Below are 144,179 nucleotides of genomic sequence, written 5' to 3' on the forward strand. Positions count from 1 at the left end.
TCATTTGTTGCTTCGTAAGTGAATGTGTAATTCTCATTTTTGTGACGACACATGCATGTCACCAGTTTTGATTGTGCGACATCAAGCAGATTATTTTGGACATGTTTAGGTGTAGCTGATGTGGCATGTCTTTGGTCGGCGGGGGTGCCAGGAAGGGGGGTCCTGGGGGTGGTGGCGGCGGATGTTGTTGCCCTTTCGGCCCTCCGGGCTGCATGTTCAGTTGCCTGGGTGCATCTGTTGTTCTTCAGGTGTGGCTCTGGGCTGGGCTCCCTTTTGTGGTGCAGGCTGTGGTCCGACTTTGCACCAGGTCAGAGCAGGTGTTATTTTCCTGCTGCTAACGTGCCTTATCGCCTGTTTTGTGTTCTTATCGCAGTTCTGGCTGGTCGTTGTAAATGTTATGGAGTAGTGTTTTCGCGGCTTTTGGCACGGGAACGCCTACTCTGCATCTCATTAGCGATAGTTGCGGGGGTCATCTGTGGCGATGTTTTTTGCGGCTTCTATCGTGGGTAAACTGGTGCTGCGGGCTGTTAACACCAGCTTGTGATTGGGGCGATAAGTTTATCGCAACTTTGTCTGCGATAAAGTGCCGTTAACTCTGCGATAGATCCTTGTGAATATCCCCCAAAGTTGTTTATTACCAAACACCTTTGGAGGTGTCTGCGAGTTCTCCTTTACCATTTTAGGTTCCTATTTTTGCGCAGACTGCCTCTGGTTACTTTGTCGATGTTGATGATTTTTCTTCTGATTACATGGTGAACGTGCATTTTTTCTTTAGCTGAAACAGACTTATCTGATTCCTCCATAGTCCTATGTTTCTATTTCCATTTCACTGTATTTCCTATTCATTTGAATTGGATTTGTTAAAGTCTTTTTCTTGCTGCTGAATGGATGTTACCTTGTAGAATACTCTGCTGTAGAACTGGTAGCTGAAGTGCTGATAAAGTGCAAAGAGATCTTGTTTCTTGTGAACATTTCTGCTTTTCCTTTCTCTGATGGAAGTGTTTGGGATAAGGTCCCATTTAATACATTTGATAATACAGACACTTTATAGATTCCTTACGTGTTTAAAGTCTCTATGGATGAGATTATAACTCCTTGTTCTATTTCTGATAAATGGGATGTAGAAACTGTGAAGAACATTCTTTCTGAACTAGAATCTCATTCAGTATTTAAAACTGAAGATTTGTATTTAAATTCTACTAATTACTGTGAGATGTTTTGTGATCATCATTATGCCCACCACTATTTACACAAAGCTAGTACTCCATGTACTGTATTCAATATCACACAATGGGAATGTTAATATTGCTAAATAGGATTTCAATGTACGCCATGATATATGTACATGTAACAACAGACTTGCATCGCTGTTGTCTAATCCACACAATATGACCTTCCCATCAACCTTAGGTCAGATGTACACGGTCAGGCAGGCCCTGTGACATAGGCCTGAAGCAACTGATTGATATCTCACAGTTGGGGTGGCACATAACCCTTAGAGAAAGCTGCAAACAGGAAAACCTAGCTCTATCCCATAGATAGGCAGCAACACCACAATGGTCTTAGCAGATTGGCCCCAGTAAAACACGTTTGGCCAGAGGGGTACGCATTCTCAAAACACCAGCCGAAATCAATGAGCTTTGAGATGTCTTCAGACTCCAACTCTGCCATCTGTTTTCCCAGACACTGCACTTAATTAAACCAACTGTTCCTGTTTAACCAAACACCTCTTGTCTTTCATTTTTTCAAGGTAAATTAATATTCGAGCAACATTGCCTGACCCCACCAGTAGGTAGTTCAAAAACCTATTTGAAAACATCTGCATATTTTTCTGTTCACAACCCATTGGAGCCAAGTTCTTAATATTATAAGCTTACCCCTTCCCCAGCAAAGACAAACATACGGACCCAACCAAAATTAATCTATTCAGATTTATTTATTTCCCAGTTGGCCATACAAGGCTATGAATTTTGGAAGGATAATGTTGATTTAAAATCAGTTTGAGGAACACAACACTGGCAAGTACAGGACATTGATGTTTTATTTAGGGCTTGTCTGATCCCAAGACAAATTATTTTTCTGATCAAAACAGTGCAGCAAACGATCTGACTAGGTTTGGCTAAACTTAAAGAAATTAACACACCTAGCATTCCCGTTATTGTACATTTTGACAATTGGCAACATATTGCAAATTTTACAGAAGAACATCTGAATAATATGATGCAGAATGGTACATACACCTCTTCAATTTCAGGTTCAGATGAGTGTTTAGTGTGGCTAGTCAATACTAATGGTTGTAATGCACGTTCTTTTAAACTCCTCAATGGGTTTCAAAGCTAGCAGACCAGATATGCAGTCAAAACATTTAGGGGCAGTTACCACCTACAGTGTAGGAAAGGTATGCCAGCAATGGCTACAGCATTCTACTTTATCTGCAGTTAAAGAACATGTATCTCTCCTTTCTGATTACATGGATTTACAAGATTTCTTTTTGGGTCCTAGATCACCATGTTGGAAAAAATTAATTTATGCCACTTACAATGAATTGTGGAAAATGTCCAAGTAAGAAGCTGCTGCACATTTAAGACAGATTGACAGGGCAAATTTGGAAAAAGCATTGGTTGTTGTAGATAATGGCATGACTACATTGACAACTCACATTTATTCTTTGAATAATATTGTATCATCTGCATTCGATAATAAAGAGAATGATATGTCCCTCTTACAGCATGGTCAAAGTCAGTTAACATTGATTCTGTAATTGAGTTAGACATTGCAGGTTTTAAAATCAAACCATGTGCAATGGAAACATCTGAATGCAGTAGAATTGCTTTTGCCGTACAATTTAACATGCAAACAAAGACGAATGGCAAAAAAACAACGCGACCCATACAATGCTGAACATCGAACATTTAGAGAAATTGCCCTTTACATTAGCTGAGACACCTTCTCCTGTCTGGTTAATCCATGGCTTTATCTTGCTACCAATCTCCAGATTTCAGTTTATATCTTGTCTGAAACACTTTGAAGCAGGCAGTTATGAAAGTATAGGAGAGTGTTCTGTTAATGAAATAAGGGTTGTTCCCGTTCGATTTCCTAAAGTTAGGAGTCCTAACTTTACTACTCCTAAACTGAGAAAAATCCTAACTTTAAGACTTTCGGTATTCACAGAAGGCATTTAGGAGTCCTAAAGTTAGGACTCCTAACTTCTGTGAATACCGAAATGAGTAAGTGCCTTCTGTGAATACCAAAATGAGTAAGTGCCTTCTGTGAATACCAAAATGGTAGTAAGTTTAGGATTTTGTCTTAAGTTAGTTCTGTGAATCGGGCCCATTGTGTATTGCCGCCCGAACTCCCCTACCCGGGCCTGATATGTGAAGAGGTAGTCTAGGCTTGAAAAAGAGTCATGCAGGACCGAATAATAAGTGTACTGTTTCAGTTGGTGGTTATGAGTTCTCCACAGGTCTATCAAACCCATCGCTGACATAAACGGTGTACCTCCCCATCCGACCGCACCATGCTCAATCTTTCGACCTCAGGGTCTATTACTGCATTCATGTCCCCCCCAGTAGGAGAACTCCAGTGGGCCCTTCCAGATGCAGGGCACTAACTTTTGGGAGGACTGAGACATGCAGTCTCAGCGGCACATAGAGGGAGCAGAGATTCAGAGATCAGCCCTCACATGTACCAGCAAGGGCCACATGCAGTTCTGTGCAATCCACCATGTACGAGTCAGCGTAAAGGGTAACGATTTTTTGACCAGTATTCCAACTCCCCTCAAATCTGTGGAGTAACCAGCATGGCTAGCAACTTATATCGGAAATGATCTTGGGTCTTGTAGTGGTTTCCCCGGAGGTGCATTTCCTGCAACAACACAAAATCCAGGGAGTGTCATCCTACATATTGCTGCACTAGAGTGCATTTGATTTTGATGCTAGCCCGTTCACGTTCCATGCGCATTGGTGTACGTTCTTATGCCTTGTCCCTGACATTGATGCAGTCATTTAGTGTGTCCCTGCCCCGATGTGTGTGTTCCCACACCATACTCAAACCTCACAGCTGTCAACAATTTGCATTAATGAGCAAAAGGTTTCAATAAGTTAACTAAGTAAAACCATCCTCTTAAATCCCCCCTCCCTGCGCCCCTGCGTAGTTTGTTACAAATCTCCCACTTCCCCAATCTGCAGAGTGCCTGTCGCCCAAACTTGTGCATGCAACTATGGAGAAGTGCTACAGCCACCAACGTGAACTGACCGGAGAGTGGTATAGTATGTTTCACATTCCCCTGAAAGTAGGCTGGTTATCGATCATTACACCTGAAGGGCCCCTTGCGCCCTTCCTGTCTTGTCAGCTCAAGGCCTTCACCCATTTCCCTCTCCAGTGAGCCTAAAATCAGTGGACCCACCCATATCAGTTCCCCCACCCCCAACAGAAACATTTGACAGTGATTTGTGGAGGCACAGTAAATGTCCATCACTTGTCATGGGCAGTGTTCCGGTGGGACAGACTCACTGTGCCTGGAGGGCTCTGCAATAAAGGACAATTGTCCCTAGGAGGGGTCTTGTGCATACACCCTTTTCTGAGCCCAGCAACTCTCCAGCCCTCCAGCCAATCCCCGGCCTCCATCGGGTTCTAAGGCTTCTTGCCATCTGCTATGACTCAGAGCTTGGCAGGATACAACATCTTGTATTTGACATTTTGGTTCCTGAAAGCCCTCTTAACCAAGTCAAAGTTACACCTCGAGCATTGAACTCAGAGGGTGAAGTCCAGGAAGAAATGGGTGATCGATTTCTCATAGTATAGATCTCCACGGCTCTGAGTTTCCTGAAGAATCGCACCTCGATCCCTGTAGTTGAACATCCTAGCTTTGATAATGTACGGGGGGGATCCAGGGGTGGCGGCAGACCCAGCGCCTGATGCTCCCTTTCTATGGAGAAATAGTCTGAAAGTCTGTTGGGACGGAGGGTGTTCAGGATGAGGTCTACTAGAAAAAGATCTTTGGACTGTTCCTCTGCTCTTTCGGAACCCCCACCACACAGATGTTATTGTGCATGGCTCTGCCCTCCAAGTGGGACGTGATGTTAATGTGTTGGTTCGTGAGTTTGGCGACCTGTTCCTCCAGCCACTTTGTTTTGAACTGCAGACCCCCAATTTGTGTTTCCGCTGTGGCAACCTTTTCTGCTATGTTCCAGAAGTCCACCCCCAACGTATTGAGGAACCTGACCATTAAGGGCCAAGCGGCGCAGAGTACGCCTGAAATCCTCTAGTTCTCCTGCCTTGCAATACAGAGACACTGGGCACTCCGTCTGGCGTAAAAAATCGAGTTTTATTAGTTGCAGCTAGGACAGTTGTCCGTGAAGGACAGTCGTGAAGCCAGAGAATGCATGAGATGTGTATCGAAGGGCAATAGATAAGATAAGCGAGAGGAAAGAATGGTGTGAGCTAACAGATAGTTCGGGCGGGGGTTATCCAGTTCAGACATGAATTAGTGTATTCGGCCAGACCCTGACACTAGTTAATAAACACGGGACGACAGGCTACCTGACACGCAAGGGCAGAACCGACAAAAACATCTCGTTTACCAGCTGCCTGAGTGAGGGCAACCTAAGATGGCGGAAAATACAAGATGGAGTCTGGGTGCGATCGAGAAACGACAAATTTCAGAACCTCAGACCCTCCTTTTGCCATTACTCAGGCAATAACACAATGACTGGGCTCATGTTAGTCTGAGTCGGAGTCGATATCAATTGCCATAAGGTAGTTTAACTGTTGCTGGACCATCATCTTACTATTCTCTGTTTGTTGGGTTACAGTCTTTGATACACATAAGGTAGCGAACAGACCACAGATAGCAGGACCACAGTGTATGCACAAGCAACAAGAGAATATGATGGCCAGAATTGCTCCAAGGAATGTTAGTATCTTCCATCCCCAGGTAGATAACAATCCCCATAACCATCCCATGAGGGACCAATCTCCTTCGTCCTGATGTATCGATGCGGAGATGGTATGTAATTTTGAGACGGCCTGATATACAGTCGGGCGTCATCAGGAATGTATGTACAGCAGCTTGATCCAATTAATTTACAGACTCCTCCTCGGTCTGCTAGGATCACATCTAGCGCAATTCTGTTTTGTAACGTCATGAGACGGTCCGCTTGGAGTTCTGCAGTGATGTTACTTAAGGCACCTGCAGTAACATCGATGGTTGTCTCAACCACGCAAACTAATCGCCTAATGTTTCCGCTGTTAATCATTGGTCCCCAGAAGGGAATGAATCCTTTGAAGAAATCTCCTCCCTCCTGGCCAGCTGTGTCTTTGGCATCAAATACGCCTCTACCATACCTGTGTCTGTGATGGTCTGAGGGTGCAGTATACGTTGGGGGAAGCAAGAATGCTATGTAATATGTTCCCGAAAAGTCAGAGGGGAGCCATGTATATGCTTTGTCATAGCAGACAAAATAGGTTCCTTGTGATGGGATCAATGGAGAGTTATCTTGAGACGTGAATACATATATCTGGGAACAGTTTTGTTGAGTGTCATTCTCCTTGCTATTGATTCGGAGGCAAAAGTTGCCTTGGTGGGGTACAGTCCATGCTGGGGAAGACTTCTCTTGTTTGGTCTTGTTATTAAGACTGGAAATGTAATGAGTTACATTCCAACCTTCGTAGGCTTTCTTTTCATCCAAAGGAATCTTACTCTTCCCTAGAATTTTAGCCATGGCCACTATACCCTTTATGAAAGTACCGTGGCTAAAATCCATTCCTTTCTCAAATGTACCTATCGCATATCGAAGTCTGTTGTGGTAGGCAGCCGAAAACATGGCCAGGTAAGCCCATGCTGAACCTTTATATGAGAAAGGCAATACTAAATAGGGCATCCCTTTATGGGCAGTGTGAGGCATGAGTCCACATACCCAACAGTCAGATATGTTGACAACTAACTGGTGTTGGTGTAACAGCTGGATAAACGAATTATTTTGATACTCCATCCCTCTTATTTGTTCATGTGAGGAAAGGGCACTTATCTTGTGTTGAATTTTAGTGGGACGAGAAGGTACAGAAGTAGATAAAGGAACAGTTTTTAGTTGTAACACATGGACAATCCAACCTATACATGCTAGCAAAACACATAGAATCAGCAACACACACAAGGTTACGCCAAAACGACTACGCAATGAGTTACGATATTTGGTTTGCATATTCTGTCTCCTATCTACCTGACGTGATGTACCATCCATCCTGGCTAGAAAAATTTGTCGCTCGCGGCAATCTTCCTCAATCACTTGGCTATTTGATAATCCTAAACCTAGTGGATCTTGACCATAAACCAGGTTCAGTCCAAGACTCCTACCGAGACCCTGCGACGGGGACAGATGGCACAAATACTATCTAAAAAAGGAAAAATAGTTCATTGGTGGCAAAAGTAACAAATGTTCAAGTCTTTGCTTCAGGTCTGGTCCTCAGGTTGTATCGTTTCTTTGTTGGAGTCGTTTGGCCCTGAAAGATTATTTCCGGATTAGCAGTGTTCACTTGTAGATGTAATAGGATGGTTCTTCGAAGAGTGTCATCACTTTCTTCCTCAGTCTGGGTGTCTTCCAGCCTTGCGTTACTAAATGGTACGAGCCGGGGAATCTTGTCTCCTTCAGATTCACCTATGCCCCCGCGGACCCACTCGTCAAAAGGCAAGGGCAAGGGTACCTTTTTGCAATGTACGGCGTGGACCCAGTTTTCTTGCCTTCTATCCTTACTGCTGTCCGCGTAGCCAGTAGAACCTGGCGAGGAGGCGACCAGCGAGGATCAAGATTTTTCTTTCGTTGAAAGTTCATGGTGCAGACCCAATCTCCCGGTTTGATAGAGTGACCTGGGTCTGTTGAGGCCTCTGGCAGAGCACTTTGAGCCTGTTGGCGAAGAACACTTAATTTAGCAGTCAAGTCATGAAGGTAATCAATAAGCATAGGGTACGGTATGTCTGAGTACTTCCTAGGGCGAGGAATTCCCCAAATATTGGCAGGGTGTCCGAATATCACTTCATATGGACTAAGTCCCATACAAGAGTGTACAGTAGTTCTGGTGGATAGTAAGGCCAATGGTAAAGCGTCAGGCCAGGCAAGACCTGTGCTGGCCTGAATCTTTGCCAATTTCAGTTTGAGAGTGCCATTGTAGCACTCTACCAAACCCGCTGACTGTGGATGGTTTGCCGCGTGGAATTTTTGCCTAATACCAAGACCCGTACATACTTTCTGCATGATTTTGCCTACAAATTCACTTCCATTGTCACTCCAGACAATTCGCGGCAAACCGAATCTAGGAAAAAACTCTTTCAGTACTACTTTAGCAGTTGATACAGCTGTGTTATCTTTTAAGGGGTAAGCCTCTATCCATCTATAGAATGCACATACTACCACCAGAACATACTTGAGATTGTTGCATCGATCCATGTGTATATAATCCTTCCCTGGGTTATGCATTCAGCATATGATGCAATGTTTTACCACATTGTCTGCACATTTCGGAATTCCTTCATTTTGCCAAACTGGAGCCAGGAGTTTGCATATGCCTTTAGCACTAATGTGAGCTGGTCCATGAGCCATAGTCACTACAGGTAATACATATGCATCTGGCAACATCCATCGCTGATGCTCTGACAATTCTGTCCAACATCCATTCGAATCCAACATTCCCGTACTTTCTTTCCACTTACTCAATTCTTTCTCTGTAGCCTCTTCCTGAATCGTTCTTACGCTCTCAATTGTGTCCTCACACATTCCTCTTTCTGGGATCTGATTTGCAGGGCCTGCAACATACATGTGACTTGTGATGTCCCTAGCTGTGTTTTTCGCTAACTCGTCTGCGAAAGCATTCCCGTGACCAATGTCGTCTGTGACTCTTTTATGTGCACTACACTTGATGATGGCAATTTGGGTAGGTAATGTGAGAGAGTCAAGAAGATCGGTGACCAACTGGCCATGCTGAATCTTCGTTCCATGGGAAGTAAAGAATCCTCTTTCCTTCCATAAACGACCAAAACTATGTGCCACGCCAAAAGCATATAGGCTGTCCGTGTAAACATTCACTCTTTTCCCTTTCGACAGCACACATGCTCTAGTCAAGCCTGTCAATTCTGCAGCCTGGGTTGAATTGTATCGGATACATGCTGTCTCCACTACTGTATGTAATGTGGTGACTCCATGAGCTGAGGTAGTCACGCCATTGGGTAATTTGAAACAGGAACCGTCAACCCACAAGGTTCCATCCGGATCCTCGAGCGCAGTATCCTTTAAATCTATTCTTCCTTTTGTTTCTTCTTCTGTGCGAAGAAAGCAGTCATGAGGATCCTGAGGATCTCTTTCATCTGGGAGTGGTAACAAAGTAGCTGGATTCAAGGTGTTACCTCGCTTTATACGTATGTGGCTTGCTAAGAGAGTCAACTCGTAACCAGACAACCGAGCACTCGTGAGATGCTGTGTTTTAGTTCTATTCAATAAAGTGTCCACAGCATGTGGTACCATGACAGTGAGAGTGTGGTCCAATACTACTCCAGCTGATTGACGAATAGAGATTGCTGTCGCCGCCGTAGCTCTGAGACAGCTAGGTAACGCTTTAGCTACCGGGTCTAACGTAGCAGAAAAGTAGGCACATGGCCTCTGTTTGTCTCCAAATGGTTGTGTCAAAACTGATAATGCACAACCTTCTCTCTCATGGATATAGAGCGTGAAACATTTACTGTAATCAGGGGTACCTAACACAGGAGCAGAACACAGGGCTGATCGTAAGTCAGAAAAACTCTTCTGACATTCATCAGTCCATGGGAGTGGATGGGGCGTGTCTTTCTGTGTAAGTGCTAATAAAGGTTTGGCCAATAAAGAGAAATTAGGTATCCATTGCCTGCAGTAGGAAGCAATGCCCAAGAAAGCACGTACTTCTCTCTGCGTCAATGGTACCGACATGTGCGTAATTGCTTCAATGCGTTCGGGGGTTAGTCGTCTTCCCTCCTTTGATAAGAGATGACCTAAGTATGTAACTTTTTGGCACACGTACTGTAATTTAGAAGGTGATACCTTATGATTGAGATCAGACAAATGCCGCAACAATGCCACAGTCACATCTTTACACACATCCTTTGAATCAGTCGCGATCAACAAATCATCCACATACTGAATAAGAGTGGCTCCTGGAGGCAAAGGGAATGTATCAAGCTGTGATTTAAGAGCTTGACTATAAATGGATGGACTTTCACAATAGCCTTGTGGTGCTCTCTTGAATCGGAAGCTTCGGCCTCCTAAACAAAATCCAAAAATATCTCTGCTCTCTTTAGCAATAGGACTGCTGAAGAAAGCGTTTTTTAAGTCAATCACGGTGAACCAGGCTGCTGAAGCTGGTATCATCGTCAGTAAGGCTGTAATGTCTGGGACAACAGGGAACTGTGGTGAAACAATTTTGTTCACCTCTCGAAGATCAATCACAAATCTATAGACTGGTGGTTGAGAAGGATCAGTTCGCTTAAGAATTGGAAGAATAGGGCTGTTACACACATTTCCTCTCGTTTCTTCCACCACACCCTTCTGGACCAAATCTTGAACAATAGCCAATAATGCTTTTTCACCTTCATTGGAAATCTTATACTGAGCTATACGTGGCAGTTTAACATTAGGTTTGAGAGTGACAACATGTGGTGGAATCGCAAAACGACCCACATCATTCGGACCCGTAGCCCAAAGACTTTCAGGAAGAGATAGTAATTCAGGTGGAAACTTATCTCTAGACAGATGCATTGCGATGTCAGTTTCTTACCTAGTGTAAGGTACACACCAGAAGGGGAGCAGTGTAACGTGGCATGTAACTTTTTTAACAGATCCAAACCCAATAGATTCTCACCACAACCAGTTATAAGGATAAGTGATGCTTCTAGGTCATATGGACCAATCGAAACAGGTAAAGGGCAAGAGACTGGGTTACGAACTGGGGCGCCGGAAAATCCTACAGATGTGTTTATTAAGCCAGACAAAGGTGCCCCAGGGAGTTTAGAATGAATAATAGAACTTCTCATTGCACCAGTATCTAAAAGAAATGGCTCTGAAATACCCATTGCATTGACAGTGACATAAGGACCATTCTGATCTACTGGAATTGATACTACTCCCTTACTTTGGCCATGGCTGGCCTATTCATTTTGGAAACTTTCGTCGCCGTCTTCAACATAATAGTCACTATAATATTGTGTAGACTGGACTCTCTGTTGGTCAAAAGAATTCACTGCGTTAGGGGAGGGAAAGGAACGCTTCTCTTGGAGGGACGTACCTCTACCTCTACCCCTGGAGACTGACTGGAAATTACGACGGCCTCGTGGGAAAAACACTCCATTATTACGTTGGAGCAAAACTGGACAATTACTCTTAAAATGTCCCTCTTCCTTACAGTAAGCGCATTGGGTTGGACCTAGCATGGATCGGGGTACATAATGTTCGGGCTTCTGAAACACTTTCTGAAACTGTGGGGGCTGAGAAGACTGGTGCTGAGCAGGACGTGGAGGATAAGCCTGCTGTAAAAGAACCTTTGTTTTTAAATCTTTATTTTTCTTCTCCTGCTTATCTTTCTCTTCCTTGTCCCTGTTTTCATAATATTGTGCTGTAGCCAATATTTTAGCAGTAGAAGAAACAGCCCATGCACTCTCGGAACTTTTTAATTTATTCGATAAATCGGGAAGCAAGTTAAATACGAACTTGTCCACAAATAAGCATTGTCCCCCTTCAGTGCTCATATCCTGGCCACGTCTTTCTTTTGCTTACAGGCGGTTAACTTATCCCAATTTACTCGTACTACAGGCATAAGAGTCTTCATTAAATCAATGATTCTACCAGGAAGTGCTGTAATCAGATCGTCAGGCTTTGCGCCGCCAACTTGTGCTGTGTCAGCAGCTCTAATAGCTGCCCAAACACCACCTAGTTCGGCAGCATGATCTTCCCTACGAATTTTCGCCCATATTGCTTGTGGAACAACATTCCCAAATAACATATCAATGTCAGCTAAGTTCATAACGCAAGCCTCAACTGTCTGGGATAGCTTCTTATAATAGCCAGCAGGATTTTTACGTGGGTCTGGAAGTGTTTGTTTAAGGGCTAAAACTTCGGCTCTTTTCCAAGGTTCATGTACCCATATACGCTGGAAATGAGCAGCCACCGGCTGAGCACCACCTACCGCCTCTCTCCATACTGGGGGGACTTCACGCATTGGATAGTGTTTAGTTTTGTCAATGAGATCAGTTTCGGGGAGTTTTAGAGAGAGAAATGAAGTCCTAAATTCAATCAGTATAATCACCGCTTTCTCAACGTCTGCTCCTACTATAAAACCTTTATCAAAATCGGCTTGGAGCTTCATCAGTTCCATATGAGCCGTGTCTAATTCCATATCGTCCCAACCCTTAATGAGAGTGTCGCACATTACGTCAAAAACATATCTTTGAATGGGCTCTGTCCATTGACAGAAGGTGCTCAAAATATCCCGTGCACTATATATTGGACCTTTCTCAATCCATTTACGGGCGAGGGAACCTAATACTGCTTTTTCTTCCGTAATAGGAAGCTGACAACGAGATTGTCGTCTAGAAAAAGACGGAGACAGATTCAGAGCTCCAATTAAGGGAGAAAAGAAACTTGTGACAGTATTTGTGAGTCTCCTCGGTGTACCTGGAGAGTTTCTCACCAGAGCACGGGATAGAGAGGAATTTAAAGGAGATGGAATAACAGGAGGAGGAGAAAACAAAGGCTGGGGAAGAAGTGAAGTATTATTTAGCTGAGCAGGTCGCTAAGCAGCTGCTGGCTGGGCCATAGGAGGTGCATTAGGAGTTTGCACATAGGGTGGAGGAGAATTCAACAAACAAGACATTAAAGGGTCTTCCTCTATATCTTTACTCTTCTCTGAAGGGGAAGTAGGCAACATCGGATAGCATCTATCTACTGCCATGCGATGTTGTCTTTCTGATACCTCCCTAGCAGAGTCTACTTCGTTATTTCTGAACTGCTGGGCAGCCAATAAAATCGACATATTTTTATCCTTTTGATCTCTTCTTGCTTGTTTCATTTCTTTCTGTTTGGCTTCCTTTCGCCAAAGGCGGAACGAGTCAAACATTGCCGGCCGGGCTTTTCTTCTAAACAAAGTGGTTTCTAAATTGTCTAATATATTGGGCTCAAAACTGCCATTTTGTGGCCACTGTAAAACACCGTCTCTTCTGGTATATCGGACCCATGTTTTGTTAAAAGTAATAGGGCCAATACCATGTTTCGAATAGAGCTCATAAGTGGGAGTTCCAACCGGAGGAATCGGACAAGAGTCCTCGAGCTGGGAGTCCCTAGTACAACCTAGGCAACAAAATCGACGAAACTTATTTAGACCAGGCATCGTTATTTCTCTGGACTATTCTACAAACTTCAAAAAAAAGAAGGGGGGTGTGTCAATTCTTAACAAAAACAGCACAAACATACTCACCCCTTGGCTTCAATTATTGCAACAATTGAAATACAAAAAGGAAACTCAAAGACCCAAAAAACAAAATTTGTGGGAGCGACCCACCAATCAAATACTTAACTAAGTATCTTCTTACGCCAACCGGAGGTCCGTCTATCGTCTCGCTCTACCAAATCATCACAAAAACCGGGGCCAAGGCAGGACGGCAGTCAGGGCAGCAGTCGCAGCAGCCGTCTGAAAGGAGAAACCACGCCGCAAAATCCTTCGGTCCACTTCCGACATACAGGGGTCAATCACGTGGGGCGCCTCCTCTGGATTTTCCTTGCGGGGCCCCTCACGATCCTCTGGCTGCACCGTTTCCACTGAAGCCGTCTGTTCGTGGTCGCCATTTGAGGAACCTGACCATTAAGGGCCAAGCGGCGCAGAGTACGCCTAAAATCCTCTAGTTCTCCTGCCTTGTAATACAAAGACACTGGGCACTCCGTCTGGCGTAAAAGATCGAGTTTTATTAGCTGTAGCTAGGACAGTTGTCCGTGAAGTCACCCAGGGATGGGATCACAAGAGACTGCTACTTGACCTCCGTGGCGCACAAGCTTTTATACAGTGAAATACAATGGATACAATGGATAACCAAAAACATATAGAATTTGAGACATCGACAAATGTCACCAACAATGGTTTAAGCTAAAAACTGACTCGGGTTCCAGGTGATGTTTGTTGCTGGCCCCTTTAAGCAAATTGCAAAGAGAATCCACATGATACAGTTTACAAGGAGAGAAAACATGGTTGTATGTTCTAGACGGACAGTCGTGAAGCCAGAGAATGCATGAGATGTGTAGCGAAGGGCAATAGATAAGATAAGCGAGAGGAAAGAATGGTGTGAGCTAACAGATAGTTCGGGCGGGGGTTATCCAGTTCAGACATGAATTAGTGTATTCGGCCAGACCCTGACACTAGTTAATAAACACGGGACGACAGGCTACCTGACACGCAAGGGCAGAACCGACAAAAACATCTTGTTTACCAGCTGCCTGAGTGAGGGCAACCTAAGATGGCGGAAAACACAAGATGGAGTCTGGGTGCGATCGAGAAACGACAAATTTCAGAACCTCAGGATTGATGTCTACTGTAACTGCCATCCATGCGAAATTAGGCTGTGGAGTACCAGAAAGCCAGGGAGACCGCCACCCCCTGGATCCCAGGGGATGGGAAAATAAGGGGGCGATCTAAACGGGCCATGCCTAAAGTCTGCTGAGGCTGCTCCTATTCAGCAGAAGGGTCCCATCCTTCAGTCTCCGCCAGCAGTAGAGCCTCAGTCTCCATGGAGGTAGGACCTCGAGCTGATGTGACCCCTTATCCTGAGTGTCATGCAAGGGTGACAAGACCTTGGTCATCACTCCCGGATTCGCCCCAGAGCACCCCTGTGGCCACGAAAAGGTGAAGGCACCACCTCCGGCTAAGCTCCAATCTCTGCCAGCTTTTCTAGAGTGACTGCAAGGCAGGGGTGACACCCGCTCCTCTAGCTTCAGTGCTCCGAGCCCTTCAACTGCTCCCCCGGAGTCTACCGTCAGTCTACAACTGGGACACAGCCTTCGGCCACGGGGTCACCCACCTCATGCCGCCTCACAGTCTGTCTTGCGCTGTCTGCTCTGCGCTATCCTAGGATCAGGTGCATCCGCCACCGGTCTCTGTCTGGTGGTATCCTAGCCAGTCACTGCTTGATGTCCTGAGGACCGCCGTCCTTGGCCCCTCGAAAGGCAGTCACTGGATCGCTGACCAGGTGAGGGTCAGACACCGGGCGTCGCCATCTTGGGTGACACTTGTGGGTCAGCCCCACTCCAGCAAGCCCTCAGCTCTGCCTCTGTGTTGGCTCTAGAAAGTCCCTCTGGCTCACTTGGTTGGTCCCACAACGGATTGGGTCGGGATAAAACCCATTCAGATTTTGCCGGATGACAGAGAATTAGTCACTGACGGCTATGAGAGCCCATTCAGTGTGTAGCCATCTTGGTTAGTGGCTAGCCATGCCTCCAACTCATATCTTTCTTATACTTACCTTGGGCATGCATGAGTGACAACGAAAGGGTTGATCTGTTTCCCCATTTTCCTTGGGAAGTAAAAGAGTGGTCATGTCTGAGGTTGCTGATACCATCTGGTACCCTGATAAGCTTAAGGGCTCAGGTTGGACACTGCGAACTAGCTAGGAATTAGGTTAACATTTCCTGACAATATGTGTGAACTGAGTTTCCATATTCTGACGTTTATGTTGTCCATATACACAGTCCTATTCAATTTGTAGGAACTGTGTAACATAGCGTTCCACCAACATTCTAGGTCATACATTTATTTAATGAGTCTCCTGGGTAGTTCTTGTGTGTGCCCCAGGTCTCCTTTTCACCTTCCACGGAGATGCCTGTGGTGTTAAGGATTCATTTTCCTTAGTCTGTAGGTTGTTCAAGCTTGAACCTTAAAAGGGTTACCCCACTATAGTTTTCCTTTCTTTAAATTCCATTAATTAAATATGGTGTTAGCTGCTCTTATTCCTGTTAATTATAGACATGCTGTTACAGCACTGTTGCACCAACAAGGACTCCCTGTTGGGGCCGGGATGTCACCTTTGTGGTTGAGGTCCACGAAGCATACAAAACAGAGCTATTCTACCCTTGGGTTCATTTTCCTGCAGTCGATGCCATTACACAAACATTTCATCATGCCTTGTCCTGCTGAAGGAGTTTGACATACAAAATATATGGCCAGTGCAACCCGCTAGACTTACCGGATCCCGTTCCATCATGGTCAGCCTGAAGTCATGCTTAGGTCGTAGTCAACAACTCCCATAAACTTGCATTAGGGCTTTGTGGGTGTTTTTGGTGCGTTTTGACCTTAAACCTTTCTAAGTTCTTATCTCAGCATTCCTTGATCAATGTTGACCATTTTTCTGTAATCAGCTTTCTCTAAAGAAAGGCCTGCTGCATTTTGTTATAGCCCTAGGAGTTAAGTTCAGGTTTAGTCATTAGAACTGTGTTTTGACTTAACAAGATCATATATCATTAAACTGGCGAGATTCAGATTTTCTTTTTACCTAAGTTCTCATTGGAGGCCAACTGCAGCCAGTAAGAAAATCAGACCATCTAAAATTCACTAGGAATCCATGTAGAAACTACCCACGTAGGCAAGGTCCAATCATCAGAAATAATTCTTTAAATATATGACTTGAGTGAAGAGCTAGAAAACAGACTTGGCTCTTTGAAAGATATTATTGTGATTGATGGAGCATGTCACCACTTTTAAAGTATCATTCACGTTTATAATGACTGCAAACCGATTTATTAAATAAAATATAATCATGGAAGGTATTTTGTGTGAGTCATAGACTTTTCTGACATCTTCTATTCTGAAAAATACAATGTATTTGTGTGCATTATATACTTTTATATTGCACTTTTTATAAATTATGAAATCATCATATTTTTAACTAAGGTGCCTACCAATGCAATTTATGTAATTTCTCTGCTCTGTAAAAATAGGTAACACTATTACCTAATTTAAAAGTGTTCAGGCCATTAATTCAAAATTTAAAAAATGATATAATCCTACTAATGTTTTACCTAGGCAAAATTGTAATCTCTGCTTGACTTTGGATGTTGGAAGAGCAGATTTAACCACATCAGAGTTGACCTTTAAATCCTCATCTTTACCCAGCTGTGATATCGCACTAACACTATAAGTGGGTGCCATATACAGTCACTGTCATTGTTTTATTACTGCGGGTCATTAGATTGACCATCAGTAGCTGCTTATTTCATCTGTGTTTCCTCATCATTAAGATCTCGGTTCGTTGTTAATTCTGTGCCCTAATTTATTCAAATTAACAAACGAAGCTATTGAGGAAATGCCGTATGATTGGTTATCATTCTTCTGTAAGAAAACAATAATCAGGATTTACTGATTATAGCCTGAAACTTTTCTCTCAATCTGGCTCTTTTATAGAGCTGAGGCACTGAACACACTTCAAGCAAGATGTAACGAGATTGATGCAGGCAAATGCAATTCTTTTTATTCATATGAAGCCCTTCTATTAGCGATAAAAATTGCAATTTTATTTTCAATTTCACATTCATCTTTTTAAAGTTACATTATTTTCTTGCAATCTCCTCCAACCTTTCAAGGGCCCTCAACCCTTCAGGGGCTCCACTTCAGCCCAGGGCCAATTAATATCTGTGAGATCTATGCTAGATGTTTGAGACTCGGGGACCGGTCCAGCACTTCGCGGTAGGACCCGGACCATTTGTTCATAATCTCACATCGGTTATTTTCGTATTTCTGGCATATTTTCACGTCAGAACGCAGGATTAAAAAGAACATTTCGTCACTTCTTGCAATAAGTGTTCACAAGTGAGCTGTGAGGTCACACTGCCCTGCTTCCCCCCCCCCACACACACCTTCAGTTCTCAGTCTGTGCATGCATTATATAAAATCAGGCCGGATGGCATACAGTTTCTGAGAGAAATACAATGAAACATGACAACTCGAGGGCAGAATATGTGAACATGATGGCATTTAGATCAGCAAATATGCACAATCTGACATTAAAAATAGGAAGTGTAAACACAAATGAATTACAACTAGGCGACGTAAATATGATGACACTATAAGCAGTGAATTAAATATATTGTCACACCAGATATGTACAATGTAGGCAAGTGTTAGCCAAACGAGCATGGCATTCAGGACTGGTAAACACTGATGTTGTAATCAAAGAATTTAAACATACAAGTTGTGCGATATTTTATGAGAAGATTCCTCATGGCCAAATTAGAGCGGACGGAATCTCCTTGTGGAATGGTGAATAACTGAGCGGACCCGAAATCAGTGGGCTGAATTCTGCATGATAGTCCTGATTCAGGAGGGGGTTAATACAGACAGATACCACCTGCTCTGAGTAGGTTGTATGTGTCTGCAAGGACTTCAGTGCAGAGTGGAAGAGGTAGGGAGGGGGCAAAGATAGTGGACGAGAATGCTGCCTGGCAAGGGGAAGAATGACATCCCGTACTATGGCAAAGCATCGAGATGAAGGGCTAGAGAACGACTCAACAACAACAAACTTTATTCATTTTTTTAAGATAAAACCATCAAAGTCTTACAAACATCAATAAAACTAAGCCTGGGCAAAGCACTACGCTACGCTCGCGTAGTTTGCGCTACTTCGCACTATGCGAATTGCACGTAGCACACTGCAAACATGCGTAGCGTAGCGTTGCGTAGTGCAGCGGTCTTTTTTTGCTTGCTCGCGGTCCTCAACATCAAGTTGGCGACCGCGAGCAAGCAAAATGACATCCCGGTGAGACTTTTTCCTTGTTTGCGATCAGCAACATCAAGATGCCGATCACGAGCGTGGAAAATAAACATCCCGGCGAGATTCTCAACGCGAGGAGGTCAGGTTTCTCATTGCGAGTGGTCGTGTATGCTCGCGACTGTTCGCGATGAGAAACTACCAGTTCGCGTTGAGAAAGCTGCCGCTCGAGTAAAAATCTACTCGAGCGGCAGAAAACTACAGCTCGCACTGTGCAAGATGCTGTTTTCAATGATTGCACAGTGCCGGATGCTTCATTGGAAACGGCATCTTGCACAGAGCGAACAGGGTACTACGCAGTTCGCGAAGTGCTACGCGTATCTCGCGTAGTGCAAAGTGCACTTTGCGTAGCTTCGCGTAGTGCTACTTCGCGAACTACGCCAGGGTTAAATAAAACTCCACATATATACAAAATGTTCCAACAAGGTGACCTTAATAAAATGATTACAGTGAGGTAATAAAAGAAAAGAGAAACACCTACTAACAAAATTAGTCACAGCTTGACCATAGCCTAATTTTTGCCCTTTAAAAGATAAAAGTTTAAAAGTATACAAAGCAGTTTCATTTGATAAAAGTTGTAAAAAGATAAAAGCGGGTCCCACCCTTCTAAGACCAGCCTTTTTGAGAATAGGAATAATATAAGACTTTCTGGGAGCCTCATGCAAAACATTAAAAAGTGCATCATGTCCTGAGGAGGCAGATTGTCGCAGCCACAGGGCATGAGGCACTGGCCTCTGTGGGCACCTTGTGGTTGGGCCAACAGGTAATAAAAAAGGTCAAGCCTAAATTTGTTAATTAAAAATCGACCATAATTACTTTTAGTCCCCAAAAGGTATGGTTCAATAGTTTCTACAGTTTTTAATCCAATGTACATGTACACACTTTGCTTCCTCAGCTCTGTTGCTTCTCTGTCACAACAACGCCTAATAAAAAACATTATTTTGCCCAGGTAAGATCCTTCTTACATATGCCCTCTGGGTTATCGAATAAATCCATCCTTCCCAGCCTATCAAGGCCATTTCGTACATACTTTAGCCAGCTGATTCAATTAACATTGTCAAGGGACAGAAAATCCTTTAAAATATCCTTGCCAAGAACATAATCTTTCTTGGCCCAAATCTTTAACCACAGTGCTAGGGGATGGAACGGCAATTCATCAGACAAAAAAGCCATCCCCAACCCTTGATGCACCGCATACGACGAAGCACTTTGTGGCAAGGAAAGCACCCATCTCAGGAAGGTGCTTTCTATGACTTGCAAGGCCTCCATCCCGGCATAACCCATATCTCACTCCCATAGCTGACCTTGGCAATGCACTTGACTCTATAAATCTTAATAGGAGCTCCTATCGGGTTCCCCCCCACTATAGAAGCAAAATTAAAAACAGCTGTGGTCGCTCTCACCAGGTCACCCTTCTACCGGGTATTCAGGGGGGACCAACTCAGAGAGTTATCAAATACTAACCCTAGATAGGAAAAAAAAATTGTGTTTGGAATTGTCAAGGTCCCTATCTTTAAAGTAAAAAGCTGGGGTGTAGCGGACCCACCTGCATGACAAAGGATTTGCTATGATTGACCAACAGGTCCAAGTCTACAATATAGTGGATGAAGGAGTTTAATAAAAGCTGTAACCCCCTAGCAGTCCTCGCCATGAGGAAAGCATCATCAGCATTTAGGAGAACCGGCAAGCTTCGCTTGCCCACTTGTGGGAAATCCGCTCGTGCCTCCAAAAGGACCTTCTCCAGGGAGTTGATATACATATTAAAGAGAAATGGGGCCAAGATACACCCTTGGCGCTCCCCTCTCCTAATGTCAAACTTACGGGTTATCTTATGATCTTTTGGATAGCCGACAACTGCTTTAGTATCTCTGCGAAGGTCCCTTAAAAACAGAATGATATCCCTGTCAATACCCATTGAGGACATCAATTGCCATAGCTTCGATCTATTTACTGTTCGAAAGCTAAGGATTAATCCATAAAAGCTAGGTGGATCGAACCGGTATGCTCCACGGTGTACTTGTTCAATGCCATATTTAAATTTAAACATTGTTCTACAGTGGAGCGCCCAGCATGAAAACCGTATTGTTCCTCGGTTAGGATGTTTTTCTCCACTGTCCAGGTTACCAGTCGGTCTAAAACCATGCGACCCAGCACCTTCACCACAGAGTCCAAGAGAGAAATAGGCCTATAACAAAGGGTGCTATCCCGATTACCCTTTTTAAAAACAGGAACAATAGTTGATAAAGCCCAAAAATCCAGACAGTCAACCTGGACTGAGGCGTTGATGACTGCTGTCAATACAGGCACCCACGTTTCCACTTTTGCAATATAAAGATCTGGGGGAATGCTGTTGGGTCCTGGGGCCTTACTTTTAGACAGCCCCATAATACCAGCTCTGACCTCCTGGGCTGAAAAGATAATCCCAGATGTGTATTCCGCCCTTTACTGCCCTACTACCTGCATAGTATCATTTGGAAATATTCCCTCAAAATGTTTTACCCAATCTTCCTCTAAGATATGGGCGTTTATTAAATTACCAGTTTGTCCAGTTAAAAATGGGTTATTAATGATGCTCCAAAATTTAGAGGAATTACTCAAGGTACAAGCCTCCACTAATTACTACCAGGTCACCTCCTTTAGGGCAGGCTTACGCTTTGCTAAGGCTTTCTTGTAAATACTCCTGAGGTGCTTAACAGCCACCTGGTCACGAGGCATCACTCCTAGGGCCTGCTTCAATTTCCTGGAGACTCCAGAGCATTTTGAATCAAACAATCTCGGGCCAGAAATGGTGGAATACCCACCTGTGGCCTGTAGTAACTTCTCTATAGCACTAGGCATCAAAGATGTTCGTTGGAGAGTTATCGCTATCGAGACAAATGGCAAACTCCATATGACTCTGAGATAGGAGGGATTCGAGAAACTGCCCCAGGACGATTTGACCCCACTTTAATCTCCTCCCACCATCTACAGCTTTAAGGGGCACCACCAAAGCCTGTTTGATAGGTTTGTTAACGCTGGGCCATTCTGTTAAGAAACAAACAGCATTATGATCACTAAAAATACTCATCATAACTGAAAATGCCTTAATCAGGGGAAAGAAGGGTGCAGAGACAAAAATAAAGTCAATAAAGGACTCGCACCCTCTCCCAATGAATGTAGGGACAATATCAGTTTTATGCGGGGCAGTTTGTTCATTGCTGAAATTAGGTCAAATTAATTTAATAAGGTATTTAGAACATTGCCCTGAGTTAAATGTTCCATATGCATACCTTTATTCCTCGTGCATCCCATGGCTTGCACCCCCCCTTGATTGATATCCCCGCACATATGGATGTTAAAATCCAATTTGTGGTGGTACCTCTGCTCTCGTAAAATTGTATTCCATAATACAGCCCCCAACAGGGTGATATTACATTCTACATCATGGGCATCTCCCGTATTATAGAAGTTTAAGAGTAATAGCTTGCTTTTATCACTCCGGAGCAGCATCGCTTGTAGAGTGTAGGAGTTATGGATCCTATGGATAGCGCTACCCTTGATTTCTATTGAAACAAAGGTAACATGACCCCCCTTTGCTCATCCTGACCTTGATGGTGTGACTGGCACAAAAAAGGTTTTATAACCTTCCAAATCAAAACTATTCTCTACAGCCCAGGTTTCCTCAAGGCAGATCACATCAAATTGTTTAACAGAGAGTAGCCAGTCAGGGTCCTAGCTCTTACTCACAATCCTGCAATGTTCCATGAAATAAAGCTACAGCCTTTACGCTCATTGGGTCCCAAATCTAAAGACCTTGCCCAGGGCCAGACTGGCAACTGGGCGTTTTGGTGTGCTGCCAACCTGGGGGATGATTTCGTTGATGGGGACCTGCGTGGCCTTAAAACCATTGCTTCGCTTTGTTTATCCCCATCAACTAAATCAGCCCCCACCGCAGTGAAATCAGCCCCCAGCTTGGCAGCACACCAAAACTCCCGGTAGCCAGTCCAGCCCTGACCGTGCCTCCCCCTGGAGTGGTAAAGTATCTATGGCCAAAGGGCCAGCACACTGTCAATCACATCCATCTAGTGAACTCAGTGGCATAAACCTATTTGCCAGGGTTACTCCTGTAGTTGCCTCAAAATGAGTACAGAAATGCATTCCGCTACTTAGAAAATGACACCGTTCGGTGCAGAAAAATTGCTTGCGGCACCGCGTTGCTCCATTTTCTTGTAAGTATGCCCCATAGTCTTCAATGGCAGGCCTGAGATATGTTTAAAGGGTTACGGAAGTGGGTGGCAAGCAGTGCTGCTGACTCACTAGTAGTATTTAATTTACAGGCCATGTATACATGTAGCACCACTTTACTAGGGACATACAAGGAAATTAAATGTGCCTGTTGGGTGCAAGGCAATTCAAACTTGTTCAAAGGAGAGACCACAAGCACTTTAGCACAGTGGTTAAGCGCGCAGAGTCCTAAATGCCAACAAAAACGGGTGCCGGAAACAAGAGGGTAAAGGCAAAACTTTGGGGATGTCCCTGTAGAAAGGGCCAAGTTCGACAACTACTAACTGCATATCTTTTGGAAGACTTTGCATGCTGACAGTCTTTCCATGCACATCAGAAGAGCAGGGTGGCGAACACTGCTGTCATCTTTTAACTTTGACATAAACCCCGTTCTTCCAACGGAGTCTGACTCTGGAACTCCATCAGGCTCACTGGTGCAGGACTCAGTGAAAAGGAGGGATGAAAACAAGGGAAGAAGCTGATATCAAACTTCGTCAGCGACTGGCACTGGGTGACATCAATTCTTGAATCGAGGCAGGCAGTCAATGTGTCTCTTCGAGTAAATGATGCAGCCTGCGGTAGACAAATGGAATTTAGTGTCATGCAAAAGATATCAAGGAGGGAAATATATACTTAAGAGTTCAAGTTTGTGTAACAGGATGTACTTAAAGACAAACTGTGACAAACTGCATGAACAACCAGGAATCTGCGGGCAGCTAGTAGCTTGGAATATTCAACATAGCACAAAACAACCAGCCAGAGAAAAAAGGTAACAAGGAACAGTGAGAGCTGGAAATAGTGAGAAACGTGTAGGACCAAAGAGGAAAGCAAAGCAACAAAGGTGAGGGAATGCAAGCACGGTGAACAAGCTATAGGGAAAGGCGGGTACCACAACAGTCCAAACACAAGGTTGCAGTCACCAGGCTCATAGATCTCAGCCTGTTTATTCTGCTACTGCCCGGACTGACCCGGACCTATTGAGTGACCTAGATTTCTTAACGAACAGGCTGACCCGGAACTGATAAAGTCTTGTCTCTTTCTTATGGTGCATGGACTGTTCTCCACAGCCTCCACTCTTGCCAATCCAGTAACCTTCTCACTGCTTTCTTGATCTTAAATGTTGGCACACGTCTTGTTTTAAGCTTTTGCTATTGATATTTAGATATGTGTTCACCTCCTGCTCTCTTCAGGTGTGTGTGTTATTGGAGCCTGTTCATTGCCTTGGCACACTGCCTTCGTAGGGATTTCAGCCACGCTCCCAGAAAGTGTGCTTTCAATGAAAAGCTCTCTGTCAGCCAGCTGATAGCCCCAGCTACACACCATGAATGCCATCACCAATGCCAGGATCATGGCCAAGTTAGAAGCAATGGTGCAGACATACGGCCGTCTGCTACCCCTGCATCACACACTGGTCAGAGGGCATCCTGCCTCTTTCAGCACAAAGAAAATAGGACATCCCTTCAATGTTGACTCATAAAAGTCAAGAGTCAATGGCGTTCTCCAGCCTTCGCTGCTTAAGTTCCCATCTGCAGCAACTCTATCCTGTCTCGTGATTCAGACCCCTTTGGTGCTCCCTTCCCAGCACCGAGGTGAGCGACACACTCCAGAATACTGACATTCTAAACAGCAAATAGCTGCACCGTGGTCTGGTTTGTAATGTGAAATCCACTCCAACAGTCCACAGTCCCTCCCTAGTTTTCATTTATTTTTCATATTTACAAATGCTCTGGTAAGCTGCTGAAGCTGTCTATAGGCCAGCCCTAAAATGCTTCCATAAGGATGCTCATGTGCTTATGCAACACCTTTTACAAGTACAAAGATGAGGCTGTGCGCACTGTGTGCTCGGCACTGTCACAGGAGACCTCAGAGTTGGAGCGATCGATCAGTAACTGTCCTTGCACCAACTTGAAAACCCCAGGAGAGGCCGGGGCTAAACCTGCGGGTTGCTAGATGAGTCAAGTCTATGCTGACTTCCAAGATGTCTTATGCTTCTTCTGTTTTACGGGACCTCCCATTACAAAGCGTTTTTCAAAATAAACATAATGTATTTCCTCTTCTTACGTAAAATCAATCCATCTATACCCTGAATGTTAATTAACGGCATCTGATTACTTTTTAAAAAACACAATTGAGTTTGTGTTTTTGGCTCTTCCTCTTTTAAAAACACTCTGATATATTATTTAATGCACACTCTAATGTACACATGAGTAATTCATTTTCATATTTATGCCTGGAAAAGGAGTTCACCATTTGATGCGTGGGATAGTTGCTAGGGTGTGTTGCGCATGCATTTCTTGGCCAAGCCACAGAATAGTTTCTTTACTATATATGCTGTGCATTTCATCTTCATAAGAAGAGGCTAGTTGCAAAAACATCTTATTATGCTTCTGAAACAAAAGGCAACTTTTTTTCTAAACCTTATTGCTTCTTCGGTATACTACTTCCTATGTATAAAGAGATTGAAAGAGATTGTTATACGTAGTAAATTATGCAAAGGTTGGCTGTGTTTATAGAAGTTTAAGGCCTCCGGAAAGTATTGATGTCATCTCAGTGAGTGTTCTGAAATGGAACATCATTCCAGTCATTTTTAGGTCTAGCCTAGCGTTGCAGCGCTTGCGCTGCTCGCTTTGCGAGGCATGCAGTATTCAGTATAGCGTGGAAGTTTCGTTGAAGCTCTGCCCACTCTCCGCCCATCTTTTTCATTGGCTTAGGTCCTAAATGCTGCCTTCCAATTGGTTTTAGGCTTGTTAGTTCCTCCTCATGAAGGCCATGTCCTTATTTGTATCCTTCCATGGTTACTGGCCCCTTTACTCTGAACACTATTTTCCTCCCTGTCTCCCACCTCCCCCTCCCGCAGTCCGTGACTTCTCAGCCCCCCTCATCCCCCCACTCCCATTCGTGCCTTCTCCTCTGCCCGCTCTCCCGTTTCCAATGCAATAGGTCTCTCATAAATGCGAGTCCTATTGCATTGCAAATGCTTATTTGAGAGGATATTAGTTGAAGCAGGTGTTTGGAACCTGTGGTGGGTTTTTGAGGAAAATAAATCTAAATCTTTTTTTCTACCATTGTGTTCCTGCTTTATTGTCAGCAACGATTTTGGCAACAAGTTGTGTCAGGAACCCATCTACTACAGTTTACAGATTTGAGCTATACAGCTCATTCTGGAGTGATTTTGGAGATGCCTTCTAGGTATTTCACCTACGTTTGAAGATATTCGGTGGAGGTAATTGTACTTTTGGCAGCCAATGGGGATCATGCATGTGTGGTAAACGCGCCCAATGCGCTGTAGAAAATTATGGTTTATGTCAGTGGCCATCATGAGAGAAGTTTAAGACACGCACACCTTGTCTTCAGTAGTTCAGAGTTGTGTGCTTTAGCAAATGCTTTTTGTTAACGTCTGCGGCCATCTTGAATGGACTTTACTTCTCACATGCATTGTATTCATTGTTCCAGTTGATGTGTGTGTGTGAGCAACAGGTCCTACGCACTACTTTAACTTTGACACCCATATTGGAAGAGGTTTTGGCAATTATTGTGATTTTTCAGGCAATGCACCGCTAAAATGTGTATACACGGAGAGCCTGGTCATATGTCGATTTTATTAGAGTGCTGTTTACCTGGATTGGCAAAATGTATGGTCATTTGCAACCCTTTCATCATTTTAGCTTTACACCTTCTTTGTAACAATTCTTTCTTCAACTTTAACTGCATTGTCGTCCATTTTGAAACGTGATGTTGGCAAGAGTGAATATTGTTGTCATGTTGTAACTGTCTCTAAGGACAGGAGAACAGTTGTATTTTGGAGGATGTTTATTCTGATTGTGTCAATTTATTACTCATTGTACTCAACTCTTGAAGTTTATCCACTATTTATTACTATAGCTTTTGCAAGTAATGTCGTGTATCCTCCACCATTTTTGCAGGATCCAGGAAAACCTCCAATGCTGTGGAAAAAATGGCTTAGAATTTTTTAGATTTATATGGGTGGCAATGAATTCAACTAAATGTGATGCCATGAGACATACTACATTGCTATTTCATAATTTGGGGATGCAGTGCAGCAGGTATTTGACAACTTACCTGAAGTGGATCCCCCTATTTCAGACTTATGCAAAAAGAACAAAAGGACTTTGGCAGGTGGGATCAGTTATCAGAAGCTGTTGGTCGTATTGCTAAACAATATTCAAATGAACCTTCAGTAATGCTTGAGATACATACCTTCTTTAGGAGTAAACAACATGGGGATGGAAGTGTGGAGGATTAGCTGGCATCCTTGAGAGTATTAGCTACTAAACATGAATTTAAATGTAATGTATATATTTATTTATATGATCAATTTGTGTTCAATTGTACATGAAAATAAAGTCAGGAAAGGGCATTGGGGTACAAAAATCCAACTTTCTATGAAGTTATGGATATGGCTAGAAGTATTTTCTGGTTATCTGTGAAAACCTTAAGTCTAATGTTTCAGTTAATCAAAATAGTACAACTGTTCAAGTGAGTGATGATTTAAACAAAATGTTGTTTTGACGATTGAGGTGGATTTGTTTAATGCTGAACTGAGAACTTTTAAAGGACTATTATGTGTCATCAACATGAGTCTGTGTCATCTATCACCATATTATTTGATGTTACATTTGCAGATTTTGAATAAAGAAAAGTTTACAACAACAGATGTCAATATAAAAGCTTTTGAGGAATTTGGTATCACTGAGTTCGGTTATTTTCAGGATGTGTTAAAGTTTAAAGGAGGAGATATTATTACTAAAATGTATGTGGCAGTAAAGGGACGTGATATTATGGGTTGGCAAGATCAAGGAAGAGTGGTTATTTTATTGAACCCTGGTACAGATAATCTGGTTGTTTTGGGTGAACTTCCGGGTTTTAAATTTGGGTGTAGAGAGTGAGAATGAAGCAGTTGAGAAAGGAATTGTCAAATATGAAAAAGTATATAACGACAAAGTTGGCTTAGTTAAAGGTTTTGAACACAGGATAAAAATTAAAAATAATGCCAAGCCAGTTATCCAAAAGTAAGAATAGTTCCAGTGTCAAACAGGAGTAGAAAAGGTTGTTGAATGATTTGTGTTCACAAACCAGTAAAATCCTCATAGTGAGTATTTGCTGCTATTATTGCACGAAAAAAATGGGTGAGAGTTGCTTGTGTGCAGATCTTTGTTCTTTAAATCGAAATATAGTGGTTGATTGTCACCTTCTGCCTCAAATTCAAGATATGTTGGCAAATCTGAGAGGGAGTAAATATTTTTCAACCATAGATTTGCATTCAAAGCATTATCAAATTCCTCTCTCTGTGGAATCACAAACTCCAATAACTTTTGTCACATCTTTTGGGGCATATATGTATTTGCGGATGTTGTCTGGTTTGGTATCCGCAAAAAGTGTATTTCAAAGGATGATGGATGTATGCTTTTTGGTGTGAAACAACATAACTAGAGTTTAGAATTGGTGTTGAAGACACTTTTAGAACATTATATGACCTTGAATAAAGAATGTGTTGATTATTTTGGTCACAAAATAACAAAGGCAGCTATTAACCCCTTGTGTGCGCACGACGGCTCCCAGCCGTCGTGCATTACGGTGGGCGTGTGCGCACGACGGCCGGGAGCCGTCGTAATCGCGCACACGTTTATTTCTCCCGCACAGCGGGAGAAATAAACCCGCACACAAGGGGTTAAACCTAAGATGTTGCTAGTAAAAAGTTATTCAGAAAGTTATCCTGCTCCTGAAGATAAGGATTCACATAGGTCTTTTTATGCTTAAGTGAATAGTATGCAAGATTCATTCAAAGATATACATTTGTTGTGCAACATTTGCGTAATTGTTTGAAAAGGGGTTCTAAGATCGAATGGACAGATGATGTAAATGAGCATTTGAGAAAGCTAAAGAGCTTATTGTTCATGTATGAGCTGTTTAACCTTTTAATCATGAATTTAAGAGTTTCAAAACTGTCAAAACTAGTGCTGTTGGATTAGGTGCCTGATTAGTCAAATGTATAATGGATGTAAGCAAACAGTGACTGTCACTTTCCGAAAATTGAGTGACACTGGGCATAGGTATAGCCCTCTTGAGAGAGAAGCGCTGGTATGCTCATGGGCAGTTGAAAAATGTAAAATCTACAATTGGAACACAATATTTAATTTATATATGAATCATAAACCTCTGATTTATAGGTTAGGAAACAGTCATTCCAACAAAGCTTCTGCAAGAGTGAGAAGGTTATTGTCTCGATTGCAGAAGTTCAATTATGATATCAAATATTTGCCTGGGGGAAAGAATGTCTGGACAGATTGTCTTTCAGAGTAGCCTGTTAAAGACGATTGTGGCAAAAAGGACATCTGTGAGGAGGGTGAGTGTGTTATTACAGTTGTAGATGGCACATTTGAGTCTAAAATTTCAGAGGAAGAATGAATCAAAGGCTATAAGGAGGATCATGTGCTAACCAAAGTAAAAGAATACGTTGTCAAAGGTTGGCCACGTGAGATCATGTTGGATAATGAGTTAAAAGTTTTTGCTCTTGTAGCTTAAGTGCTTACAGTTGTTAACGATGTGGTGCTCAGACTGGATATGTTAGTTCCACCATTATGTTAGAGGAATAAAATCATTCACATTGCTCAAGATAGACATATCGTAGGTCAGCAATGGTACGTAAAATTAAGCAATTATACTTTTGGCCGGCACTAGATAGTCAAGTCAGAGTGTTTGTTGATGGTTGTATGTTTACAGTCTGATAAATATTGGAAATTGCCAACAAACCCATTGAATTTCATACATTGGCTAAACAAGCCCTGGGAGAAATTAGGGTTTGATTTTGCTGGTCCTTACAAAATCTTGTCCCATGAATGAGAATATCTTGTTGATTATTTTTTATAATGGGTTTATAATTCTTTTGTTAAAACAGCTGACTCTAGTAGTCTGTTACCTTCTTGGAGCAGTTATTTCATGTTGAAGTACTTCCTAAAACCATTATTACAGATAATGGTTCACATTTTGTATTGGTGGAAATGGTGCAATTTTTTGAAAAACACACTGTAAAACATGCCAGGGTACCATTTTATAATTTGGGGTCCAGTGGTCTAGTGGAGAAAGGTAATATACTTTTAAAAGATGGTGTACAAACTGCTACTGCAAATAACCTAAATGAGACAAAGTTCTTCAGGGAAAGTTTGGAGTCAAAACACTACACCTCATCATACTCTGGAGTTTCTCCTTTTCTGTTGTTGAGGGGTAGAACACCTGTTGCCAGTCTGATTCCTGCATGGGTTATAGATAAAGTTGGTTGTTCTAATTTAAGTTGGATGCGTCAAAAATTAAATAGAGAGTCTCTGCAAAACAAAGAACAAGTAAGGATTATTTTGATCAAAAGAATAGGGTGAAGTGTATGGCTATTAGAAAAAGGAGATTGGGTGATCATAAAGAAACATTTTAAAGCTGTGAAAGGTAAATCTAAGTTCTATGGTCCTGTATGATTTGGGAGAATTGTCTAAATCAGCAGCTTTGTTGGAAAATAAAGGATGGTAGAATAAGACTGAAGAGCAATATTCTAACATGAAAAATGGTTTGCGTGATAAAGGAAGTGATGATTGTGTGAAAGGTTTGATTTGGGCATCTTGACAAGTATAAGTCATGAACATGAGATGGTGAATGGTGGTGATTGTAATGTGGCTCAAGATATGGTACGTGGTGAGTTGGATGGATGTATGATGCTACATCGTAAACCATTAAAACGCATGCTGTAACCATGCTGTTTCTACATCGCAAATACTATTATTTCGCGCGTTTTTACATCGCATACCGTTGCAACGTAAATGTAGCTTCTCCTGTAAAAGATGTCATTACAACGTATACGAAAACCTCGCCTCCCATTACAACTAGTTTCTTTATTATTTGTTTCGCCAATAACTCCCTGGGACGGGATGCAGGGCCATCATGGTTTTTTGGGTGGGGGTGTGTATAAATATGTGCAATGCAATATTAGTACTCAAATAGGGAACTAAGTACCCGGGTATTAAAATCGGTACCCAGGTATTGTTTTCGTCATTTAAAGCATTGTTTACCATAAGAAACACATTGAAAAAGCAGTGCATTTCCTGAGGCGTTTTTGCAATTTCTGGTTGTTCTTTTCTCCCTTTTTTATGTAACCGTAAAATAAATCTTACTTTTCGCTGTTGTTGTCAAGTGTTTCCCAATTTCTAAAAGTGTTTGTTTTGTATTTTTTGACAGTTACTTTGGAACGAAAATGAGAGTTATTGAGGACACAGGCCACAACAATGACCGTATAGATTCCGTCCAAACTCCAGCCAAAACTCTAGGTGAAAAACATGTCCTTTGTATATAGTTATAGTAAGCAAATTATTAGTCAAACATGTGTAATTTAATTGGTATGTGCTAGACAATGCCGAAAGTGTAAAGTGTCGCATAGAATGTGGAGGTCCTTAATAATGTATTCCCCCAGCCCAAGGTGTAGCCCTGCAATGTACTATTCCCAGTGGGCTTGTGTCCTCGAGTTTGCTCGATGTCCTAAAGAGTTTTCCTGTCCCCAATGTCAAGTGACCCAAATAATAAAATACTCCTTTTTCTCCTACCACAAAGGCCATCAAGAGCGACAACATTCAGCCAAGTATTCCAATTTCTTCAAAATAACCATCAAGTAATCCAACTTTACCAAAAGCTATAGAGGTAAATAAATAGGATTTGAAAAAGGCTAATACTACATCAAAACTGCTCTTAACCCAATGTGTTGCATAGTACCATCGATAGTATGTTAATGACCAATATTATGCATAGTTTGTCATTGACCAATGACCATGAATTTGCAAGGCAAGCAAAACCTTTTTGGTGTAATCCCCAAGGCTCTGACTACAGTAGTACAAAAGGTAAAACCGACTGAAAAATATAGTCTGTGAATGAAGGTAATCCTGTTTTTGTCCAGATTAAAATTGTAAACAGAATGAACCATGGAGCAGATCTCAAAACCTTCAAGGGTGCAATTAGAAGTGCAATGTACGACATTTTTTGCAGTAATGTACATAAAATCATCTATACTTTTTACAACTTACACCAGCAATCCATCTACATGTTTGTGTATTGAAACTAATATTGCTTTTGTATCTCCTTTTCTCCTAGATAATGTCTGTTCAAAAGAAGTCCAAATACATCACCTCCAGCAGAGGGAACCGGCTACTAAAACATAATGGTTATGTTTATTGTAAGAAGAGACATTCGGAGCCCAGGTGTCATTGGAGGTCCGTGCTATACTACTCCACCCATTGCACAGGCAGAGCGGTTACTCTAGGTGACTCTGTTTTAAGAATCACAGACCATAACCACTCTGCCTCTGCAACGGCGTTTGAAGTTAGAGAATCTATAAATGAAATTAAAGTGATTGCAGGCAACTCCAATGAACCCTGTGGTGCAATTTTAAGGGAGGTAGCCCAACACATTCCTGAACATGTTGCAAGCAGTATGCCCACTATTCATAACTTGCGATTAATATTCAATGAAAAAACAGGCAAGTAACACTAAACGAGTTACACCCCAAACCTTTTCAGATATAACTATTCCTCAGCAGCTCTCTCTCACTGTTTCTAATGAACCTCTCCTATTGCATGACAACAAACACCCTCAAAAGCGAATTTTAATCTTTAGCACCCTCCGTAATCTTATTCGGTTGGAGAACAGTGATGTTTGGATGATGGATGGTACGTCCCCACTTCCACCCAAATATACACAGTTCACGGCTACATTAACAACACAGTAGTTCCCTTAGTGTACCGTTTGCTACGAGACAAACAATCCTCAACGTATACTGAACTTATGTCAGTATTAAAATCCAAAACTCCAAGCAAAAGTCAGAGAAAAGTAATAATGGACTTTGAATTACCAATGATGAATACAATAACAAAATTGTACACGGATACCCAAATTGAAGGATATATTTTCCACTTTTCTCAGGCATATTGACGCAAAATTAAAAAAACTTCCTTAATTGAGGATTATGTGTCTGACAGGAAACTACAGTTTGAACTAAAAAAACTAACTACCCTTTGCTTTGTTCCTCCTGACAGTGTAGACGAGTATTACACATCTATTACTGAATCTGAATACTTTACGTCAAATGAAGAGAAATTGGCACCTATTCTAAATTATTTCGAAGACACATGGATTGGTCATCTAAACAGGTCAGGTCGCAGGAGGAAGCCATGTTTTCTTGTGGACTGGTGGAACTGCTACTCGACCTGCTTAGAGGGCGGAGCAAAGACAAACAATGCCATAGAGGGATGGCAGAACTCCTTGAACAACTCAATTGGCAAACCTCACCCTAATTTGAACCATTTCTTGGAAATTTTGCAGAAGGAGCAAAGTTTCCAAGAAATGCGAATGTCACATTTGTTAACAGGTAGTCTTCACCCACGTATTTCTCATAGGACAAAAGAAATGTCGACAAGACTATTGGCTGCATTACAACTCTTTAAGTTGTTAGTGGCTTCAGACTAACTTTGTACCCTTGCACACATACTGAATTCCTATGCCTGACTATGTTAGTACTTGCCTGTTTAGCCTCCATAATGTAACCCTTAATTTTTCCAGCCTTGCAGACACATTTTGACATTGATTGAAAAATGTATTCTCCTTACCTTAAGAAGTTTTCTTTCTTCAACACTTGGACTTTCCTTCTCTCCATGTGTTCACCAAGAGTCCTTTTTTCACTGTATGCAACACAAAAAACAAACCATTCACCTTTCCGTGCTTAGTGGAATCCAGAAATGTTAATTTTCCAGTATGTATTCAAAGGGGGCCTCCAAATCCAAGGCTGCAATCCTGAATAGTCATGTAAATCGACGATTTGTATTCCAATAACGCCTCAAATTCCAAAGTTTCAACCCAAATTTTTGTATTCCAAGGAAGTGCTTATATTTGGCTGGCAATCCTCGATTTCTATTCCAATAACACCTCCAATTCCAAAGATTCAACCCAAAAGAAAAAGAAGACCTTCACTTTGGCTTTCACCCCGAAATCAACGAAAAAGGCAAACCCCCTTCCCAAAATGCCACCAAATCCAATGATGGTATCGAAAGCATTCAGATCCCCAATTCGGACTTTCAGAAGCTTCTGGACGCGACATTGTACATCCCAGCTGCATCTATGGCAAAAGGACTTAAAATTAGTAAAGCAGTTCTTAATTTGAACTAAGTTTTTATAAATTACACGAGATATAAGAACTGCAATACCACGTGATCCGACATGGGCCTAGTATTGCAAAACTGACATGGAGTGAAAATGTTATAAAAAGACATCCTAGGTATCCAAAAGACATTAGCACACTCTATGTACCTCCCTCGTCTGCCCTTATAATCAACATTAATACAACACTATGGGGCCGATTCCGATCTCGGTCGGAAGGGCACCGAATCGGGTTCGGCCGGAAAAACTACGAGCCGTACGCGTGTTTTCTGGCCGACTCGTACAGCTGTACGAGCGAGCAAGTATGATGCAAGCTACATAAAAATTCACCGACCGAGTCGTTTCCGGGTCCGAACCGCTCCGTACATCCCGGTTGGAAGCTAACCGTGGCGTGCAATGGATGTGATTTACAACCGAGCCAGTACGATGCGTGCGTCGGACAGCCTGTGCGAGCCGGAGTGTCTGGCTTGCAAAAGCTCCCGGAGTCGGACTTTGGGGGATCGCATCGGACCCCCTGACACCCGCAGCCCTACGACTCGGACACAGGGGGAGACATATGGGTCTCCCCAACACAGGCATGTACGGTGCAGGTGGCACCGACGTGTACCCACTGTAGGGGGCACACTTGTTCAGAACGTACCCATTCAGTCAATGGGAGCCCATGTACGCGTCGTACGACCGGCTCCCATTGACTTCTATGGGAGTCCGACCGAACCGAGTCCAACAGCATACGTGCGCATCGTACTCGCTCGGTCGGACTGTAGGGGTCCGGCTCGGTCGGAAAACACTCCGGATCCGACTCGGTCGGAGTGCTTTCCGACCCGGATCGGAATCGGCCCCTATGTATACTAATAATGTCTTAAGGTATCTCTCCCTTCCATCTGCTGTCTCTCGCGACGACCACAGGAACGACACGTCAACGTCATCGCATACAATGAAAAAGGAAAAAGAACATACATTCCCATTGAATGTAATGTACAAAGTGTAAAATATAATGTTAATCAACGCATTTTGTCGAAATGAATCTAATAAAATAATCTACATTGTAAATAAATCTTGTAAATAATTCCGGCGAATGCATTCCACAATGCATTCCCTTAAGCATTAAAAAAAAAAATTTATTTAATAAAGCATTTGAATATGTAATAAACAATTTCTAAGAATGTGTACAATAAACCGTAGTATATTAATAAAGTTGAAATGCCTTACCTTGACGGAGCTCTCCCTTCCATCTGCTCTCCCTCGTGACTAGGCCCGTTATGACGTCAGGAACGTATGCGCATACTGTAAAAAAGAAAAAAGACAATTGTTACCCTTAAATGCAATGTACAAAGTGTGCACACATTAATGTAAAAATGTGTATACGAAAACATTAAAGATGTAATTTTTAAATGGAATAAATTGTAACTGAATATATAAAAACAAATATAACTTTTAAATAAAAAAATAAAATAAAACAGTTTTTGGGAACCAATTGTGTCTTTATTTGTTACCGTACATTTTTTGGTATGCTTGATATCATAAATCTCAATATTTGGTCAATAAATACGTACGTGTTTTGTAACTTTCAGTCCGTACCTACCACGCTACTCTCTATAACAGTAAACTTAGCACTATGTATTACACGATCTATTTTAATAGTGTATTTTAATAATTTAAAAGTGTCTTATTTTAACGGAGCAGTCCCTTCAATCTTCTCTGTCTCGCGACGATCCCATGAATGATGAAATGTACGCATGAACGTCAACGTCATCGCTTACTGTAAAAAAGAAAAAAGGACAATTAGTGCCATTGACTCCAATCAATGTTATACCATTGGAAAATACATATTGTGCAAATATAGAAATATTGCCTATGTGTTTTTTGCAATAACGAAAAAAAAAATCTATTTTGTATTATGGGTCTTTTTTATCTTAGTACACATTCGAGGTTATTAACTGCAATACAAGTATTTTGTAAAATTGCATTTATTTTTTTTGTTTTGTTATTTATTGATAAGATTGGCTGTTGCATTATTACTCAGGTATTAATATTTACGTAGTTGTTATGTGTATGTATTACGGGTATCGATACTCTAGTATTAATGTATTAATACTAAGGTTACCTTAACGGAGCAGTCCCTTCTATCTTCTGTGTCTAGCGACGATCCCATGAATGACGATATTTACGCAAGAACGTCAACATCATCGCTTACTGTAAAAATGAAAAAAGGACAATTATTGCCATTGACTACAATGTTAACCCGTGGGAAAATACATATTATAGAAGTACAGAAATATTGTCTATATGTCTTTTTGCAATAAATATAATTTTTTTTCTATTGTGTATTATGTGTCTTTTTTATTGCAGTACACATTAGAAGGTTATTAACTGCAATACAATTATTTTTATAGAAATATTGTCCACGTGTTTTTTTGCAATAAAGATTAAAAAAATGATATCGTGTATTATGTGTCTTTTTTTTGCTGTACTCATTTGAGGTTATTAACTGCAATACAATTGCGTAATTTTTTACGTTTTTTTCTCGATGTTATTTATAGATAATATTGACTGTTGCATTAGTACCCAGGTATTAATATGTATGTTGTTGGTATGTGTATGTATTACGGGTAACGATACTCAGGTATTAATTTCTTAATACTACGGTCTTAACGTTATGTTATTATTTAGTAACATTGGGTATTAATATTTATTAGATTAAACAGTATATATAATATATCATTTTGAATTGTTCCACTAAATTTCAATGTATCATTACTAGTTTATTGATATTTGGTATTAATATTTATTAGATTCAACAATATAGTATCAATGTAATTGCACATGTACTGTAAATACATCGAAAATGCCATGTACTTACCATGAGTTGCGTTGTAATAACTTGCGATGTAGAAGTGAAGGCGTTGTAATAGCATGCGTAGCAAAGGTATGCAATGTAAAGGTTCCTGCGATGTAATAGTTGCGTTGCGATGGCACCGCGTAGTAATCCCCGTGTTGTAATGGATGTTCACCAAGTTGGATTGCCTCAAAGTGATCTGTGTCAACAGCATGGCTCCACCACTCTTACCTGCACGGGCCGCAGCTGATTGACAATGACATTCAGGAAGCGCTATGCGGAAAATGTAAACAATACTAAGGGGCCGATTCCAATCCTGGAAAAAGGCTGTACGAATCGTTGTACGGAGCGTTTTCTCTGTATGACTCGTACCCGGTAAACTTCCGGACAACCTAGGAAGAATGATTCGTACAGAAAGCCTATTTCCGTACGATTCGTACAAAAGACCGTACGGGTAAAAAAAACCTACGAATCGGATCCGGAACAGCCTGTACGCGGCGTCCATACGTATTTAAGCAGCGTTTTTCGGCCCAGCAAGTATGATTCGTCCCTACGGCACTCCGTACGGCTCTTTTCTTACGGGAGCCAAAAACAGCCGTAAAAGCAGAGTCCCCAGGGGTACGAGTCGTACAGGCATACACCCCCGTGCGTTGTGTATGTATGGTGTTTACCCCCAGTGCGTATGTACGGTATGTACCCTCAGTGCGTATGTACGGTGCGTACCCCCAACATGGCGTATGTACGGTGCGTACCCCCAATATGGCGCATGTACGGTGCATACATACGCGATGTTGGGCTACGCACCGTACATACGCCATGTTGTTGTAAGGTGCGTACATATGCATGGGGGCCTGTACGACTCGTACCCCTGTACGACTCGCACCCCGGGAACAACTTTTCCCGGGATACGAGTGTACAAAATTCGCTTCTTAGCGGGTAAAGGCATTCCCCGTGTACTCGACGTTTTCCGTACGAATCGTAAATCGGAAAGCCGGTCCGGATCGTCCTAGTACGGTCGGACTGCATTTATACGATTCGTACGGAAAAGTGTCCGGGTCCGTCTCATACAACTTTTCCCGATCCGATTCGTACGGATCGGGCCGATCAGTATGTATTTTTCCCGTACAAATCGTACTTCACCGGTCGGACGGGACTTGTACGATTCGTACGGAAAAATAAAATACCGGATCGGAATCGACCCCTTAATAAATACAGCAATTATAAATACAAAAAGTAGAAATATTATAATGAAGAAAGATAATAGTGAAGAGCGAAATAAAGAATATAAAGTAAAAAAACAAAAAACTGAATGTATCATTAATTAACAAGCACTGTCAAAGAAAATTGTCTACCTCTTTTTTATATGAAAGTGTATTGATTGGTGATCATGCATGTGGTGAGTGAATAGGTGCATGGGTAAATAGGTGTTTTCTTAAATGGGTGGTTATCCAAACATAGTGAATGGTTGAGTGTGTGACTGGAGGTAGGAAGGAGTAACAAATGAAGAAGCCCCTCAATGGAGGAATGGGTAAGATTATGAGTGCCCCCACACAAATACACACACACATACAAACACACACTCACACTCTTACACTCTCTTTTTCATAAAAAACACACTAAAACCCCCCATGGCACAGTATTGATTAAGAAGTAGTGGAGAGGGGATGGAAGGAGAGTCTTCATCAGTCTGTTCTTGCTTTAGTGCTATCTTAGTGCAGCTCCAGAACTGGAATGTCCAACCTTCGGGTAGTCACCGAGCTACTAAGGGATATTCCCTTATCCAAGATGATTTTCTCATCCTCATGTTCACCTGACAACTATTTTAGATAAGGGGATTCCCCTTGCAAGCCAATGATGGTCATTGCCAGATGAGTAGCGTGGGATATCAAGTGCATCTGTCTGAAACCAAAAATGTAAGCATCCTGCCCTTTAAGAAGATTACTCAAAAACATTAACTGCTCTGAGAACAACAAAAAAAATTCAAGCTGCTCAAAAACCTTTGCCTGGTAGAGATGCATGGACTGTTTGACATCTGCCAGAAAATACTACCTTACCTGGTCACACTTACTCTTCACAGACAAAGGCTTCTCCCAAACCTCTTGCTGAGCAGAAGAAAAAAATCTTCCATTCCAATTTGCTTTTCTGGTGAATTGGAAAACGTAACCCCTTTTTTTGCTAAAAATGTTCCCTCTACAATGATATCAGAAAGAACATGATTAGCCACACCTTTTAAAAAGAACAATTTGACTCCAATAAAGACTGCACATTTTTTCTCCTGAGTGACATCTTTGAGGAGGTGGCCAAACAAACAAGAAATACCTGGAAAGAAGCTGGAACCTCAGGAAAAAGCACAACGTGCCTATAAGCGACAACTGAACATCTGATGACCCCAGTTCCACAACAATTCCTCCCAGAAGTAAAAACTACGCACCTTGCTGGAACTCATAGACTGCCTTGGAACATTGGCTGTTTAGTTGGCACCATCACTTACAATCTATTTTTGTGAAGTATGCTCAGACCCCGCAGGAGTTCATAGTCTCAGACTGACCAGAGGCTAAGTTGTGGGCACTGATGTTGATGGACTATCTACATGCTACATATTTTCTGTACCAAATAAAATTACAGATTGTATCTTTTAATGTTTTTCATATTATTCTCCTTTTTTTGGCTGGATAGAGATCAAACGCTGAAAGCCCCATTCAAACTAATCTACTCAAATGGCCACAGCAGCATCACATTGACAAGGTGGACATCATTGATGGAAGGAATACCTCCAGAAGCCAATTAAATTAGGTGAATGGTGGTTGATTTATCACAGGACAGCAGAGGCTTTGTATGTGTCGGTATCAAGCTATACAGTCCAGTCGTCTTAGTAAGTGTCTCCCAAGACAGAATGGTTCTAGAATGTGAGTACTGGCAGTTAGCACATACCTGATGAATACTTTATGTGATGCAGATATTGCTCACTGCTCTTCTACAATAAATGATAACGATGTACCAGAGCATCCTGTTGTTTGTTGAGGGAACATTTCAGATCTGGCGACGAGTTATCCCACGCTGCTCCAGGCCTCAGTAACATTACAGGACGTGTCCTGATTGGGTTTGTGTAGTATTGGTGGTAAGTAAAATTGATTGTGTTTCACATATAGAACCTTAAGTTTAGAACGATGTGTTACATTCCATGTTCCACTTATGAATGTTACATCATAGAATGTTACCCTCATTCTTGTCTTGTTCCTGGAGCTGTTTGTTGTTCCTGTGGGGTTGACCATAAAGAGATTACTTCTGGATTACTGCTATCTTCATCCTTTGATAAAGTTGCTACAGCATTTTGCATACGACGTGGGATTGTTATCAACCCCTTGCCCCACGTGTTTGAAGGAGTCCTTTCTACCACTTTACTTTCAAGGAACTTTGATCAGCACCGCGGAGGAAACATCTTCTGGATTTCTCTCTATTTAACCGGAAACGCCTTCAAGGGGAATTTTTTTTTCTACGAGACGTGAGAAATGCAGCGCCCTATTAAAAGTCTGATGTTAGTCATTGGACCAACCTCAAAAGATGGTTATTTACTGTCTGTTGAGACCCCCTCCTTGCGGTACCACTCAAAGCTTTGAGTGCACACTTTACTTTTGAAATAGCCACTCTTCGCGTGCCTCTAACACTGCTGGACTTACCTTCAGAAGGCTCACGCTGCCGTGGCATTCTGCTTATTCCTGACGTTGTTCTCTTCATCATTTCGTTAGTGCTGTGCATTCTGGGGCGTGTTAAGCATATCTACGGGAAAGCTTATAGGAGGTCACGCCCCATGACCCTTGCGTGCATCCATTTTGTTTATTTTCTGTCTTCGTTTCCACCAAGGCAGTTTACCGCATTTAGTAAAAACAGCAATTACTTTTATTTATTCATTTATGGTGTGTTATTTCACTATTTAAAAAAAAAAAAGAAATGGTAATATTATAACTCCTGCTTACTATTGTATTTTGTTTTCTCAACCATGGAAAGTAGTTCTTCCACAGTCAGCAATTCAAGCAACACCAATGTGGGAATTAATTTGAATACCCCTAAAGAATTTCTCATCAATCTTAGTGAACCTGTGGTAAATGGGCAGAATGGAAGAATTATTTTTTATATTACATTGCCACACTTGAGACAGCATTCTGTCTCATGAGATAAAAAAGAGAATTTAATGCATTGCTTAGGTCCTGAAGGTCTCAGAGTGTATAATCAGATGCAAAAGTCAGAAAGATCTGGTGATATTGATGTTTTCAAGTGCGTTTTTTTTTCATTTAAATAATCCTTCTTCTGGTATGCTGTGCGTAGCAATAATGAGACGTACATTTTATAAAAGGAAAAGTTACAAAGTGAATTCATTGAGAGTATGTTACAGTTTAAATAAAATCTTGCTTCTTCATGCAAATTTGGGGTACTGCATGATGGGATGACACGTGATCAAATCATTATCTGCACCAAGAATAAAAGCATCCAAGATGGACTTTGGATTGAAGGCGATTCAAGTTTAAAAGTCATAATTGCATTAGTGAAGAAAGCTGAGTTGTCAGAAAGAAGCACCAAAGTATTTTCTTCGGAGAGTGACAGTCCCTCTGTTAACAAAATTTCTATAGGGAGAAAGGGTAGAAACAGCCACACCAGAAGTACTTCAGATCGTGTTTTCCATAAAAATATGCTAACAAAGATAGCGCGAATAATCAAGGGAAGTCTACTGTATTTGCGTGCTATTGCTGTGGTAGTATTGCACACAGTGCCAGATCAGAAAAATGTCTGGCTAAGACAGTGAACTGCTTAGAGTGTGGTATTATCAGACATTTCGCGAGGGTGTGTAAGAAAAATAGGAGGAAAACTTGCCTAACTGAAACTGATTCAGATTCTTCTGAAGATGACTCAGAGGATTCTGAAGAGTTACATCCAGCAAAGGAGTTAAAAAGAAAAGTGTGGTAAAGATAGAATGGAATGGGAATGATAGAAGTCAACCGTTGTGTATTATTAACTTGGGAGGTATTCCTTTACGGGTTGCTGCAGAGTCGGGATCACCATTTACCATTATTTCCTGCTCAGTCTGGGATTTTTTTTAAAATTCAAGTAATCTACACCTTGAGCCCACTGATGTGAATCCTGAAAGTTTTACTGGTGAAAAAATAGACATGTTGGGCCCGATTCACAGAACAAACTTAAGACTAAATCCTAAACTTACTACCATTCTGGTATTCACAGAATGCACCAACTACTTCTGGAATTCACAGAGTGAACTTACTACTTTTGCTATTCACAGAATGAACTTAGTACTTTTGCTATTCACAGAATGCATTTACGACCACTAAACTTACGTCCGCACTCGGGCCGGAATTTCCGCCCCCGGAGCGGAATTACCGCACCCGGAGCGGAAAGTCCGTTCACGGGCCGGAAACTCCGCTCTCAGGCCGGAAATTCCGCTCTCGGGCCGGAAAGTCAGATTTGGGACCAGACTACATTAACTTTGGCCATTGATCATTTGAGCCAAGGGTAAACACCTGTCCAAGTCCCTACCATCCCCCACCATGCATCAGCTGACACACTCCAGCCAATCCCAGCCAACAGCTCCAGTTAGCCATCATGTTGCTAGTGCCTACCATCCCCCACCATGATCCAGCTGAAGCCAATTAACACTCATTGACCAGCAGCAAAAAACATTTAAAAGCAGCACACAGTGAAGGAACAGGTTTGGCCACACAGAGTTTGTCTTTGCAAGCTGACACCGGCTGAGAAAAATGGACCTCCTGAAAAGAAAGAGGAATTTCACAGCAGAGGAGATCACCATGCTTGTGGAGTTCATTGTCAGGCACCACAAACGCCTCTATGGACTCCCACCCTACTGCACCAGTGGGACACAGAAGGCAGCCCTGTGGCAGCAATTATCCACTGCTATCACAGCATTGGGGGAGGAGAGGCGCACAGTCCAGGACCTAAAAAAAAATGGCAGGATGAGCGGCTGAGGGTATAGGAGAAATACTCCCGGATTGAATTACATCGGATCCTCCCAGCCGCATACTCTGGACCACGCATCCGCCTCACCCCACTGGAGGAGGATATCCTGACAACGATACACCCCCACTTGGTCCATGGGCTGCCTGTCAGTGACGTCCGCTACGTGGTACCAGGTAAGTGGGATGAAAAGAAAAAGTGCATGAAAAGATCGTCTGTGTTGCACTGTCAGTGTGAATAAGGAAGTAGTCCAAAGTGTATAAAAAAATCCGTCAGTCAGAGACTCCTGTGTCACCCTCTGTATGTAGCACTACAAGTCCCACAATCCTTAGCGATGGAAATGGCAAATCCCTCCCCCACTTCAGAAAACATGGGCACTGTCCTGTTGCAGTAATACAACAGCCCGCTAAGTAGCAATTGACAAATATCAGCAGAGATGCGCCAGTAACAATGCGACACGCAATCCAACTCTTGTGCAACTGCGGATGCGTCACATTTACAATGCGGTGCACTGTGGCGCTTGGACAGATGTGTGTCGCAACTGATGGCATTAGGGGGTGCTCTGCTGGAGTAGTGTCGCAAGTGTGACGCAACTCCAACAATGTCCATGGACCGCCTACACCTAACATTCTGGGCCACTCATTACTTGTGCCTCAAGCTGGTGTAAGTTTGCATGGCACCACCCTATGAAAAGTGACTACGTGAAATGCCGCCGATTACAATGCATCACTTGTACGAGGCATACCCAAAGAAACGCACACCCTGCCTACATCTCAGCTGATGCATGTTTAATGTTGCACAGGACCGCACAACGTGAGGCATCCCCATAGATGCATAACATTGTGAATAAGTCTAAATGTGTCACCTGTATTACCCCACCGCTGTGTCACAGAAGTGACGCAACTGCGGTGTAAATGTATTACAAGGGGAGTGTAAACCTGCCACAAAAAATCTACTAAGTAAATCACCCTGTGCCAGCTTAAAGCACAAAGCAGAAGGTGAGAGAATCATCAGATCTAAAAAGTCATACACCTATTCTGTTGTACATTTCCCACCCTGCCACGCCATTATGTCCCCAATGCACCACTGCTCCTCCCTGCCCAGTCTGCGGCAGTACTGCATAACACTGTTAGCATGCAGAAGAAATGGGGAAATCACAGAAATGTTCCACAAGCACATATTCCATATGTTTAGTTTTCTCTCTTCTCACCCATTGACACATTCAGCCAGAGCACAGACAACTGCAGCAGCAGAGGTCCCTGCATCAACTGGGAGGAATCGCCACCGTACAGTGATAGGCATACCACCCTCACCGACTGGTAAGTCAAAGTGGCCAGGAGATGGTCAAAATGCATAAATTGTCAGGAGTGACCGAGGGACATATAGTGCCCACATATGAAAGTCAACCAGAGATGAACAAATAGCTGCATTACTATTGGAGTTGTCAATGGACATCCACCTTTAGCTAATTATAATTGTGAACAGCTGAAGACAATATATTACATGCCTTGGCTCATCAAACCTTCGTAATTGCGGAACATGACGTGTTTTTCAGCAACAGCCCCAGACCTGGCAATCCAATCCTGTTATCGAGTGCCGCAACTACTCAAAAGGGTGTCCCCTCTATGTTGTAATGGTGTCTGTAGACGTAATCAATCAATCTAATTGACAGAAATATGGCAATGATGAACAAGTGAGATCCCAGGGTCATTAGCATTGACAATGCATACACTGTCCAACTTTGAATGTTTCCAATATAGATCAAATTCCCAGTCCACACAGCTGGTCATGTACCACTTACATTGTCTGGCTTTTGTGTTGCCCATCAACAAAACACGATAGTGGACCTCACATCAGGATCCGTAGACATGTCATTGTGATATTGGTTGCATCCAGGTAGTGGGCCCATTCGAAGTTATGTGGGAGCAATCATGATATTACGTATAACACACTTCAGCAACGCTGGTGTCCACAACTGCTTGTGCTCATCCTTTGTGCCAGAAATCTAGTGCATCACATGTGGCTGCAGGAATGTAAAGTAGCAAAACACATTTATCATTGTAGGTACAACGAGGTCCTCCCAGAATCAAAGACACACACTGACTTCTGCTACAAGGTTGGCTGTGACATCTGTTCAGGGCCCACACACTGTTCCGGTGCTGGGCCAAGGGAGGGGAACCCAATAATATATCAGGCTGACTGCTCATTAAATGTGCCTTTCACGTCCGCCGTATGTTGTATGTGTTGTACAACACTGTTGTCCTGCATCACAATATGCTCACATATGGCATTTGAACCCATGCAAGATCAGACCCTGGTGGCTAATGAAAGGATGACACAAAATGTAAGCCAAGTGAGTGCAGAATGGACATTCAATAGTACCATGAGTCATGTGAAGTGACCAAAACACAACCGGCTTGCAATTCAATTATCGGAAACACCATGATGAAAATAGAATGGCTGAGGCCAACACTGATGCCAGTAGTGTGCCTTTGAGATGAATGTAGGGGCTGCTAAGGTGAATCTTCATGCAGTTACACCTGCAAAATGACTAGGCTGAAGAGTAACACAGCCTATCCGCAATGTGTGAGTATAAACCAAATGTTACATTCTGCTTGCCTCCTCTCCTACCGTATTCACATGTATAGGTGAGTGTTTGACATATGAGGTTTGGATGTCTGCTGTACAAGACACCAATCGTCGTCAGCTAAGTAGTACCATGATCTTGGAAATAGAGTACGCAAAGAGAGGACACTCATAGGATGGACCTAAGACATCTGTGTTCTCTCATACAAATATGTGTGACTTCATGCATGGGGAAGCACAAATGAGCAACATCATGTCCCTGACTATTGCATATCTCACACATGAAACCCTTTATGACTTGACAACAAACAACATGAGACTCTGGAAATATGTAAGTCTGAATGGCAAAGGTGAAAGCAGTGTAATGGGGAGGATTCCGGGTCATTTATCCCTTCCTATCAGTAACCTTCTCATACATGTGTGTCTGTTGATGTGTCATCTTATTGATGTCAGTGCTGTGTGGAGGAAACGGCTGGCAACTGCTGCATGTGAGCAGGTGCCCAAATGTAAAGTTCAGGAGCTAAACATGCTGCACATTGTTCTGGATTACCCACAAATGGACATTGAGAATGACATGTTGGCTCAGAGCTACCATCTGTGGTTGAAAAATATAGACCTGTATGTCTCATCACAGCTGCTGACAGGATGACACCACAGCAGCGGACACTGTCCCGGGGACTGCATGACATCCTGGCTGCAGCAGTTCAACCCTCGCGCACCCATCCTTCAGGTAATTCTAGCATGAGGTGTGTCTGTTGATGTGTCATCATATTGATGCCACTGCTGTGTGGAGGAAACGGCTGGGAACTGCTGCATGTGAGCAGGTGCCCAAATGTAAAGTACTGGAGCTAAACATGCTGCACATTGTTCTGGATTACCCACAAATGGTCATTGAGAATGACATGTTGGCTCAGAGCTACCATCTGTGGTTGCAAAATATAGACCTGTATGTCTCATCACAGCTGCTGACAGGATGACACCACAGCAGCGGACACCGTCCCGGGGACTGCATGACATCCTGGCTGCAGCAGTTCAACCCTCGCGCACCCGTCCTTCAGGTAATTCTAGCATGAGGTGTGTCTGTTGATGTGTCATCTTATTGATGTCACTGCTGTGTGGAGGAAACGGCTGGCAACTGCTGCATGTGAGCAGGTGCCCAAATGTAAAGTTCAGGAGCTAAACATGCTGCACATTGTTCTGGATTACCCACAAATGGTCATTGAGAATGACATGTTGGCTCAGAGCTACCATCTGTGGTTGAAAAATATAGACCTGTATGTCTCATCACAGCTGCTGACAGGATGACACCACAGCAGCGGACACCATCCCGGGGACTGCATGACATCCTGGCTGCAGCAGTTCAACCCTCGCGCACCCGTCCTTCAGGTAATTCTAGCATGAGGTGTGTCTGTTGATGTGTCATCTTATTGATGTCACTGCTGTGTGGAGGAAACGGCTGGCAACTGCTGCATGTGAGCAGGTGCCCAAATGTAAACTTCAGGAGCTAAACATGCTGCACATTGTTCTGGATAACCCACAAATGGTCATTGAGAATGACATGTTGGCTCAGAGCTACCATCTGTGGTTGAAAAATATAGACCTGTATGTATTATCACAGCTGCTGACAGGATGAGACCACAGCAGCGTTCACCATCCCGGGGACTGCATGACAGCCTGGCTGCAGCATTGAAACCATCGCGCACTTGTCCTTCAGGTAATTCTGGCATGAGGTGTGTCACTGGCTTCGACTCCAAAGCCATGACAGAGATCCTGATTCCCCTCTGCATGTAATCAGCAGTTGTTGTGTACAAAGTGAAATACAAATCAGGAGTGTCATGTGCCTGTCTGTCAATTGGTGATGCAGATAATTGAGAATGTTGTCACTTCCCTCTACAGCTGCTGGTTCAGGGACAGCTATGCCTACAAAAGCCGTGAGGAGACAGGTCCAGCAGGTGACACTAGGGGAGAACACCAAGGGACAGAGAGTTGTGCCTGGAGCTGGTGAGTTTGCCTGTATCTGTGTAACACCTCAGTGCTTTGGTGTGAGCTGTCATTTGTGGTGGTACCCTACACAGGTCACATGATCCTCATCTGTTGATGCAAAGTACAGTTAATACAAACCCTTGTGTTGCACCACATGTTATACCAGGTCATTCCCTAATACGGTTGCAACCTCTGTTCCAGGGGATGCTGAGGACGAGGATGACAGGCCTATGACCAGTGCGGGCCGACGGGGAAACAGAGGGGAGAATCCCCTGATCCTCCAAGCTGTGATGTCGGCTGCAAGCACTGCACAAGAGGAGGAGGATGAATTTCCTGAGGACGTCTACTTGGTGGATGATGAGGACTACATGTCTGATGACGATGAAGATGCCAATGCGCGCTATTGTGCCAAATTGGCTAAATCGGTCAGGGCATCACATCCTCTGCCAAGCAACGTTCGTCAGCCTCCTCCCAAGCATAGCATGGCCTGTCCCCAGACTAGAGCAAACCAGCCACAGCACCCACGCATCACAACACAGACATCACTCCCTCACTGTCCTCAAGTCCAGGACCAACATGGTGGTTCCCCTACCCGCTCTTCCCTAGACAGTGTATCCCTGCCATCCTCTCCACCATCTGGGGGTAGTACCAGCCCTGTTGTGCTGCCGGAATCCCCTGGGCACCATTCACCTGCCCACAGGCTCCCCCACCTGCCACCCCCCCCTGCTGTAGGACCTGCTCGTCCCATCCATGACAGACAGCTGCACAGAGGGCCTGCACCTGGCTGTGATGGCCAGTGGGAGCAGGACTTCTACCAGCAGCAGAGCGATGTGAGGCAGGACATTTGTGCCATAGGGGCTACCCTGTCTGACATGTCGGACTCCCTGCACGACATGGTCCACTTCCCTCAGGTGGTGGAGAGGCTGAGCCAAGTGTTGGATAGGATGGATAGGACTTGGCAGGACATGTCCAGAAATATGCAAGACATGCTATCCATCCAAAGGGAAGAGGGTGCAAGACACCATGCCTTGGCCATGAAGATGCCCACAGGACAGCACTTCCCCACACCTGTACCAACTGCACAGCAACACAGCAAAGGGAGACATCCACACCAGCGGCCTGAACTGGCACTCCCAACACCAACCCCTGTACAGGCACTCCCGCCATCTGCACAACCACCACCAACCCCTGTACAGGCACTCCCGCCACCTGCACAACCACCACCAACCTCTGTACAGGCACTGCCACTACCTGCACAACCCCCAACAACCCCTGTACAGGCACTCCCACCACCTGCACAACCACCACCACTCCCTGTACAGGCACTCCCACCACGTGCACAACCGGCCCTTGCCCAGGCACAACCATCAAGTGTGCATACACCATCTGCCCCAGCACATGTAGATGACCCTGGACAGTCCCTTGGACAGTACCCACCTCCACGTAGGCGGCGAGCCAGAGCTGAGCACTCCGAGCGGTCCTCCCCCCCCAAATTGCGATGTCGCAAGCTCGATCGCCGGTGACAGGAACCCAGGACAATGTAACCACATGATTGTGTGTTCACCAAATAAAGACCTAAAAAAAAAGAAATCTGTTGTGTCTCATGTCCTGTGTAACGATGTAGGTGGCCTCGAGATGTGAGAAGGTATGTGTGTGTGTGACACAGTTACAAGTGTAACCCTTCATTGCAACAAGCCATTATGTGCATAGCAGATGACTCACCAAATATGTGTCCTGATTCAGAACCCGACATTCTAAATGAAGTCAAACAAGTAGAAGTAATTAGAATTCCTCAAATATATTTAGATATGAACAGAACAACCGTTTGGAAGGGAGGAAGGAAAACAAATGATGGTCTTGATGCAGAGGGAGAAGGGAACCTGGATTGGGGTGGGGCAACAAAAATATAACACGTCAGGGAGCGTCAGGGAAAACAGTCTATTTACAAGGGGAAACTGAAATAATTGTTCACGTCAATGTCTCCGTCAAAAGTCAAGTGTCCTTCTGGTCATCCTCTAGGACCCCAATGTCCAGATCCTCTGAGTCCGATGCAGGTACACGTCTGGCAGGTGCAGTAACAGGCACCACATGTGTTCGTGACACATGAGGCGTACGGGGGGAAACAGTGTGGGGCAACGAACAGGGGGAGACATTGACGGTGGTATGGGAAGGGATTGGGGAGACAACAGATGACATGGCTGTGGTCAGTGAATTGATGCTGGTGGCGAGGGTAGCCATAGATCGGAGCATGTCCTCTCGCATCATGCATACCTCCATACACACTTGTAGCATGATGTGAGCGGACATGTCTGGCTGACCCTCACACATCCACATCAAGTCCACTGGCACAGCCACAGGAGGAACAACACCGGGAGGGGCCTGGGGGGGACAGGAGGGATGTGGTGCCTGAGGTCCAGAGCCAATGATGTTGTGGAGCTGGCGGCGACAATGAGGGGGACTTGTTGCAGGGGATTCAGCTGGAGCACCCGATGGCATGGGGGACTCTAGACGTAGGGAGGAGCTGATGGCAGGCCCAGGTTGTGTGTTGGCCTGCCCCGAGGACACCTCTTCAGGGCCCACAGGTGAAGAGTCATGGGGAGAGTAGCTCTCCAACACATCATAGTCCGAGGTGTCGGGTTCACCCCCCCCTTCAATGTCTTCAGCCTCCACCCGGGATGTAGCATCAGCATCAGGGTGTCCCTTGTCAGTCCGGGTGGGCGCAATCCCCTTGCCTCTTGATGTTGAGGGTCCCTCTTCATCCTCCTCTTCCTCGCTGGTGGAAAGAGGGTGTAGCCGCCGCCACACTGGTGGCCTCGCGTTCCGGACCTGGTCCTGCTGCCCTTCCGTTTCGCCAGCTGTGCCTGCAGAAATGTAAGCAAAATCCTAATGTTATGGTTGTGTCATGCAGGACGAGACACATACATAGAGGAGCCAAGCTCAGACTTATTTTCCTCTGATCACACTCTATAGTTGTACGTGTATGTTCACTGTCATTCACTGGATTGAGTCTGACATGGCCATCTCACGTGGATGTTTGTGGCTTACACAACTGTATTGGCCAACCCTCAACCTGGCATTCTGGTGATCTGTGTGTCCTGCCACTGCTACATGTGCAGGTTCCAAAAGCAGTCCACCAATGGAGAACATGAAGAGTCCTGATTTCTCGGATTTTGGCCATTCATAGGGAGTCGCAGCTATTTAAGGTCTGGACAAGTGTCATCTGCTTTGTGTCATTGTATGGGACAAGACAAGTGGCGAATGGGGGTCACACATCCACTGAGGCTCTGGGCTATTTGTGTAGCTACATTGTGAGTCTAGCCTTGGGCTGTCCCCACACATGATCTGACTATCCAGTGGCACATATTGGCTTTGGTGACTGATATGGTAATGCAGTACACCGCTGAACAGTTGGGGATTGTTGTGACAGCTACCTGTACATGTGAAATGTCAAACAGCCCACTGAGGGTGAGACGTCTGTCAGTGGACACCCCTTGCAAATTTAGAAGCGCTTAAGAGTGATGCAAGGATGTCAAAGTCTGTCTTGACTCCATGGCACATGATGATTTGTCACAATTGGAACCCAAACTCTACAAATGCAACGCAAGTCATAGCATCCAATGCCCTTTGGCCTGCCATGCTCACACTGGACAGTGTCTGTACCATTGCTCATCCAATGCACACATGATTTCCTAGTGCCAATTGTAGTGGTGCGGGAGGAGCAGATTTCAGTATTAATGCACTATTATGGCTCATTTTGCCAGTTTCTAAAGATACGTGGAATGGAGGAAAGGATATACAAATACATTCGAACAAGGACACTTTTAATTATCCATTCACATGTGATTAAATTCACTTCTCATTTTCTTTGTATTTGTGCTGAGCATATACAAAAACATATATTTACAAAAAAAACCTCTGTACATATAACAAAACTACGCTACTGTCCTAAACATTAATTTTCAATTGTGGGTCCACCCTTCAATAGTGTGGACAACCCCAGAGGGCATATATATTGCATGAGAAGTATCAATATCCCCAAAGATTCTAAGGCAATGCAATGCTAAGGCTACGCGAGTTTGTTCAGGAGAGCACTATATGCTGCAGATAGTGCTCTCCTGAACAAACTCGCGTCGCGAGAGTTTAGGACAGTAGCGTACTTGTGTTATATGTGCAGAGGTTATGTTTTGTAAATATATGTTTTTGTATATGCTCAGCACAAATACAAAGAAAATGAGAAGTGAATTTAATCACATGTGAAAGGATCATTAAATGTGTCATTGTTCACAAATATTGTTATATCTTTTCCTCCATACCACGTTTCTTCATATATTGTGTTCCCTTTACCCAGGTAATGGATGGTGTAATTGTTGGGTATACCCCTAGCTATCAGAATCATTTAGCCAGTTGTCATGACGAAACTACAACTCCTAAAATGCACTCTGGCCTGTACAGTCCATATGCCACAGTGTGCCTTTTTATGCTTGGTGACTGATGCATGGACACAGAATCAGTGAATGGAGGCATCGGACACACAATGGTACAGCACTGTTTCACTCACATCATACTCCCAGACACATTTAGCATATGATGCACTTACCATGTCCCTGCTGCTCATGCTCCTCCAGCTGAGCATGGAGGGTCGGCCAAGCTGCTCGCAGGACCCTCCTGTACAGTGGGGATAGGCGAGGACGATGCACATGGTGCTGGGTGGACTGGCCCACCATCTCCTCAGCCTTGTGCCGGGACCACTGTTTCAGGTCCTCCCAGCGCTTGCGGCATGCCCTCGCACTCCTGGTGTGGACTCCCACTGCACTGCAGCGCTCCCCGATGTTGGCCCACAGCCTGGCCCGGGCTGCATTGCTCAGCTGGTGTTCAGGGTCCCCATATAGCTGAGGATATTTGGCCAGCACCCCCTCAGCCAAGATGTCTAACTCACTTTCAGTGAAAGGGGGTGCCTTCTCTCCATAACCCTCAGCAATTATGGGGATAATAAGTATGATGAGAGCAGCAGGCTGTCAGAGGATCTGATCTGTGAGTGAGGATGACTCAGAATGAACACAAAATGGCTGCCAACTATTTCCTGTGATGTATTTCCTGCCTCCAACTTCCTGTAAAACATTTCCTGAATGAAATAATGTGTTTTGGGTCATTTTCGGAGTTTACGGCCCGCGAGCACAGTTTCCGGTTCCGGAGCGGAGGGTCCGCACACGCGCCGTACGCTCCGTAATCGGGACTTCCGCTTTTGTGCCGTAAACTCCGAAAATGACCCAGAACAGATTATTTTATACAGGATATGTTTGACAGGGTGTGGGAGGCAGGAAATACATCACAGGAAATAGTTGGCAGCCATTTTGTATTCATCCAGATCCATCCACAATCATGAATCTAATCTACTGCCATCCTGCTGTTCTGTTGTGGATAAAAAAGAAAAGACAGTGCATGTGTGAATTATTAAAATGTAACAAGAGGGGGAAGAGACCATTTAAAGACATTTCTGCACTTATGGGCGGGGGGCTGACACAACATAAAACCCCTGTTTCACTTTCTCATGCTTTGCATCATGGTACATGTAGTCCATATTGGGTGTTCAGTAGCAGAGTTGTGTGATGTGTTACGTAACATTGGGGTGGAGAAGTGTGGAAATATCACAGACACATGGAGGCAGATTTATGTTCCCTGGCACATCCCTGCAAATCAGCAGGGATGCGCCATGAGAGATGCGTCACGCAAGTTTGCCCTTGCACCACCGCAGATGCGCCGCATTCACAATGCCGTGCATCGTGGCGCAAGGACAAGCAGATGCGTGACGCATCTGCCGGCGTAAGGTTGGCGCATTGCTGGAGTTGCGTCACAACCACCACACAGCTCCAGCAAGGCTCGGGGTGCCCCTATCCCTGACATGCTGTGTCAATCCTTAAGCCTGCTTCAAGCAGGCGCAGGGCTTTGACGCAGCATGGCCGGAAAAGTGTCTGAGGGAAATCTTGTGGATTTCACTCAGCCACTTTTCGGAGGCGCTCCTGTGCCAGAAGGCCCCCCCCTGTGCAGGTACGCCCACATGTGGCGCAAGCTTGACAACGTGACGCATCTCCCTAGATGCGTCACGTTGTAAATAGGCCACAGCATGGCGCTGGGTTCGCGCCGCGGCTGCGTCACTAAAGTGACGCAACAGGGGCGAAAAAGTGGTGCACGGGGCGTATTCATCTGCCCCATGGTGTCTGATTCACCCATGACATCACTCGCGTTGTAGGCGCATCTTTTGTGGGTGAGTCACATCTGTTGATGGCACAGGCCCGACAGTGCTATGGTTATGGCATTTTATGATTAAGTGACCCATCCTCATGAGGTCCGGCTGGGTCTCTCAGTACATGTATCATTTTCCATCAGCGTCAATAGATTCTTTCGGGACATCCACTACACTGATCGCTGACATGGGCACATGAGCTGAAGCACACTCAACCTTTTGACTCCTGTCACCAGCTGTGATGAACATGCAGTTAGTGTGGCTTGCAAAGTTGTCTCAGGAAGGAATTTCTTTACACAGTCGTGTATATCCAAGTTTCATCATTGGCAACAGACAGCAATCCACATTTAGTCCATTCCACTACAGGTTGCTCATGTGAAAAATGTGGCAACGAGCTGCTCACGGACTTGCATGCCCTGACCTCAGTTATGTGCCATGGCCCGGTTTCCCAGATTCAGAGCTAGCCGAGGTTCCAGAGGTATGTGTAAGCCATGCGTTAAGGCAATGTTGTGCAAGACACAACAGGCTAATATGATCTTGCACACGACTTCTGGGGAGTACTCCAGCACCCCCCCTGTACGGTCGAGACATCTGAATCGCGACTTCAACAGACCAAAAGTGCGCTCTATGATGGCTCGAGTCCGTATGTGTGCCCTATTGTACCTACGCTGTGGTACAGTGTTTGCACGCCTGTAAGGGGTGAGGAGATGTGGGGTGAGTGCATACCCAGCATCACCTGAGGAGAGGGGAAAGGGCAGTTGGTTACATTTCCCTCTTTGACTTGCACAGGACATGATCTATACTGTATTACATGCAGTATCTGTTGGGCCATGTATGTAGCTTTATGATTCTTATTGTACAATGGTTAATGTTGGGGGGCATTCAGACATTTGCAAAACACATTTCCCTCATTTCTAACGCTTGGTACTTACCCAGTAGCCACATGTTGTCAAATTCTTCCGCAGCCATCTGCCGGGCAAGAGGTGACATGCAGAATATGAAGCTGTCATGGGTACTGCCTGGGAACACCGCATGCACATTAATGAACCTCCCCCTGGCATCACAGACAGCTTGCACGTTGATGGAATGCCATCGGTGTCTGTTGCAGAAGATGTGTGCAATGTGGGGGGGTGGCTGAAGGGCCACATGGGTACAATCAATTGCACCCAGCACACGTGGGAATTGTGCAATGAGATAGAAATCTCGTGCTGCCCTTTGTCTCAGGGCCAGTGTACGTGGCATTTGTATGTGGTTGTGGGATCTTGCAGTGATGCATCTCAGTACCTGATGCAGGCACCGCGCCTGGCTCGCCTGGGATATGCCCACATGGTCACTGGAGACCCTTTGGAAAGAGCCAGTGGCAAAGAAATGGAGCGCAGAGAGGCTCTTGAGATATGCTGGGATTGCATGAGAGCAGCAGGTCACAGAGTCAAGTTCCTGCTCCCACTCACATACCATATCCAAGATGACTTCTGGAGGGAAACGGTACCTGGCCCTTACATCTTGACTGGAAATTCCAAATAGGTTGATCCTCTGTCTGTAGATCCTCTCTGCTCTCCTCCTCCTCCTCAAGTGGTTTTGCCGCATGGCAAGGGACAGTGCAACAAACAAATTCAGTGACATGTTGTAAGGGTTTGTGTGTGTGTCTGCTCTGCAGTTATACGTGCCTCCGAGCTAGGATTTGCTGGAGTGTGTCAGCTGATGCACGGTGGGGGATGGTAGGGACTTGGACAGGTGTTTACCCTTGGCTCAAATGATCAATGGCCACAGTTAATGTAGTCTTGCCCAAATCGGAAATTCCGGCCCGAGAGCGGAATTTCCGGCCCGTAGGTGGACTTTCCGGCCCGTATGCGGACTTTCCGGCCTGTGAGCGGACTATCCGGCCCGTGAGCGGACTATCCGGCCCGTGAGCGGATTTTCCGCTCCGGGTGCGGAAATTCCGCTCCAGGGGCGGAAATTCCGGCCCGAGTGCGGACGTAAGTTTAGTGGTCGTAAATGCATTCTGTGAATAGCAAAAGTTCTAAGTTCATTCTGTGAATAGCAAAAGTAGTAAGTTCACTTTGTGAATACCAGAAGTAGTAGGTGCATTCTGTGAATACCAGAATGGTAGTAAGTTTAGGATTTAGTCTTAAGTTTGTTCTGGGAATCGGGCCCATTGTGATTCCCACCTTCTTGTCTTTGAATTCAAGGGGAGGAAAGCTATGTGCAAACCCTTCGTAGCAGCTGATGGTCCTTCAGTTTTAGGGTGGAAGGACCAAAGGTCTTTGCACATTATTCTTGACCTCAATAGTCCAGACCAGGTTTTAGATGCTGGGGAGAGTGAGAACACTAAAAAGTGGGGTTTGAATGAGTTTCAAAATGTTGGTAGACTCAAGGGGTTCACTCATCTTATTAAAGATAAGCATTCTGCTATTCTGAAAATACATAAAGGACACAATGTTCCTATGATTGTGAGAGATGAGGTTAAATTGGAGCTAAAAAAAATACAAGATGCAGGCATTATTGAACCTATAGAAGCTCCCAATTGCATTTCTCAATTGGTGATAGCTGGATGATCCAATGGAAACTTTGTCTGTGTGTGGATCTCAGAAGTTTAAATGAAAACATAGCGGTGGGTCAGTTTCCCCTACCAAGAATTGATGAAATGCTTTCCCCAACCAGGGATTGTAAGTGGTTTTCCACCATCGATCTTTCCTCAGCATATTACCAGATCATTTTACATCCATTGTGCAGAAGTGTAACTTCTTTCTGCACTCCTTTTGGTTGTTTTCAGTTTCGTCGCATGGCTTTTGGTTTGACCTCTGCGGCCGCAGTATTTATCACAATGTTTTGGTGATATGTCAGGAGTTGTGTATTTTCAGGATGACATTCTCATCATAGGTTGTAACAGATTCGAACAAGATGAGAGATTAAGGATAGGTTTTAAATGTGTTAAGTCAAAAAGGATTAACTTTGGAAGTATCCAAGTGCACATTTGCTGAACTGAAAGTTGCTTACTTAGGACATGAAGTTAGTAGCAAAGGAATAAGACCTAAAGATAAATTAGTCAATGCAATTGTTAACGCACCATTTTCAAAATCCAAGGATGATCTGAGATCATTTTTGGGTTTGGGAGAGTTTTATTCCCAATTTGTGGAAAATGTCTCAGAAAAAACTCATGCTATGAGAGCTTTGCTTAAAAATAAGGCAAATTTTGTGTGGTCCGTTGAGGGTCAACAAATCATTTGAAAAGAATAAGGAGGCCATCAGCAAAGCGCCTAATCTTCAGGGTTTTTTATCCTTTTACAAGCACCATCGTAACCACAGATGCCAGCAGTAAAGGTTTGGGTGGTGTCTTTACTCAGATTCATGAAAACAAGAAAGAAGTGGTCATTGCTTTAGCTTCCAGATCATTCACCCCCCCCCACAGAGGAAAAATACTCTGTAATTGAAAGAGAAACTTTAGCGTGCATGTGAGTGTTGGAGCATTTTTTTAAATGTTTGTGGTGTAGGCAATTCATTTTAAGGTGTGACCATAAACTTCTCACTTAATTACTAACTACTGATGGTTTGTTCAGGACACAACTGCTCGGATTGCTAGACTTTCTATGTGATTGCAAGATTTCAGGTATGTTGTTCAATATGTTCCAGGAGCAAAGATTTTTACAGCAGATTTTTTAAGCAGAATGGCTTTACCATTAACAGAAGTTGATAAAAATTCATGGTATGAGTGTTTTGTGGCTAGTGTTGTGCAAGTGAATATGGTGACAGGGTAGCATAGATAAGGATGAATGGTTAAATGCTGAAAAAGAAGATGCTATTTTATTAGAGGTGAAATCAAGGTGATCAACGGTTGGTGTAATGTAGAGGAAAAGCATTTGGCTGATGAGTTAAGAGGTTTTTGGGAAGGCGAATTAAGTGTGTATGACCATTTTCTTTAGAGACGTGAACAAAATTGTTTCCCCTAGAACAATGAGAAAGAATCAGACTCCTTTGTCAGGTATTTCACGCACCAAAGAAAGGGGCTCATTATTATGGCGGGCGGATGTCAGTCCACCCGCCATCATCATGGTGATGGGACCGACCGCCAGACGTATGGCAGTCCCACCAGCCCAATTAGGATGCGCCGCCATACTGGTGGGTGCATCCTGGCCCTTTACCATTGCGGACGGTGCTGCTGGCCGCAGCATCATCCGCAAAGGTACAAGGGCATGCACAGCATTTCCCTGCACCACGTGGCAGGCACCACGCGGTGCCTGCCACATGGTGCAGGGAAATTTCAGGGGGGAACCATGGGTACCCTTCCAGTGCCCCCCACTCCCTCCCCAGGAGGCCTACAACAGGCCCCCAAAGCAAGCATGGCATCGCCGCCATGGAAAGGCCCATCAATCTGTCACATCCTAATATGGCAGGAGGTGCCTGCTAGGCACCACCACCATATTAGTGGCCCAGCTCCGCCCGGCCGGCAATCATAATGATTGCCGACCGGCAGAAAAGCGACGGATGGACTTGCGCATATTTCTCATTTCGATGGTGTGGCGATCGCCACCGCCGGCCCGGGATTGTTACGCCATCGTAATGAAAGCCCCATAGACTCAAAGATCAGTATTGGTGGCCTGGTGTTGACATTTCTGTGGAAAGGTTTGTGAGAACATGTGTAAGTTGCAAAGTTGTTGACAAATCCTTTCAAATTTTATTCCCCCATTAGGTGCATTACATTACCCAGATTTGCCATGGGATGATGTAGTGTTGGATTTCATGAGGCCTATTAATTGACAGGATGGTACTATATAGTACATTATTGTATTATGTGATATGTTTTCTAGATGGTTTGATTTGAGTGTTGTAGATAAAGTTGACACCAAAGTTATTATCGAATTCTTAGACAGCGTGTTTTTAAGAGAAGAATTTCCTGCATCCATTCTTATTGACAATGGGGTGCGATTTAAATCTAATTAAATGAGTCAGTATTTTAAAGCTTCAGGAATAAAACAGAAATTCACTGCTCTTTATCACCCAGGTGGTAACGTTGCTGTCAAGAGAATCAATAGAATCATTAAAGGCATTTTGCAACTTTCCAACAAGGCCAATATTTTGTCGGAAAATGAACTTAAAAAAATGATTTGGGGATATAGAGTTGCATGCCATGGCTCTGTAGGTAGGAGTCCATTTTCTATAATGAGAGGCAGAGTTCCTTTTTCAAAGGTCAATCCTGGATGGATGAAAAGAAGTCAAATGGTAAAGTGTGATTGGGAAATTGTGAAAGACAACAATAAAAAGTCACAAAAGAAGAACAAGCACTATTTTGATATTACACATGGTTCTAAATTAGTCAATCCTCATGTTGGTCAATGGGTACGAGTAAAAAGTTCTAGGAAAATTGCTAAAGGTGAGAGTAGGTTCAGTGATTCCAGGAGAATTGCTCAAGTTAAAAATAACACTGTTGTGTTAGACAATGGAGAAGTTTAGCCCATGAGTCACCTTGCATTAAGTGGTAGAAGAGATGATGGAGGTTTGGAGGCCGATATTACACCTCATGAGGATTATTGGTGGGTAAATGTAAGTGATCAAAATTCAGAGATACCAGATGAAAGTGATTTGGTTGTACAGGAAGGTATAGGTTTCAATTAAAGCAATGAATGTTTAGTTAATGAAGATGTTGTTGTGAAACCTAGCAAATCTGGTTTGGGTGATGGTGGTGAACAAATTCAGGATGAGCAGATTCAGGATGCTTCTCAGTGTACTTCAGAATTAAGAACAACCCGTGGGAGGGTTATATAGAAACCTAGTCATTTTGATGATTTTTTGTGTGATTGAGTATTTTCCTTTCTTTTGTCATTTTTCTTCTTGTCGTCCTCTTGCTGTTTCACCATGCCTTTGTTTTCTTCCCCTTTACCTTCCCTATTGTTTTTTTTTTCGTTTGTGTTGTTAAAAAAATAAATAAATAAAGGGAAGGGATTGTGTTGTATTGGTGGTATGTAAAATTCATTGTGTTTCACATATAGAACATTAAGTTTAGAACAATGTGTTACATTCCATTTTCCACTTATAAATGTTAGGTCATGAAATGTTACACTCATTTCTTGTCTTGTACCTGGAGCTGTTCATTATTGCTGTGGGGTTGATAATAAAGAGATTACTTTTGTATTACTGCTGTCTTCATCCTTCGATGAAGTTGCTTCAGTTTCCTACACGTCAACGTTCTTGGATTGTACCTGTGGCTGGGTTCATCACTTGCACCAGTTGCGGGGCTAAGGTTTTACAGGAGGGGAGGCAGGTGCAGGAAAATGTGGTACATTTTTTAATATTGGCGGGATTCGTGTGAGAGTACAGCTTGTAATTGAAGTACAGTGTGAGGATGCGATCATGCTCTCCTTAGTGTCTGCCCATCTAGTGTGGTTTTGTCATAAAACGCTCATGCATGCTTGGTTCAACATGTGCGTTGTCATCACTTTTGGGGGCATTGTCTTTACTGCTAAACTGCAAAAGCCACATAAGAGATAGTCGTATTAAGTGTTCTGCATTTCATGGCTCCGATGCTCATTGCTGCTGCTGTGCTCTGGTGATGTGCACTCCCTTTATTTATTGTGCAGTTCTGGAAGACTTTGGGAGTATTTGGAGCATTTTCTGTTACAGTGATTTGCACACCTTGTATTTAAGTGCATGACAATATATTGTTTTACTCTGTGTGCTTCCTTTTTTACGGTGATGTGTACAGTTTGGATTTAGGTGCATTACAGTAACTTTTCTTGCACTGTGTTGCTGGGCTTGTGTGTGCTTCCAACCTTCACAGCAACATGCACACTTCGTTTAAACTTGTGTGCGTGACATTTTGACACTTCTCAGTACATGCTGCCAGTATTTGAAAGTTACAGTGATGCGTTTACCTCAGTTATCCATGAGATGTTTTTCCAGCCTTTACGCATGCTTCTAATTCGGTAATGCGCGCACCACTTAGCAATCAGGAGGGTTTACAAGCCTGTGCCATGATTTAACTGGTGATACACTCCTGCACATTTATGGTGATGTGCACACCTACATTTGCTTTGTAATTGTGTTCAACTGGTGATCAGGTGTAGAAGTGAACTAGAAGTGAACTATTAATGCTGGGTTATACATGCAATGTTTAGTTGGCACTGCTTTGTCAAATATTCCTCCTATGCAGCAAATACATATTATTAGTGAGAAATTATAATTTAAGCTTGGTGGTACTTGCATTATAATCTTTCTACTGGTTGTTGTTGGTTAGTGTAACGTGACCATGTGTGCTCGAACTTTCTTGCTCATTCCACCAGCACGGTTCTTACCACTGACGGGTGAACCCCTAATGAATTTACAGGAGTGGAAAGAGAGAAAGCCATACAGAAGGATGGTTCAGAAGAATTTTCTACTTCAAGAAGGAAGAAAATACTACTTCATAGTTTAGGACCAGAGAGTTTAAGACTATAGGGTCAAATGGAATGAAAAGTAAGATCTACAGTGCGTGGGGATGAGTTTAGACATGCATTAGAGGATTTCGATAATTACTATCAGCCAGTCCGGAAAATGAATGGATGGAAAATTACAAAGTGGATAAGGTCTTGGAGGAGAGTAAGAGATTTGTGTTGGAAGGGTGGCCTACAAAAAACACACTAAATCAGGAAAGTAAGAAATGTTGGGAACTTAGGAGCTCATTACGATTGCAGGAGGACCGCCACAACCAGCCCATCGGTGGTGGTCCCTCCACCAATCGTAAGGGCCGATCAAACCACCACATTACGATGGCGGTCAGATTGGGGGTGGTCAGACTGCCACGGTTTCGTCAGTCAGATTGAATCCGACCGCAAGTCAGATTAGGATGTCAATCCATGCCAGCCTTTCCATGGTGGTTCAAAAGCCATGAAAAGGCTGGCAGGGATGAACATTGGGGGCCAATAGCTGCCCCTCTTCCCCCTGGACCTTTCCTTTGAGTTTTGGTGGCACTTATGGTGCCCCCTATATATCCCTGTACCAAGTGACAGGCACTGCATGGTGCCTGGCATGTAGTACAGGAATGTGTACAACATCCCTTTTTAACATTGAGGGGGGTGCTGCAGCCAGCCAGGTGGATTTTGAGACTACCATGGTGGCGGTCGCAACCTAATTCCTATTGTGGGACTGCCGCATGGTTGTTGGGCGGTACCAGATAGGAGATGATGGCGGACGGACTGAAGTCCGTCCGTCATCATAATGAGGCCCTTAGAGAGGATCTCTCTGTTTCTGTAAAGGGTTTTATTGAGAGGGCATAAAGTGATTCCTCCCAGTGATTTGAGAAAAAGGATAATGGAATTCATGCGTGAAGGGCATTTAGGGATTGTCAAATCTAAAAAAAGAGTCACGCATTCTTACTAGTGACCGGGGTTAGATTTGAAAATGGAAAGATTTGTAGTTGTGCTAATGCTGACAAGTCACAGAAGACGTTTAGACCTCTCTTGGGAAGGATTGAATTACTGGAAGGTCCCTGGCAAACTTTAGTTGTGCATATTTTGGCCCCCATTCTGGATAAAGAAGGTGTGCCAAGGTTTGTCATTATACCCATTGACTAGTATTTCAAATGGCCGGAAGTGGGAGTCTTTTCCAAAGTGGGTGCAGATGTAGTGGTTTCATTTTTTGAAGGGGCCTTACTGAGGTAAGGTATTCCTAAGAAATTGTTAAGTGACAATGGACCACAGTTCAAGGCCGACAAATTAAAAACATTCCTCTCCAGGAATGGAGTTTATGCAGTGCACATGGCAGTATACCATCCAGAAGTAAATGGTTGTGTGTAGAGGTTCAACCATGTTATTATAGGAATCGGGAAAAGGAAGTGAACTAATTAATCTGGGCATATAGAAATACTCCATTAGTGACTGGTTATAGTCTGTTCAGAGTTTTGAGAGGATCTGAACCATTCACAAAGGATAATCAAACTTGGATTTCGGTGGACATGGAAAGGAAATGTGGTTACGGAGAACCTGATGCTGGCACCACGGTGCATATAGAAAGATTATTATGATAAAAAGAAAAGAGTTAAAGATGTCATGTTATGGAAGGGTAAATGGGTGTGTATTAAGATTGATCACAAAGTCAAGAAGGGCAGTGTCAATTTTTCTCGGTCTCTTCAAGTGTTTTTGCTTTCTCTACCAAATTTTCAGATGGAAAAGTGTGACACTTTGATGTAACAAAACATCAGCAAATGATAAAAGAGAGGAGAAAGATACCAGTGAATGTTTGAATGAGAACTAGTTCTGACAGGATTTGGTTGTAAATGGAACAAGAGATTCACTGCTGGTGGAGAATAGTAGTGGAAACTACAGAGAATGAGTGGAGCTGTGGAGGAGAGAAGATTGTAAGAGCTACTACAATGTGTGAGAGAAGAGATAAGAGTACTTCTGATCAGAAGGAATTTTCCATGGCTACTCACAGAGGAAGGATTATCTCTATACCCAAGAAGTTTAAGGATTTCATTGTGGGATAATTGTTTCATATGTAATATAAGTGTATTTGTGTTACACCATTTTGCTATCTATTGTATAATGTGGTGACACATAGTTCTATTGTATCTTGAGAGATCAGGACTAATCACTGAATTCCCCCGCTGACCTATGCGATCAAAAGATCCTACGTAGTATGATTCTAGGCGTTAATACCTGTACAGAGAGGACAATAAGTAGAAGCGGAAGAAATTCAAGAGCAAGGGAGGGTGGGGGGATGGGAACGCAGTTGAATAGTTGTGCATGAGTTGTTAGAAATGCATCGAGGATGTATGTAAGATACACTAGGAATGATATATGTACTATGAATGTTCTGAAAAACAATAAAATCTGGTTAAAAACATAATTATATTGTATCTTTTAGAGTTTTTGCAATAAGTATTTAGTATGACTGAGTAATTTTTGCTTTTAGTGAATGTATTGGGAATTATAATTTTTTGTTTTATTCAATTCAATTCATTTCAGTTTGTGATATTTGTAAAGTGCACATCTGCCTCCGAGGAGGTGTCCCAGTGTTAGCGGAGAACTCTGAAGGAGCAGAGGAAGAAACTGCCTGTCTAGATCCCTGCTAGACAGATGTCAAAAAGTAGGGTTTTGAGGCAATGTCTTAAAATGGATTCAGCGGGAGAGCTCCGTAAGCTGAGTGGCAGTAAGTTCCACAGTTTAGAGGCAAGGTGGGTAAAGGATCTGCAACCTCTCTTGGCTTTGTTTATGCACAGAATTTAAAGCAATTTGAGATTATTAGATATCAGGGATCTGGAATGGAGATAAGGCTTGAATCTGTTGCTCAGATAGAGAGGACCTTTGTGAGTGACTGCCCTGAAGACAAAGGTAAGTGTCTTAAGTTGGATTCTCTTGAGCACAGAGAAATCTTCAAGATAAGGAGTGCGGAGGAGTTCTGGATTATTTGGAGCTGTTGTGTTAGAAAAACCAGCAACACCAGATACAGACTGATGGCATAATCCAACTTGGCCGCAACCAAGGTATAAACAATCATTTTCTGAGACTCCTCCGGAATAAGGCTGAACATCCTTCTGAGAGACCGCAGGGTGGCAAAGGAAGCAACAGATAAAGACTTGATTTGCGGTTCAAAACTGAGATTAGAATCAAGTTTTCCCCCTAAATTCTTAGCCATCGGAGAAAACATATATTTTTTCTGATATTTGTTGTTTCCATTTTATTTATCTTTGATGGTGCACTTTGTGTATTTGCTTGCTCTACAACCAATCAATGAATCAATCCAATCTTCCATTCATAAGTACAATAGCACTGATTTCTAGACATTGTGCATTACAGAAAGTGGTGTTGAGAATAATACTAACAAATTTACCTTCTTTACACATCATATGTTCAGGGGAAACAACAATTACAACACAGTTTTAACCATGCAGTACCTTTACCTCGCAGTCAATACCAACATTTGTCTTTACCACACATGTCACTACCATGCATATGTCTTTAACACGCATGCCAACCATGCATGCCTTTACCACACATTATAGGTATATACATTTACAACTCATGGCTTTTTTGTGTGCAAGTTTATACGTAGTATATAGGTATGAATTGAGGTAAGTATATATTAATTTAATTGATAGAATTTCTATGATATATTTTAAACATTGATAATAATGGTAATGTGTACTTTAATTAATTTTTTTAATAAAAATATATTAATAAAACATATTCTTAAAAATGTAACATTAACCCTTAGGGACGGGTTTCAATGGATATAGGAGTATCGGGTGGGACAGGTATTAATTTTAATACTTGAGCATTAGTAGTTAATGAATACAATGGGGGTCATTATGATAGTGGGCGGATCGCCACCGCCCGTATAGCGGTGGCGATCCGCATGCCAAAACCTACCGCTCGCATTACTTTCCCCCCCGCCACATTACGATGGCGGGGGGAACACAGGCGGACGGGAAGACCGTCTGCCAGTTTTCCGCCCGGTAGACAATCCGCCCGACTGCCTACCGGGCGGAAAAGCCCAGGAATAGGGTGGCGGTGCCTTGCAGACACCGCCATCCATATTATAATCATTGCGGTGAACTTCTGTTCCATGGTGGGCCATGGAAAGGCAGGCGGTTTCGTCTTTGGGGGCCCGTTGCAGGCCCCCAGTGTGTTGGAGGGGTGGGTGGGTGCACATGGATTGTACCTATGGTACCCCCCTGCATTTGAAGGCCCAAGGTGACAGGCACCGCGCGGTGCCTGTACCGTTGTGCATTCAAATGCACAACATGCATTTTACACATTGCGGCGGGTGCTGCTTGCAGCACCGCCCGCCGCTATGTTTAAAATGCGGGATGCGCCCGCCAGTCTGGCGGGTGCATCCTAATGCCACTTGCAGGACTACTGCGACAATGGCGGGCGGTCCCATTTCCCGATACGGTGGCAGACGGACAAAATACGCCTACCGTCGTAATGGGCCCCTATGTATGAGTATTAGTGTTAAGAAATTAAAACTTAAATTTAAAATTAATTATTTAAAATATTTACAGGACTATTACACAAACCTTTAGGGACAGCATGTTAGGGATATAGGGGTATTGGTTGGGGGGTGTATTAATACTCAGGTATTAATTGTAATACTTGAGTATTAATTAAGTAAGACCTTTTAATAAATTGATGAGTATAAGCGATAAATAAACACATAGTGAAATTAACCTGTAAAGTCACAAAAATATTTTAAAAACATAAATGAATTTTTCAAATAGTTTTTTTATGGAAAAAGAAGCACTTTTAAAATGTTAAATGTAATAGACAAATAATTACACCATGTTTAATTCTATAAAATAGTTTTTTTTAAAAAGTTTAAAAATTACAAAAAATGTATTAAATAGTAACAAGCATAAAATTTTTTACAAAAATATAAAATGTTTTGTTAACAATGTTTAACATATTTATTTAGAATTTCTAAAGTATTTTGACGAAAATTGTCCTTTTTTTCCATTTTATTTTCAGGCTTGATGATCGCGGTTGAGTATCTGTTTCTACAGCCGGTAGAGCATTGCGGTCAAGATCGGATGTATTGAAGTGTTACATTGAGGTAAGAACAATTTACTTAATTTCTTTAGACATATAAATGGCTAAGTTTATTGTAAGGATGGGAGGTTACAGTATAGAACTGTTTTATTTTGCTGTTTTTACAATGTTAACATCCCCATGCAAGTTATGTGTGTATACCCATGTCGGGTCACTGTTTTCTTCTTCAAAGTAGGTTAAAAAACGTTGCAAGAAAAATGGTCATTACTTTTTTAAACCTATTTGAAATAAAAGCAACATTAAAAAATGTTGGTGTCATGTTTTTTAAACAAAGACCATGTCATTGCTGGAGAAGCACTGGATTACTACTGGATTTTTTTCTATCAATTTCATTTTGGAGAATGGATTTTCTTTTTCGTGAATTTTTTAAATCATTGTTTTTCTTCTGGATTTTGACTTTTTGGGATTGCTGTTTTTTGACGTGGATGGATTACTGCTAGATTAATTACTTAGCATTTTGTTTTGAGGAATGGATTTTAATTTTGCTGTAGGAGATGGATATTGTTTTACAAAACATACATTTTCAGGAGCCAATCTTTTTTGGGATGTTAATTTCCCTTTGTGGATTATTGGAGTACTGAAGACTCCTGGTGATAGGTGGTATGTAAAATCACGAAACGTTTGAAGAAAGAAGACAACTACAGGTAGGAATCCCAATATATTTTTAATTTCTTAAAAGAATATAAAAAATGCCAATTTAATTAGAAAGTGTTGTCAAAATAGGTAAGTAATTTTACAGGTTGTTAGTGTGTGTTACAAGAATAGGATGTATGCAATATTGTCCAGTTATCTGAAGCTCCCAACAATGGAAATTGATGGATTGTGTCCAACAGCTTCTCAGACATATCTTTACTTTTTTTTTTAAACCAAAGGGTTCAGGCTACCTGACAATGATTGTGCCAGTCTAATTTTTTGGAAACTTTGTGTCTTCTTCAAAAATTCCATGAAATGTTAAAGGATAGTGTGAGGTCTGCCAAATGATTTGCTGAAGGAATTGTGTCACCCCTGTATGGCATTGTAAGTCTTTGCTCCTCCCTCTAAGCATGTCAAATAACAGTTCCACAAGTCAGTGGGAAACCGTGACTTCCTCCTGTGACCCAACCTGCTTAGGTGGCCAATCCATGTGTCCTCGAAGTATTTTAGGAGTGGAGCTATTTTTTCTTCATTTTGGGTAAAATAATATGATTCTGTAACAGATGTGTAGAATTCCTCAACACACTCTGATGGTACAAAGCACAAAGCAGTTGGCCGATTATGACTTTGGCAGTGCTGCGTCGGCTCTGCATCAGCTCAGCACCACCAGGGCCATGCAGGGACCACCTGCCAGATTACAAGTACAACTCGTGTCTGGCAGGGTTTTCTTTTGCCATTCCATGGTGGTGCTCTGAAAACAGGCACCGCAATGGGAATGCAGAAGAAGTGTAGTCTCACTACTAGGCTTGTTTATGGAGGAATTATCACCATCTACGGTACCACTCCACACTATATAATTCACAAAAATTTAACTGGATGGTCTAACTACTGTGCTATAATTCTCAGTTGTCAAAGAAATATCATTTGTTTTTTATTTTTTAGCAAACAATGAAAATGAAAAAGGGGTGATAAAATGGCAATCCTAATTGTAAAGACGATAACCCTCACTCACCCACAGGTGACATGCTTCATTATTGGGTTCCCTTTTACACACTGCGACCGCAGTGTGGGCCACAACTCTCCCTCAAGAGAGGAGTGTGAGGTGTTTTTAAATCATCCAAGGTTTGTGAGGGTGAGGGGCAGAGTGCAAAATAATAATCAAAGGTGAATTCATAGGAGGACAGAATCAACTTTAATCATTGTTCCAAATGGATAGAGATAAAACAAGCAAAGTGAAAACAGGGTTCTGGATATTCCCTATTATACTCGGTCAACATGTTTCTGCCTGTATGACCTATTGGTTTGTGGCATTCCTCAGGGCCAATTTCTAGTCACTCTGCTGTCATTGTGAAAATAAAATAAAATCAAATACCATACTGAATTTTATGGCATAACTGTGGAACCAGCTGCAGTAAGGTCCACATTCAAATCCAGACTATTCGTCTAACTCCACCTTCCGATTGTCCTTTAATTGCGGATCTCAGGAATCTACTTTCCCGGAAACTCCATCTAACAATTAAACCCCCTTCAACCTTTTTTTATTTTTATTCCTGTTAAAGATTAGGGAGAATTAAATATTAATTTGTGTAGCTAATTGCTTTGGATAGGCATTTTTCCTTTTTCTTTTTTACAAATTATGTATCTGAGATGGTTGGAATCTTTGCTTCTGGTGATTTGGTCTGCACTCTGGGGACTTATCTGATAAAAGAAAACTCTTGTGATTGACAGTCTTAAGCCATTGTGGCCCTGATTACGATGTTGGTCGGAGTTGCCCCTGACCGACATTGCTGCAGATGGGGAACCAACCGACCTGAGTTTGGCAGTTCCGGACAGCAATTAGGATGCGTAAACTTACATTTTTCAATGGAAGCTTGTGCTGTGGGCCGAACCCCCCCTCAACACAAGCTCCCATTGAAAAATGTACGTTTTTAAACATCCCTGCACAGTGTGGCAGGCACCTCGTGGTGTCTGCCACAAGGTGCAGGGATAGGGCCATATGCGGAGGGACAACGGGAAAGGGGGCCCTGCTAGGGGCCCCCAAAAACACTTTCCGACTGCAGTTCCATGTCGTAAAGGCCGACTTAGAACTGCTGTCAGAAAGTACCATTATTTTCCTGATAGCGGAAACACCGGCCTTAAGGAATTATGAGGCCTTTCCGACTGGCGGACGGGCTCCTTGAGCCCATCAGAACCAAATCAGATTCACCGTCCGGTTTAACCTCTGACCACCGTCATGGTAATATGGCAGTTGGAGTTTAATCCTACAAGGTCTGGTCAGAGGCTTTCTGACTGACATTTTAATTAGACCCTACTTGAAATCAATGTACCTGCCATGAGGAAAATGGTTTTGAAGCGTTATTTCAGACACTATTTGCGCGAAATATTTTAATTTCTACAGTAAAAAAAAACAAGTGATGTTTAAGTCTAAATCTTTGTTCCGTATAGATAGAAAGTTGTTAGATTTGCTTATGCACTGATTTCTAAAAGATTAGTGACCTGAAAAAGTATTTTTCTTTTCATACACTGTTTCAGGTGTTTGGTGATTTTTCTTGTCTTCTCTTAGATTTTCCTATTTCTTTCTTGAGAATTTTGGGGCCTGTGGAAAAGGAAACAAAAGTAAATATTTTATGGTGTAACATAATTGATTTAACCACCCTAGTCACTGTCAAGCACCTTCCCTGAGGTAAGTACCTGGAGCAGTTAGAATAGTAATTTTGCCCCCCTGCCAGTATCCAGCACCTGCTCTGAGGTAAGTACCCAGCGGGAGTTAGAATATTAATTTTGCCCCCCAGTCACTATCCAGCACCTGCTCTGAGGTAAGTACCCGGCAGAGTTAGAATAGTAATTTTGTCCCCAGTCACTGTACAGCACCCTCACGAGGAAAGTACCAGGCGGAGTTAAAATAGCTATTTTTCCCCCCAGTCACTGTCCAGTACTTGCCCTGAGGTAAGTAGCCGGTGGAGTTAGAATAGCAATTTTTTTCCCAGGCACTGCCCAACACATGGCCTGAGGCAAGTACCTGTTGGAGTTAGAATTTTAATTTTCCCCCAGACACTGTTCAGCACCTTTCATGAGGTAAGTACCTTGTAGGGTTAGAACAGTAATGTTATCCCTAAGTCACTGTCCAGCACCTTCCCTGAGGCAAGTACCTGGTAGAGTTAGAATAGAAAGTGTTACATCCTGATTTAGGTGTAATACATTCTTTCTCTAGCTTCCCTGTTACTTGCTGCTCAGCCTGTGTGCGTATTGAAATGGAATGTTGATGAATGCCTGGCCTGTAATAGTGTCAGTTGGAGAGAGTGGGCTGAGCAGTAGGATGCTGCTCCTGGTGGAGCATATACATTCAGCTTATAACCTGTAACTAAGACTTATCTTATTCTTTAAACCTACATCTTATAATCTACATGGCCTGCCTACTTAGTATATATCTTTAATTGCAACACTGGCGAGTTGGGAGCTAATCTATGCATGCAAGGTGATTGAAGAGGAAGATAAAGTCTACAAGTTCAGGTGAGATGTCGCTCACCGGTGTGGAGAGGGGTTGCAATGTGTTTGGGCATTTACTCGCTCACAGGGATGGAGGATTTTATTCAATTTTGCTGAAAATATCATTAATGTGGTTGCTGCCATGACATGTTGAAGTGGAGAATTTTACTCACGTTTGCACAAAATATTGTTAATGTTGTTATTGTCATGCCATGGTGAAGTCGAGGATTTTAATCACTTTTGCAGAAAATACTATAATGTTGTGTGCCATGTTGAAATTGCATATGCAGTAAGATTGCAAGGAGTGAATTTGTTCCAGTTGAGGAGAGTTTTTTTATGTGAGTAGCATTTCACATATAGTGCCGCTGGTAATGCAAGGTATGCAGGAGAGGGTGTGCATGTGCTGTTGTGTTTGGGTTAAGTGGTTCTAAGTTTAGGTAGTGCCCTGTTGCAAGGATGAGCGAGGGTTGAAAGATACTCTTTGCCTGCTGCTGTAGTAAGGGTTGGAAGATGCCCTCTGAATACTGCAGTAGTAAGGGTTGAGAGTTACCCTTTTTCTACTGCTGTAGTAAGGTTTGTAAGATACCGATTTTGGTTATTAGTGAGTGTGGGTTTTAAGAGTCCCATTTCTGAATTTATGTAGTGTCCTGTTATTCGGGACGATCGACACTTGAAAGATACTCTATGCCTACTGTTTGAGTGAGGGTTGGAAGATACCCACTTTGTTTTGTGCATAATGCCCTTTTTCGGAAGAGTGCTGGTGAAAGAGATTCAAGATTTATTTTTATATTCACAAGATGCCCTGTATTTGGGATGAGTGTGGTTTGGAAGAAACCCATTTCCTACTGTTTAAGTGGGGGTTGAAAGATACCCATTTTGTGACCGAGTCCTAAAACAGTTTTTTAAACTGCGTTTTTATTTGATAAGATTTTCTACACGGGAAAGTGGTAAAGAAGTGTTTTGTTATGTGTAATACTTTCTAGCTTACATTTCCTGATGTATATTTATTATTTTCTAAGGTGGAAAATGTGTTACATCCTGATTTAGGTGTAATACATTCTTTCCCTAGTTTCCCTGTTACCTGCTGCTCAGCCAGTGTGTGTGATGTAATGGAATGTTGATGAGTGCTTGGCCTGTGAGAGGGTCAGTTGGAAAGAGTGGGCTGAGCAATAGGATGCTGCTCCTGGTGGACAATATACTTTCATCTTGTAATCTGTAACTAATACATATATTATTCAATAAACGTACATCTTATAACCTACATGGTCTGCCTACTAAAGAGATATCTTTAATTGCAATAATAGGCCTCCAGTCACTGCTCAGCGCCTCGCCTGAGGTAAGTACCCAGCAGTGTAAAAATAGTGATTTTGCCCGACTGTCACTGTCCTGCAACTGGCCTGAGGTAAGTACCGGCGTAGTCAGAAAAGTTATTTTGTCCCCCTGTCACTGTCCGGCACCTGCCCTGAGGTAAGTTATGTACCTAAATGTGTGTCCAGTTATGTCATTTATTTGACGAATATTATTAATAATTATTACAGATTTATTTTTTACTTTTTCTATTGGGAATAATGTTTTGTATGGTGACTTACAATGCTAGGACTCCAGTAAATTTACTCAAAATCAAGTGTGGAGCAACTCTGGATATTCTTAATTTAAAAAGAAAATGTAATGAATAATTATTTTTAGGATTTAGCTGGTTAATACTAAGGGGGGTTTATTGTAATCATTGAACTTACTTGTGTGGATAGATAACAGTGTCGGAACAGCAATGTCTTTTTCTCTCCTGCTCTCAATGGTATGTGTGGTCGCGATTGAAGTCAGTGTACCACTGACCACGAAATGGTGGACAACTGAATTTATATGTTTTTACATGATAATCGATAATTCATTATAAAGTATGTTTTGGAATGTACTTTTTATTATGGTTAACGATCTGACACAATATATTTTTATTTTGTTGGGTGAAAAATACTTTTTTTACTTCCTCACATTTAACGACAGCTATCTTGTTTATGGACAAGCTACACAGACAGGGTTAAAGTAACAGAAGGACTACTGTGTAAATAAAAAAAAAGTAAAGGTGTTTAATATGGTACAAGTTATATTTTGCTAAGACTTACTGTGCTACCTTATTTTATATATTTTTCCGGTACTTACTAGAATTCTTTTCTTATGGAAACATATTTAATTTAATATGATTTAATAATACGATGAAAAGGTAAGCGTGGTAAAGGTATGCGTAGTAAAGGCACTAATAATGTACCCCTATGTAAGTTTGTGGTAATGACGTGTGGTAAAGACGTGTGTTGCACTGGTTGACGAGTTGTAAAAACTGTGTTATAAAGGCATGAGTGGTAAAGGCATGCGTTGTTCCCTCATACATCCAACATTCAGCCTTCAAAGGCAGCGAACGCTGCTACTGGTTAAATTTTTGCATTTTGCATTCTCTAGTACCTTATAAATGACTGTTAATCTTCCTGTTTATTCAACCACACAAGTTCATAGAGGCCAATTGACCAAACTAACTGGAGTGTTAGAGAGGATTTTGCTAAACCGTTGAACCAAGATTGCATCATATGATTAAACTCTTAGCCTCTCAACAGGCTCTCATTTCCTTCTTTGGGTACAGGGTAAGGGCACAAAGTGAAAACAACAACAAGGAAACAGGGGTATGAAAAGTGTAATCACTTTCTTCATGCCACTGCCTTCATGACCTCTGAAATTAGAGGTTAAAAACGACAGTGCTATGGGTATAAAAGGGACAGTGATCGGTAGCATGAGCTACCCAAAGCCACATTGGTGACCATTCATATAGAATTTGGCCATCCAATGGCCTTCCATGTCTGCATTTCAATGTGGGAATTTCAATTTAGACTTTAAGTGAACGATGCCCTGAGACAGTAAATCCTTTCACTCTGTTAATTCAATAAAAGTAACTTATAGTTTATTGAATATATAGGCCAAAGAGTGACGGTAATTGCGAATATATTTCATACTATGTTATTCTTAACAGTATATTTTGCAGGGAATACAATAACCACTGCAAATAGTAGAATTAACACTTAATTTTAAATTTAGAAAAAATATCATGACTTTGCTTGAAAGACATATTAAAATCCTTTTATTCAGAGTAGTGAAAAAATAGTTTTTTTGTTTTCACCTATGAAACACCAAGCTCTGAATGCAGTGCAATGGCAGTTGGAGATATTAATATTTATGTATTTATTTATAAATCGCAAAGTAATACCCAAAGGCGTCTAGGCACTGAAAACCAAGTGTGAAAACCAATAGCTAGTGGCACTCAATCCTCATGTTATAGAAGGTAGACTAAAGGGAGAAGCCAGGTTTTAAGGCTCTTCCTAAAAGAAAGTGAGTCAGAGGAGTTTTTTAAATTGGTTTGAAAGGCAGTTCCATAATCTAGAGGTGTTAGTAACAAAAATTTTGCCCCCCCCACCCCAAATTTACATGCTGAAATCTGGGAACCTCCAACAGCTTTAGAGACGATTACCGGGGATTTCTCGGCGGAACACACCAGTGGAACTGGTGCTTGAGGCATTCTGGTCCGTGACTGTAGAGTGCTTTAAAAGCAATACACAGGGGTTTAAAGTTGATCCTTTTCTCCACAGGAAGCCAGTGGAGGGATTTAGGAGCATATTTAGCTGAATGATGTCTAGGGATCCCTAGTAGTATTTGAGCTGCCGCGTTCTGAGGAACCTGAGGAACCTGTAGTTTGTTAAGAGACCAACAAAGAGAGCATTACAGTAGTCTAACTTGGATATGATGAGCGCAGAGACGACCAATTTTTGAATATCAGGAGATATAAAAGGAAATTGTAATGTAAAGAAAGTAGACGAGGTAATGACATTTACCTGATGTTTAAAAGACAATGCTGTGTCACATATGACTCCCAGATTCTTTGCCTTTGCCACTGGAACAGGGAGCAAGATGAGTTTCTGAGGCCACCAGTCAGGGGACCAAAAGGAGGTGTTACTTCCGAAGAGCAGTACTTCATTTTTACTTGAATTTACCTTCAGGTAATTACCCAACATCCACTTGTTAATCTTTTGCAAACAGCTTTGGAACTTAGAAGCTGTGACCTGGATATTGTTTGTGTGTCATCGGCATACAACACCATGGTAAAGTCAAATGATTAAAGAAGCCTGGCCAGAGGGTTGACATATAGATTAAAAAGAGAAGGGCTAAGCGAAGAGCCCTGTGGAACCTCACATAGGAGTTGAAAGGTGTGTGATGCATAGCTATCGATTTCAACAAATTGTTCAAGCTCAGGTAAAAAAGATATAAAAAGAGAAAGAGCTACACCGCCTATGCCAATTGGAGACGACTTATCAGTAAGCTGTGGTCCACCATATCGAAAGTTACCGAGAGGGCCAAAAAGCGCAGAGCGGCATTTCCTCCAGTGTCGACTGAATTTTTAACCACCGCCGCAGCAGTAATGAAGCAAGCTCTGTGCTGTGCTCACTCTTGAACCCTTACTGGGTAGAATCCAAGACATGATTATTGTTGATAAAAGTAGTCAACTTTTGATTTATAAAATTTTCCAGAGGCCTTTTTTCCAAATCTTTGGAAATATTCTATTCCTGTTTTGACAACAAAGTTGAAAATTTCAGGGAGTTGCTGTGCAATAAGATCCAGAGCTAAGCATGATTTTGGATTTGCCAGGGAGCCAGCTTTAGCTGTGCGAACTAGTTTGAGAACCTGATCAAAGGAGACGAGCGAGAAATTAAATAGCCGAACTGAATTAGCTATTGAAGGGCCATTTTGGCCTGTTTAATTAACAACGTCCCCTCTGCTCTCATCTGTAGGACTACAAATTTGCAGAGAGGGATTCAAGGAGAATGCGTCATAGAGACTGTGAACTTTTTCACAAAAAAAGACACTAGAGTGCTACAAAAGGTCTGGTCAATGGCCCAATTTCTGGCTCTGAGGTTCTAAATTTCTGAACCGTGGCAAATAATTATTTAGTACTGTTGTTTGCAGATTTTATTTTATCAGAAAAATAGATGGGTTTTCGACTTGTGAATCAATTCTTTGTATCGTACGATCATCTCCCTATAAATTTCTTTCTTGTGGTGGCATCATTTTGTCTCCACCGCTTTTCTTGCTGGTGGCATTGCCTTTTAAAAAACCTAAGTTCCTCTGAGAACCAGGGCTCAGTAGGGGTAGCTCTGTTTGCCGGATCAGTTTTTGATGACACTAGGGACTGTACTGTTGAGCCAATCCAAGAGTGATAGTTCAAGGATGCCATCTCTGGATCGCAGGAAATAGCGGGTCTACTATTTTCCAGTTGGGCATTGAATTCAGTGGTGTCTAAACTGTGCCAATGGTGCTGTCGTACTTTCTGGTTGGAATACACGTATTGCCAGAGGTAATGGGTACAGATAAAGTTAACAGAACAGCAGAGTGATCTGAGCAGGGTAATTGAAGAACACTCCTGGATTCTTGAAACTGGCTGTCCATAAAGAAGGCATTGTGCATATTCCCTGCCCTATGAGTAGGGCCCCTAATAATCTGTTCTAACCCTACACTAGTCATCAAATCAATAAGGTCACTAGAATCTTTATCCTGCAAATTATCCAAATGGAAGTTGAAATCACCTAATATAGTGCAGTCCTGAGAGTTGACCTTATACTCTAATAGCTGGCCAAGTGTTTGCATAAAGTCAGCTCTAGGACCCAGCAGGCGATAGATGAGGAGCCCTTTGAAGAAATAGGTATGGCTAAGTTCAATTTTAAAAGAGAGCACCTCACAGTCAGGTTTAATCGTAATATCAGTAAAGATTGCCCTCAAATGATATTGGTAGACTATGGCTAAGCCCCCTCCATTTTTTCTCATCCAATCTTGCCTAGAAATCGAGAAGCCTGACGTCAATCAAGCCAGATGCAGCATCAGCTCAGGTTTCCACCACAAAAGCTGTCAAGAGCATGTGCCTCTACAAAATCTGCGTATTCGTGCTTATGTTTTATCAGTGACCGAGCATTTATTAATGTACAATGCCAGGATTGTGTAACCTCTTTTTTCCTCAACCAAAGGGGGGCTGACAGTCTTAGTTGTATTCACGTTGATGTTTGTTAATGTCATATTGCATTCTGAGCACATCCGTAGTGCCTCGTTGTAATAACAGTTTAACACTGGACCAGAGCAGCGTCTCCTCAAAGAATTTAGCTCGAGGAGGTTGCTTCTGGAATAGCTGTTTTTTTTCATGGGTTGCGGCATAAAACCGACAGGGAGGCTGATGATGAGCGTGATCCAAGCACTGACGGGCGCAGATGGGCTTGCTTTTGGCGTGCTTTTGGTGCACCTGCTACGCATGTCTGCTGCGCGAACGTGCTCCCATGTTGGTTAAATCTTCCACCAAGTGCGGGGGTTGTGGCTTCGCCAAACACTTCCAGGAAGCTTGAAAACAAAGGGAAAAAAGTAAAATACTAACTGGGGTCCAGCAACCCCTTAGTCCTACAGCATGCTCCCCTGCTGAGGGCTAATACTGGTAAAGAATATCAAACTAAAATAAACATGAGAAGATTTAAATGCATAAAATCATTTAAAACTGGATTAAAACCCACTACAAGATGGCGTCCATCCTAACCGGAGACAGGCACCTCTGAAAATGGCACATTCATGCCTACAAGGAAATCAAAGTGGGCTGTGGCAGGGTAACCGGAGCCAGGCATCTCCTAATATAAAACGTCAGTGCTACAAGGAAATCAATAAAAAGAGGTAGGCTGTAGCCGTAATAACAGTGCAGGTAAGAGCAACCAAGTACTTAGAAATCACCTTTATGTATGCTGAAGATTTGCTATCTTTTCTGTCTTATCATGTCTCTCTTGTTTCTCCACAAGAGAAGCAGGGGAATGAAATAGGTTCCCGTGCACCAAGACATTGCCTTTGTCAGTATTTAATGTCCTTACTGACATCTCCTTCTCACATGGTGCGGGCTCAATGCTTTCACATACACACGCAGAGTGGGGATCACAGCTTCAGGTAGAGGTGAGGGAAGGAAGCCTCTGCCCGTGGTGGCTGTGCAGGCAGGGGGAGGTTTGGAAGGATGCCATGTTTAATGGACTTTGAAAAGATTAGGACGTGGTGGAGGATAAGGTAGACTTTTCACTTTTAAGTCTGGCAGTAGCCAAGACCTTTTGATCTTTCTATAATATGTATAACATACTAGCATATAGTGGATTTCAGCCACCTCTCTTCATCCATTGATCTGATGTTGTGTCATTCACATTTTGCTTCCGCCCAATACAGCATATCGCATGGGGCAGTGGGTCAGCCCACTTAAGCCACTTTGAGTGATTGTATTTGACTGTCTCACAAGGAGCACATCCGCATACAAGCTAGTTCCTTTGAGTGCCAGTGTGTTTGTTGTTTTTACTTTATAATTACTTTAGTGTTTATTTTGTGTTTAGAGCCTGATATGATAGCTGGATGCATCTGATGTGAACACAGGACACCATCCACCTTTACCAGATCCTATATCCTGCCAATGCTGTTGTTAATTCATTTTGGAGCATCTTGCTATCTCAGTGCTGCCATTTCACAGCATACCAGATTGTATCCATTTGAAAATGAACTGTGTTAAGTTATCCTCTTTTTTTTTTTTCAAACATATTTTTATTGAAAATATTTTCCAATACAGCTCACAGGAATACCCATCATCTCACTCAACACAGTGAGTTTCTGCTTTAAAGTTCTGAAGGAGGGTTGAAGCTCAGACATGCTGCCCTGTCATTATCCCAACCCTTAATGCGTAGTCGATGCAAATATATAGGTTACAGATTGCTAGTAGTATAAGGAATCGACCATAATCTAGCTTCTATAAAGGGCAGGCAAAGTACATTGTTTGCTAATCTACCCATCTTTCTTTTGCGATGGGCTTCGAATAGACCCTTCCAATGGGAAGAGACGATATATAGTGAACACTTATCCTGTAAAAAGAAAATATAAACTCCCTTGTGAAAAAAATAAATTAAAAACAACAGAAGAAAAACAGAAACCCCCCCTCCCCTCCCACGATGGCAGCGGCTCAGTCAGGTAATGTATTGAATGATAAGTAAGTTCAGGAAGGTCAGACCTGAAAGAGATGCAGTGCTCTGATAGAAGAAGGACAAACGGCCATGGGCAAGCCCCGGGACAGAAAAGTTACCAATGGGCCCCATTTATATTCGAAGTTCTTGTACTCATCCCGAAAGATATCAGCCATTCTCTCAAGACTGAGTAGCCTCCACAGACGAAAGGGCCAAAGGGAGATTGCCGGCGCCTCCCTCTGTTTCCAAGCGGCCGCTATGGTCACCTTGGCTGCTCCTATACATAACCACATGAGTGCCTTATCCGCTCGGGTCTGACGTTCGAGTGCCGGGTCACGAAGTCCTAGCAAGGTTTCAGCCATAGATGTCGGGATGGGATATCCCAACATGTCTTTGATGTGTGCTAATACTTCTTCCCAAAAGGGGCGCAGAACCGGGCAATCCCACCATATGTGTTAGAAGTCGCCGAGGAATCCGCACCCTCTCCAGCATCTATCGGAAGTGTTGGGAAAAATCTTTTTAAGTTTGGAAGGGTGCAGATACCAGTCCATCATGGTTTTGAGATGGGCCTCTCTAAGTTCTGTGGAGTGGTTAAATCTCGAGATGTCTGTCCATAAATGTGACCATTCTTCGTCTGAGATGTCTCGTTGCAGGAGGCCCTCCCACATGTTCATGTACCTGGGGCGAGGCGCATGCGCAGTATGAAGTAGATGAGCATATATGAACGTGATTGCTCCTTTCATAGTGGTGGCTTGTGCCAAGAAGGATTCAAAGCTCGTGGGGGATCGGGTAGCTGCCCCCCTGACCTGTGGGGTGAGAGCCCAGTGCCTCAGTTGTGTGTAGTGGTATCTTTTTATGTTCTCAAGGCCGAAATCTCGTTTGCAACTCTCAAATGTTAGAGGATCCGCATTGTGAAAAAGGTGTGTCAAGGCCAGGCATCCACCCTCCCTCCAAGCATCAAAGGGGCCCTCGTGCAGCGCCGGGGGAAAGGCTGGGTTAAAGTGAAGGGGCGTAAATGGAGAAGGAAACGAAGCCCACCTCACGTCGCCCGCCACTGAGTCCCATACCCTCAAGGTAGTGCGTGTAGGGGTGCTAAGATATACATTCATGGGTCTATCTTTCTTAGGCCACCATACCAAGTCCCAAATGGTCCTTCCCGCCCCACATCGATCCATGTGTAACCAGTGTTTTTCAGAGTCAGGCTTGGACCACTCCACCAACTCTGAGCTGGGCGGCCCTATAGTATAACGCCATATCAGGTAGACCTACACCACCCGCCGATCGCGGCTGGCGTAAAATGGCGAAAGAGAAGTGAGCCCTCCCTCCCTGCCAGATAAAATGGAGGATCATGGATTTGATTTTACTGAGAAAGTCTCGTTCCAATTCTATAGGTAAGGCCTGAAATAAATATGTGAGATTAAGTATGTAAGATTTCCAAAATTTATCTTAAAGCCCGCTACTATGCCGAACCTCTCCAGCTCGTTTTGCAATGGCGGGAAAGACCCAACCGGCTCAGAGAGAGACGGAAGAACATCACCCGCAAAGAGCGTGATCTTATGTGTGTCCCCACTAAAGGGAATTCCCCGAATCCCTGGATTCTCCCTAATAGCCAGCGCCAGCGGTTCAATGCTAAGGGCGAATAAAAGAGGCGAAAGGGGGAACCCCTGGTGTGTTCCCCTAGTGTGAGGAAAGGGGGCTGATCGTATCCCATTAACTTGCACTCTAGAGCAGGGTTGGACATAGTTGGCCCGCAGCATAGTGAGAAATTCATCTGCAAAACCGAAGCCTGCAAGGGTGTGGAAAAGAAACGTCCAGTCCACTCTGTTGAATGCCTTCTCAGCGTCTAGCCCCACCAGGACGGCAGGGATTCATCGCTTGTTAGCCTTTTCTATCAGGTGGACTATGCGGCGAGTATTATCACGAGTCTGGCGATTTTTGATAAAACCCGACTGGTCTGGGTGTATAAGATCGGGCATAAGATCATTGAGTCGCGACGCAAGTACGGCGGAATAGAGCTTCGCATCTAGATTTAGCAAGGCAATGGGGCGATATGAGGTGCATAGTTGCGGGTCTTTCCCCGGCTTGGGTATAACCGAGATCACCGCTTCGGCCGTAGATCCAGTGGTCTCTCCAACCTTCGCTATTTTATTAAAAAGCCTCGTGAGATGAGGGAGTAGGTCTGAGGTGAAGGTTTGGTAGAAGTGGGCGGTATATCCATCGGGCCCGGGGGCCTTGTGTGGTTTCAGCGCTTTTATCGCGACCCGTATCTCATCGGAGGATATGGGAGCAGTAAGCGTTTTGTTCCACTCAGCCGAAACTTGTGGAAGGTTCAGCGATTGGAGGTATTCTCGTTGTTTGTCTATAATATCTGATAAGCAGTGTAAAGGGCCTTGTAATAAGTGCTAAAGCTATCCGCCTTGAGCTCATCTTTATGTGTGAGTTCTCCATTCGCCCCCTGTATACCCCCTATGTACTCCCTCTCTCTTTTCTCCTTCAGTTGCATAGCCAAATGATTCCCAATCTTATTGCCCTGGGAGTTCGAGAGATGGCGGAGTCTAAGGAGGGTCAATTCCACTTCTATTGTTATAGATAGCTCTAAGCTTGCCTCGCAACGTCGTCAGGTTACGAAGAATCTCCCTGGTGGGGTGAGTCTTATGGGCTTGTTCAGTGGCGGCCACTTCCTGCTCCAAGGCCTCTCTCTCCCTGGCCCGCCGTTTGTTTAAAGCCGAGTTCAGGGCAATGCATTTTCCTCTGAAGACGGCCTTGAACGCGTCCCAAGTGATAAACTCCGATGTGTCTATAGGGTTATTGTGATCAAAGAAGTTCGTTATCGCTTCTCTCAGCTCCGTACAAAGCGCCTTATCTCGAGTGAGAGATGTCGGGAAGAACCACCTGGGGCCAGACGAGACATTAGAACTCCAGGCCAGACAAACCGAGACCAAACCATTGTCCGACACTGACATAGGGAAAATCTTGGCGTCCCGTAGCACACCGAAAAGTGATTGGCTGATAAAAATGTAGTCTAATCGAGAGTATGTACGGTGTACATGTGAGTAAAAGGTGTAGTCGCGAGAACGAGGGTAGAGAATGCGCCAGGCATCCAGTAGCCCCAAATCCTGTAAGCCCTGTTTGATGTCTGTGGGGAATGTGTTCGCGTCAGAGCGGTGTGGCTGAGTGGTGTCCAAGTCTGTCTGCCAAGTCAAATTAAAATCTCCCATGAAAATCGTAGGTCCTTCTGCCAAATCTTGGATTTTTTCCATTAATGTGGTTAAAAAGGCTTTTTGACCAGTGTTGGGTGCATAAACCGCCACAAATGTACAACATTTGCCCATCAAAAGGCCCTTGACCATAACGAAGCGACCGTCTTTATCGGTCTGAACAGCATTTGGCTGAAACTTCGCGGAGGAGTGGAAAAGGAGCGCCACCCCTCTATGCTTCGTGAGGGCAGAAGACCTGTAGATCAGAGGGTATCGTTTAAGGCGAAAGCGAGTGTCCTCAGATCGAACAAGGTGGGTCTCTTGCAGGGCCATTATATCTAAATGATGGTCAGTAAGATATTTCCAGATCTTTTGGCATTTTTGGGGTGAATTAAGGCCCTTGACATTCCACGAGCCAATCGTAATAGTCATCTATCGAGTATGGATATCTGTGTTGCTCTGGAAGGCGTAGACCAACCCGCCCCGCTGCAGTATCTGGTAGTTCTCCTATGAGTAACGTCATTAAGGATGCTGGTCCACCCCGAACCCACAAGGTGTAACCTTGAGGAGCCGCCGCCATTTCCCTCCCTAACCCCCTTCCCTTCCCCAAACAGAGTAACAACAAACATTAACACAAATTACAATCAAAATTCAATACTATAAACCCCGTGAGGGAAAGATGATCCCCACGAGGATTTGGTGAGAGCAATAGGACCGAGGTCCCGCCCACGCCATCCCGACCAGAACTTAGACAAATGCTTTAGAAACGGCCCATTTGGAGAGACGGTTCCAACAGGGTCCCCATCTATACCTGTCTCATTTAAATCTTTAGCTGGTCCCCTGAGACAATCAGGAGGAGATCCACAAGTCTGTGATGCAACGTATGAAAGCGTTAAACCCGATCTGGTCAGCAGAGATGATCACCGCACCAGTGCACCATCCCAATCGTGTCAGCTGCCCGTCCATGCTTTGAGGTGACAACGGGTGGGTCCGCGATGAGATTAGGAATCCCCCTGGACAATAATACCCAGGAGAGCGTCCACCATTTCACTACTGCGGAATCGACGCGTGTCATCTGCGGTTCCTACGCAGGCCCGCGGACCAGGGGGAGACCGACGGGCCACCCCGCATACCCTTTTGCTCAGTGGTGCGGGTTGAGTCCGCTTCCTCAGGGGGGAGGCCCAGGACCTCCAGTCCGACCCTCAAGTCTGTGATATGACGCTGTCTGTTGTTGTACTCGAAGCTCAGACCAAAAGGATAAGTCCATCTGTATCTTATATTGTCTTCGCGCAGCTTCGTGGTGATAGGCCTAAATTGTTGCCTCCTAGCCAAGGTGGTTTGTGCTAGATCTTGATAGACAGTGCATGTGTGATTTTGGAAGGAGACATTCCCCCTCTTGCGCGTGGCAAGCAGCACCGCCTCTTTGACCTTGTAGGAGTGAAACTTGACCAGCACATCCCGGGGACGTTTCTTTTCACTTGTAGACAGACCACCCACTCGATGGGCCTGCTCCAGCTTGATGTTGAGAGTTTGTGGGCTCAGGATTTCTGCAAATAGCCCCTCCAGGAAGGCCTCCAGGTCGGGACCCTCCACTCCCTCCTCCAGGTCTCGTATGCGGAGGTTGTCCCTCCGGGCCCTGTTCTCGAGATCCTCAGCTTTAAGTTGTGTGTGGAGCAGTTGATCCTGAAGAGTCCGAACGTCCTCCTTCAACTTGGAGCTACTTATCTCCTGACCCTGAGTTCGCGTTTCCAGTTCAAGTACTCGCACCCCCACTGAATCTACATCTTGCTGTAAGGACGATAGCCTCTCTGTGAGATCAGTCCGCAGTTGCTCCATAGATGCCTTTATGTCGTGGCCAAGGTCTTTCCTGAGCTCAGATTGAAAGTCTTTAAACATGCCAAGGAGATCTTCTTTTGTGAGGGCCATGCGTCAGCCCCACCAGGGAGTTGCGACGGACGCTTATCGGTTGGCGTGAAAAACTGCGAAACCTTGGTGGGTGCCTTGCCCGATGACCTCTTTGGTGGCATATGGGCGGGCCCAAGAGGACCCCCGAGGCGGCAGTTGAGGAGATGCAGGCGCCTCAAGCGCAAAGATACTCAATGCGGCAAGTAGAAACCGTCGCCCCCCGCACCAAAAGCGCGCTCCGGGCCGCAGCGCAAGGGAGATGCCAGGACGCACCTCCTGCGGACACCGCCACCTCAAGTTTCGAAGCCTCCCGTGGTGTGCCCCAACAGCCACGCGCCCTCGCCGAGAGGGCCCGGCGCAGTCGCAGAGGGGCCAATCAGTATAATCCAGAGGCCGTGATCTGAGCTCCAACACACCTCACCCGCCGTTGAGCGAACCAGGCCCAGAGGAGGTAGTCAGTCCAAGGGAGCACCAACACCCCAAGCTTCATCTGGCACTCGGTTGCTGGATATCTGGGCTGCTGGGCCGTTTCCCCTCAGAGACAGTGGAGGCTAAGCTGTAGGCTCGTGGAAGCCAATCCTATGCGCCTCCGGGGTAACTGGGAGTGCTCCATTCAATCTCTAATGCCAGGCTCCAGCCCCACGCTAGCCAGGAATCGAAACACCTCCACGCGATGTCTCAGCGGAGCCGCCATGTTGAAGTCAGGCGCGGGGGGCCGAAATCTTCATCGTGGGACATGAAGTTCCCACTGCCGCCGAGAGGCCCCCCGAGGCCGGCAGGATAGGGCGCCAAGCAGCCACACCTCGGGCTCCTCCCCAGTGCCCACTCCTCACCTCGCCAGCCGGCCGACCAACGGACTGGGCCTGCACAGCGGACCCAGGCAGGCAGCGGCATTCGTCGCCGCGGCGGTCATCCCCTCCGGGTCCAGCGGGCGTTGCTGCAGTGGCTTCAGCCTCGCTACGCGCAGGATTCGGCACTCCGGGCCGCGATCGCCATCTTGACGGGCTCCGCTACTCTGAAGTCAGCCGTTCCCTCTGCATGCGAAGACGGCAACAGAGCGCCTCAAGGTAATCTAATTGTGCCCCATGTCATCCGCTCCTCAGCGCCGCGGCGCCACAGCTGTGGGGTGCCAGGAGTCGTGCTTAAACTGGTCAGGAACGCTGCGTGGGTCGGGAGCCGAAACGATCTAGGTCCGTTCGGCCATCTTGCCCGGCTTTTAAGTTTGTTTCTTTCTCTGATTTCTTTCTTTCCTAATTTCTTTCTATCTTTCTCTTCCCATCTTTCTTTCGCTTTCTTGACTACTTTCTTGCCTTCTTTCTTTCTTGCCTTGTCTCTGTGTTGCTGAAAATCTTTCCATTTTCTTTCTTTGTTGCTGACACTCTTTATATCTTGCTTTCTTTTTCTTTCCTTATTTCTTTCTAGCCTTCCTTCATTCTTGCTTTTCTTCCTTCTTTCATTCTCTTTCTTTCTTTCATTATTGCCTTCCTTCCTTCTTTCATTTTCTTTTTTCTTTCTATTTTCTTTCTCTTCTTTCTTTCTTACTTGCCTTCTTTCTTTTTTTCTTTCTTACTTTCTTTCTTTCAAAGGCAAAGGGCTTGCAACCAATTCCAGACTGATTGACTTTTTTAGGTCTGAGTTAGCCAAGACCTTTTGATTTTACTAAAATAATGTGTGTAACATAATTACTTACAGGGGTTTCAGCAAGACTTCATCCATTAGTCTGTGGTTGGTGTCATTCACATTTTTCTTCCACCCGCTCCAGCATGCATTAAGGGGTGGTGCATTAGCCTACTTCAGCCTTTGGCTGACTTCCCTACAAATTACGGCATCCCACTCTTACAGAAGGAGCACATCAACACACAAACTTCTCTGTCGGCTGTGAAAGGACTCCGGTAGCCTTTTTCTCTTAAAGCTGCTCCGGAGGGTAGCGAGAGACCAAAACAGGCTCACCACAGAAGTATGCAGACCTCCGTCTGCGGGGCAATGAGCGACGTCCATGGCTCTGACCCTCCACAATCACCGAGACTTCCGGAGAGGCTGCCCCCTGGTGTGTCTTCAGCCTTGCGCCAGAGTGGAATGCGTTGCTGCCCGTTGTTTACTCGATTGACAGCGAAAAGTGTACTCACATGCCCTTATCGCACCATTCCGTTGACCCCTCAAGTCTGGAAGCCTGCACCCCTCTTCCTCGCGCGCACTGTTCTCGTGAAGAGACCGTCACAAGGCTCTATCCCAGGTACCACAGGTGGTGCACGCTGACCCCCGTCCTCATCCCGGAGAGGGGGCGGGTCAGGGAGCCGACCCCGCTGAGGCTGAGTGAGGAGGGTCTCTCGGTGCCGCGATGTCTCAGACGGGTGACCCCGGTGTCTCCCGCTCGGCGGCTTGCTCTGTGTCCGGATCTCACGCGGCGCCGGTCGGCAGGTTCAGTCCTCTTCAGATGTTCTGCAGGTACAGAAACTGTTCAATCTCACGCCATCTTTTATTTTGAAAAGCAGCAGAAAATAGCACTGTAATTTAGCAGTAGTACATAGAAGGTGCAAAATTACAAAAAAGTAAAAAAGGTACAAAGTACATTATTAATAATGTCAGCAAGCATCACAAATACAGAAATGTGAATTCCAATAGTACCAACAAACGTGTAACATAGGCCCATCCAATAAGCACCACAAATCTCGCACAGCTGGCCACAAATTCTTTAGCCAACTAAGGTGATTTAAATGTTCTTCCTACAAGAAGATGCAGGCAAGAGATCATGTTGCTGAACAACTTGCGTCTGGATACCCTCAGTGCTCTACAAATCCACCTTACATTACATTACATTACGTTACACCGTGAATGGAGCACTGCTGGGACACTTTACGCTGCTGCTCAATTTAACAATGCTGCAGCATCAAATCCTGCAACAGCATGCCCATACCCATGCAATGTTTTGATGTCCAAGGTTCATAGACGCAGGAGGAGACCAAGAATTCAGAGAACTAGACTGGATCCACTGAAAATGACACTAGAATTGGTATTTACGGTCTCCAGATTAGAAATTGGCATACATATTGTACATGTCCCTACTCTTGAATTTATTTGGCAGGACGTGAATTCTTTGTAACAGGCTGCACTCAGTACAATGTGTCAATGGTGCATGAGATCTCACAAACTGCGTTTTCCAAAATAATCAAGTGATGGAAGAATTGTTAAATCTCAGTACCCAGCACATTGTATTTCCCATGGAGTTTTATACAGGAAATGTAATCAAAGAAATTGTGTATGTATTAAATCCAGGAACACATCAATACAAGTTAATCTTCTTTATTGATGACAGCACGGCAGTACATCCATCCAGCTGCAGGGTGACTAACAACTGACACCACCACTGGCCAGAACCGTCCCTCGTTCCATGCTGGAACTTGGAACTCAAGCAAAACATAACACAGCGCAAGCCACTGCCAACACTGTGCAATACTTAAAGAAACATACACATTAAAATACAACATATCCCCCTTCTTTACACAAAACAAAAATAAGAAAATAAACTAAAATCAAAAACAAAGTAAAACAAACATTTAACAATACCAGAAAGATGTTAAACATAATCATTCAATTTTTTGGGAAAAAACTTAACCCGGTCAGAAGATCTGTTCTTAGAACAACCAGGATCATATCCCTTCACACCTCCTGATTCAGCCATAGGACCAACCTCACATTCATTGGTGCGTATTGATTCAACAGGCACCTCATTTAAAGTACCATGTCTAACATTTGGAGGACACTTTGCAACTCTTCTAGTGTTCCAGACCTTCCCATCCTGAGTAGCAACTGAGTTCCTAAAAACTCTTTTGACTTGAATTGCTTTACCATATCTACTAGAACCCTTACAGATGATTCCTGGTTTCCGAATTCTCACCCAATCCCCAACTCTAAAACTAGGGACACGAGTCCTCCACTTCTTATCAAACCACAAACACGTTCTCATCTGTTTTTGCTTCACCCTTGAAGCAACATCCTCAACACACTCTCTGCTCTTAATTTGCTTCACACACTTATCTCGAAACCACCAAGGACAAATTTTAGAAGCAGGCTCTCTTCCTTTCAACAGTCTGAAAGGACTCACTTCAGTAGTGGTGTGAGGGGTTATTCTGTATAACCATAACCTCTCTCTAACTGTATTCAACCAATTCTCACCTTCTTTCATGGACTCCACAATAAAATCCTTCAATACTCTGTTAAACCTTTCTACCTGTCCATTTTCATGCGGTCCATACAAAGAAGTAAAAATATGTTTAATCCCACACTCTTTCACAAAATCTTTCATTTCCATTGAGGTGAATTGCACACCGTTATCAGTGACCAAACAAGAAGGACAGCCTTCTCGTGCAAAAACCTCTTTTAAGAAATTCAAAACCACATCTGTGGTAACTTTGTTCACAAATTTCACTTCCGGCCATTTCGAATGATAGTCTACTAACACTAAAGCAAATTTACACCTTTCCGGGAGCATGTTGAAAGGGCCTGAAATATCAAAAGCTAACCTTTGCCATGGTTCCTCTGGCCACTCTACCATCCTTAAAGGAGGAGTTTTGACACTGAGCATCCTTTCACTTGAAACACATTGTTCACACTCTCTTACTTCACGATCAACCAATCTATCAACCCCAGGCCACCTAAAAAAATTCCTAATTAGGCGTTTCATGGATGAAATCCCTGGATGAGTTCTGTGGGCAATCTTGAGTATAACTTCTTGCATATCCTTTGGAGGAATGCACTTACCATTCTTAAACATAAAATTTCCTTCTACTTCTAATTCACCTGCAACCTTGAACCAAAGTAATAACTCCGGTCTGATTAAATTTTTACCAGGCCAACCTTCCAACACAAACCTCTTAATGTTTAACCAATCCTCATCCTTTTTGACACTTTCTTCCCACAAAGCTTCACTAATATCCTGAAACTGTGCAGGAATTATGTCATTTATGTTTAAAACAAAATCAATCTCCCTCACTACATTTACGACACTAGGAGTACAAGGTAGTCTTGAAAGACAATCGGCAGTGACGTTACATTTTCCTGGAACATATTCTGTTTTAAAATTATACTCCTGAAGCCTAGAAGAAAGCCTCGCAATTCTCGCAGTGGAATTCCACCCACCACCCGAAGACAAAATGTTGACTAACGGCTTGTGATCTGTTCTTAACACAAATTTTCCTCCCCAAACATACAACTTGTAATGCTCTATTGCCCAAACACACGCCAGTAGCTCCTTCTCAATCACAGCGTACTTTCTCTCTGACTCATTTAGAGTACGCGAAGCGAACGCCACGTTCCATTCGTCTCTACCGTACCTCTGCGAAAGTACACCTCAGATGCCATATAAACTGGCATCTACAGTGATGATACACTCTTTATTAACACAAAATGGCCTCAAAGTGGGTGCACGTACTATGTCCTGCTTAATATTTTCAAACGCTTTCTCCTGGTCACTACCCCAAATGTACTCAGTGTTCTTCCGTAGTAAAACTCTCAGAGGTTCCATTTTGCTTGCAAAATTGTTCACAAATTTGCTATAATATTCACACATCCCTGCAAAACTCAACAATTGTTCTTTGTTTTTAGGAGATGGTGCATTTGTGATGGCGTCCACATTAGATTTCTTTGGTACAACCCCATCACCTGAAAGAGTGTGGCCAAGGTACTCAACAGATTTCCTGTACAATTTACACTTACTTTCCTTCAGCGTAAGACCACTACTCTCCAATCTACTACAGACCTCTCTGAGGTGAACTCCATGTTCCTCCTCATTTTTTGAGAAAACCAAGATGTCGTCCTGAAAACATTTCACAAAAAGATCTACATCTCTAAATATTCTAAACATAATCCTCTGAAAAACCGATGCAGCTGAAGCCAAACCAAACGGCATTCTGGTGTAACGATACAGGCCTTGTGGAGTAATAAACGCTGTAAGATTCTTTGACTCCTCTGCCAAACAAATTTGATGGTACACAGACCTTAGATCTAATGTAGAAAATACTTTTGCTCCCTCTAGCATTGACACCACTTCATTTATGTTCGGCAGAGGATGACAGTCAATCACAATGTTCGAATTTAAAGACCTCAAATCAACACACACTCTCAAATTTTTGTCTGCTTTGCGTACCAAAACGATGGGAGAAACCCACTCTGAAGACTCAATCTCCTCAATAATTCCCTCCTCCGTAAGTTGTCTCAACATTTCTCTCAACTCCTCTCTAACATTTATTGGTACACCTCTCAACCTCTGTACTACAGGGCGTGCCTGAGGTTTCAAAACAATTTTGTGTTCAAAGTCTTTTAGCTTACCCAATTTCTCACAAAAAACTTTTTTATACTTGTCTACCAACCTTTTCACTTTCTCATTATTGTCCAAAGATGCCACCATCCCATTTGAGTATTGATCCCCAAGTATAACTGGTTCATCTGCTCGTGGATTTAGCATTATACCTAGCTTCCACTGGTCTCGCCATCCTAGAACATTCACTCCTTTTATGGCAATGTACAATTTAATTTCTACACATCTACCCTTAAACCACAACTTGACAGTAAAATACCCTTCCATATCAATCCTAGTACCATCAAAACTCTCTGCAATGACATCACTAGCATGCAACTTTTCCCCCACACTTGCTTTCTTCAACCTCTCTTCAAAATATTCTTTGGAAATTATAGTCCACGGCGATCCAGAATCAGCCATGAGTTCAAGATCCACACCCCACACCTTGACCAAACATTTAGGAGACTCCAAAATAATCTCATTACCCGCACCCTTATTAACAATAGAAACTACAAAACCTCTCTCGCAAACTGTATTGACTTCATTTTCTTCCCTTCCTGGCTCACAGTTATTAACCTCACTCCCACAAATGGTTGAAATTGACCGGGGAGTAGGGGTAAAATTAGAAGAACCACTCCTTCTATTGTCTCTGCACACCATGCTGAAATTACCCCATCTTCCACACTTCCTACACTCCCTGCTTATTGCAGAACACCCTCTGAAAGATGCCAAATGTGTTCTGCTGCCGCATCTATAACACATGTTTTGACCACCCTGGTGCACATTACTCCTGAATGTATTCCCACTGTTGAACCTGTTACTCACAAATTTTTTTTCTGAACCCTCCTGCATGTTGCTTCCACCATGCATGCTGCTTTTCACGTTATTTTTTATAACACATACTTCCTCTACACTTTCACTTTTTTTTACATTCTGCCTGACAGTCTGCATCCAACTCTCAGACTGTTCCACTGCTTTTGCATTAGCAATAGCTTCTGTCAGGCTAGGATCCCCCATTACCCACAAGTTCTCTTGAACTTTCTTGTTCCTCACATGCACGATAATCTGATCCCTTATCATTTCATCTGCCATCATTCCAAATTTGCAATGAACACACAGAGCTCTTAACGCCGTTAAAAAGTCATCGAACGATTCTTCTTCCTTTTGCTTTCTTGTATAAAACTTAAATCTGTTCAGTGCGATACTTGTAGCAGGTTTGAATCTTTTTTCTAATCTCTGTAGCGCTTCACTATAAACATTAATATTCTCCTCCCCTACTTGAGGTGTCACTTGTGGTAAAGCTCTGAAAACATCTTGTCCTTCCGAACCCAAACAGTGCAGTAGGATACTCTTTTTCCTCTCCGCACCCATTCTCTCTCCATCAATCGCTTTCATGTACGTCAGAAACTCTTCTTTCCACCTTGTCCATGGTAGAGGTGGATCTCCCTTATTCTGTAAGAACTTTCCTGGAGGATCAAATTGCATCTTTATTTCTCTCTTTTCACTTCGAACACTAGTCTTCCTTTTCCTTTACTTTTACTGTCCTAGTCTCTTTTCCTACACGTGTGCTTCACAGACTGCGCAACAATATTACTTTCTCCAGTAAACCCTCTGTCTTTGGTTGGACAACGCACACCTTCCTCTATATTCTCCTCATGTGAAATTTTCCCTTGCGTTTCTTTTTTTTTTTTAAATATAAAACACATCTCTATATATATCCTCAACTGATCCTCTCTTTCTTCTTTATAAAATTATTTCTTGCTTTCCTTTTGTCACGAAACACATGTGCTGCTAAATCTCCTTATTATCCTTCTCTTTTGCCTGCAACGATAAACTTTGAATGAAACAGAGTACTTCCCACCTTTTTTCCTTGAACCAGCTCCTTATTTTACACTTTATACGAGATCGCCGTTGCTTCCTTGTAACCCAGAACACGTTACGCTAATCATCCGCGTCGCGCACTTCGTTCTGCTCCGTTCTTTTGTTGTTCTCCGTTGCTAAGCAACGCTGCTTATTCCTCACGCTCCGCACGTCTTTGCGCGTTCAGCGTGATGACGATGACTGTTCGTCAGAGCCTTCCTCCTTCCTGCACCCAGACGCGAATGAAGAACGCTTCTTCCGTCAACGTTCTCTACCTCGCTCCACCAACATCGAGATGACGGTAACTTCTTTTTTTTTAAATATTCCTAAGTATATGTCTTACAAATCGCTCCTTGCGTCCAAAATGCTACTTCCACGCCGTCTTTCTTCCTCTGTACACCGCTTCCGATACTTTCCCTTGTGACTTCCTTTCGCCTTTTTTTTTTTAAATCCGCTTTCTTCTCTTTTTTTCCCCGTGGATCCAGTTACTCTCAGTTCCCGTGCTTCACTGACATGAGAGATTTTTCCGCTCGTCGCCAATATTAAATCCAGGAACACATCAATACAAGTTAATCTTCTTTATTGATGACAGCACGGCAGTACATCCATCCAGCTGCAGGGTGACTAACAACTGACACCACCACTGGCCAGAACCGTCCCTCGTTCCATGCTGGAACTTGGAACTCAAGCAAAACATAACACAGCGCAAGCCACTGCCAACACTGTGCAATACTTAAAGAAACATACACATTAAAATACAACAGTATGTTATTGGAGGCTTTCCTTACGTGTTGGGTGCCATAGACTGTATGCATATTACACTGATTGCCCCACACAGATGTTAGCAACTATAGCACAACTGTAAGATGCAGCACACAAAGTGTAGATGGCCTCTGATGGGTAATGATGTTTCACTCACTGCTGCTCCATGTTCCCTGGCACAACCCATGATGCCTTCTTCCTGTGTAGAAGCAGTCTACATAAAAACCTGAAGGCTTGGTAGGTGTATGTCATATCCATGACTTTTTAAATATATGTGTGCAGTTGTGTTGACTTGTCACAAATACGAAGATATTAAACGTCAGATTTCATTCATATGGTCCAAGTCTGAAAACAGCTGTAATACTTTTTCTTGACAGGCAGGGTATAATGTTTAATTATCATATGGATATGAGGACGATGAAGGTGAAAGTGATTGCATCTGTGATTTAAAGATGCAAGGGTGTGTCAGATGAAGGCACTGTATGCATGGACGTAACCGCACAATGATCACAGTGGGGTATGTATTGCTCTTTTCTACAATTCCACTTATAATGTGTTTCTCAGTTGAGGTTGTGCTACTTGAGTCCAAGAGTCTAATTATTGTGGCTGTTGTGATTGCTGTGCTTGTAGGTGTCGCTGAACTCTCAGCGGATGCCACCTCTGTGACATGGGCTTTATTTTGTGTGCCATCTCGTCCTCAGAATGCTGTGTAGGATCAAGTAGGATACAAAATGTGTCTCTGCAATGTGAGTCTCAGTATCATCACAGGCAGCTTGACAAGTTTGTGGCCATACTTATTTCTGTCCTTCATTTATGAGCCTTCTCAAAGGGACACAAATCGAACTGAAGACTTGGATGTACCTGGTGCAATCATTGACCACGCCCAGTAGGGAGCGAAGGGCAGAAACATTTACTGAAATTGGTGCTTAGGTAGAGCCTCAACCGTCTCAACATTAGGTCGCAAGCCACCGTGACCCAAACTTCTCAATAAATCCTCAATGATGATGGCTGAGAGAAATTGAATTTCTGTTCCTTCATTGTCAGATTAAATTAGCCACGGCATTGCATACTTTGATCAGGTTGCTTTTATCACGTTACTGTTTTGTCTTGCCAAATAACAAAATCTCATCTTCATAAGTCATAGATGCCCCAAATGTTCCTTAGTATCGACTGCTGTGCGGACCAAGTGGTGGCGCAGGGGATAGCGGGGGAACCACAGACGAAAACAAAAAAAACTGAAAGGAAAAAAAACCTTACCTGACTCAAGCCTGTCACTCTTCTTCACCGAGTCCTCGCTGCAGCACAGGCTCCCATGCTTCCCTGTGGCCAATCCTGAAGCTGCTCTCATGTTTCAAAGCAGTGTCGGCATTGGCCTGAGTGCTGTGAATTTACACTCCCAGAGAGACTGGGAGCCTATGCTTTGCTGTCTCTAACCCAGCAACACAGCTGGGTTGGAGACAGCTCAGTGCGCATGTTGGTTTGGCTGTCCTGAGATGGCCGGCCAAACCGACATGAACACTGAGTGCAAGCCCCACCACTCCCTCTCGTGACTGCACTGCCCCCGCGATGGCCCCACCCAAAGACTCGTAAAAATAAAATGATAATAAACCTGTTTTATTTTTCAGGTTTGAGGTTGCCGGGGAGGGGGGGACCACTGATGTTCTTTTTTTATATTTCATCCCAAAAGAAGTCAGCTGCATTTAAGAAAACTGAGACACTCGCCCCTTAATTTACACTAAATGTGTGGTGAAGTTGGCTATGTAACAGGATGATTCCTATACTTCCAACTGATTGTAGCCTTGGTTGAAATCATTCTTATCTAGCCTTCCTACAGGCTTTAGTGTACTGGAACCATTGTGGCCGCTGCCACATGTTCAGTAATAGCCTCCTGCAGCAGGCGGCGGGTCTCTGCCTCCACTTTCTGTGGATATGGAACCTCCAAATTGCCCACTTGCTGCACAGAGCGGTCAATGTGCAACTTGATCCGTCTGCCTTTTTAAATAGATTTTTCCCTCAAACAGCATCAAGAAAATGTTCACCTCATCACAGTCTGCTGTTGCTGTAAAGGTTACGAGGAGTTGACAAAGTGTCTTCATTAGACCCAAAGCTTAAAAGCATCCGGTCGCTGCATGTGCTTCTGATGTCAAATATGTGTTTTTCAGTTGACAGTGCGGCGCAAAAATAACCCTGGCAATGTGTGGGCCTTGGGCGTGGAACCAGAAGTTTACATTGATGAATTTAACAGCTGGTATGACGATGATGCTATCCATGAAATGGAATCTGGACTTCCAGCACATGTAATCTAGTACTACAGTTGTAGCATCTTTACACATCAGCACTCTGTTCAGTACTGGAAGATTGTGTCGTGTTGTACTTGCAGTCGTATAGTGCTTCTTTCCCCTGATGAGGATCCGAAGTGCTTTTGCAAATGTGCAACACAGGTCTTTCTGGGTATGCCACGAAGAGCATAGTGTGCCTGCCGGCTGGCCTATGTGTGAAGTGCTTTTATATGTGTGTGTGTAAGGCCATGTTGATCTGTCACTGTGTCTTTGTTTGAATTTGAAGTGACAAGGAATGAGGGAAAGAAGTCACTAGAGGCTAGAGTATGAATGGCTGGAAAGTGCGTAAGTGCAGTGTGGCCACTGTGAAAAGTGTTTTTTGTTGTCTGTGTGTGACAGAGACCAACCAAAGCATGTTGCAGCAACCATGTAGCTTTGCCTAAGCTTTGGGGTAGTAGAAAAGTGTGAGTAAAGATGTGCATACAAATCACACCTTGCTTCTAGGAGCTTTGGCACACTTAGTTGATGAGGAGTGACAGATCACCTTCCACGTACAGTGTTCCTTCCAGGGATATTCTTTTACTCACCTAAGCCATGCCCCACCAAGCTTGGAGCCAAGTGGGCATTGTTTTCTCCATCACTCATCTGGGTTTAGCCCATATTGTGAACGTGGCCTGTCAATTCTTCTAAGACACTGGCCTGAGATCTGTTGCCAGTCCTGCTCACGGACAGAAAGCCTATCACCAACATAGGATACACCTTCGCTCCACTAATTAGACTGTGGGATGTATGAACACCCAGATCTGTGCAGAATGATAGTGGACCAGGAATATCGCAGGCAGAATATTGAAGATTCACAATCTCATGCCCAGAATAATCAGGGCCAAAATATCGAAGAGGTAAGGTCACAGAAGGTGGAATGGATTTACTATTCTTAACTCCACATCTAGGCACCTTAAAGATATCTATATCACCAAGGTAGGTATGTGTGGAATTAGGTATAGAGAGTCGATACAAACGTACCTTTCGATATCTTGTCGCTCAATATCCTGATCACGATTTTATGATACTTTGATATTTCAGATCCACACAGTGAGGCATTATACATTTCAGGCATTCTGTCATAATACATGGCATGACAATGGCAGAGGGCTCTATAAAAAAACCAAACATCATAACACATCATGACGTTGTGTAGCATGGTGTGGCATGAGCTGATAAGGCATGAAATTAAAAATCCACAATGGTGGGCAGGGGGGAATGGAAGGTGTTACGGGGCGATTTTACGTGCCCAGGCCTGGAGGCGAGTTTGGGCGAAACACTACAGACACCAGTCAGTAGGTATGGGTGGAAGGACATCGAGCGATCCTTGCCCGTTTATTTAAGCCCTTGGCCATGCCTGACCAGAGAGTGATACATTGTTTGTGAGCGCTTCCAGGCCAGGCTCCAGGTCCCACCCGCGCAAGACTAGGGTCATTACAGAAGGGACAGAAAACCTGCATATCTATAACTGCTAGTGAGATAGGAGCCAGTGTGGTGTTGTACAGAGAGAAGCACACTGCTATTCTTTTATCGAATATCCATTCATGAATGTTTCCCTACAACATCTTTGTATGAGGCTCTGATGGCTTGCTCTGTCTTCCTTTCCAAGGGCCTTCCATCCAGGATAAGGTTAGGCAGCAATGGGGCAGAAGGGGCACTGCTGGATGTTACAGGCAGGCTGCAGCGCGGAGTGGCGAAGACCCATCTTTTTACGCCGCTTTTGACAACACAAGTCCCCCTCTTTTTAAAACCCAAGTACCCCTCTTTTTACAACCCAAGTCCCCCTCTTTTCACGACCCAAGTCCCCCTCGTTTTTCAACCCAAGTCCCCCTCCTTTGACAACCTAAGTGCCCCTGGTTTTTCAACTAAAGTCCCTCTCTTTTTACAACCCAAGTCCCCCTATTTTTACAACCCAAGTCCCCCTCTTATTACAACCCAAGTCCCCCTATTTTTACAACCCAAGTCCCCCTCGAGCAGCCGACGCTTAGAAATAACCATCTCTCAAGCATGGGTTATCGGGTGACTTCAATGATAACTTATTTTTAGGTGTACTCGTGCAGCACAGTGCTTGTAAAATGAGATGTCCTCTACCAGGTCTAAGCATTTACAATTAGCATAAATAGCACCATCTACGTTAGCCTGTCCTTTCCTGGAAATAGAAGCAAACATGCTGAAAATATTTGCTGTGACTAAAATCCCCGAAATAACTTTGACCGAAACAAGTTCTTAACCTTCCCCTTGTAAACTGTCGCTGGGACATCATTTTCTTATCCACACGCTATTGGTTTCGCTGCGTCTTTTTTTTTTAGAAAAACCTCCATACATAGAATATAGAATATACCCTTATTGTTTTTCAGGAAACCATGAGTCGACAGTCCCAAAATATCCCTCAGATCTCAAATGTCTGTAATATACTCTGACCGGTGAGTTTCTGTAACCTTGCTCTGCTAGCTTTCCTTCTGCCGAGCAGACATTTTCCTCAAAGCGTTGCCTGACAAGACCACTCTGGAGTGGGGAGAGGCTCCTGGGACCCCGGCTTGTGAAGTCAGCCAATGTATTTCTGCCACAAGCATTAATCAGTGCCTGGGGCGGTGTGAAGAGTGCAGAGGAGAGCGGGGCGTCATTGAAACATCCTCCTCACATCCCAACGCAGGGAGCCCGCACTACAGCAGAGTAATAATGACATGGGAAGACATATCAACACGCCCGGGTTCCAATGAACTGACCTGTGCCATGATGCAATCTTGAAATCTGGAGTACTCGGCCTGTCTGCCCTTCTCTTGTTTCCCTCCAAACTATGAATGCACACTTTGGCAGCTTATGGAAATGCACACTTCAGTATAATGCTTGTGTTGCTATTGTTGTTCTGCTTCTTCTTCCTGCACTTCTTCTTCATTGTTATTATTACTAAGCACTTATTTACGTTTGTATGTATGTATAGATATGGCATTTCCATTGCGAAACCCTGCCTAAAAGCCGGACAGGGTGAAAAAAGAGCATAACGTCAACGAGTAACAGGAGAGGTAGGTGGTTCGAGGGCTGTTAATGCATTTTATTTTATTTCCTTATATTTGAGTTTTAAATAGCGCTAGCTAGCCCCAAGGGTATCAGAGCGCTTTACATGCCTTGTGATCACATTTACAAGCTGTACATGAGGTGACTCATAAGAGTCAACGATGTATATATGAATGTAAGACAACTTATTTGTTTACCCACATTTTTAAAAGGCGGAAGCCTCTCTCTAATATTTGAGTTGCCACTAGGGATTCTTGCAAATGAAATAGAATGTTGGATGTGGTGTTCTTAAAGGAGGTGAGACATTCACTCTTTGCTATTTACTCCAGTATTTTATTACAACATTACAATTATTATCATTCATTTGATAACTTTATTTCGGTCGAAAGACCATAAAAGTGCATATAAAATGCATACAAGGCACAGAATTAAAAACAAAATAAAAGACAATGTTAAAAAGAGATTAAATTCAAAAGTTATCAAAGGTCGAATTTTAGAAAAGAAGAACTTTATCTATCACATATTTACAACAAAATTTGTCTTCTGCGCCACATACCAAGTAAAAAACGGGATACGGCAGAAACAATGGGGGGATGGGTATCATAGATCAAAACCCAACGGGCCTGTGCAAAATGGGGAAATCCAAGGTTCCTACATATCGGAATTAACCAACATTTCCTAATTCGAGCGTATGCGGGGCAAAAAAAAAATGTGAGAAACATCTTCAATTTTGTAATTACATATGGGACAGGCTTCCCCTTCTGATTTGGACCATTTTGAGGTAAAAAGCCTGATGGGCAGGCTACCATGCCTTAGTTGAAGATACAGCTTCCTCGCTAGAGGTGGTTGTATTGCATCTAGAAGTTCCTCAAATCGGGGTTCCATTTTTACTAAGAGGAACTCAGCAGAGAGCCTACCCAGAGTAGCCGATCTCTGCAGATTTGACAGATTCTGTCTCCTCATCTGAATTTGAATTATTATCATGCCTACTACTATTCCTAATAATAATGTTACTACTGATAATAATAATAATGAACAATTGTCATGGGTTTGAGTGGAGTAATCATTATTATGATTAATATTTTTATTTGGTCTTGTTATTAATATATAGTGTTAAATGCTGACACAATGGCTCCTTAGCTCTGTGTTCTCATTTTTCAATAACAAAGCATGACCCAGAAAAGACCACGGGCCTGATTAGGAGTCTGGCAGACAAGGTACGGTCTCTTGTGGGTTAGGCTGGGCATCATCTTACAAACAGACTCTGCCGGTGGAAACCTTACACTATTGAAACCATGGGTGTAAGAACATCAGACCACCTACCCTACTGAGAGTGTATGGTTGGATGTTTTTTTCTGTTCAAGTCCATCAGTCCCAAACAGATAAAAATAATCCCCACACGCTGGGAAAACCTATTAGGGTATTAGGGTCATTGGTGTTTTGGTCCTCAGAAACAAAGTATTACTTAGGCAGTTTGTTTCTGAAACAACATTTTTTAGTGAGTGAATGCAAGAAATATGATAATCACTCACAAAGCTTTCAGTACCTTCAGAGGAGCTGCTTTGGTGTTAGTTCCTTTGAAGGCATAGATGTCATCCAAGAGATGGTAGTGATCTCAAAATATGGCTGGCGGGAGTCCTTCCAGATTGACAGCGTTAAAAGCATCCCACCGTGCTTTAAATCAGGCGCCAACCTTATTTATAACTTGGTAGTTGTGGAACATCTGCTAAAAAGTGACGAATGTCTGTCCACCCTATATAGAGTGTAACATTCATCTGAACTTTCTGAATAGGGTAGACAAGACTTATGCCACTTTTTGGCATACGTCCCGCATACACTGAACCCCCAATTAAGGCCTTCAATGCACCCCAATGCATTTGTAACACAAAGGAGAGGACATCTACCACTCTTAGACAAATGTCCTGTCCCTGCCAAATTCCAAATGAGGCCCTGCAGCAGGAAATGAATGCAGGCATGAATAAGGTTGAAGCATGGGGGACATATCACATGAATTATCTTTCTAGGAAGAAGAACTCTTGCTTCTGCTTTTTTAAATGGTTTTAATAGCGAGGGAGCGAGTGAGCAAGACATTGATCAGCCATATATTTGCCAAACCGCATTGGTGGAAGACCTGCACTTTCATAGACACAACCTACCAAAATCATCAAACCAAAAACAAATGAGAGATATTGGCCCCATGGAAGGAGCTAAAGAAGTATATATACAGATGTTTCGCAATGGTGCTCATGTGGAACAGCACAATACAAAACATAGAGCTGATTTACTATAGGAACAAAAGCCAGAGAGCACAGTGTAACATTGCATTATGCTTCGTGCGTGCCTGTGCCAATGTCAGTAACCCCATAGGTAGCGAACAAAACAATACAGTCAAAAAAGGGAGTCAACAGCACAATCCTCCCCCACCAAGGCAGGCTTTATGAAGTGCAGAATACATTTTGGTGAGTGTATAGCTTCCTGAAGAGATTGAGGGCTGTTTGACTCTAATACATGACATGCTTCTAAACTCTCCTGCACCACAAATGGAGACTTGTTAAATAGCAAGATCAACTGAGCGTCATCAGCATAGGAAAATGACTGAAAGCAAAAAGATCTCAGCTCAGGCAGCCTGTGCAGCTTTGCACCCAGGGGGATCGCCCCACCCCAGCATCCTTCTGGCCTTGACCAACTAGCACTTTCTTGTTCTCTGCTGCAGGTCTTCAGACAGTGTGGCATACCCATCATTAGTCCCACAGCAAGTCAGCAACCTTATAGCATTGGACTTCAGGGGGTGGGTTGGGTTTGAAGGGGTCAGTGTGCAAGTGGTTGTAAACAAAGATAGACAAATCGATCATCTAAAGTTTGCAGACCGATTTCTGCAGAAGAGACAATGATTCTCCCAGGGGTCTTGCAGGCGGATCAGTGCACACCCATACTAACAAATGGTTCCCTGTGAATGTTGCCATTTTCAGATGCTATGATATGCACATACATATTGGTTACATATACAAAATCGTAAGCTTGCAGAGCATGAATTGACAACACATTTCAGTGTAAAAGGCAAAGTGCTTCCAAAGTTCGTCTCCCACATACTTGTCGATGCATGGGTGGCGCTCTAAGAACGGATGGTACTTTTCCCTTTTCCTTGCTTTGTTTCGGAGTTACAACAGTGTATCTCATGGGTACCGTTGCTTCAGTGTCTCTGGATCTCCTTGGCTCAGGAAGTTGCCACTGGGTCCCAGCAGGCTCTTCCCAGCCCCCCCTGTGCTTTAGACTCCTTGCCCTGCCCTCGTTTCCAATTACCCCATTACAGACCTAATTACCCAGCAGACTCTCTCTCTACAATGAGAGAGGCTGTGACTTGAGAATGCTCACATATAAGCAGTCTACTCCTTCTCAGTCTGCGTGCTGCAGACGTCACGTGTCGTGTTTCTACGTGTGGCAATGGTCATGGAAGCTTGGAATTCTGACATGTGTACATTTATGGAGCACACAACACCAGTATTCTCTTGGCACTGGAATAGTAGGGTTTAGAACCAGTCAACATTCTTAATTTTCACAGCCTTTCTATAAACGAAGAGGCTGCTTTGGCACTGCCAGGGGTTCCTAACAGTGGCCACAGGTGAGGGATGCATAAAACAACTCAACTTATCTCAGAATTTTATATGCTGAGATGTGTGCATTTCACATAAATAACACTGCGAGCTGGCTCTTTTACTCCACTCCAGTGAAACTGGGATTGATAAATCTATAATTTAAGTTCTGTCCAGTTCATAAACTTTATTCGGGTAACTTAATACCCATAAAAGCACAACATCATAAAAAACTGAATAGCAAAATGGAGGATTAACAGTACACGATAATCAAACATTTATAATAATATAACTATAACATTTGATAAATTTAATGACAAATTAAAGAAAAAAAAAGAACTTCATTGGTGATAAATAAATAATTTACTATTAATAAAACATTATATCAGCTAGCAATTACACAGAGATAGTCAGTCAGGTAAAGACTCAGCAATCGGGCATAGTCTTACGTGCTCTGGTGGCAATACTCAAAAAGGTGCTTATGTGAAGGGTCAGCTCTTCATCAGCCAGGGAAACTAAGCATGAATAACCATTAACCAGACTAATAGGTCTTCTCTTTTTAAAAAATGGATTTAAAAGCCACTTTGTATATTTTATATAATACTTACAAAAAAATAAAAAATGTAAAATTGATTGGCCACTCACCCTGTCACAAGGGCATGGTACATATTCATGATTATGATGATTGCTGAGAGGAAAGCACATTGCAAATCTAACAGTTCCTGCTCTAAGGCGGAATAATAGGCTCCTTTCCCAGTGGCTCATGCGTAGGGTGAGATATATAGGTAGGGAATGATGGTGCTGTTCAATAGACATGTAACTAAGAACAGAAGATTTCTTAGATTCCAGACCAATCCTTTCTGTATTATATAAAAAGTAAAGAGCATCTCTAAGCTCCTTTTTTGGCACGGTATCAGCTATATTTGGATTTGAGAAAATACTTTCTTTATTAACGCTGCACAGGCTTTGGTGTACTCCACTCAACCAAGGAATTTCCATCCCTTTCTCGCTCTTTTACTCCACTCCAGTGAAACTGGGATTGATAAGTCTATAATTTAAGAGTAAATAAATGATGAATGTTAGATAATCTGTTTTACTTCTGCAGAATTCCCAGTTCTTTCTTTGTTAACTTTGACCTTTGATCCAATGCATATGGTGACGTATTTGAAATGGGTCCTTCAGGGTCAAAACCATCTAAATTATGTCAGTTAACCATCTATGTCCCTTCACTCTTTAACCAGATGTCCTTGCATCTGCTCGCTCCCCGTGCTTGAGAGCCTTTTTCAATATTGGAGTGATGGAGAGGCATGGTGGGGAAGGGGAGAGAGAGGCAGAGGAGACAGCCTGCTGCTCAGGTCTGCAGCTATCATTAGTGCAGCAAGTGATGTTGAACTGGGACCCATGAGCTTGAGGGCCTCATAACACCCAGACCATGGAGAGCAGTGTTTGATGATCAATTTCTGTTTTTGACTTTACTCTTTTAGCAACAGTAAAAGTTTAAATAAAAAAACTCATAAAATAACTCCCTCCCGCACTCATCAGTGGCATAACTAAACTTGAGGCCCCCCCCATGCAAAGTACATGCAGCCTCAGGACTTAATCAGGAGCTCTCAGGTCATGGTACTGTGCTGCAAAGGCCCCCTAGAGCTCGGGGCCCCTCTACAGTGTGGGGCCCTTTGTTACGCCACTGGTGCTCAGCCCTGCCCCTCCGGCTCCTACAATCTTGTCGATACAATTTTAGAGAGCAAAAAAGTTTGAAGACCTCTTCAAAAAGTCTCCTTCCGTGATCTCTGTTCTTGTTCACCCTTCACTGACTTCGTAATTTCTTTGAACCTCTCTCTAACCTTTCCATGTCCTTTCGGTGCCTCAGGTACACTGCTGTGACACCTTCACACCCCTTCTCTAGGAGGAACTGCACATTTATTGCTCAGCACTTTCCGGCTGATCTGATTCTACACCAGTCTCTGCTCTCCGCCCTCTCTGCACTTCCGGTCTCTCTTTCCCTCCTGCTCAGTTGCTCATCTACAGCATCCGAGGGAGTGGGAACATCCTAGTAAACATCCATCGAGCTGATTTCCGAGCAATTAACGCGAGTTTTTTTGTTTTAATAGAAGTGGTTTTACTGCATCACAAATACAGTTGTTCCGCATCACAGCGCGCACAAACTATGCCTCTAAAATTTGATGTGAACTTCACACCTTTAAATATGGAACACACTGTTTGCGCATATTATTCTCATATATAAACCACACCATTAAAGACAACCTCACGATTACAGGTTGCAGTGTTTAAATCACCGAATCATGGTTTCATCTGACACCCTTTAAACGAGGAAGTTATTAGATTCACCGACTTGTACTAAGCTACGGGCTGATGAGTTTATGAAACAAGATCACACAGAGATGCGTGCTTCCCCTATCCTTTCAGGAAGATTATATTCCCTAGAAATCGTTTCGGTAATTGTAGGCTGTAGCAAGATATCAGAGGCAGTGATGAGTCAACAATCATTGGTCCCTGCAGAGGCAGGAGCCTGGATGTCTGGTACTGATGCTGGAGGGAAGGTTCTGTGATTTCAGTGCAGAAGTTGCGCACTTTATCCGCTGAGTTCTGTCTGCAGGCCCTGCTGGTGGTGCTAAATATAGGCTGGGAGATGAGACACAGGATCACAGTCCAGCCTGCCGTCCCAGCACAGACCTTCTCCTGAGTTTGATCTACGCTGAACTGACAAGATGATTTAATGCTGGAACTACAGGGAAAGGTCGGAGGACTGTCTCAGAGATGACACAGATATGACCTGACTTTATGGGGTCTCTGCCATGCGTCAGAGAGCTCGAAGGAAGTCTCTGGGCCCTGCCGCATCCTGCCTGAAAACAAAGGGACATATATTGGCTGGGGAGGAACCTTGTTTGTTGTTAAACAGTTAAACGTTAGACCCTCACGTCAGTAAGTGCTGCTGTGCAGAGGCGTGTAAGTCGCATCCGTAACGCTCCAGACATCAATAGAGATCATACGGAATCAGAGGTTTGGGAAATTCATATCCACTGAAGAACTAAAGAGACAGAAACTCTTTCAGCTTCAGTAACATGGAGGCTCCAGGGAGTCAGCGGAAAACGCTGCTTGTTTACTGGTGGCTACAGTAAGGCTTCATAGTGGAAACAGAGAAGTGGTCCCACTAGAAAGCCTCGCTCCCTACTCTGACATAGATCAGTGAAGCGATTGTGCATGGTTTCCAAACCCCTGCTTGTTGTTGGAATGACCACTGATTAAAGCTAACAAAGCAGGCATTAAAAAGCCAAGATGCCTGACGTTAAGATTCTAACATGTGCATACAAGCCTGCAGAGATGCGCACAAGTCATGTCTCTATGCGTATTTTATGCAAAAAATACTGGGGCGGATATACAAGAAACTGACGCATCTGTTGAGATGCGTGAGTTTCCCTGCGCCAGCCTGCGATACCCTTGTGCCACCATGGATGCGCCGTATTTGCAATAGAAATTCTGACACATCTGTTGGCCCAAATGTCACACATTGCTGGAGTCGTGTCACAAGCATGACGCAACTCCAGCAATGTATGTTGAGGCCTATACTTACTGTACTGCGTCACTCCTTACGCCTCCTTCAAGCAGGTTTAAGGTTTTGATGCAGTGGCGTCCTAGAAGTGGTGCAGTAAAATCTCACTGCGTCACTTCTACAAGGATTTCCTACTTGGGAATGCCCACCCTGCATACATTATACCTAACGCAGGAATAATGTGACACAGGGCTTTACAAAGTGACGCATCTCCCTAGAAGCGTCACGTTGTAAATTGGCCGCATTGTTTACACCGCAGCTGTGTCACAAAAGTGACGCAACAGCGGCACAATAGTGTCGCGTGGGGCTTGTAAATCTGCCCCACTGTCTACAACGTTTTCATTCCCATATGAAAGCCAGGCCTATTGGTTTTGGTTCCTGGACGAGTGAATGCACGAAGTGTGAAGGGAGGGATGAGTGCATGAATGGATGACAAGGTGAATGATGGATGGGTGAATGGATGGAAGGAAAGATGGACAGAAGGTTGAAAGGATGGATACAAGTTGAATGAATGGAAAGGTGAAAGGATGGATGGATCTGTGAAGTGACGGATTGATGGAAATGGATGGATGGATAGGTGGATGCGTGGGTAAATAGGGGAATTGATGAAAAAGGTGTAAGGATTAGTGAACTGGATAAGTTATTGATGACTTCGTGGATGGATGGAAGGATGAACATGTTGTGTGTATGAATGGATGGATAGATGGAAGGGAGAGTGGGAGGATAAAAAGGTAAATGGATGCACAGATGGAAGGAATGGTAAAAGGATGAATGGCTGTACTGGTGTTGGCTTGAAAGATGATTAGATGGATAGATGGGTGAAAGGGTGGATGGATAATTCGACCCATCTGGTGATCATTGTATGACCCAGTGAGCGTAAAGGCCCCCCTGAACCTCGGCATTAATCATCATAATGTCTGGAAGATTTAGTTCCAGCCTCCTCTTGCCCCGCATCTAGTGAATATCAGCAAAGATTCAGAACGTCCTCGGGGGAAATTAATTTCCCTATCGACTTTCATGGAAGTGGAGTTTTTTCTAAGTGAGAGAAATTTTAAATAAGGCCCTTTTGCTTTACAAAATGGGAAATCTGCACCCACATTGGGAGTGCTGGTTTGTATGGTGTCTAGTAACTTCTCTCCATCATGATTTACAGAGGCTGTTCACGAAGAACTAGGAGGGGAAGGCGAGGTCCATAGCTGCAATATCCTAGAGCTCCTAGCAGTACCCTCTGCTGCCTCTGCTAGTGGTCCATTAGCTGATTCGCCTGTCATTCCCTTGCCATGTCAGGTTCTGCAATTCCATCCTGCAGCAACACCTCTTCAAACGGTAACCACATGAGGATAGTGGTAACACATCCATGGGCCCCAACATGAAAGGACTATTAAAGAACTACAGGAAAAGATAACAAATAGTTCGCATACGCAAGATCCCAAAAATGAGGCATTGCATAATAAACTGAGAGAGGCAAAGGAGACTTTATTAGACTACCTCGAAGGGAACGTTCAAAAGAGATGGGAGGCTAGTAAGTTGACACATTACGAATATAGTGAAGGGTGTGGAAAGATGCTAGCCTGGTATGTTATGTTATGTTAGTTTCGATTTGTTGAGCGCTTAATACCGGAAGGTCTCTAAGCGCTGCAAGAAGAGTAGCGATGGATCCAGGCAGTACGGTGACAGTTACACCCAGGCTTCTGTGAACAGAATGGTTTTTAGTTGTTTTCTGAAGGGAAGAAGGCGGCTTTACGCACGGAGTTGGCTTGGCAGCCCGTTCCAAAGAGTGGGAAGGAGGGAGGATAAAGTTCTCCCTCCTTTGGTGACGTATTTGAAGCGAGGGCAATGTAGGAGGCTCCCTGTGCAGGACCTAAGTGAGCACCCTGGCACGTATTTCGCAAGTCTTTGTTTGATGTATGTGGGGGCTTGGCCGTAGATAGCTTTATGAACGATACAGAGGCCTTTACATTTCACCCTTTGTTTTATGGGCAGCCAGTGGAGGCATTGGTGGAGGGGCGAGGCTCGCGTGTGCCTAGGTAGTTTAAAGATGAGCCTGGCAGAGTCATTCATAGCTATCTGGAGTTTTCCCACTAGGGAATCTGGTAGTCCAACGTACAGTGAATTGGCGTAGTCAAGGCGGGCCAGGATCATGGCAGACACAACAGTTCTCATGGTGGAGAATGAGAGGATAGGGGAGAGTCTCCTTAGTAGCCAGAGTAGGCCCACACAGGTGCCAAATACCGTGGAGACTTGATTGGCCAGTGTAAGTTTGGCGTCCACTTTGATTCCCAGACTTTTAACCACTGGGACCGGGACTGGGGCGTTGCCCAACTCCTGAGGCCAGTAGAGGGAGTTCCAGGGGTTGTGGTCATCCGTCATGGCTAGGACTTCAGTTTTGTCAGGGTTAATCTTAAGTGAGTTGGCAGTCATCCAGTTGACCGTGAAGCAGACATGTTGCCAAACTTGATTGTCAATCTGGCTCATTCAAGAAAATAAAAATGTGGGCTCCTTTTTCCATGGTTTTCCCCATAAATTGAACACTTGCAGTACTATAAGAGGGTTGGGATCATGAAATAACTTTATTATATTGCAATTAAGTCCAAGGATTAAGATAAGGCTCAACAGGCTGACGAGGGTGGTGGTGGCTACTACTAGATCCCTCCTCGACTATTAGTTGAAGAAGGCTAGCCAACGGAGACCTATATCATGGAGGTTATTAGGCGCCCAGTTCTCAGACCACCTTTTCTAGATCATGGCTCCTGCCTTTGACACATATGAGAACTAAAAAAATGAATTAAAAAAATAAATAAACACATTCCTGTGCCAACGGGAAATAATTTACGGGGCGTGGTCAAAGAATTAGAGATGTGTCATACAGCTCTATCAAAGAAAGAGAGACGATAGTGTTCGCTATGTTGTTTACTATTAAAAGAAAGGCACTGGAATGTGAGGCAAGATTATGTCAGGAACGAAATTAAGGAAGTGGTGAACAACACAACAAAAAGCCAATGTATGGAAGATGGGACGATTGTGGAGGCATTTCTTTTTTTTTTCCAAGAGCTATATACTGATGACACGACAGCCACACAAACAGAATTTAGAGGATGGCTACAACAGGATAAACCCCCCTGCCTTGATATAGATCAGCAGGCATTCCTCAATTAGTACATCTCCATGCCGGAAATAGACAACACCATCAAAAGCTTAAAAATGGGAAAACTCCAGGTCCTGATAGTTTACCCAAGGAAGTTTATAAAGTTCTGAAGGAGGAACTTACCCTCTTCCTTTTTAATAATATATATAAGCATCATGCTCAGCCCCCTCCCACATGGAATGAGGCAGTGGTCACCCTGATACTTAAATCCGAGAAAATCATAAAAAATGTAAATCCTACAGACCAATCTCCTTTTTTCAACGCAGATTATAAAATCTGCATACAGATCCTTGCCAAAAGGTTGACCAAGGTGTTGGGAGAAATTTTACATGTAAACCAGAAGGGCTTTATGAGGGGACGACAGTTCTCAGACTTAATTCCTGATTTGGTGTGCGCAATAGATGCGTCCACTGTGATGGGAGTCCCCCTAGCCATAATAATGATAGACGCTGCCAAGGCCTTTGATAGAGTTAGTTGGCCTTATCTATATGAAGTAATGTAAAAGAATGGTTTGGGAGGCAATTTTCTCTTAGCAATCCAAAGTACATACTCTACTCACACAGCAAATATATTGGTCAATGGGTCATTAACTCCAAGCTTCTGTATAAATAGAGGTACACACCAAGGATGCCCCCTCTCACCTTTACTGTTTAATCTGTATATAAAGCCCTAGGCGAGGAAAATCAGAGAAGAGCAAACATTTCCCCATTTTGTTATCTGGGTTGGTATAAAATAGAAGCTCTATATGCAGATGTACTAATAGTATGTACAAGTAACCTTGAGGTGTCTATATCAGTGATTATGGAAGTAGCAGAAAACTTTGGGAAAGTCTCGGGATACTTAGTCAACGAAGATAAAACAGAGACTATGACGTGGAACGGACCCACCCTAAATCACCTTAATCATCTAGATAAAACAGAAATTAGATACCTAGGAATCCAAGGGTTGAGATCATAAAATAACTTTATTATACTGCAATTAAGTCCAAGGATTAAGATAAGGCTCAACAGGTTGACGAGGGTAGTGGTGGCTACTACTAGATCCCTCCTCGACTATTAGTTGAAGAAGGCTAGCCAACGGATACCTATATCATGGAGGTTATTAGGCGCCCAGTTCTCAGACCACCTTCTAGATCATGGCTCCTGCCTTTGACACATATGAGAACTAAAAAAATGAATTAAAAAAATAAATAAACACATCCCTGAGCCAATAGGAAATAATTTACGGGGCGTGGTCAAAGAATTAAAGATGTGTCATGCAGCTCTATCAAAGAAAGAGGGACGATAGTGTTCACTATGTTGTTTACTATTAAAAGAAAGGCACTGGCGCACTGTTGTCCGCAGCTTAACTAAGCAAGGTGGCCATTTTAGAAAAAAAAATGTACTATGTAAAAATAATACCCCGTGTGTTGTACTGTATGAGGTTTAGTGCATTTATGAGTTTGTGCATTGTCAACAAAGTGCAGAAAATGGATCTGCATTTGAATTTATATTTGTACACCTCTCTGATGTTATTGCTTTTGAAACGAGTTTGCTGTGATTTGTAAAAGTGCCTTTTCCTAGCTTATGCTGACTAGACATCTCTTAGGCCGCAGAATGGTTGTCTCACCCTGAATGTTCACTGTTTATTATTTCTGCTGCACACAGTCAAGCAGAGATTTGGGTTTATTTACATTGACATTGTTCACTAAGAAAACTTTCCAACATGGGCACAGTAATAGTGCAGATGCCCGTCGTCTCTTCCACTACCTTCTGTATTCCATTCATTCACAAGAGTCCACTGTTCTTTTTGTAACTAATTTGTTCTGCCATCTCCAGACGACTTCAGCCCCCATAGCTGGATCAATATTGATGTATTAGGATAGTGCTTAGATGGTAAGTCAGTCTGACAACTGTGCTCAGATTTGCTGCAATTATAATTTTTTTGCTCACACCATGAAGATTTAGGACTTTCAATGTCAGTCTTTAGGAAGATTTCCTATAGAAACCCTTAAATATGGAGGTGAGCCAGATGACTTTCTGACACTGCTAAGGATGCTTTTGCATTTCTCATTGATGTTGCTGCTCATTTGGGATTTAGAATAATTTTTGACTTTGTCCATTTTTCTGCAGGTCTTTATTAATGAGAGTCTTCATGGCAATGACCTTATGCATCTGCTTTTGAAGTTTTCTGTATCATATTTTTTGTATTTTGTAATAAATCTACCTAAATGTTCTATTTCTGCCCTAGAGCTCACTTATTGAGTTTTTCCTTATTTAATTGACTGTATTTTGATGTGATGTGTGGTACCTCAGCTGGAGGACACATTGCTTCATGAAATGGAGGTTTAACGATGTCGCCAATTCATCTACCCAAGGGCATTTTGTTGAGATGTCATTTTGTGGTGTACAAATATAGGGGTGCCATGCATGCACAGTAGTATGTGGCCTATCAAATGTTTTACAATGCATAAAAAGTGAAATGCATTATTTTAGTGATTATTAAAATAAATGAACACCTGTAAGCACCTGCAAAATATTGAACTTTGTTATTCTCCATAGTGATTAGCATCTACTTTAAGTACCCTGTCTTACTTCAGTATATTTTTACATGTTGCTCTGCTTTTAAGACCACTCTCATGCAAAAAGTTGGAATGTTCAGTTAAAGGAACTGTTAAACATATGCACTCAATGTGCAGCTTACCCATATGCATCTTTTGCTCTGAGCAAAACTGAATCAGATTTTGTATTGTTGCGATAATCTCGCAAGACTCTAACCAGCCATGTTGGGAACAGGATTTACAGATATTAAAGCAAAGGCACAATAGGTGCCACTGTTATGGTCAGGCTGGTACTCCAGTCCAGACAATAAAAATGCCACTAGAGTAAACAAAAATAAAAATAATTACTTGCATACATGTATGAGAAAAACGTCTGAAAATGACCCACATTGATTGATAACTGCCGAAAGCAGAGCAGCGTCAATCCTTGTATCATCTAGGTATTAAACAGTATTTTCACTTCTGTGTTTTCTTGGTAATAGTTTTTCTGTCTAAATGTATAATGCAGCTTTATTGGATATATAATATGACATGAAAGAGGAGCACCGTGGTAATGCCAGGATTACATACCAATAAACTTATTTTTATTTTAAATAACCCTATCTTTGTTGCTTCCTACCTCTTACCATATGTCACCCCTTGCCACTAAATTTTTCAAATCTTTAATATTTTTTTCCCTGCTTCACTAAAGAAGGGTGTGAGAAAGTAGTTTATTACTTCGTGAGGATTACTGTGCAGCACATATATTAAAGTTACTGTGTTTTTAGGTCCAGTCGAAGGCTTCAGTAATTTAAGCTTAAATTTAATCCCTAGTAGCTATGGCACGGAGTAGACAAGCTGAATTTAATGCATTTAGAAGAACCAAATCAGTTATAAAATTCAAAACCACAGCATATTAAAAATCCTGTTTCAATTTACAAATATCAATAACAATTTAATAAGCAAAATTACACCAAAATGACAAAAATCCAATGGAGAGAGAAATTTTTTACAAGATTTAGGTGCAAATAGCTCTAAAAAGTGCAAAGTGCCAAAGGTAGTCAATGTTTGCAGTTGTCCAGGGTCTAGCTGCAATTTGAGGCTGACCACAATGGATGGTGGATTGGTGTAGGAAAATGGTCCTCTCTGAAGGGTCACCCTAAAACATTTGCCGTCCTCCTCCTCTTTCTCTGACCTAGTTTTTGTTGGGTTTAAGACTCCCTATTTTTTACCCCCCTGTAGTGAGTCTGGAGCCAAGGTAGGAAGGGCAGGTACTCTGTGCACTTCAAAGGCCTCTATTGGAAGTCTCCCTGAATATAAAGGCACAGCTGGGTATAAGTACTAGACCCCTGACACCATCAACTCAGTACACTTCTGGACCTAAAACCAACTTGCTGAGAAGAAGAACTGCTGCTTTGCAGGACTGCTGCTCTGGAAGACTGCTGCTTTGCTGCTGTGCTTTTTGTTGCCTGCCGCTCTCTCCTGACTGGACCTTCATTGCTTTACCCAGAGTGACTCCAAGGGGTAGCTGACTAGCCTCCTGTTCTTCAAAGACTCAAGGACAGCAACGTCTTTTACCCTGCCCCTCTGCCCGGTTCATTGGAAGTTAACCCAGGTGCTTGCTCCAGTGGAACTGAAGCATCCTCTGCTGCGACAGCAGAATCGTCACATCACCACTGTTGCAGGGACAGAACTGGTGCTTTGCACTTGGAACCACCATCTCACCATCGGAACCACAGGATCAGATGCCCCGCATCACCACTACTGGTGAAGGACGATCAACGCATCCCTTCATTGGCATGGAGAAATGTAGTACTTCAGCTTCGGAACTGCTGCATCTCGGACCAGGGAATCACCTTCGGAACTTCTGTTTCGGAACCAATGCATCGCCGGCACTGTGTGGAGAAGATCTAGGCATCAACTCTACTGCGTAGTGAAACCTGGTGCATCGCCTTCGGAATTGCTACATCTCTGCATCTCTGCACCAGTGCATCGCCCTCAGAACTGAAGCATTTCTGCCGTTGCTTGGAGAAAACCGATGCTTTGCTTGGCTGCACTCCACATCTTTGTCGACACACTAGGATTAAGGTACTTTTGTTCAGCGGCCTTACTTGGTCCCTGTATCTGGCCCACACTAAAAACACAGTCGGCCTAAATTGACTTTGTCCAGGTCCAGCGCGATCAGTCAACCCACATAAGAATTTATTCCTTTCAAGCACTATTTACATTTCATCTTAAAAAATTCATATCTCGACTTCTACTCATTGGATTTTTGTTGTTTTTTGTCTTATTTCATTTATAGAAATCATACTCTATTTTTCTAAACTGGTATTTTCTCTGGGTTACTGTTTGAAGTGTTGCACAAATATCTTACACATTGCTTCTTTGAGTTAAGCCTGCCTGCTTTGTGCAAAGCTACCAGAGGGTGAACACAGTTTAATTTATAGTGTGTATCAGGCTTACCTTGTCTAGGATTATGGTTCCTGCTGGGCCAGGGTTCATGCCTCTGCTAACCAGAATCCCAATTTCTAACAGTCCTGTACACCAAGTAGATTGACCCCGCTAGGGTCTTGAAGGGGCTTTGTTTTTTCTGAGGAAACACTGTTCTCAATGCACGACAAACCTGAAATTCAATCCAGTGCTGTGGAACTGGTGGTCAGATAGTTTTGCTGTTGGTCCCCTTGAGACTGTGGAGCAAGCATTTTGAAAAACTTCTCAAACTTCTTTTTCTGCCTAAACAACCACAGTAGTACACTTTCAAGGCCTCTCCAGGGGAGCATTTAAAGACTCTTAGGATATCAGGCAGAGTGCAACAACAAAATCTAATCCTGGGCCAGTTGCCACTGGTCAGTGGGTATTCTTCGTAGGAATGCCCTCCTCTGCTTTTTTATGTTCAGTGAACCACCCAGGGAACCAGCCTTGAGATCCTCAAGTAGAAGGGGGTTCAAGCTCCTCAGGTCCTTCTCACTGATCACGGATGCCAATTACAGGAGGTTCATTCAGCCTAGTTGTTGGGCATCGGCGCTCTGCCAGCCTGGCTCACACCGGTATTTTAAAGGGCCTTGGGCAGAGTCACTGCTTACCTTGGTGTTCCCTGAGGGGTCAGAGTTGGGTGCCGGCAGGACACCTCTTCTCCCCAGCAGGATGGGGACGTTTTGGGATGCGCTGTGTAGGCATCCCAACATGAGCACAGGCAACATCTTGGATTGGGTTTCAAATTTAATCCAAGATGGTGTCCCTCATTCTGGAGTAGTAATAGCCTAATTCAACATGGGGGAAAGTTGTTCCTGTATGGGGTTTTCAATTTCCAGGTCAGATAGGACTATTTAAGTGAAGTCTGGGGATTTATCTGTTCGTAGCAACGCTCCTGTTATGCTGAAATAGTATTTTTGATGCTCATTCTTACCACTTTCTGCCAATTTACTTTCCTTGATGTTGCTCTGGAGTTTGGTTTATTGCTGTTATCATCGGAGGGTTTTTGCTTTAGCATTTTTCCGTCTTCAGCAATGGTTTCTTTCCTTTGACAATTACCCACTGCTATATACTCCATCATTTGTCGGCACAGTGACTGCAGACAGGAATCTTCCATACCTCGGGGTCAAATTCTCAAAGTTACAAAGACCTCTGCTGCGTCCAGCCTGTAACACCTAGAATCCTCTCACAAATCCAGCAGTGTTCATTGGGCTATCACATTTATGCTTGATACCAGCTAGCTGGTTGGGGTGATTCCTAGGCACTTCATAACCAATGGAGTAAAAGTTACTGGGGCCAACCCTGCCCACGTTGTCAGTGCTTCCTGTTTGCCTTACTACAAAGAGGCCCAAAATGCTATGTGTCAAGGTATTTTCATGGTGGCGGAAGTCTTTGGCCGCTCTAAATTTGAGCACTGAGGGATAGGGGTATGTGGGAGTGTGAAAGGGAAATCATCAGGGTCCTCCCAGATTTAACACTAAAATCCAGTTTGAATCACACATTGTATCCTCAACAAACTCAGAGGCAGAAATCTGGTAGGACAAAAGCAGGGTTCTTCTGAACCCAGACAGGGGACACATAAGAATTGTGTTGGCATCCTGTTCTTTCCCTTCCAAATGCCCCCCAAGTATTACATGTGGTTCACATAAATGCCAAGCAGTATTTGACAGTTTGGTGTCATGAATATGCCCACAACCCCTACTCTGAAAATTCCGTGGCGCTCAGAGGAGTCATCTCTGCCCATTCTGGTCAGCCTATTGTTATCTCCTGGGAGGCATTTCACACCTATTTCCATGGGGAGAGCTAGCGGAGGCTTTTGCTAATTAGCCATATGACAGTTCAGGCAAGGATAAGGTAACCTGCTACAAAGTAACTATTCCTTAATATTTATAAAAAATCCTACTTCACCATTTTTTGTTTTACAGAGTTTTATATAGCACAAACTTGACCCGAATCAGGTATCAGAGCGCTTTACATAGCACCAGTTGGATTACATGAGGACACATTCATTTTTGTTAGGCACGGGGAGATTACGTGATTTTCCCAGAATCACAGGATGTTCAGCGTCATTGCCACGACTCGAACTCAGTTCCCCAGATTCAAAGTCGACCGCCCTAGCCGTTAGGCCATCCCCTACTCAACTATTAGAATAGTGGTTTCATTATTTTTCTAGTATGTCCGATTTCAGAGATAGAAGTATTGGTATTTTAATCTGTACTATGGTTTGCTACATAGGTTAGCTAGGCCACAGTGAAAATAGTTTTTAGGGCCTTGTCACTGTAGGGACATGGTAACATTACATTTCTACTGGTCCCACTTTTAAATAACATGCACCATACAATGTGGGCTACAGACATACACAGGGGTGACTTACTAATATTTAAAAGGTAGGTTTTTAGCTGGGAAAAAAAGTGATATTCAAACAGGCCACACTGCAGGTTTTACGATGCAGCAATTAGGCTACAATGATAGGCCTAAAGCTATGTTTTCCTTTGTTACACTAGTGCTGCAGCTTTCAGGTGACATTTAACTTTTCGTGCCATAGGTGCATTTCCACACTATATCATATGACCTTCCAGAAATATCAAAAAAGAAAATCATCGATTAGCCATTTTCTGCATGTTTCAGGCGTCAGAGCACATACACTGGACAGCAGAACCCCAGTGTGTAGAGTCTAATCTGGCAATAAGATTCAGCCGTAAATGTGGTTGAGCACTCAAAAAGGGACCTTAGGGCATACACCCTAAAATATCTGTTATCCATTTAAAGATGTTGAAAACAACAAGAGAGGGAGGGAAATAAATCAGGAACACTCTCAGTCCCCCAGGGTAAATCTAATCATAACAACAAAAGAGTGTGCCTTGCAAACAATGAATGTAGACCACGACAGAAGAATCCAAATTGGTTCTTTATAAAGCCCTCACTCACCAACCTGGTTGGTGACATGCTTCATCATTGGGCCCCACCGGGAGAGGCAGAGTGCCACCCTGGTGTGCTGCAAGGCCAGAATTACTGCGGAGCTGGTTATTCGTGTGTAGTGAATAGTGAAGGAGTGAATGTTAAAAGTATCACGATTGTGTCAAAAAACTATTTTATTAGAAGCCAATCGGACACATTAAAAACAAGGTGTGGGACAAAAAGCTGAATAAATTGTTCAGCAGAGTCCGCTTAAGAGGTGGTCAACATGTTTCTGCCTATGTGTTGCAATTTTAACAGGCATTCGTCAGGACCATTAAGTGTAAACACCGGCGGTATGGGCGCGCTAAGGCCCACCCTAACCTGAGGTTCTAAGTGTGAACAGTCACGTAGGCACCGAAGGCGTCATGTGCTGTGTACCAATCCAGAGTCAGAAGACTCTGAAAGCCATCGTTAGGCGAATCGTAGGGTAAATAACAGAGATTTAGTTGTCAGGGCAACATCGCGTGAAATGTACGCGCTGAAAGACTAGCTTGGTATTAGCGTCTGAACGAAAAAACTTTATAAGACCTTTACGGAGAACAAAGGAGCAGGTTCATTCTGCTAAATGTCTCCGTGAATAGCACTGGGAGAGACAAAAGTTCAAGGGAACCCACAATGGAGTAAATATTTACAACTAGTTATATGGGAATAAAAAGGAATAAAAAATAATACATAAAAACAGATTATGAATGTAAGAAAAACGGAAAGGGTGGGACTATACCAGTGAAAGTTGTCCATGGGGCTGTGACCCAAGTCAACATATCAGTTCAGTAACCGATCGTACTCAGTATGAAGAGGAGGGCCTTTGTAAATCTATTGGTTACGGGGCCAGGACCAGCATCTCACGTTATGCGAATCGGGGTAGGAAAACTACCCTATCCAGAATAATGGTCATCCTTCTTATTTAGGGATAAGTTCCCAAAGGAGGAACGGTTACAAAAGAGGGGTGTAGATAGAATGTTTTATATAAGGCCCAGAGATGTGCATATGACTAACGTTTCAGCACTGAAGTCCAGGGGATGTTATTGTTTACCCCTTTGTTATGAGTGCCCAGCCGGTACACCCACCTTTGTTCTTTTTCAAAAAGGATTTCTTGGGTGTTGCGTTGTGTTTGCACATGTTTGATAACTGTCCATCTGAGATCATTTGCAGTGTGATTGTGCTGTATAAAGTGTTCACTTAATTTGGTGGTGATTCTACCACAGCGGATATTACTACGATGTTCACCAAGTCGTAATTTCACTTTACGTGTCGTCAAGCCCACATAACGTAACTCACACGGACACGTTATCAAATAAACCACATTGGTGGAGTTACAGTTAGTGTGGGCTCGCTGTGTCCACGTCTTGCCTTGTTCCAAATGTAGCACCTTTGTATGCTTAGTCAGATGACAGACGCTGCAGTTAGTGCAAGGGAAATGGCCCATGATTTTAGGTAAACCCCATGCCTCAGTGATAGTTGGATCTCTTGTGGGTATTTCTCTAGGGCGTGTATGGACTAGGGTGTCTTTAAGGCTACGTCCTTTTTTGAATGAGAAAAGCGGTTTATCCCGATTGCGATTGTTGCTGGTGAGGATACCCCAATGTTTGTTAACAGCTTTTTTTACCGAATTCGAAGCGCTGCTGTAAGTTGTTACGCATGTTAAAAGTAGTTCTTTATTTTCTTTGGGGTTGACTTCAAGAAGCGCCTCTTTGGGCTGGTTCCACGCTCTTTTATAGCCTTTGTTAAGGATTTTTTCTGGGTAACCCCTATGTTTTAACTTGGTGGTGAGATCGGTGGACTGCTTACGGAAGTCTTCCAAATTACTACAGTTTCTCCTTACCCTGAGATATTGGCCATAGGGTAAGTTTTCTCGTAAAGGTCTTAGGTGGAAACTTGGGAATTCTAGAAGGTTGTTCCTGGCAGTGGGTTTGTAATGAGTTTTGATTGTTAGACACCCATTGGACTTAGAAATCACAACATCCAGGAACACGACTGATTGTGAGCTGCAGGTGTGAGTGAATCTTAAATTAAGATCCAAGGTATTTAACCATTGCAAAAAAGTAATTAGGTCATTCTCCGCACCTTGCCAGATAAGGAGGATATCGTCTATGTATCTCTTCCAGAAAATAATGGAAGAGGAATAGGGGTTGGCAGCACTTTGGATGTATCTACGTTCAAAGTCATGGACGTAGAGGCCCGCTATACTAGGGGCGAAAGTGCTGCCCATAGAAGTCCCAGTTGACTGTAAGTAGATGTCCCCCTTATATTCCCAAAAGTTTTGTTTGAGTGCCAAAGTGGCACATTCCAGAATAATTTCCTTGGGTGTTTGATAGTCCCAGTTTATACCATCGAAGGCCTCACCCAGTTTATACCATCGAGGGCCTCACCCAGGACTCTGATGGTCTTGTCCTGGGGAATGCTAGTATAGAGGCTCTCGATGTCTAGGGTCACTAAAGTGGTGGCCTCAGTGTCAATTGATAGTTCTTGAAGTAAGTTGAGGAGGTTCTTAGTGTCCTTAAGGCAGGTGGGAGTTTTCTGGATTGAAGGTTTGAGAAAATAGTCGCAAAAACGGGACAGGGGCTCAAGAAGAGAGCCAATGCCCGAGACAATAGGGCGACCTGGAGGAGGCATTTTATTTTTGTGCATTGGGTTGTACACCTCCATGAAGAGAAAGTCATACTGTCCTGACCTGGAGGAGGCATTGAAACATGGCTCTCAGAGGAATCTTCTCCTGAGATCCTTGCAGCCCTCCCAGAAGATTATCTGATTTATCATGCCGACAGATTGCCTGGAAAAAGAGGAGGGGGAGTGGCGGTGATTGTGAAGAAAGCTTTGCGTGTCTCCACTCTGCCTTACCTCGATCTACCATCTGTCGAATCATTGGTAATTAAAGTGGATTTACTTAATAGTACCCTCATATGTGGGATACTGTATAGATCCCCTACATGTATGCCTAATTTCCCTAAAGCCCTAGCTAACCATATTGCGTCCTTGTCTACGGACTATGGGAAAGTTTTGGTTGCTGGTGATTTGAATTATTGGCCTAATGTGAGAGATGAGGGAACTTCATCCAAGGAACTCACTGAGCTGTGTTCGAGTCTTAATTTTACTCAGCATATTTGTATCCCCATGCATATAGGAGGCCACACCCTTGACCAAGTATGGACTATTAATGTCACTGTATGTAAGCTGACTATTTTTCCCTGCGTGTGGTCAGATCATTTTATTATTAGTTTTAAATTAAACAATCTGGCTCGATAAGAACAGTTATCATCCTCAAAAAACATTGTTCAGAAATTGGAATCGGGTTGATGTCAATGCACTTTTGGATACCCTTTCCTTTGAACAACCACTCTTTGATGGAGATTTAGAGAGTAGGAAAAGAGAGATCACTAAATGGCAGAAGAAGGCGTTTAACTTCCATGCTCCTTCTCTGATTAAACATTCTCGCCTTAGGCAACACGAAGCATCCAAATGGTTTACCAAAGAGCTTGGAGCTATTAAACTTCAAATACGTCAGGCTGAACGCAAATGGCGGAAAACATACGCCATGGAGGCTAAAATTATGTATTTAGCTAAATTAAAAGAATATAAAACTGCGATCTTAGATGCAAAGAGAGCTTTTTTCGCCACTAGAGTACTTGAATCTGAGAACAGTACTAAGGAAATCTTTAAGATTGTGAAAGAACTTTCCAACCCTAGTCGTGTGGCACCCTTTATTAAAGCCACTCAGGAAGTCTGTGATAATTTGAACTCTTTTTTCGTTGAAAAAATAAAGAAAATTCAGACCTCCATTATCTGTAATAGTTATGTTGCAGAAGATAATGGGGCTCACTCCAATCTCCTTTCACTGGATGTTCTCCCTATGTTAAATAGGGACAAATATTTAGAATTGGTTGCTAAGGTTAAATCTGGTTCTCCTATGGAGGAATGTCCTATAAATATTAAGAAAGCAATCTTTCTGGCTTTCCCAGACCCCTTTTTTGAGTTACGTAATCTCTCTCTATCACAGGGTATTGTTCCATCTGCCTTTAAAGAAGCGGTAGTCATCCCCCTTCAAATAAAGCAAGGCTTAGATGTCGACAAATTGGAAAATTATCGTCCGATCTCCTTGCTTCAGTTTCCGGCAAAATTGCTGGAAACTCATGTGGCATCCTGTCTTAGTTCTTTTATGGAAGATTCTAAGTTTTTACTTACTTACTTAAATAACTTTATTTCGGTCAAAGACCATAAAAGCACAGAATAGAAAAATACTACAGTGTACAGTTTCACTACAAACAAGCAGAGACTGCCGCCAGTTGCATGAAAAATAGTGTTGATTTTGATTATCCAAAAACATAATCATTAATTAATTATAAAAATCATTACAGAAAAATGTATACAAATATGAATGCTGTCAAAATTTCTTTGTAGTATACATAGATGATCAGACACCAAGGACTACATGAATCTAAGGATACTGCAAGATGGACTATGCAGGGAATCCATCATTTATAACACGTGCCCTTGCTATATCTACGATGTAAAAAGATCCTCATTTAGCTAATTCATCTCATGTCAAAGGGACATATCATATTCAACATATAGGTCTTAAGAACAAAAAATGGCTCAAAATTAAAAAGTATCATAAAATAGGATAAAAACACTCAAAAAAGTTAAAAAGCCTAGATCAGAATTAAAAATTTACGCAGTGTACACAGAGATTCACATGTCACTTTACGAGGCCCCTGCGTAAATACCACATCGAATTTAAAAATCTAGAGACAGCAAAAACTATTGGGGGATGGGTATCGTGTTTTAGTATCCTAAAGGCCTCTAAATGTAGCCTAAACCCAAGATTGCGACATATTGGTATTATCCAGCGTTTGCGTGGGAAGGTGTATGCCGGGCAAAAAAATATTACATGTATTTCAGACTCTTCCCTATGGGTGCATGCAGGACAGGTCCTCTTATTCTCTAGTGCCCATTTGCTAGTAAGGGCATTTAGAGGGAGATTCCCCACTCTAAATTGCATATAGAGTTTCCTGGCCTGCAAGGGATAAATCAAGTCCAGGAACTCTTCTTTCCTATATTCAGCCTTAACTAGCAAAAACTCAGCAGTCATCGAACCCCCAATGGCACTTCCCTGGATGGCCAGCAAGTTAACCTGTCTATAGAGGTGCACTAGGTCTTGTCTAGATGTTGATCGGCATGATATCTCTGGGGTTAGCCAGAGATCCAGCCTACCTAGCCTAGCCAAGAGATCCTTGATGTACAGTAACCACAGAATCTTTTTTGTGGTTTTAATAGTAAGGATCTCCCTCAGCTCGTCTCTGTAGGCGGAAAGTTCTGGGGTCGCCCACTCCCTATGCCAAAATGTAATGGGCCCCAGGGCAATTTCTTCATTTATGGGCAGCAAGCCCAAGTCCACACGAAGGGAAACTAAAGGGGTACTGGGTGGGAGACCTACAATCTGTCTCATAAAATTGTTCTCAATTTTTGTGAGGTTGGCAATAGACATATGTCCGCACATTTCAGCCCCATATAGAGCAGCCCCTCTTGCCTGGGCTTTATATATTTCTACTGCAGGTGCCACTGCCCTATATGTGGTTGACCTATGGAATTTCATTATCCCACCAACCGTCTGTGATAATTTGAGTCTGGCCCTAACCAATTGGGGTTCCCATGTAAAATCTTCTGATAAGGTAATACCTAAGTAATCAAATGTCCTCACCCTTTCCAGGGGTGTACCGTCAAGAGAGGGACTTGGCCGAGTAATTTTGGGGAGGTTGAAGATCATGTATTTTGTCTTGGTTAGATTGCTCTCCAAGCCACGCTTAATACAAAACTCGGCAAATCCATCCAAAATGCGTTGGCTGCCTGATGGAGTTTTAGACAGCAACAAGGTGTCATCCTCAAACATCAGCGCGGGTATCTTCCCCAAACCCAATTTCGGGGCATCATTATCCTTAATGTTATTAAGATGGTCAATGAGCCCATTGATATAAAGACAAAATAGGGTTGGGGCAAGGACACATCCTTGGCGTACCCCCTTTTTAACAGGGAAGCGCGCAGATAATTTCCCATGTTTCCCGCTTCTTACTTGCGCATAGGTCCCTATATGTAGCCTCACCAGGACTTTAAGGAGATAGGGCGGAATCCCTAGGTCGTTTAAACCTTCCCAGAGTTTCCCCCTAGGAACCAAATCGAAAGCCGACTTCAGATCAACAAAAATAAGATAGAGGCTGCCACCCTCCATCTTAGCTGTTTTCCAGAACAGCAATTGTAGCTTAAATATCTGGTCCACAGTTGAGGTGTTTGATCTGAAGCCGGCTTGGTAGGGGCTCAGAATTCCTTCCTCCTCAATCCAGCTTTGGATGCGATCAAGAAGGACCCTGCCCATCAGTTTTTGTGGAATATCAATAAGGCTGATGGGTCTATAATTTGACGGTAGAAGTGGGCAACCTTTTTTATGGATGGGAACAATCTCGGCCCCATACCAGGAATCTGGCGGGGCCATTCCCCTCATGATGGCATTAATTAAAGCACATAGATAGGGAGTCCAAATTTTTGGTTCCATATGAAAAAGATCCCCTGGAAGTTTATCTAAGCCGGGGGCTTTGTTAGGGGGTAGTCTGTTAATAGCATTCCAAACTTCGGTCAAAGTAATATCGCACAATTCTTCTGGGTAAGGCTCATGCAGAGAATCCAAAAAGGCTATATTGGCACCCACCAATTGCTCCCCGGCTTAAAGGGCCTCAAAATGCCTCTCCCAGGCTTCTGGCGGTATATTGGGCTCCCGGGCTGATTGTCCTTCCTTGTTTCCCACACTTACTAGAGCCCAACATGATTTCAAGTCTCTATCCTTCAGGGCAATCCTAAGTGCCTCCCAATTCTCGGTTTCCCAATTTTTCTTTTCCCTTTTTAGGGTCCCTTTGTATATTGCCCGGAGACATTTAATTCGGGTTTTATCCTTTGCCTTGACTGCAGCTATTAAATCCTTCTTTGCTTTGCGGCAGGTGGCATTAAACCAGGAGTTGGTGTAATGTTTAACTCCTATACATGTTGCAGTTGGGTAGACTATCTCAATCAGATTAGCAACTAGCTGCTCATGAATTTCAGCTGCCCTCTTCTGGGTCCCATAGCAGACCTCCATCTGGCCTAGTTCCCCCATTTCCTCTATCAGGGGTATCGCCAGCTCATATACTTTAGCCAACTTTTTTGGCGACTGTTGTATATGGGACCACCTAACCCTGCGTCTGTTATTTGAGAGCAACAGTTGGTTATCCCCCACACTAGGCGGAGATAGAGGGATAGAGATGCCCCTGCTCTCTGGGTTCAAGGACAGTACCAGAGCATTGTGGTCACTGTCCTGTCTCTCAAGTACCTGGAAGTCAAGGACCTTGTCCCAGGATTTAGTTTCCACTAAGATATAGTCGATCAGAGATGATTGGCCTTCCCTATTAAATGTATGCTGGGCCGGTTGGTCAGATTTTGTTCTCCCATTACAGGCCGTAAGGGAGTATGCCAGAGTCAATGAGTGGAGTTGGATGGCCAGCGGTGTCCAGATTTTTATGGGGGTAATTTGAGGTTCGGGTATAGACCTTATAGGTCTTCTTCTGAGGGCTCACCTAAATTCAAATCAATAAGTGGCTCAAACTGACAGTTGAAGTCGCCCCCCACAATCAACATCGTATCTGGGTCTAGAGTTGATATAAAACATCCCAGGTTGTCCAAGACAGCAGATTCCTGTCTATAGCTTACAGGTCTGGAATATATGTTAATGAGAGCTAGTTGGAGCTTAGTGGGAAATGTCAACAAAACACATAAAATATTATTCGTTGGCAAAGTTATCAACTCAGCTTGCACCCCAATATGCGTGCCCAACCAGATAATTAGGCTGCCCGACGGTCTACCCCTTCCACTGGAGATGGCCAGAATGTTAAACGATGCAAATCCCATCCTATGATATTCCTCCGTGGCCCAGGTCTCCTGAAAGAAGCAGATATCATGGTTATCTATAAAACCTCCCCAGTCTGAGCAGGATAATTTGTTTTTAACACCTGCTAGATTCCAAGATAAGATCTTCAGACTATCTCCTACTTTACTGGACAATTCCTGCACTTTAATTATGGGGGAGCATAAAGCTCCAAGGGGGTTGTTGCCCGTCTGACTAACGTCCTGGGTCTTTATCCGGAGATCTGAAGATGGAACTATCAGATCAATTGCTTACTGTGTCCCCAAGCACAATGGGTGGGCCTTTGATAGTCCATCCTTCCCCACACCATGTGCTCCGATGTTCCTAGTTGCGTTTTGAGTCCGGCCCCTACAATCCTCCACTAGAACCTTGGCTGGATTATCTTTAAACAGGTCCCCCTGCCTTAATGATAAGGTGGTATAGACAGTCTCATTTTTCCCTATATCAGAACCTATGTTAATATTTGCGGTGATTGGGTTATAATCTATGGATTATCTATGGTGGTTTCTAAACCTACAGCCACCACCCCCATAGACTATTGCATGTAGATCGCCCGCACAATCCCCATTACCGTTTGTGGGAGTTTGTCAATCTACCAGATCAAGGGGGCTAAATCTATTGCTTACAGGGATATTGAAGCATGATGTAGTGTCGCTATCCCTGCCGCCTTGCTGTGATTCCCCTAGGTGGGCCCTTAGTTCTCATTTTTTGTGTATCAGGGTCATCCTCTCTTCAAAGTGCCCTGTGGGTAGAAATAGCTTAATGGTAGTGTCTGGATTTTTTTACTTATCGACAGAGTAGACCATCCTAAGATATGCTGGACCGTTCGTCTGTCCCTAAAGTTAATCAGAATACAATCCCCCTGGATCTCTTTCTGCCACTGGCCTACCCAGCTGACCCTACGCATGTGGATAATTTCACTGTGCACCCAGGGTGGAAGGGGTCTGTTGTTGTTTAACCAGTGTGATACTTTATTTCTTAGTTCTATATGTGTCTCCACCCGACTAGTCTGTAGACTAGGTACTCCAGCTAATACTACCACATACGGAGAGGAGGATGGTGGCAGATCTATGCATGGGAGACAGGATTCAGTTGAATGGAGCAAATGTCCGTGTCTTTTTTTGGCACCCTCATTTGGGAGCCTATGATCCTTCTCCCGATTGAATATACCCACAGGACATTTAGCAGGGCCCTTTTCTTTATTTACATCTTCACCATTTGGGGAGTCACTAGCTCCCATTAGTGGGGTAGATGGTCTAGACCTGTAGGAATGAGGGTGGGGAAAGATAGATGGGTTAATCGAAGCAGTCGTTGCTTTAGTTGGCTGCTCGGGTACTACCCTTGGGGCAGTATCTTTGGCACACTGGACCCCTTGGAAACTGGATGGTAGTTTAGTGCCCCAGGAATCTACTAGTGATGATAGTGAGTTGATTTACTCATCACTTTGTCTAAGCTATTTGAGATTGCAAGGTCTATATAAGCTTTGAGATCATTTACCATCTCTATAACCCAGTCAGGGGAATTCCTTCCATCCTTGTTACTTAAGCCGGATGTACAGTCGTTACTGGAGCTCCCCGTTGATACGACCGGGATTTTGTATGAAAATTTTTTGCCTGTATTAGTTTTGCTTTTCTTTTGGGTCTTTTTAATCTTGGGTGTATTATTTTCAATATCTCCCCCCTGATCTCCCCCTTGCTTTGATGTTATTTATCGCTGCTTTGCCCTGAGTTGCCGTTGCATGAGAATTATATATGTCATCTAATTGTTGAATTTCCCTAGGTGTACCTGGTTCTGAGGCTACCGAAATAAAGGGTAATATTGGCGTTATCGATAGGCGTCTCTCTGTTCGTGAGATTTCATTGGTTACTGCACCAATGGCCTGCTGCAACATTTTATCTATGGCAGTGTGCTTTTCCATTGGGGTACGGGGTTGCACTTTCTGTCTGGTACTGATTCTATAAGATGGAGGAGTATGTTTTCCCATATCCTAGTTTGCAAGGGGGCACCTGCTTTCTCCCACTAGGATGGGAATTGGTGTACTAGCTTGGCGCAGCTTAAGGCTCTGACAATGTTAGACCAATGGGGATACAGAACAACCTCAAAAGTGGGGGCCCTCTGGGAAATAATGTTCAATCACTCACAGTTCCAAGGACGTGTCGGTCCAGGGCGCTCACCGCGATGCCTTACTTGTGAGACCCAGGAGTGGAAGGTTAGAAAATAGGCCCAGCCCAGCCTCCTCCGGCCTGTGACGGGCAAGGACAGGCCCGCCCATGGCCCGGGCTTCGCCCGGCGCGCGCCCGTGTGCGTCCCGCGAGGCGGGTGCGGCAAGGCGCTTTGTAGACAGGCAGCGCATCAGGTGGTATCTCCGAAGGCTTTCTGGGACCTGGAGTCCTCTTCCCAGGTCGGTGGTGAGTTAGGCAGAAAAGTTCTGGCTCCCGCAGCGGTACCCCAAGTTTTTGAATATATAATGGCAGGCTTTTGTCCTGCTCACTCCACAGAATCGTTGATTGTATCTGTCCTGGATGATCTTAAAGGACAGGCTGACATGGACTATAATCAAGCTTTAATCCTCCTCGACCTTTCCGCTGCATTTGACACCGTGAACCATTCAATTTTGTTGGATCGCATTGCCGCGGCCGGTCTTGGAGGGTTGGCGCTTGCTTGGTTTGGGTCCTTTTTAAAGAATGGTAAACAGTCGGTCTGGCTGTCGCCTTTTAAATTCAACAGTGTTGCAATGAGTTGTGGGGTTCCGCCGGGCTCCTCTCTGTCGCCGATTCTTTTTAACATCTATATACGTCCTCTCATATTGAGTCTTCGGCAGAGGGGGGTAAAAATCTTTAATTATGCTGATGATATGCAGCTGATCTTTACCTTGGAGAACTCCAGCGAATACAAAGATTTCATCAGAGATTCAATGGTCTTCATAAAGACCTGGATGGATAGGAATCAATTGAAACTAAATTCCGAAAAAACTGAAATAATTACTCCATGTAATAAAATCCTCCACTGGGCTCCCTCTTATTGGCCACCTGAATTAGGTGTGGCTCCAATTCCGAAGCCATCGGTCAAGAGCCTGGGTCTTTATATAGACTCCGATCTGTCCATGAGTACGCAAATCAATGCAGTTACCTCTGCCTGTTTTATTCAGCTTCGTAAATTACGTAAGATTAGGCGCTTCTTTAGTAGAGAGGCCTGTATTCAAATTGTGATTGCTCTTGTCCTTTCCAAGCTGGATTATGGAAATGCCCTTTATCTTGGAATTCCTTTATACCTTAGACATTGGCTTCAGATGATTAAAAACCAGGCAGCTAGACTTATCTGTCTTAAGGATAGGAGATGTCATGTTACCCCGCTCCTTAAGGATCTTCATTGGCTCCCAGTTGAGCAGCGTGTGCTGTTCAAAACGGGTTGTATACTCTTTAAAGCCATCCTAGAAATCGGCCCCAGGTTTATTACTTCTTGCATTAAAAACACTGCCCTGAAAGCAACTTGCGTTCTAAGCATCTCAATTTTCTGGAGGTGCCTAGAATTAAACGAAAAAGAATGGGCGGGACCCGGCTCTCCTACCTAGGACCGCAGTTCTGGAATCCTTTGCCCAATTACATAAGACAGGAGTTAGACTACCTGCGGCTTAGGAAGGTGCTAGAAACTTGGCTTTTTTCTTTAGCTTTCAATTAAGTCCTCCCTCTTTTGTTCTCCTCTTTTCTGCCAAGAGACCTGTTGGTGTATGTGCGCTTTTATAAGTTTTCAAATAACATAACATAACATAACAAAATAGTTGCATAAACGGTTTAGGGGCTCAAGAAGAGAGCCAATGCCCGAGACAATAGGGCGACCTGGAGGAGGCATTTTATTTTTGTGTGTTTTTGGCAGGGTATAGAAATAGGGCACTTTGGCGCCTACGTGACCACGCCCCTCGTGACGCCACTCCGCCTCCTTGCGAGCCTCCGGTAAATCTGCTTAAAATACAAGCCGGTTTCCCCGCTACTTTACCATCGGGGTCCGGTTCAAGAGGGAATTTGCAGGCACCAAGCGGGTGTTTAGCACTGCAGACGTGAGTACTCCATGCTCGCTTGATAAGATAAGTAATGCAGTATTTTGGTCATTCCTTAATAACCGATCACCTTCTATTTTTCGTTTTCTTTTCTTCTAACCCTTTAGGGTGTGCCTTTGATGCTACTACCTCCCTCCCGAGACCCATGATGTAGCTAGTGACTGCATTTTATGCAAGACTTCTCTTTCTTTTTCTTTGTAAATATCCGATGCCCAATTGCGCTATGTATAAAAGCTTTACGCATAGTGTTTCTCACACAAGTTTGTGCTTATCGACACAACTCACGATGGGCATACTTTTTGACTCTCTTGTGAGATTCTAGCACCGAATTGAATTTGGGTTTACCATCTTAAGTGCACACTGTTCCTCAAAAGCAGCACATATTGATAAGTGTTACTGCCTATGTGCACTGCGTAGAGCACTAGTATTTGTAAGTTCAACTATGAGTTACTGATCGAATCACGGCTATCGATTATGTTTGTCTTTTTCTTTTCATGTATGTCTGTGTATCTTATGTTCAACCAGAATAAACTCGGTTCCTCCCACACACAAGGGATACCAGATGTTACGTGTATATATTCTTCCCCTTTTTATCTTTTTCACGCTTAGAACCTCAGGTTAGGGTGGGCCTTAGCGCGCCCATGCAGCCACTAACTATTTTTAAAGAGAGCGAAGGACCGTTATTTGTTACAACACTTCCTCTGTGGGGCCACGCCTTTGGGCCCCTTTCCCTGAGTGAGTAAATAATTTGTGCTCAGTTGTCACGTTTTAACTCATTTAAATAGACACTGCAAAACTACATGCACTATATTTCTTGCAGAAGCAAATATCTGCAATTGCTGTCTATTGTTTATAAATTGTCTTGGCCACGCAATATTTAAAACCAGGTAACTTTTTTCTTTCCCTCCTTGTCCCCATACATAGCTATTAGACAAAAGAATTACACCCCATGAGCTAAATTATTCATAATGTATTTTATTGCAGTTTGGCAACCACCGCTTGTTACATATTGCTGATGGTTACATCTAACCGGCATAATGCAGGTATGTGACCACCAATTTGTGCAGATAGAGAAAGAATTAGGGCTTTGGGAAGCTTTTTTAATAAAAATTCAAATTCTTTTTTTCCCTTCCCCACTCCCCTTTGTCACAATCAGTCTGTTCGTGAGAAAGATTAATCCAGCCCTGATGAGAGTGCGGCAATTGATTTAACCGGCACTCGAAACGCGTCGGCAGATAAAGGATCTCAACTCCTTGGATAAATATTGCAAATATACCCCTTTGTGTCCCTGATATCTCAGAGGATTTGATTGATTCCAAATATAAGGGCGTTATTTTTTTAATCTATCAATTTGTATGACAACTTTGTATTTCGTATTGTGCATATAATGATTGCTCTTTGTGACATTGTATTTGGTTGTTTCAATGTTTGATTATTATGAGTTTATTTGTAATTGTATGTCAAAATACATCTCTCACCTTGTTCATTTTCATTGTGTAAGTACTAATGTGGTATTTCGTGTAGTTCATTATGTGTTCCTTTTGTGATCAAAGATATTAATTTTTATTTAAAAAAATAAATAAAAGGCAGAAATTACTGCTTAGGTAAACGTATTAATTTTCGTTTATCTTACTTCATATGAATAAGTGTTGAAGTCACCAGAGGTATAGGTAATTTTTTTCTTATGCAGTATAACTGGCCCTACCTACCCTCTAATCCTTTGGGCCAAACCCCTCCCTTTTTGATAATGTTAAAATTACAACACATAGGCAGAAACATGTGGACCACCTCTTAAGCGAACTCTGCTGAACAATTTATTCAGCTTTTTGTCCCACACCTTGTTTTTAATGTGTCTGATTGGCTTCTAATAAAATAGTTTTTTGACAGAATTGTGATACTTTTGACATTCACTCCTTCACTATTCACTACACACGAATAACCAACTCTGCAGTAATTCGGGCGTTGCAGCACACCGTGGGGGCACTCCACCTCTCCTGGTGAGGTCCAATGATGAAGCATGTCACCAACCAGGTTGGTGAGTGAGGGCTTTATAAAGAACCAATTTGGATTCTTCTGTTGTGCTCTACATTCATTGTTTGCAGGGCACACTCTTTTGTTATGATTTTATGCATTTAAAGATGCCTGCCAGCAAGTGCACAAAGAAATTGGTTTACATTATTGTAACAACATCTTAAAAGATGGTTACTGTATGAGTGCTCTCAACCACTGCACCCATCTTTGAATGAGTTTGTTAAAATATTATAAATGCATTCAGAGATGTCCATCGTGGATGTACATGCATCCATGGTGGCTATCTATGAATGCCTTTCTAATGTTCTAATGTAAGCATAATAATGGAGTCACTTTCATTTCTTTACCAATTGGAGACAAGCTACGAAGCAAAAAAGAATTTAGTAATCCCGCTACTAAATTATGGAGATGCTTGTGTTCATAATGACACACAAGATACTCCAAGATGGCTGACACTGTATCCCTCGGGTACATAGGTCTTCAACTGCAGGGCCGGCCCCCCTGGGGGTATCCTTTATTGTTCCCAGGGCAGCGCAAAGGCTCTGAGCAAGAAGAGTATTATGCTGTTAAGTGTTTTGTTTTAAGTGGAAAAAATAAACGTCAGTAAGCCACTGTGCAATGGGCCATCACTAACACCTTTTGACATTTAGATACTGACTGACAGTAGGTGTCAAAGGGGAAAGGACTTTATATTCCTCAAACCTCTCCGGTCAGCATTACTGATAATCACATTGTGGATATTTTTACACATTAGTAAGGGTTGGTTGACCAGAGTAGTGTATGTGGCAATCATGTATTTGACTGCATTTTTAAATGGGGTAACAGAATTTAACTGCAATGTTTGAATATGTTTGACATATTTAAATGTTGCCAATTTAATGAAATAATTATGAAAAATTCTGAGGGGGCCCTGTTAATTTTTGTTTTTACACAGGGGCTGGGCTTAAAAAAGCTTGAATACTACTGCGCTAGTAGATCATTAAGAACAGCCTATTGCAAGACCCTGTGTCCAGAATAAAGGATATGTGCAAGACTCCGACAGTGCACTTCAATAAAGTTTCGGTCAAGAGAGAAGCTTCTGTTTTTCACTCCTGCATCTTCTCAGGCTAATGCATCAATTTTCCCCATTACACTTTGTTGGGCATTCAACAGTGTTGGACTTCTTGTCTCAGCTTTCCTTAGTGGTTTTTCTGAAAGTTCTAGCTGGGCTTCTACTTCTTTCCAGGGCGTGGCTGCAGGGGAGACACCCCTGTCAAATAAATGCATTCTTGTGGTTACAATTGGGTATGGGGGGCCTGAGTTGGGTCTGCCATGTCTGTGTCTGGTTTTCTCACCGTCCCAAAGGATAAAAGACAAAACACTGACCTTTAATGTAAAACAGGAGAGAGAGGGAGAGAGTGAGAGAGCGAGAGAGAGAGCGAGAAAGAGAGAGAAAGTCATCTGCTGGTTGAATTTCAAAATGTGAAAACAGATAACCTGGAATCAATATAAGCTTCCCTGCTTGTCCAAATTGTGTGATCTTAGGCAAATATTGTTTTTCACAAAGCCTCTTTTTTCTTTATCATCACATATGAGAGCACTTAAAAATACTTGAGTTCAAGATGTGCACTGTACAAGCACCTTTTATGTTTGATTTATTAGGCTATAATGTTTCTCCATCTGTAATAAGAATCTAGGTCATGTTTAGGATTACATGACTACTGAATTGCCTCTGTTCACTATTGGCATTGTTGTTGGGGTTTGAGCCATTAATTTTTTCAAGTTCATATTTAAAAACTATCACCTTTAGTAACTGTCTGTCTATTCAGAGATATAATCTGATATATTAAGGTGAAAAGGTTTTGCATGTTGAAGAAATACAGTTTTTTGCATTTTTTACATTATGTTTGTTGCACAATATACATGCTAAATTTCTTCATGGCTTGGCTTGTGTACAAACTCTTAGAGATAAGCCAGACTCTTGACTCGGTTCTGCTCTGACTCAAGTTTCCTGATTAATTTGCTGGTGTGCCCACCTGTCCTTGCTGCTCAGCCTTAGTACATGGGGCCATCAGTCACTTGATACAATAAATTGTAAAATGTGTGAATTGGAAACATGGATCCCTGACTACATACACTGATTTGACAACTCTATGTCGGAAGCTGGTTCTGTATATAGTATACCAAAATGAGGTATAGTGTGCACAAGTCAAGTGGAACCCCAAAGGTAGACAAAGGTAAAAGTAGAAACCTTAGTTTTATGTATTTTCTAGAACCAAGCAAGCCTGACACAGGTAAGTGTAAATGGTACTTTTCAGGGCAAGTTGAACAAAAAAGCATGCTGAATAAAAACAACTTTGTTCCAGGTTTGTAAATACTTTGAATACAGTAGAAATTACTGTTAGATTACTTTTGATTACTTTACAGATTACTTTATGGATTGCTTTTCCTACTCAGTGTGATATGCCTAGATATCACACTGTAACATTTCCTAGAGAAAAGGTAAGTAAAGCAGTTTTTAGATATTTGCAGTTCTTCAAGTTCTCATACATAACCAACTCCACACAATTTTCACAATAAAGCAGTGAATGCAGACCTATGGGAGGAAATGTGGTTATCGGTTTCAAGGTAAATACTTGGGTTTGGGAGTTGGTTTTCTGGGATTAGAACCAGGATTCCCCCAGGATCAATGATGCACTCTCAAAGCACCCTCAGCGGCACTAGTGCAGCTGGGTGCAGAGTGCTGAGGCCCAATGTTGTCCAATGGAGGATAGGGGGCCTCCGTTTGGTGGCTGCTCACTTGGAGGCCACAAGGTTGTGGGAGCAAATCTCCTGGTGTTAGGCTCCGGGCAAAAGGGGATACGAGTTAGCACCCGAAGTACACCCGCAGTAGTGCAGGCGCGGTTGGGTGCAGGGTGCTGTTTTGGCATCAGGTGCCCTGTTGATTTCAATGGGGATTCTCCGGTTGCAACAAAGACTGCAAGCTAGGGGACGAAGATCTTCTGGAGGTGACCACTGGTTGGAGAGGTAAGTTGAGATGCTGGGACACCGTCGGTTTGGCCACCCAAGGCTGTGGGACGTCGGATGCAGTGGTGTCTTTAGGCATCGGGTTTTCTTACCAGCTCCGGTTGCGGTCGGGGGGGATCCTCCAGAAATTGGCTGCAGGAGTCATTTGGAGATTATAGGCAGGTCAGAGATCACCAGATCTCAGCTCAGGCTCTCTGGGGAGACCTCCTCATGGTGTTGGGCCCCTCAAACGCGGGCCGTGGGCGTTGTGTGCAGAGTGGTGCAGACTCGTGGAGTTTGGCCACAGCCAGAGTCTGTGGGTGAGCAAATCCGGTTCTCATGGGAGATAAAGTCTTGGTTTTGGATGCCAGGGCAGGTCCTTTGGGTTCTTGAAGCTGCTGGATGCTGGACACATCAGGATTTCACTGGAGCAGGTTCAAGGTGTGGACAGGCCAGTAGGGCTGGGGCCACATCAGTGGGCGTCCTCCTCTTCTTAATTCAGCACGGCTTGTTCGGTCCTTCTTCTTCTCTTCTTCTTTTTCCTTGTCTGAGGAGGCAAGGTTCAGGGTTGCCCCTAAAGAAAAGATTTAGGGGTGTTACAGGTAGGTAAAGGTCAGGACCAATGGGTCCCTTCCTTGGGGTGGGTATACCCTCTATTATGCCACCCTCCAATGGAGGGGGGCATATGCCTCTCTCTGGTTGGCTGGGTCCCCCCATCTGCAAGATGGCGGGGACTGAGATCTGTGCTTCACCTCACCTCCCCCACTTGAGGGGTGGGGTTGGCAAAGGTGGGCGCACCTTCCTTTCTCGCTTGGTTTTCCTGCTGATTCTCCCACCCAAAGTGGGGGTCAGAACCGATGGGGGGCAGTTGCTGAAAGCAGCAAATGGCTTGGGTAGCTCACAAAGGTGGCAAGCCTTAGAAGCTTCCCCTTCGTGGACCCTGCCCATCCTGGGGGAGGAGGCTTGTCACCTCGTCCCAGGATGTGCATTGTTCCAGACTGCCGAGAGCAGCATACTCTTGACCCAGGGGTCCAGAAACATGTCTGGTGGTGGCAGCTGGCGAGCAGCCACTCAGCCAGAACACTAAAGTTAGGTCGCTTTTCAGGGGACATCTCTAAGATGCCCTCTGAGTGCATTGTTCATTAAATCCCACACTGGCATCAGTGTGGGTTTAATGTGCTGAGAAGTTTGATACCAAACTTCCCGATTTCAGTAAAGCCATTATGGTGCTGTGGAGTTCGTAATGACAAGCTCTCTGTACCATGTACTCTTAATGACATTACTGCACCTACAATAGCACCTACAATAGCAAAAAATTGGTTTAGACACTGTAGGGGTACAGGGCTCATGCACCTGTACCCTCACCACTGGTATAGTGCATCCAGCTAGAAGGGTGTCTGACCTATGCCAGGGCAGTGGGTTGTAGGCATGGCACACAGGGATGTGTGCCATGTCGACTCTTGACTTACTCTGCACCAAAACACGCAGCCGGCAATGGCAGTGAGTGGGTGTAAAGGTACAGGGCCTCTAAGGGTGGCACAATAAGTGCTGCAGCCCATAGAGGCCTTCCCGGGCCATAGTGCCCTTGGTACCTGTAGTACAACTTACAAGGGAAATACTTGTGACCAAAGAGTGGCAATTGGGTTTGGTTCCAAATGCAGTTTAGGGGAAGAACATAGCCACTGGGTACCTGATTGGCAGGAACCCAGGGCACACTCAGTCAAAGTACAGCAACAATTTGGCAGAAGTGGGGGCAACCATGCAAAAAGAGGGCACTTTCTTACACTCTACCATCAAGGTTTCGTGCAGAAAGAGGAAGAAGTGGGCTAGCAGGGAAAATACATTTAAAGTAAGTGATCTCAGAGCAGGAACTCCAGCCTGTTGTGTTGTACATGACCGTAGTCATGAGTTCCAGGCCGAGGTTGAATAGATAGGGGTGTAGTTTCAGGTGTGGGGAGGTGTTTGGAGTGTGACAACCCCCCAAATGCATTCTTGGTTTGGTTGTTTGGGGCTGTGGCCTAAATCGGGTCTGCTATGTCTGTTTCGGTTTCACTCGTTCTTCTCATTTGACTACGAGGTTTTTTGGGGCATAAATATAAATATATGCAGTCACTGGTTTCCCAAACAAAGTGGTACATTTTGACTCATACAATTACTCCTTGAATGGGTGAAAAATTGCTACCTTTTGGAATTCACGGACATTGGTAGTAGTAAGCCTGGAAAGCTGCGCCAGCCTGAGATTTCCAGAAATACTACAGGCAATAAATACCCAAAGGGTGATCAAATGAATACTTGCAAATAACCTAAGCAGTGGCAATAACTCCAGGTAGCATTCTAACCAATCGTTATTTCATGCGCTTTAGAGAGCGGCCCACCTAATGCAAATCAGCACAAACCCTGTTCCTAATGGAAGCAATCCATCCCAAACCTTGGTCATCTCACCTCACCCTTCAACCTTGCAGCCTGCTGTTTTTGTAGTTGGGAAATGCAAGATTCACACACCCGAATCTCACTGACTAAGCTTTTTTCATAGCTCAATGGTTTACAGAGCATATCAAGGTATCCTTAATAAATACTGTCATAGATACAGACGTGAGTGTATTACATGAGAGAATCAAGTAGTGGAGTTAATATATCAGCTGCCTAATACAAGATATCTGAAGAAAGCTTAAATAGTAGTCAAAAAAAGAACTCAAGCATTTTCTCAAGAAACACGACTGTTTAACCCCTTGCATGCCCGCCCCTTTCCCCGCCCAGTGCCGCGCCTTCCATTAGCGGGCGGAGTTCATGACGAGCTGGACTCGTCATGGGCACAGCGCCACCGCAGCCCATGACGAGTCCAGCTCGTCATGGGCACTGAAGGGGTTAAAAAACACCAAGCTTGTAAAAAGCTACAAAACCCCTCAGAAGAGGACTAATGTATTTGATCCAAGGATATGTTAAAGAAAGAAAGGTATATAATGCATTGATAATTACTGTTATACTTAAATAGTTGAGTAATGCATGCCATATGAGCTTATATTGTAATTCAGCCTTCACTTTCTCATAGAGGTTAGAAAAAGGAAGATTCTGGAAGGAAGGAAAGCAAAGAGATAGAAGATAACACAGATGGTGGACGGCCAAATTGAGGCCGCTTTGCTGCTGCTGGGGGCCATCCACTTTGTTCTCTCTTGCCCTGCACACCCTGGTGGGACCTCAAGTCCCAGGGTGCAACTACGGTTGCCGCTTATGTCACAGGGGTGACTTGACCACTGCGCTTATAGCGCTGCCTCACCCCCGCGGCACAGAACACTTTGCTGCTGCTGGGGGCCAATTCACTTTGTTCTCTCCTGCCCTGCACACCCTGGTGGGACTGCCAGTCCCAGGGTGCAACCGCCGCTGCCGTCACTGGGGGGCATGATCACCATGCTTATAGCGTTGCCTCACCGTGCCTGGACAAAGCCTGTGCCTAGGGTGGGCCTGTCCAAGCCTGTCAGTGACAGCAAGAGGCAGGGCAGGGCCACCCCCCTTGGCTGTGCATTGAACGGATTGACTGTGACTCCTAAGGGCACAAGTCGGTGAACAGCATAGCACTTCTACTCAAACAAAGACCTTGACATTGACAATCACAATTTTGAGGAGGATTCTGGTGCAGGCTCCCTTGACTGGAGGCTTGCAATAACTTAGGGGTCTATTATGATTTAGGGCGGATCACCACCGCAAACATGGCGGTGGCGATCTGCCCTACATCATACCCCACCCAACACCCATTTCCCCTGCCATATTAATATGGCGGGGGGACCCCGGCGGACAGAAAGACCGTCCGACGGTCGACCAGTCGACCAGGCGGAAAAGGGTCTGGATATGGTGGCGGTGTCTGCTAGACACTGCCATCCATATTAGCATGGGAGCGGGAAGCAGCCTTTCTGTGGTGGCATTGCCGCCACAGAAAGGCATGCGGTTTTGCTTTCGGGGGCCCGTTGCGGGCGCACATGACCTACATTGTCACGGAGAAGGTGTCAGGCACCACACGGTGCCTGTCACCTTGTGCATGACAATGCACAACGTGCATTCCCAGCATTGTGGCGGGCAGTGCTGTGAGCACCGCCCTCCACAATGCTGGGAATGGAGGATGCCACCGCCACGGTGGCGGTGGCATCCTAATTGCAGGTGCGGGACCGCCGTACCACTGGTGGCCAATCCCAGCACCACTAGGGTGGCGGACGGAGTAAAGTCCGCCCGTCATTCTAATAGGCCCCTTAGCGTGAAAACATCTGCCTAACCTATCCTTTAATTCTTTATTAGCATTTCCTTGCTTGTGGTCCTGCCTTTGATTGTACTATCTAGTCTATATTTCACATTTACAAGCCAACAGTGACATAGGAGTAGTCCAATTTGTTGGAATTGCAAACCGCAGGAACAGTTAATACAAGAGATTAGTCAAAACTAGAGCACACTACAAAAAATAATAATGAGCACTTTTTTAAATGGGTAAGAGAAAGGCTACTAAGGCCGGGACTGGGAAGGGAAAGATAGCTGTGGCATCTTAAGGTTCTACATCTGATGCCAGGTGCTTAAGAATGTTATGATGTGAACAGCTGGTGGAGCAGTTGAAGCCTGGCTTGCATCCTTGCAACAGGTCTGATGTGGATGGGATCTATTTCATGGAATAAACTCATCACCTTCTTAACAAAGCTGAGTCCCCTGATTCTTACAATAGCAAAAACTAAGAAAACCACAGGAGAGAACTGTACTTTAGCCGCAATTGATTATGAAGTTGAGGAGGTACAGTTCACACTGTCTGATGGGAAGAAAGCGGCCAGCGTAGGTACAGAGTAGGTACAACTTTTAATAACAAGCAGGAGAGGACACGTTGTGCAGAACTCTCTACACGTAACATTATTGTCCATCATCCCCCTCGCGACGAAGGGCTGCAGGATTCACAGCCTCCTCCTTCAGGAAAACATAGTGTAGAGGACCCTTCCCAGGCCAACACATCCAATAACAACACATCAATCCTCACTAAAAATGGGAGTAAATGTGGGGGAATAAATATCAGCAAACAGCAACAAACCATTAGTCGCCATAGAACGGATAGAGAGAGTACAAGAAATAAAACCTTTGCATTGGGGTCAGCACCGGTCATTATTTTAAGTCTTTCCTTTCTGAGATGGACTCAAAGAGCAAGAATAGATGTGGTCGTTTTACCATGAAGCTGTAACAAACACCTCGTTTTAACCTTTCATGCAAAGCATTTAAAGTTGTAGTTTTTTACAAGGAGCGATTCCGCGGACAGAAACAACAATCATTATCAACTGAGAATTATTTGTTTATCAAATGTGAATCTTGAAAAATAGCTAAGCTAAGAAGAGCAACTTTAAAATGGGCCCTATTTTATATGCATAGCCTGACCTTTATCCTCTGAGCACCTTGTAAACTAGCTCTTAGCTGCAGAATTACTAAGTGAAAAGTCTTCACTGCAATTATGGGGAAGTTTGTTAATAATTTGAATATTATTCATGTTAGAACACACCAGAATTAGCTTTTCGAGAACACGATGGCCCTTTTAAGTTAACTTTTGTCCCACATTTTTATTTATACTTGTTTACTCGGAAAAATTCAATGTCATGTTAAATTGCAACCAAGTGGTAGAAATGAATCATAGGTCTTTGCACCTTAGATGTGCTGTAATATTAAATCAAGATGGAAACAACATGCACTCGGAAAATGTGCATTTAAACTGCTGAAATGCCACAAAATAAAATAGAAAGGTCAAGTCAGCGTGACATTTAGATCTGCTATTTAAAATGCTTCGCACTATATGTTGCATTCCAACTCTAGATGATGAACAACTGACTTTGCAAAATGGCTTTTTCATTTGGATATGTTTTTTTTCACACCTTCAGTGCAATTCAAATGCTCTCTACAATGTTTGTTTGATATTAGAATGAATGCGAACAGTGGCCTGAGCTACAAAGTTTGTAAACCTCCTCGCTAATAGTTAATAAGTTTGCAACCTTAGAACAAAGAACGATTGGGCTCCATAATATTAAGTTTACCCTAGAATACAATAGAGATATGTCCCATTTGCGGTATATTTTTTATGCTTGTGTTGTAAAGAATGGAACAGGGTGATGTTTCTCCCTGTAACAATTACTGCACCACAGTAATATCAGAGAACATAGATCCTGAAACAGTTGTCATTATACATGTGTAAAACAGTGCTTTGCATAGAAAAATCGATCAAGGAACAACATCTTTTAAAACAAGCTTGAGCAATGCCAATAAGTGTGGCTTTGATTTACTGCACCCTGCACTCAGACCCACAGGCACGGGACTATATTCTGCACACATTGAGGCACACCTCTTCTCAACCGTATATACAGCCACACACCTTTTCCCTTGTTCACACACAGGCACACCTCTCACCCTGCATTCACACAAGCACATCTATCACCCTGCACCCACACAGGCACACCTATCACCCTGCACCCGCCCAGGCACACCTTTCACCGGGCAGCCACACAGACACACCACTACATTTACTGATCTTCATTAAAGCAATTTAAGAACTCTGGGTTGAGGGGTCCCTGGGCAATCAGAAGTTACTGGACCCCACTTGTAACAAACAGGATTTTTCACAGCCACCTCACAGGAGTATCCTTGTCAACTCTTTTTAGGTCTCGCCTAGGCAGCCCTTGCGCTGTGTCTGCAAGACAATCAGGATATGAGTCTCCTAAAGGGCAGTGATTCGGTTCGGGACTGAGGAGGTTGGAATCAAAACATGCTATACATTGCAGAGTACCTCCCAGACCATGAATTGAGTTATAATTTACATATAGGAATCTATCCAAGTATTCCTATTTAGTTTCATATAATGAACTTGATGACTTCTGATAATTTTCACAAATATGGATACTTTCCCGTACTTTTATTTTTAAATGAATTATACGCCACAACCTTTTCTGATTTATAGTTTGCCCAATAGATTTTGTATCTTCAAACTTTCATGTTATATTACACTTCATCACATCAAACAAAAATATTTGCAACATGTACCAGAACGACACACAACAAACAATCTGTAAAATCGCTAATGACAATGTATGCGATTTATAGAGTACAGAAATTACATATATTTACAACACATATTTACAAATATCACAAAACCACATATTATTCAGAAACAATCCTACTAATAATTGCACATTCGATGTTTTACTGGTGTCCTATTAATTAAAGTCCTGAGGACCTGCTTCCCTACGGTCCTTCCTGTAATTTACAAAACACTTTATACTCTTGGGTCCGTGAGAGGGCACAGCTTCTTGCTAAGAGATAGGTTTGACATTCAATGTTACGTTATACCTTAGTGCCTCCTGTGCACTAACACTAGCTTGAACTGGTAGCTCTTAACCTTAATATTACATGCGCCGATGCATTTCAAACTTCATAAATGGACCTTGGTGTAGTAAGGAAGGTCTTCTTCAGGGCATCGGTTCTAATGGGATACGTAAACTTGTTCAGATATTTGCTTCCTTATTGGGTTGTAATTTATTTGTTCCATGGAATGGACACTTCCATGTCCGGTAGTGTAAACTGTGTGCCTTGTCCTGGCTGCCACTGTAACCTGGAATCGGATGGCTGCCGATTCTGTGACTTGCATCCGCGGGGCCTCTTCTTTGTCTGTCAGAGTTCAGGGGAGCTGCCGTTTCGATTAACTTTGTGTTGTCCAGCTCTGGTATGCGGGACGGGGACCTCTCTTCGTATTCTGGGTGGTATTCAGGAAACGGGCATTAGGCTCCGCCAATGTTCCGTCCATCTTTACAATTGTCTCCTCTTCCTGTCCTTTGCAAATGATGGCTTTTGATTTGTCAATCGGCTTTGTAGTCCCTCCTTAATACCTCCCTCTCTTCTGTTTTTACCTCCCATAAGGAGAGCCCCTCTTACATGTGTCCTTGCTCTGTAGCTTTCATTAACAGTGAGCAAGAACTGTTTACTTAATGAATGTCCAGCAGGAGCAGGCATGCCATGCTGTGCTAGCACATAGCAATGGCACTGCTTCTTTTATATCCACGCCAACACAGCACTGCCTCTTTAAAGCAGGGTTTAGCGTGGCTTCACCCCCGCCCCCCAGGATTTTAAATAGTCATGTTTAGTTCCAGCGAGCCATGCGCACTTTCAGTTTCATTTTTATTTTCATCACGCCATGCGTGCTTTCGTTTTACAATGGCAACACGCACACTCTACTTGTTACTACAGTCAGCGCAACAGCCGCCAAGCTTATTTTTTAACCATGGGGGCTGTACACCTTTCTGTTTTTCTGCAAGTGCTGCTCTCTGTAATGCAATCATACCCCTATGCAATCTGTGTACATCGTAACCGCAGCGTAGAGATGCTGCATGGCGGCTTATTGCACCATGCATGGCACCACAGCAAGGATGTACTGGAACCATTGCAGCCCATCGTAGCCAGCAACACACTGTCTGTTGCCATTGCACACCGCCGTCTGCATCCTAGCTCAGCCCGCTTCCTACCCTTCCTCTCCGCCTTTTCCCGGATGGCTCATTCGCCTCTGACATTCTTGTATACTGTTGGTGTGTGTGACACCTTGTGTGTGTCTGTCTTCGTACAGTTCTATCACACACTCTTTACAAACCACATTCCTAAATGTAACGCGGTAACTCCTCGCAGGTAGTTGCACACCAAGGTGTTAAATAGCACTTAATACGGTTTCAGCTGAGCTCAGGCAAACTCTGGTGTGGGAAAGGTGGGGGCGACTGTCTCTGGGCGCTGCTTTCTCTCTTTGGGGGAATATAATCTCCTTAATTGAGTCATTGGGGAAATCACTCCAGCTTAAAGCCCAGAGAATTTACGGCTCAGATAGACATTAAAAACCCACCCAGCAGCAGCCCCCCTCAACCCTTCTACTCAGATGCAATCACACCCTACCCGTTGCCCCGCTCCCTCCCCCCATCAGTCAGCTTTGATTTCACGAGCACAAGGAGCTTGAGAATGGCACTTTTTCTTCCCCAAACACAAGCTCCTTGTAGCGCTTAGATGAGCAAAGCGTTTTTAAAGGTAATTATTCCTGATCTTCGTATCCAGACACAATTGAGCGAAATTTAACAAGGTTATTATTGCAAAGGGGGGAAGGCGGTTACACGGACCTAATGCCCAGCTTGGGACATAAATTCAAGATTATACAGCGGTTCTATGAAGATTGGAGAGATTTATATTGACTGAAATATGTGTGTAGAAATCTGCCATCCAACCCAGAGCACCCCATGCCAGCAGCCCTTTAGGAGGTCATCCCTGCACCCTCTTCACCCCCCTGTTATGGCCCCACCCCTGTGACTCTCTTCTCTCTGAGAGCTATGCATATTCTGTGTAATATCGCTTTTTGATCAAGGTCGCCTGTAATGATGCAAACTGCACCTGGAGTCACCTCAAGGGCACCTCGTGGCACCACAAGGAGAGAGCTCGGGATGCCCGGGCTCTTTCTCCTATTGTGCGAGTCTGAAAGCTTCTGTTCGCTTGTGATTTTCTGCTGACTTTCTTGCACACTCCTATAACTGTAAGATTTACTCTTCTCTTGAGATGCCCAGTCTCATTCTAAAGCCACAGTTTTAAAACATTTTGCCCCATCTTTTCCTCTGCTTTTCTTTCTCTCATGCATTCTGACATCCTTTCTCCCTTGCTGTCTGCCTTCCCTTCTACTATGCACGTAGCCTTCCTTTCTCTCTCCACATTTTGAGCATGGATAAGTAGTCATTCAAGGAAGCAACATTCAAAGGTATGTCACTGACACAGCACATATTACTACCACCCAATTCCACAACAAACAATTCCAAACCAACACATCGCTCCCTTACATTTCCACCAACCCTATCAACTCTCCCCTACACAACCACTGCCCCTCTCATTTCTCCATTACACTGCTACTTCCCCCTCTCAACCCTCCCTCACACCCCCTATCTTCTCCCTATACTGCCTGCTCACACGTACTAAGCTCAGTTTCTTTCCCGTACCTTTTCAAGTTTTCCATCTCTCAACCCCACGCTTTGCTCCTCTTCTTAGGGTGTCTTCTGCATACACAGGTCCTCTGTCTTTATGGCTCGGTGGCCTGCTCTACCCTTCTTTCTCTCAATCTTTCTCATCCTCTGTCTCAAGTTCATTCACCATTTTTTGCACAAAGCACCTATCTCTCTCTAACTTCTTTTTTTTTTTGCAGAGTTTTATATAGCGCAAACTTGACCCAAATCCAATCAGGCATCAGAGCACTTTACATAGCACCAGTTACGTTACATGAGGACACACATTCATTTTTTTGATAGCACAGGGAGATTAAGTGATTTGCCCAGAATCACAGGAGGTTTAGCATCGTTACAGAGACTCGAACCCAGTTCCCCCAGGTCCGAGGTCAAGCGCCCTAACCGTTAGGTTAACTCCTCTCCTTTTCATTCCTTGCAGCTCTTGTGCCTATCTATTCACCATGCCACACAATTCCACTACGCAAATACACAACTAACAATCGCAATACAACCAACATAATTCCACTCCACACCATTTGCCTTGAGAGCACTTACTTCTCAATTGTGCATCTTGAGAGTAGCCTTAGGAGTCAGACAAATCTGTTGCTTTCCACGTCAAAGCTTACAATACATTTATCACTGCACAATTGAGTGGGGACCCAAACAATACCCTCTTTTTTTAAAGCAAAATATCATTCTAAATGCATTGTCTCCATCTCAGGAAGCTTTCTAGTTGCTGATGATATTACACAACTATGTCCAACAATACATGTCATGAGGAATATTTACCCTAAAATGTCAAGCTTGTCAACAGCTTGTCCTCTCTTAAGTCAATATCGGTTACAAAAGGCTTAGTTACTATTCCTTCTATTTTATCTAGGCTGTATTTACACCTAGTTTCACATGTCATCTGAGATGAGTATCTGTAGAATATAAATACACATATATACTTCAGGAATCATAATCAA

This window comes from Triturus cristatus, chromosome 5_2, assembly GCF_964204655.1.
Source record: "Triturus cristatus chromosome 5_2, aTriCri1.1, whole genome shotgun sequence".
NCBI classification, from domain to species: domain Eukaryota; kingdom Metazoa; phylum Chordata; class Amphibia; order Caudata; family Salamandridae; genus Triturus; species Triturus cristatus.